The sequence below is a fragment of the Prionailurus viverrinus genome, chromosome C2, assembly GCF_022837055.1.
Source record: "Prionailurus viverrinus isolate Anna chromosome C2, UM_Priviv_1.0, whole genome shotgun sequence".
In the NCBI taxonomy this organism is placed as follows: domain Eukaryota; kingdom Metazoa; phylum Chordata; class Mammalia; order Carnivora; family Felidae; genus Prionailurus; species Prionailurus viverrinus.
Genome location: NC_062569.1, coordinates 90,872,912 through 91,001,200, shown reverse-complemented (window position 1 = coordinate 91,001,200; position 128,289 = coordinate 90,872,912). Strand labels below are relative to the sequence as shown.

At 47.1% G+C, this 128,289-nt stretch overlaps 1 protein-coding gene and 1 pseudogene across 2 annotated transcripts; one reads left to right on the top strand and one right to left on the bottom strand.

Annotated features, from left to right (window-relative positions):
- Positions 1-32,049: 32,049 nt before the first annotated feature.
- On the top strand, positions 32,050-124,598 carry PDIA5 (protein disulfide isomerase family A member 5). Of its 2 annotated transcripts, XM_047875583.1 has the most exons (17): positions 32,051-32,226; positions 54,445-54,571; positions 57,449-57,536; positions 65,764-65,847; positions 66,361-66,406; positions 70,664-70,756; positions 75,132-75,192; positions 81,764-81,831; positions 88,726-88,817; positions 88,911-88,982; positions 95,382-95,518; positions 108,285-108,355; positions 108,894-109,054; positions 113,162-113,292; positions 117,497-117,567; positions 123,864-123,998; positions 124,371-124,598. In XM_047875583.1, exons 1-17 carry the CDS (start codon positions 32,179-32,181, stop codon positions 124,449-124,451), a joined length of 1,566 nt encoding a protein of 521 aa, XP_047731539.1. In that variant the 5' UTR covers positions 32,051-32,178; the 3' UTR covers positions 124,452-124,598. The 2 variants fall into 2 exon arrangements, 1 of the variants encoding a protein (XP_047731539.1); XR_007155702.1 differs by lacking the exon at positions 117,497-117,567 and having other exon boundaries at positions 32,050-32,226.
- On the bottom strand, positions 112,397-112,458 carry LOC125175859 (uncharacterized; annotated as a pseudogene).
- Positions 124,599-128,289: the final 3,691 nt, after the last annotated feature.

Genomic DNA, 128,289 nt, shown 5'->3' with positions numbered 1-128,289 from the left:
TGGTTTCCAGAGACTAGGATGGCAGGGAATTGGGGCATTCATATTTAATGGGTATAGAGTTTCAGTTTGGGATGATGGAGAAGTTCTAGAGATGGATGGTGGTGATGGCTGCACAACACTGTGAATGTTCTTAATGCCACTTCACTGGCCATTTAAAAAATCATGAAGATGGTAAATTTTATGTTAAATGTATTTCACCATAATTAAAAAAGGTTAAGGGGTACCTGTGACTCAGTCGGTTAAACATCCAACTCTTGATTTTGCCCCAGGTCATGCTCTCACGGTTCATGAGTTTGAGCCCCAAGTTGGACTTTGTGCTGACAGCGTGAAGCCTGCTTGGGATTCTCTCTTTCCCTCTCTCTCTGACCCTCCTCCACTCATTTTCTCCCCCCACCCTTAAAATAAATACATAAATTTAAAAGGGGGGGAACCAATACATATAGAATGATCCAGTATATATATTAAAGAGGAAATATTTTTTAAGATTTTAGCTTTTTAAAAAAATTTTATTCTTAATTTTTTAAATGTTTATTTTTGAGAGAGAGAGAGAGAGAGAGAGAGAGAGAGAGAGAGCATGAGCAGGGGAGGAGCAGAGAGAGAGGGAGACACAGAATCTGAAGCAGGCTCCAGGCTATGAGCTGTCAAGCACAGAGCCTGACACGGGGCTCGAACTCATGAACTGTGAGAGTATGACCTGAACCGAAGTCAGACACTTAACCAACTGAACCACCCAGGTGCCCCATTAAGATTTTATTTTTAAGTAATCTCTACACCCAGCATGGGGCTCAAACCCACAATTCTGAGATCAAGAGTAGCGTGCTCCATTGACTTAGCTGGCCAGGCGCCCTTAAAAAGGAAATATTTTTATTTTTTTTTTATTTTATTATTTTTTTTTTAATTTTTTTTTTCAACGTTTATCCATTTTTGGGACAGAAAGAGACAGAGCATGAATGGGGGAGGGGCAGAGAGAGAGGGAGACACAGAATCGGAAACAGGCTCCAGGCTCTGAGCCATCAGCCCAGAGCCTGATGCGGGGCTCGAACTCCTGGACCGCGAGATCATGACCTGGCTGAAGTCGGACGCTTAACCGACTGCGCCACCCAGGCGCCCCAAAAAAAGGAAATATTTTTAAAGAAATAGTTAACATGCTAAATATTGCGTTATGTATACTTTACCACCAACACCACCACCACAACAAAAGAATCTATGCCAAGACTGAGCAGACTTAGTATCTTTATAAATGTTCTGGAGCGAGGGAAAGTCACAGGATGTACCTGCACGTAGCAGATGACTAAATGTATTCTTCTGGGTACAGTAGAAAAAACTAACAGGCTTTGACAGTAGGAGGCACCAGAGTAATGGCCCTCAATCCTGGATTGATGACGGAATTGCCTGGGGGAACTTTTAAAGATATCTGTATCTGGACCCCAGCCCCCTGAGAACCTGACTTTGTTGCCCTGGGGCGGGGCCTGAGGAATTGGCGGTTTCTCAAAACTCCTAGGTGATTCTAATCTACAGCCAGGGTTAACTGCAAAGAGCGTTCAGGCTGAAAAATCTCAGCCTCTCTGGGTTTGAGACTAGGTTCTGCCATTTGCCAGCTGTGCAATAACCAAGTTACTTTTTCTCAATATTTCTTAATATTTTCACTTCTCAATATTCTCAATATTTTGCTCTTCAACATTCTTGTCTTCAAAATTGGGTGATGATAATCCCTACCTCAGAGGGTTGCAGAGAGGATTAAGAAAGATACTACACATTTACCACAGTGCCTGGGGCATTATCAGAGCTTACTAAATGTTAATTATTATTGCTATTGACTGACTTTGTATAAATTGGCAAAAAAAGGGGAAGATGAATTTGCTCATGGCATGAGCAAATATGTTTTAAAAATAAACAGATCCAAACTTTGTGACTAACATCTCTGTCAGAAGCCAGGAGAGAGCCTGTGTCTTTAGAATACATGCATTTGAAGTGCTTGCTTTTGTTCCAAAGGCCAAGAAAACACACATCAGACATCGGCAAGGTGGGGGCAGTTTGGGAATAACTTTGCTCTCAAACCCTCGTGTTTCTCTAAACACCATACATCCTCCCTTCATTGATTTGTGGTGAGTTCTAGTCAGTGAAACTCTGAAGGGATGTTCTGACCCTGGAGAAGGAAAGGAGATAGAACAATTGAGGGCTGCGGAGGGAAGACAGGCCATAAAGGTTAGAGTTCTCCAGATGGGAAAAGGACACGATGGAAATCAGTAAACTCATCAATAATCAGGAGAGGGTGAACAAGGATTTATTCAGCCCAAACACTAGCTGGAGGGAAAGATGAGCGAGGAACAGTTAGAACAAATAAAGGGAATGGGTAATAAACTTGTGAGACACATTACTCCAAGATGTAGCACATGAGGGAAATATAAATGAATTCACAAAGGATCTGGACAAATTAATGTCAGATGTAAATGGATGCCCAGGGGAGCTGACATATGCCCACCTTGAAGGTCGGTGTGGGGGAAGGCAATGAGTTTGTCCTTTCCAACAATGGCTGGAGAGACTGTGGTCTGACCAGGATGTATTTTCCAATTTTCTTAGTCTCCCTATGGAGGGATTTGGCAAAGGGTCAAGAATGAATATGAATGTGCTATGTTCAGCGACAGTGAGAAAACTGGTTTGGCTAGAGTAAAGGGGCCATGTTAGGAAGCAAGGGGGTTTTGTCTGGATATATGCAAGACTGGGTTAGATTATGAAGGGCACCCAGAGTGGAGCTGAGGGGCTAACATTAGTCCAAGAACCACAGAATGTTGTAGCTCTTCTAGTTTATCCCCTTCCTTTATAGGATGAAAAACTTGAGCTCAAAGAGATAAATTCACTTGCCCAAGGTCCCACAATGTGTTAACAGCAGAGATGAGAATCTTGGAGCTTTTCCACTATACCACATGGTGGACTGGGTCTTGGAAGGACTTTGGAGAAAGATCATTACTAAATCAATAACCTTTGGCAAGTATCTTATCTCCTCTGAGCCTCTGTGAAACAACATAACCCTCCCCCGGCCGCACTACCCTGGGGGTAAACATGGAGACTTGGCAGAAGTCACAAAGCTGTATTCTCAGACTCCAGCCCCATCAGCCTGTGGGAACTGGGGAATTCCCCAAAGTCTTCCCAGTTAGTTCTTGCACACTCCAGCATAGATCTCAGTCAAGTCCTGGGCTCAAGGCATACTGGCTGCTCTTGCTTTATCCCTCTTCCTTGCTTTGGTTGTTTGGGTTAATGCCCCATCAGAGAGCCCTCCTGGTGTCCAACAGTATTCCAAGTTCTGCCTTGACATTTGTGTAGAGGACATTGTCACACAGAGTGCAGGAAACACTGGTTTTCCTCTCGCTGTCCGTTTTTCATTGTTTCTCAGAAATGGAACCAAAGTTAATTTTTGGTGTTTGATCACTTTGTACTGCAGCTGTCATTCCTTAGGATTGGGGTCTGGGTAACAGGACAATCTGAGTGGTTCACTCCCTGCTGCGCTCAGAATTCACCCTCCCCTCCAAAACTGGCTCATTGCCCTTCAATTTCTCACAATTGTATCCCTGGTGCCCAGCACACTGTAGGGGCTCAACAAATATTTGTCGAATGAATTAGTGTGCAAATTTCTCTTCCAGTGGATTCTCTCTTCAAACTTAGGAAATTAATTTTTTTCCCAGGAGGCTCAAACCAGCCCCTGCATTCTTGCTCACCTCATTCTCTCTTCAGACTCCAGATGGGCTTGTCTGAACCTCAGAGCAAACAGAGCTTAGGCTTCAGCTAGGACCCTATAAATCTAGGGTGCATGCAATGAGATAATGTAGATAAACGTGTCCAGCATAGAGCCTGGGATATCATAGATAACTCAACATTGTTATTCTTTTTCTTTCTTTTGCCTAACTAGGATCACTGACTCAGAAGGGGGAAAAACATCAAAGCCTTCACACAAAGAAATTGATTCAAAATGAAAGCAATTTGGAGTCAGGAAAATTATGGTGCATCCACATATGGCATAATGTGGGTGGTTCTACTCACCGAAACTTAAAAGGGCTACATGGATTTTATTTATTAGAATTTTACTTTAGACCCTCATCTATTTCCAAAGAAGACTGAAGACAAGTGAAACAGTTGGAAAACAAACATTTCCGTATAAGAAAAGAAGGAAAGGAAGGATGAACGTATCGACCAATTGCATGGGCTTATGTGATAAAAGAATGGAAAGAGAGAAAAATGAATCTACGGACAGAGTGATACATCCCAGGTGCAGGGCCCGATGGCTGGGGAGGGCAGAGATGGTTGTCAGTGGATGAACACGTCACAAGGGAGTGTGTTTTGAGGCCAACACAACAGAGGTACATCTGTGGGAGCTTCTGGGTGAGGGGGAAGTGCTCAGTGTTTTTTCCATCAATCTAAGAATAAAGTGGAAAACTGGTTAAAAAGCAACAAAAGAGGTATGTTGGTAGATTAAAAAAAATTTTAAGGTTTATTTATTTTTAAGACAGAAAGAGAGAGAGAGAGAGGCAGAGAGAGAGGCAGAGAGAGAGAGAGAGAGAGACAGAGGATCCAAACCCAGCTCTGAGCTGACAGGCTGACAGCAGAGAGCCCAAGGCAGAGTCAAGCTCATGAACCATAAGATCATGACCTGAGCTGAAGTTGGATGCTAAACTGACTGAGCCACCCAGGTGCCCATTTTTTCCTCTTCTCCTTCTCATTCTGGCCTCAAGGCAAGGGAAAATCCCCTGGATTTTCTAGACCTTGGGATTGGCACGAGAGGGCACATCTAGTTCCTGAGAGTGGGGCAAGAGAGTTAATTGAGAGAGTGCCAGAGAGCACTGTAGGGAAAGCTGGAGCCCTGGGAGGGGTGTCTCCAGATAAGGAGACAGGCATCAGTGGGATGTAGTCTGGACATTCCCAACAGGAAGCTGATGAGAATGTGACCACAAGTCAGGGATCCCCAGCACCAGGACAGGGCGCTCTCCTTTCAAAGGAGGACCAAACATTATCCCAGCCAAGCCCACCTATCAGGACTTTGGAAGCTGAAGACTGATGCCACTATCTGCCTTACAACCCCCCTGCAGGGGAGCATTTGCAGAATCCCACCTTCCTCTGGGAACTCAATATCACCCCCAGGGGGAGAGGGGAAATCATCTCGAGTTGACTAAGTTTTAAATTACAAAAAAATGGCTAAGAAATACTGATTTTTTTTTGAGTTTACTTGAAAGTGACTAGAATACATTTCTTGCATCAAGCAGAATGGGAGCTCAAGATCAGAAATTAACCTGAGTTATAAGAAAATGAAGTTACACATTTGCACACCCTAACCTGTGGATGTGAAATTTGTACATGCTCTTCTGGTTTTTATGGTCACTGTTGCTATAGTAACACTTCAATTAACCAGAGAGCAGCCTTCCAGGCTTTAAACTTCAGGCATAGCCCCAAAGTGGAGATTAAAGTTGTTCTAATGACAAATGTCCCCAGATATGGAGTGACAACAAAATGGTAAAAGTAGGAAAGGTGTGAAGAACTCATACTAAGATGGCTGATTTTCATGCCAGAAGCCTCTCTTGTCTCTCTTGCACCACTTCTTAGTTGTGTAACCTTGGATAAGTCATCTAACCTCTCTGAAACTGAGAACTGCAGTGGGAGAATTGTGAACGCACTTGGGAAACTGTCACGAGCTATACATGAGCAGTGTGTACTCTCCCTATTAGATGATGAGTTCAGCTCACACTGGCCATTGTGTTTGCCTGTATCAGCCCCTGATACAGTGCTCAGCATGGCTAAATGCCCACTGTATACGGGCTGGAACTGAACTGAACAGGTTGACTATAGCTAGTAAAGTCAGAATGCTCCCTAGGAAAATGAAGAATGTAAGAAGGATAAGGAGAGGAGGAGAAGACAAAGAGGAAAGAGAAGAGGAATCAGAGCAGAATGAACAGAACAAGAAACAGGAAAAGTCAGGCAAGAGCACTCCAGAGTGAGACCCACTAGCTGTGTGACCTTGGCCAAGTTAATTCATCATTCGGACCTCATCTGCCAAATGGGAATTATAATAGGACTGACTGCATGGGGTCCAGTGAAGATTAAATGAGTTAGCATCAGCGAAGTAGCTGGCATATAGTAAGAGCTCTGTTAATTATTTTGATTGTTAGACCCATCCACGGGGTGTATGAAAAATGGGTAGTCATTAACAATTAAAGAAATACAAATGAAAACAATGCCATTGTCATCTGTTGGCAAAGATCATTTTAAAAAATTATAATTCTTGAACCCTTCACATTCTATGAAGATATAAATGAAGTACAGGGGATGGCGATTGGGAGGAAAGAATTATTTCAAAAAGATTTCTTGGAGATTGTTGTTCTGAGAATCTCTCTCTCTCTCTCTCACACACACACATACACACACACACACACACACACACACACCCCACTAAGCATGGGATGCCAGTGCTTATCCATCAACACAAGCCTAGTGAATGGGGGATCCAGCAGAACCACTCAGAAAACTAGATATGTGACCCCTACAGTTGGAAGAGGGGAGTGCAGGAGTCCAACGTCTGTTCCCATGAACCTAGAGGGCAAGAGAGCTGGATGGGCTGCACAGAGATTGAGAGCAAGAGAGTTGCAGTCAAAGACACACAGCAAGGAAGCCTCAAAAAGACACATGAAAATGCCCATCAGAGAGTCAGCTTTAAATATTCACTGTGCCATGAGGAGCACAAGAACATTTTAAGACAATCCCAGTTAAATAGAATCTTTCTTTTCCTCCTTCCCACTCCTTCCCCGGCTGTGACCACGGAGGGAATGAGAAGCAGCAGGTAGCGAGAAGAAGACAATATAGGCTGACCACTCTCATTGCCAAAGGCAGACAGCTTGCCTGCAACTGATCCCAGTTGGGGAATGGCGGAGAAGCCTTATCTCTGAATGAAGATTAAAGTGCTAATAGCATTAACATTCTATTACTGAATTTAAGATTGTGTTTGCATCTTTGAGTGATCACAGGCTGTTTCACGTTTTAAAAATGAGTAAGGTTTCTACATTCAGGGACAGAATGTCGATTGCCTTCACTAAGCAGGATTAAAGAGACGTGGGAAGCAGAAAAAAAGTTGTTTTGTTATTACATCCTACGAATCCTGTTTACCAATTGTGTATTTTCAGGCAGTGCTTCGAGGTTGCTGTGGATGGCTGTTTGCCTGCCTGGCATCCACCCCCTCTGGTAACAGCTCCCTGATTTCCCTGTGGGGAATGACTTCCTCCAGGCAGTGGTTTCGGTAGACGTGTTAATCAAGGTGTCCCCTCACTCTGCCTAAGAGAAGGGCACGTACCCAAGCTAAGCCAATTAGACTTTCTCTTCAGACTCTTGGACCTTGAAGACAGGACTGGCATGCTGGAATTATTTCATCCCCACCACTCTGATTAGTTCCTCTACCCAGATCTCTGGAAATTTCCCTCACTCTGTGGGCCAAGCTGGAGAGAAACCATACGTGGTTTCAGAACAGAACTGGTGATGCGACCAGTGTTCTCTGATAAGGGGGATTTCCTAGTTCTCTAAAGAAAATGTCACAGAGCACATCTCAGCTTTTGTGGATTGTGGACAGTTATAAAAGGTGGCAGGCAGGTAGGTAGGTAGATAGCCAGACGTATAGATAGATGTGGATAAAGTTTTTATTTCCTATATCATATGGCCATCCCTCTAGCCTAGTACTAATGGAAATGACATACGGATTTGAACGAGCAAGTGTGGTTGATGGAGTCATGTATTTTCTGAAGGGCTGCTTTGGCATTTCAAAATGAGACTCATAATCAGAAGGTTATACCAAGTTAGTGAAAAGTAATCACTTCGTCACAAAACTGTAGCCCAATTTTGTGGCTTTTTCAAGAAACTGTTTTCTGAATACAGTCTCTCTTGAGTGGTTTTATAGTGTTTCGGAAACTGGTTTGTTATTATGTGAGGCTTAATGATCTCTATCCCAGTAGGTGTCAGTGAATCAAATGTCCTGAGGTTTAAGCAGAATAAAATGGATTAAAATCAAGAAATGTGTATCAAGCCCTATAGCAGCCATCGTTGTGCCCTGTCTGAGAGCTATCCCCCCTCCCACCACTTCTTTGCTAATAGAATATGTGCACAGTTCAGATGCCAGGCAGTCATGTATTTCAGGGATATGTCACCTCAGTCTTCAGTCCTTCAAAATAATTCTATTTATTTCGCTAGTGATCGGCTTTGAAAAGGACAATTCTGTTCTTTGACTGAATTCTGTTCAGAAGGATATTAGTATCCGTATCCATTTTCTGGGTAGAACATTTCAAGAGAGATTTCTTAGTCTTAAACAAAGGCACAAGAAAGAGATTGCCCCTCTTCTGCCTCCAGATGGTGGTATGTGAGGATGTAATGCCTAGAGATGGTGCAGCTATCTTGTGCCTATGAGGAAAGCTAGCTAACATACTTGAACAACAGGAAAGATAGATAGAACTTGGATCACTGATAATGTTAAGCGAATTAATTCACCATCTCTAAAATTGTCTTACCTTTAGGCTTCTGTTTTAAAAAATGTTTATTTAGTTTTGAGAGAGAGAGAGAGCATAAGCAGGGGAGGGACAGAGAGAAAGGAGGACAGAGGATCTGAAGCGGGCTCCACAATGACAGCATAGAGCCCAACGTGGGGGTCTCACTCATGAACCTTCAGATCATGTCCTGAGCCGAAGTTGGACCCCCAACTGACTGAGCCACCCAGGTGCCCCTCCTTTAGACTTCTTACTATGTGAATTAATGGTAACTCTTTTATTTTTTCAGTCATTTGGATTTGCTTTCTGTATTTGAAAGCCTTTTTCCTTGAGGATTTTATAATCTCTTTTAAAATTTTTGCAGTTCCTGTCAGACAAAGATATTTTTCTTAACTGGTACTAACATCCTTTTGAATCTTATATGAAAGATTACTTGAGAACCACAGAACTCCCTAGGTAAGCAAAGCTATCCTATTACTAGATAATTATAAAATGCTCCCTGAGGTTACAATCTGATAATATTTTTACCGGCTTCCTGCCCTCCCCCATCACCCTCGCACTCCATGTTACTTCCCTGATCTGGCCCATGGACCAGGGGATATGCTGAATATGAAATATTATTACAAAACAAATGTCACGAACAAGCTGCTTTACCATGTAGACACCATAGAGGATTTCTTCTGTCTTGTGACAATATTAAAGATATGCCTTTCATATTGCTTCTGCCTGAGAGTCTGTCAAAAGTCAAACATTAAAAAGAACTTGAGGAAATCATGATCAGTGGCATATTTGGAGAAAAGTGTCACCTGATGAGACAGAGGATGATAATATCAACGATATTTTGAATAAATTGGTGTCAAAACACTCTTGCACAACTTCTTGGCAATGGCAAAATACAATCTTCCCACACATTCAAACATAAACCTCCCACACGTGAAGGCATAGTAGGTCCCAGTGTAGTTCATAGGGTAGAGAATAAATGATATGGTTTTCATGGCTGCCAGAGGGTTAAAAGACACGGATGGCCACGGTGAAGGGAAAAAAGCTATTCTGGAGGACCAAACAGTCACTGGGGAGAAAGCAGCTCTGACTTTTGATTCACCAATTAATTTTTAGGAAAGGCAACTTTGCAGTACGTTGCCCCCAGGAGCAGGCAGGATACAACCTTCACCTAGCTTTATGAGAGAGAAGCAAATAGCCAAAAGCAAGCTGACTTTGGGGTTTTCCAAGAGAGCAATTTGCAGGGTTTTCTGGGGTCAGTGAACATTTAGCCCTCTGGCCACCCTGTCTGCCACAATTACCACAGTGCAAAGTGATGGACAGTGTTTGGGAGGTTGATGGGAGACTGCGTGGCGTGGGGGAACACCCCAAGCTTTTATGCCACCTACCTCCTACCACTCCTGCCTCCAGCTACCACTCCTGCCTCCAGCCTCCCCATCCCCAGCTGTGTGATCTCAGGCAAACTCTTTATTCTTTCTCAATCTTATTTTTTCCTCTTGTGAAGAACAGATGACAGGCTTGCCTGCCTGAGAAGTTTATTATAAAGATTCAAGGAGATAATATGAATGTAGTGGAAGCTATTGTTTTGAAGATCCATACCCCTTTGCTTGAGGACACACCCTCCTCCACCTGCAAAGTTTCCAGAGCGTTCATCTTATTGGTGACAGGACCACCCCGCCCCGACCCATGCCACAGTTGACTGGCCTGAGATACGCATGAACCGAATTGAGGTTTAGGAACTGAAACAACCCAGAAAGAAAGGCTAATCTCATTCTGAAAATGAGAACCAATAAACTGAAAAGAAGGTAGCCGTATTCTGTACAGCAGAAAAACGTGGTCAACAATGAGAGAGAATAAGGAAGGAGAAACCCAAAGACAAGCAGAGATGAGAATAAGGAATTTCCCCTGGGTCCCTCCTCACCCGCTCTTCCCCGGGCAGGGCTCCAGCCTGGTGCCGGTCAATTCCTGCTGCTCAGACTGCAATTAGAGACCCCATAAATCCCTCAGATCATCTTCATTTTTGCCTAGCTTAGCAACAGCCATTTTCTGATAGTAGCAACAAGTCCTTCATAATACAGCATATTATACAACAGTGGGGTCTCACTCTTTCAACAAATACGTCTCTGTGCCCACTCTGTGCCAGGAATGTCTTTAGGAACAGAATGTAGGGTTCCGGACTTCATGGAACTCACAGTTGAGTGGGGAACATGGCCATTCACAGACAACCACTCAGACAGATACGTGATATACCCCTGGCTCCCTTCCCTTGTGTTATTAGAAAAAGGCTAAATTATGCCCCATACAGACACTCATAAGATGGAGAAACATCTTAATGGGGTTAAAGGTCAAGTCCTGGCACTTCAACAGTTAAACATCAGTCAGGTGGAAAATGTACTAATCCTAACGGCTTATCCCCTCCTGCCAGATGAGTGAGGACTTCCGTTTCCCATCATCACCTTTATTGCTCTCTTTAAATCCTGGGGTTTCAATTTCCCTTCCCATCAGAATGATTCTGCTTTTTAACAACCCCAGACCTTTCTCCCTCTTTCTGTAGCCCCAGGCTGGTGCATCCACATCTTATAAGAGAGCCATCTCTCCCCAGCAGAGGGCTGCGCAGACCCCAAGGAGCTCTGCTGTCACTGATTTATGATTCCCTGTCCTCTGCCTGTTGAGGGAAATCACTTTATCAAGATGAAAAGTCAGGGGTGGGGGTGGAGCATGATTTCCTGTTTGGCTCCACGCACTCTCCTGCATATTCCAGAAGCACTTATATTTACAAGCCATCAGGACTGCATGTGAGTGATGTGGAGAGAAATTACCAAATATTGAATAGAGGTGTGTGATTTGCCTTACATTTATTCAGTTATGCTTTTAAGGATTTCAATACAGGACAGGGAGGGAGAGCCATTCTGAATGTAGAAATAAGGAGCAAAGGCATCTGGTCTGCAGACATTTTCGGGGAGACACTTTTCTGCCTCTTACTCTCCCGTTCAATGAATCGGAATGCACTTGTGGGTCATTAGCACCATCTGCCTTGTCACCTTTCAGCACAGGACGTTTCTTGGGCACTCTCCAAAATAAACCCATTGTTTCACAGATGTGAGAACTGAGGTTCAGAAGGGAGGAACGATTTGCTCAAGGTCATACTGTAAAATGGGGGCAGGGACTAAAAACCAGATCCTTTGACTTCTGACCCATTGTTATTTGGACTTTTGCTCTGGGTGAAGTGCTGGGTGAAGCCTAAAGCACTGGGTGTTGTTCAGTGGCCTCAGCATGGTGTATAGTGACTTCATCATCAGGGTGTTGCCAGTCTTGGACAGACATGAAAATACACACAAGGCAGAATTTTCTTACTATTTATTTCCATCAATTTTTATTTACTAAAAAATTTTTTTAGATTTATTTTTGAGAGACAGAGAAAGACAGAGTGTGAGTGGGGGAGGGGCAGAGAGAGAGAGGGAGACACAGAATCCAAAGCAGGCTCCGGGCTCTGAGCCTGATGGGGAGCTCAAACCCATGAACCACGAGATCATGACCTGAGCCAAAGTCCGATGCTCAACCAACTGAGCCATCCAGGCTCCCCATCCTTCTAAGTAGTAATGCTATCATATTATAAAATCATGGGGAGTAGGGAAGAGAAAAAATTAGTCCCATCATCCTAACACAATCTATGTTAGCATTTTGTTTTTTTCCTTTCTGATTCTTTTCCTTTACATTTAGTTTTCCCTGCATGCAGTTGTGATTATAGTGTATCTGCACAATCTTGTATCCTGCGTTTTCAGTTAACTTTATGGCACAAGCTTTTTCCATGTTATTGCTTTGTCTTCATAACCATTTAATGATTTTAATGATTACTTAATATTTTACCAAATAGATGTGCCACCGTTTACTTACCCCTTCCTGTAACATTGGACATTTCGGTTTCTCCAGTTTTCCATTAATATAAATAATATTGCAACGAGCATCTTATGCATATAGCATTCCCCCCCCCCCCATATTTATGTTATTTCTCTAGGATAGGTTCCAAAAGTGGAATAGTTAGGCCAATGATTCTAAACTCTAAAGAGTTTTATGGCTCTTGATACATATTGCCAAATTGCCTGCTAAAAGCGTCTTACCAATTTACATAAACAATTTTTTTTTATAATTTTTTTTTCAACGTGTATTTATTTTTTGGGGACAGAGAGAGACAGAGCATGAACGGGGGAGGGGCAGAGAGAGAGGGAGACACAGAATCGGAAGCAGGCTCCAGGCTCCGAGCCATCAGCCCAGAACCTGACGCGGGGCTCGAACTCACGGACCGCGAGATCGTGACCTGGCTGAAGTCGGACGCTTAACCGACTGCGCCACCCAGGCGCCCCTTACATAAACAATTTTGAAGAAGAGTGAAGAAGGTGACCAAATAAAAACTTAGCAAGGAATTCAATAAAAACCACCTCATGTATACATCATGTACGCACGCTGGGTAAATGCATTCTGGGTTGCATGCTGTGGGATAATCCTCTCTCTCATAGAGTTGAAAGAGAGGAAGAAAGTAAAGGCCTTTGGGTTCATCATGCCATTATTATCTCCAGGCGTCTTGGCTGTAGTTCTTGTGGGCTGTACAATAGACAATCACCTAAAATACTTACCAAACTGCTAATAATGTGCTGGGCTGGTCTCCAGAGATTCTGGTTTAATTGGCCAGGGGGTGGGGGGCGGGGGGCAGGGGGTGGGGTGATACAGCTCTGAGATTGTAGAAGTTCCCCAGGTGACTATAATGGGCCAGCATGCTCCCTGCATGGACTTAGAGGCAGGCAGGGAGGCAGAAGAGATCAATAGAAGCAAAGACCCTGAGTGATGTCCCCAGACCTACTTCCCTCTCTGCTTCCTGTGCCCTAGGGAGGCCTCAACACATGGGTGCCAAAAAGTCTCCCACTGCTCCTCCCATCCTGAGGCCGGATGTGTCTGCTGCATCCAGCTCCCACATCCTGATTTTAGAGGCCCAGGGATTCCAGTGATCAAGAAATGCAGAAGAGCATAATGTCAGGACAATTGTGGAGTCTCCAAACTGCCAGCCTGAGGGGCCTTAAAAGAATGGGAATGTCCAGCTTTGAGTAATCAGTAAACACATCATAGTACATTCTCATTGTGAAGTGTCATACAACCATTACAGAGTTTATCTGTGCTAAAACAAAAGGTTCTTCAAAATACTGAATGAAAATAATCAGATACAAAAGGGACATACAGAGTGCTCTGATTCGGAGATAAAAAGAACCCATTGCGCACCAGTCGCACGTGCACAGAAGGTGTCTAAAGAGCTACGTACGAAATGAACAGGAGTTCATTAGAAGGGGAATGGAGGCGTAGCATGAATGAAGGGGAGTTGAGCTATTCCTATCAGGCCCTGCTTGTATTGTGTCTTAAGCATGTGTGCCTTTAATTGTGTTTTTAAGAACCTACAGGGTGCCTGGGTGGCTCAGTCTGTTAAGTGTCAGACTTCCGCTCAGGTCATGATCTTGAGGTTCGTGGGTTTGAGTCCCGTGTCAGGCTCTGTGCTGACAGCTCGAAGCCTGCTTCAGATTCTGAGTCTCCCTCTCTCTCTCTGCCCCTCCCCAACTTGCACTCTCTCTCTCTCTCTCTCTCTCTCTCTCTCTCAAAAATAAATAAAACATTAAAAAAATTTTTTAAAAGAACCTATAAGGTTTTCCAATAACTGAAGGGCAGGAGAGACAATAGTAATAATAATCTTATACCTTCTTCATAGCACATTACAGCTCTAAAAGTGCTACCACTATCTCTTTTGAGATGAGTTGGGTCAGTATTTTTCCTGTTTTATAGACAAAGAAACTGAAACTCAAAGAAGTAAAGAAATAGCGAACGCATTGGGACCAGCAAGAAGTGGGCTAGAGTTCAAGGCTCCAGACTTCTAGCTTCTGACCCCAGCATTCTTTTTACAATTCCATACTTTAGAAGTAAATTCCAGAGGGGCAGGATTCTAATGTCCCAGGAAACACTAATTTTCCTTGGCCACAGCTTTTCCTGTCCCCACCCCGTACACATGGAGCCCTGGTTGGCATCAAAGGGTGTCAAGGACCTGGATCCCAGACGAGGTGGGAGGTGAAGGTTTAGGCAGCTCACCTTCCAGAGCTTAGGTAGCTCTGTCAATGGCAGAGAGGTCTAAGAGGCAAACAGGACCCTCTCCTGGAGGGTCTGCTGTTACACGACTCCTCTGCCTCCCAGCATGTGGGTTGAACTGAGAAGAGAGGCAGTGGGAGGATGAACTGGCTGGAACTGTGTTGGGGGAGAGGAGGAAATGCCATAATTGACTACTGACAATGCAACACATAGCCTGAAACTCACTAGTAGCACTTCAGGCAGCCAAGACCCGGCCGACCTGGCAGGAAATGGTTAACTCACCACCTGAGTCTGGGCCTGAATTCTCCCAGGCCTGGGGCAGAGCCCTTCAGAGTAGGAGAGACAGACAGGGTGAGAGAGAGACAGAGACACAGAGACAGAAGAGGAAAGAGACAGAGACAGAGACAGAAAATAGCTCAAACTCTGTCAGAGCCCCATAAAACACCACACCTGCAGAGAGAATCTTTTAAAGGTCATTTGTGCACTTGGCTTCCATGCTGCACCCTTTTCACCTCTACCCACTAAATCTGGAGTCCTGGGGGATGAGGATGGGGGGATGTCTGAGGCCACCAGTCAGAGGGGGGGCAGGGGGAGGCCTGGAACAGTTTCTCTGTCACAGCCCTCAGAAGAACCATCCTGCCCACATCTTCACTTCAGCTTTCCACAATCCAGAACTGAGACAACAAATTCCTGTTCCAAGCCACCCAGTTTGTGGTACTTTGTTACGGCAGCCATACAAAAGTCATACACACTCCTTTTGGTGACCTGCTCCTTCCCTCTCAAGCATGAGGCTCAAGGAAAGTTTACTGTCTCCTTCTCCCTCCTCGTGGCTGTCACTGTCACCTGTCACTGTCATCAGTAATACTTATGGAGCCTTACTTTGTGGTGGGCATTATCCTAAGCACTCTAAATGTAATCTTAATAACAATCTGTGAGGTAGGTCCTGTTGTTACCTTATTTTACAGATAAGGAAACTGAGGAATAGAGAGCTTAAGTGCCAGGTGTCATGCTGCTAATTTTTAAATTTTTAAAAAATGTGTATTTATCTTTGAGAGAGAGAGAGAGAGAGAGCATGAGCAGGGAAGGGGCATAGAGAGGGAGACAGAACCCAAAGCAGGCTCCAGGCTCTGAGCTGTCAGCACAGAGCCCGACTTGGGGCTTGAACTCTCGGACCGTGAGATCATGACCTGAGTCAAGTCAGACACTTAACCAAATGAGCCACCCAGGTGCCCCATCACTCTGCTAATTAATGGCAGAGCCAGGATTTTAATCCAGGCAGTCTGACTCCAGAGTCTGTATTCTATCCTCTACCCTTGTCTGGCATCCATCCCACGTAGACCAGGAGTGACAAGGCATGCCCCAGACTGGATCAATTAGAGTACACTCTCAGGATTTTCTTAAATCAGATTTTGTGGAGAAGAGGCAACCTTCTCGGGAGCCAAGATTTATCAGGTGCCACTAGTGTCCTTTAACATGTAGAAGGCGTAGGCTTACATTAAGGAAAGGATACTCCTAGGCAGGGATGAGCGGTGGAGAGATGAATGACAGCCAGTCCTGGTTACCCTCTGTCCAGGAGACCTAGCCTCAGCCCTGCCCTTCCTGAAGCTTGTTCATCAGAGCCCTAAGTTATGCTTTTGTCCACACTAGTTATGTTGAGTGTCCCTCATTTGCGAGCAGAAGATTCCTGACTCGCACACCTGCAAATTGGAAACGGAGACTGAGAGGCACCGTTCCCAACTGGGGAGTGGTCTCTTGAGTGGTGGGGATAAAAATAAACCTTGGCTCCCATGAGGCACCATCCTTCTGCAAGGGGCTGAGTACCAGAGAGAGCTCGGTCTGTGGGGGAGATGGAGAAGCAGATGCCCAGAAAGACAGAGAGGGGATAGAGAGAGAACCCTGTGGAGTCCCGAGAATTTTCCGGTTCTGAGGCTTGGCTGCATTCCTGTCCTTGGGTTCTAGGAGGTCTCCCCTATTTTGGAGGAATCAACTCCTGTTTTTGGTTGAAGCTGTCACACAATGGCTTCAGTAGGCTGTGTGCAAACCATCATAAATAATGCACATACCGTAGGAACCCAATAGTTTGATTATATTTGAAGGTCTTTAAGTGAGTAAGATAGGGGCTCTTCCTCAGGTATCTCGCTCTGGAGACTGTGTGTGGGAGAGATTACTTGGGGGAGCAAGGATGGGGGAGCAGGGGGAGCAGAGAAGAGGTGCCCATGGAGGCCAGTGTGAGAGGGGAGCTGGACCTGAGTAACCGGAGACAGATGTGGGGGGTTCTGAGGGAAGGATGCGGTGGCACTCAGTAACTGAGGAGCGGTGAGGGGAAAGGAGAAGGAAAGGCAGAGAGGACAGGGAATTGGAGCCTGGTTTCCAGAAGGAAGGACGGTGCCGTGAATAGAAAGAGGGAGGCAGGCGAGAAGATGAGCGGGCTTTCACATGCCGACTAGCTCAGCTTCCAGGGACAGAGCTAACTGAAGCAACTGACCAGAAAGAAATGTGTCCTGGCATTCGGGAGAGGGGTCAGCAGTAGAAGCAGAGACTTAGGGTCACCCTCAGCTGAGAGCTGGAGCCCGCAGAGCAGGAGCACAGCACGTGCAATGTGGAAGGAATGGAGGAAGGAGACAGTTTCCAGAAGGGGATCTCGGGGAGCGGCATTCAAAACTGCAGAGAGGCTGCAAAAGGACAGTTCTCAGGGGTGGGAGACCGGGTGATTTAACTCATGAGGAGGAGAGTATGGGAACCCCCAGGGAGCAGCAAGGCAGTGATGAGTGTGGAAGACAGATGGCAAGGTATTGGGGAGGGTTGGGCTACAGGTAATTTAATGCCACAGCAGTCTGCAGGCAACTGCTTGTGCCTTCTCAGGGAGGTGTGGGGCTGATTTTACAACTGGGAAGATACCTGGGCAGCCTGCTTGAGTGTGAAAGTGAAGCATTCGGGACATAACCTGGATATGCCGGTGATGTCATGAGAAAGCTGAGCCTGAACTATCCTGCCTGATAAAGGAGCAGGGGCAAGAGGCTGGGGCTGTGGCTTGGGGGTAGAGGGAGAAGATTTGAAGAAGTGGTACCAGCCAGTGCTCTTGGTTGCAAACAACAGAAATGAACCCGAGCTAAGTGACACAGAAAAATAATTTACTGGAAGGTATTTTGGTGGCTCACAGAATCTAGAAGTGCACTAGCTATTTATGCTATATAACAAAATGATTCCAAAAGTTAGACGCTAAAAACAATGCACAATTTATTATCTCATGGCTTCTGGAGTCACTCATTCAAGAGCAGCTTAGTTGGGTGGTTCAGGTTTGGGGCCTCTTAGTGCATTACAGTCAAGATGTCGGGGGCGAGGGGCTTCAGTCATCTAAGTTTGACTAGAGCTGAAGGAGCTATTTCCAAATTGGCTCACTCACTTGAATGTTGGCAGGAAACCTCAATACTTCGTTGGCTCTTAGCAGGAGGCTCTTCTCCTTTGCATAAGGGTCTCTCCATAAGGCTGCCTCAGTGTCCCTATGGTAGCTAGCCTCTTCCAGAGCGAGTGTTCTAAGAGAGTGTGAGCAGAAAGCTGCGATGCTTTTTATGACCAAGTCTTACAAGTCACACATTGTCACTTCCACCATATTCTATCCATGAGAAGCAAGTCACAAAACCTAGCTCAGCCTCAGTGGGAGGGGAATTAAGCCCCAGCTCTTGAAGAGAGGGGTACCAAAGAATTTGTTGACATATTTTAAGTGAAACCCATTCCAGGAAAAGTTGGAGAACTGGAAAAACAGGCTGGAAGCTGGATATCCAGTAGCTCAGCCAGGGTTACACCAAGCAACAGCTTGTTAGCAGTTGACGGTAGACGAGTAGATGCTGTGGGCCCTGCTGCTCAGGCATGGGTGTTCCTCTTGTAAACATTCCCTGCTTTTTTTGTAGCACTTGCTCCAAAGATAAAATCACTGGCTTAAAGAGCTGATTGGCTGAGTTGGACCATGGTACCCACATCCCACCTAGCAATATGGCCTTCGGGGCTTCTGTAACATGAGACAGGATCTTGACTCCTCTAAGATATACATTGTGCAGATCCCCCCCAAACCTCCCCCCTCCCACCAACAGAGCAATGTGCATCACAGAAGGACTCCTGTCTGATTCTCCCAAGTGTGTCCAATCGTTTAATTCTGACACTCCCAGAGTTAGCATAGACCTCACGTGTTAAGTAAGGGCTTATTCTTCTAAGACTGCCCCCACTTCAGATGCAAGCCATAAATGGAATCCCCAGATGATCCATGCTTCTGCCCAGCTCACTTCAAATTTGGGGTTCCCACAATTCCTTTTGGGTTTGATAACTTGCTAGAATGACACACAGAACACAGGAGAACACTTTACTTATGTTTATGGTCTTATTATAAGAGGTATCACTCAGAAACGGCCAACTGAGCAAGGTATATGGGGGTAAGGCACTCAGAGCTTCCATTCCCTGTCCAGGTGCACTACCTTCCCAGAACATCAATGGGTTCACCAACCCAGAAGCTCTCCAAATGCTATTGTTAGAGACTTTATTATATCTCAATCTCCAGCTCCCTACTCCTTGGAGGTTAGGGTGGTGGTTGTAAGTTCCCACCTTCTAATCAGGTGTTGGGTCTTTTTGGTGACAGGTCCCAGCCAGAAGCTACCTAGGGGCCCCATCCTGAGTCACTCTTTACCATAAATCCAAGTGTTGTCAAAAGAAGCTCTTTATGAATAACAAAAGACAGTCCTGTCACCCCTTGGGAAATCCAAGAGTTTCAGAAGCTCCGTGCCAGGAACCAGGAACAGAGACCAAATATATTTTGATTAAACCACAGCTCCAGAGAGATGTGAGGTAGCAACATAGCGATGGGGGGGGGGGGGGGAAGGGGGGAAGTGGGGGAAATCCCCAGCCAGTGAGGAGTTCCTTGGGACAGAATGACACAGGCTTTTATTATTTATTCCATTTAGGTCATTTGCTGTTTGTGGTGTTCTCGCTTAGCTGCATAATGCAACCCTCCTCCATAGTCAGTAAAGCCTTCAATAAACCTGCTGCATCTTTGTGTTTATGCTAGCCTCAGAGAGTCAAGGGAAAAAGAGGCTGCATCCTCTTTGTGCAGGAACAGGGTGGGGAGAAACCAAAATGCCAAAGAGATTCAAATGCTTCCCTGGAAACTGGATTTGAGTTCTCATCCCTGAGACTTCTCAGAATCCCACCTGATCGTCCCCAAAACCTCAGATCTACTTGTTGGGAAATGTCTTGGGTTTCCCACCATATGTGGGATGAGGTTTTGAGTCATGTAAATGTAACTATTAACAGAAGGGTGATCCCACAAGGGAGGATATGAGGGCATCCTGGCTTTTGACACTGGGCTTTAAATGTAAACTTGAAGTCTTCAGTAATGTGAAGACCATTGCTAAGGAAGAAAATGGTATCATCTAAGGTCAATTCTGGATTTTAGTTTTAACAAGCCAAAGATTTTTTTTTTTTTTTTTTTTAGTGAGCTAGAGCCTGAGGCCCTGTAGTGAAGCCAGTTAGAGAGCTAAGTTATAAGAGGAAAGTAGAAAATGAAAAAGAGAGAGGTCAGGGACACAACCCTCTAGGACATCTTCTGACCAGGACAAAGGAATCAGGATGCACAATGTCAGGGTGCTGTGGTCTCACCCAAGGTCCAGGCTTCTAAAAAGGCCTAAAAGCACAGGGCGGGAGATGGCCACAAGGGAAGGATGACTGTTCCAACAAGGCCGGCTCATCAGCTTGAGAGGCTGCGGGTTTAAGCAGCCCACAAGCTGTAGCCAGGACCCGTGGGTGGAAAGGAGGGGTGACGCAGTCAGGAGAGAGAGATCAATCTCTGAGAGGACAAGCAGAAAAGTGCTCTTACCAGCCTGAGAACCGGGTTTTTTAATGTGATATTTTCTTAATGGAATGTCAGAGGGAGAGACCCTGCAAATGAGTCTATGATGAATGTACAGTCAATGTCCAATAATGAGTTACTAGTTATTATCAATGAATAACCACACTTTTTCCAGGCCTGTCATGGAAACAAGGGGCCAACAGAGATCCTGAAGCCATCCCCTAGATACCCCTGTTTTAGGAGGACATACTTTAACCCAGACCTGTGAGGATTCTTTTTTGGTCTTAAAATTACTTGACTAACCTGTTCTGTTTGTCCAAATTAATGTTGAGAAACTTTCCTTTCCTGTGTTGTCAAACACTCCTGCTAAACTTCACTTCAAACATTTAATGAACTCCTACTATGTGCCAGACACTGGCCTGACCACAGGGGACTGAGGTAAACAAGGTAGATCAGATGTAGTCTTTGTCCTCAAGAGATCACATCAAAGCGCATGCGTGTGTTGGGGTATGGGTGTCAGGGCGGTTGAGAAACTGGACACTCCAGGAAATATAATACACTGTAAAGAAGGCTATCAAATAAGAGATAAATATTCATACAGTAGAAATGCTAGCTAGATATTTTGTATATATAATCTCACTTAATCCTCAGTATAGCCCTCTGAGGAAAGTACTATTATCCCCATTTTACAGAATGGGGATCTGAAATCACGTGACTTCTCTAAGGTCACACAGCTAGTAAATGGCAAAGACAGGATGCAAACCCATGCCTTTCTAAGGTCACAGTTCATATATATTTTTAAATTGGGGTAAAATACACACAACATAGAATTTACCATTTAACCACCCGTTTTAAAAAAAACTGAAGAGTCTTTTTCTTTTACTTATTTTGAAATTTTCACATTTCAGTTTTTTATACTTTTGATTTTTAAAAAATCAGAGTAAAATATAAATAATATAAAATTTACCATCTTCACCATTTTTAAGTGTACTTTCCATGGTGACGAGTATGCTTACATTGTTGTGCAACCTATCTCCAGAAAACTTTTCACCTTGTAAAACTGAAACTCTGTACCTACTGAACAACCACCCAATTCGCCCTCTTCCCCCAACCCCTGAAAATTACCACTCTACTTTCTGTTTCTAAAAATTTGACTACTCTGGGTACCTCGTATAAATGGACTCACTGGTTTATTTCACTTAGCGTAATGTCCTCACGCTTCATCCATGTTGTTGCACGTATAATTTCCTTCCTTTTTTAAGGTTGAGTCATACTCCATTGTATGTACACTTGAGTCTTGAACAACACAGGAGTTCAGGGCACTTCTGCACAGTCAAAAGTGTACATATTATTACTACTATTGTTGACTGGAAGCCTTACTGATAACATAGTCAATTAACACGTGTTTTTGTATATGTACTGTACGTTGTGTTCTTACAACAAAGTAAGCTAGAGAAAAGAAAATGTTATTAAGAAAATCATAGGGAAGAGAAAACACATTGATATTACTGTACAGTAGAAAATGCACATGTGAGTTCAAACCCGTGTTATTCAAAGATCAACTCTATAGACCACATTTTATTTATCCACTCATCTGTTGATGGACACCTGGATTGCTTCCACCTGGTTATTGTGCTGCTATGAACAGGAGTGGACAAATATCTCTTTGAGACCCTACTTTCAATTCTTTTGCGGGTATACCCAGAAGTGGAATTGCTGGATCATGTGGTAATTCTAGTTTTAATTTTTGAGGAATCACCGTACTATTATATAGCTGCTGCAACATTTTACATTTCCACCAACAGTAGGATTCCAAATTCTCCACATCCTTGCCAGCACTTATTATTTACTGTTGTTGTTTTTTTATTTTTTCATTTTTTATTTATTTATTTTTTTAAACTTTATTTATTTTTGACACAGAGGGAGAGTGAGCGTGAGCTAGGGAGGGGCAGAGAGAGAGGGAGACACAGAATCCGAAGCAGGCTCCAGGCTCCGAGCTGTCAGCACAGAGCCTGACTCGGGACTCGAACTCACGGACCGTGAGATCTTGACCTGAGTTGAAGTCAGACTCTTAACTGACTGAGCCACCCAGGAAGCCCTGTTGTTTTTTTAATAGTAGCCATTCTAATGGGTGGGAGGAGGTAACTCACTGTAATTTCAATTTGCATTTCTCTAATGATTAGTAATGTTGAGCGTGTTTTCATGTGCTTTTTGGCCATTTGTATATCTTTTTGGAGAACTGTCTATTCAAGTTCTTGGCTTATTTAAAGAAATTTTTTTCGGGGCGCCTGGGTGGCGCAGTCGGTTAAGCGTCCGACTTCAGCCAGGTCACGATCTCGCGGTCCGGGAGTTCGAGCCCCGCATCAGGCTCTGGGCTGATGGCTCAGAGCCTGCAGCCTGTTTCTGATTCTGTGTCTCCCTCTCTCTCTACCCCTCCCCCGTTCATGCTCTGTCTCTCTCTGTCCCAAAAATTAAAAAAAATAAAAAATAAAAAAAAAAGAAATTTTTTTCAATGTTTATTTATTTTTTGAAAGAGCGACACACACAGCAGGAACGGGAGAGGGTGGAGAGAGAGGGAGACATAGAATCTGAAGCAGGTTCCGGACTCTGAGCTGTCAGCACAGAGCCAGAGTGAGGTTCAAACCGTGAGACCATGATTTGAGCCAAAGTTGGCTGCCCAACTGACTGAGCCACCCAAACGCCCCTCTTTGCTTATTTTTGAGTTAGTTTTTTTGCTGTTGTTGTTACTGAGTTGTAGAAGTTCTTTAAATATTCTGGATATTTACTCCTCTCAAAAGAAACATTCAGAAAGCTTTACTTGGTATGAATGTTTTATTGAGCAAGAAAAAACTGCTTAAAAACAGGGAGACTTCAAACCCAAAGTGGTTGGAAGCTTGCTTTCAGCAGTTACAGCTCAGTTTATAAAGCATGAATGAGGGAACACCTTATTTTCTATTGTGACTGATTACTAGAATCTTAAACATTTCTTTTCATTGCATAAACTGGCTTCTTTGTGGTTGCCTGGCTGGCTCAGTTGGGAGAGCATGTGACTCTTGACCTTGGAATTGTGGGCTCGAGCTCCCAAGTTGGGTATAGAGATTACTTAAAAATAAAATTGTATAAAAAAAAAGCGTCCTTGTTTGTAGCTGATTGGCCGGGAAGCTATAAGATCATACTGATCTGAAGAAAGCTTAAGTCTTAAGGGTGGAGTCAGTATAACGAGAAAATCAGACCAGTGTTAAGTTTTGGTTATGTGACTCTGACTGTTGGGTCTAGGGGTATATTCAGACTGGGCCTCTGTTTTGGTTTTTCTTTAATGCCTTTTATCAAATATATGATTTGTGAATATTTTCTCCCATTCTGTAGCTTGCCTTTTTACTCTTTTAATTGTGTCCTTTGATGTAAAATTAAAGTTTTAAATTTTGATGTAGTCCAATTTATCTATTTTTACTTTTGTTGCTTGTGCTTTTGGTTTCGTATTTAAGAAATCATTGCCAAATCCGATGTCATGAAGTTTTCTCCATATGTTTTCTTCTAAGTGTTTTATAGTTTGTTTTTTCATTTAGGTCTCTGATCCATTTTGAGTTAATTTTTGTACATGGTGTAAGTGAGGCTCCAACTTCATCCTTTTGCATATGGATATCCAGTTTTCCCAATACCATTTGTTGAAAAGACTATCCTCTATTTTTAACCATTTTTAAGTATTCCGTTCAGCCATATTAAGCACATTCACACTGCAGGGCAAACATCCTCACTATCTCTCTCCAGAACTTTTTCATCATCTGACTGAAATTCTGTACCCATTAAACAAAAACTCCTCATTCCCCTCTCCCTTCAGCTCCTGGAAACTACTGTTCTACTTTTTTTTTTGTCTATGAATTTGTCATAGTCCATGCTCTTAAGAACCACATTTCACATGGGAAATTGTGAGAGCACAGAGAAGGGACATTTAGGCCCAGACTTGGTTGGGGCAGGGGGGTTGGTGGGAGACTGTTGACGGTCTTCAGAGGAGGGGCTGCCCAACGTGGGTGGGTACCAGCCGAGCAGGGGAGTATGGGTGGAGTGACACATCAGCAGACATGATGAGCAGAGGCAAAGCCTCGTAAACAGCACAGGGTGCCCTGGGCGCTAGGAGTCTTCATGTTCAATCTCTCTTTGGTGGGACTAGCTGTTTCCCCAGGTGTATGGATCGCTGAATGACTTCCAAGCTATCTCTTCTTTGGATTCTCTCCCCTGATTTTCACCTTCCCTTTTCAGAGCTGACTTTTCTTTCCCTCCATCTCATTCCTCCTCTTTTTAAATCATAGACTTAATGAAATATAACATATGTACAGCATAATCCATGAATGTGTGTGATGAATTTTCACAGAGTCAGCATACCTAGGTGCCCTGTACTCAGACACAGTAACAGAACCCAACCCAAGAGACCCCTTCCAGAGATTCCCCACACACTTCCCTGCCTTTTTTGTACCTTGTATAACTGACATTATACAGAATATACTGTTTGTGTCTGGCTTTTTTGGCCCAACATTCCTCCTATTTTGTTCTGGCCAATTCACATCCTCGCTTGAGTGTCATTGTGCTAGCTCTCATCCCAGTCGAGATGATGGAGAGGAACTGGCTACACAAATATAAGGTAGTGTCACAATTCACAATAAACCACAGGACAAGAAGTTTCTCTGGCCTGGCCCTGCGGGGCTGCTGCTGGAAAATGGATGGTTCCCGTTGAGGGCTGTAATGGAGGAGGGACAGCACTTGCCCTGTGCTGGTCTCCTAATATTTCAAAGAGAGTGGAGCTTAGAATTGTTAAACATTCCCAGAAGGGCCATAAATCTCATTTTAGTTAGTTTCAATTGCAGAATTAAATGGCCTGTTTTCTTGGCAATTTTTATTTTTCCCTTTCAGTCCCTTGTCCTCTGGTTCTCTGGCTCACAGGCTCATGACTTCCTTCCTTCCTTCCTTCCTCTCCCAGACTCTTTCCCTTTTGGCAGTTACATTGCTGCAGAGTTCAGCCCTCCTCCCAACCCAGGAGCTTTTAGACAGCCTTGGACTCTTGAGATGTAAGAGTTATAAGGGATAATAGAGATTAGCAGATTTACCCTACCCTTCTTTTTTTTTTTTGACTTTTAGAAAATTGAGCATGATTTACATAAAGTGTACAAATCTTAGAATATAGCTCCAATAATAAGCCCAATTAATAAGTTAGTTTTTACATATGTAGACTATTGTGTAACTATTATTTACTATTATTGTAACTATAATCAAGATACAGAACATTTATAGCACCCAGAAAGTTTGCTTATGAGTTTTCGCAGTTGACCTCTCCTCCCCCCCCCCCCATTGGTAAGTCCTATTTTTCTATTATCGCAATAGATCACACTTGCCTCTTCTTGAACTTCTGATAAATGGAAGCATACAGTATGTCCTTTTTGTCTGGCTACTTTCACTCAAAATCATGGTTTTGCGATTCATCCATGTTGTATATCCATAGCTCGTTCTTTTTTATTGCAGAATATGCTATCATTTATTCATCTATTTTTCAAGGACATTTGGATTGTTTCCTGTTTGGGCTCCCATATTAGTTTGTTAGAGTTGCCATAACAAAGCATCACAGACAGGATTGCTTAAACAACAGAAATTTGCATTCTCACAATTCTGGAGGCTAGAAGTCCAAGGTCAAGAAGCTGGGCTGGCTTCTTTTTTTTGAGTGAGAGAAGAATATTTATTTATTTATTTATTTATTTATTTATTTATTTATTTATTTTTTAAGAGAGAGAGAGTGTGAGTGAGGGAGAGAAGCAGAGGGAAAGGGAGAGAGAGAGAGAGAGAGGGAGAGAGAGAGAGCGAGAGAGAGAGAGAGAGAAAGAGAGACCTGTAAGCAGGTTCCATGCTCAGCCTGGAGCCTGATGCAGGGCTCAATCCCATGACCTGAGCCAAAATCAAGAATTGGATGCTCAATCGACTGACCCACCCAGGCACCCCCGTGTGTGTGTGTGTGTGTGTGTGTGTGTGTGTGTATTTATTAGAGAGAAAGCTCTCTCTATATAATAGAGAGAGCAGGAGCAGGGAAGAGGGGCAGAGGGGAAGAGAGAGAGAATCCTAAGCAGGTTCCATGCTCAGTGTGGAGCCCGACGTGGGGCTCAGTCCCATGACCCTGGGATCATTACCTGTGCTGAAATCAAGACTCTGGACACTCAGCCGACTGAACCACCCAGGCACCCCTATTTATTTTTTTATTGAAGTATAGTTGACATAAAATGTTATATTAGTTTCCAGTGATTCTATAATTCTAAACATGACACAATGCTCACCATGAGAAGTGTAATTACCATCTGTCACCATACAAAGTTATCACAATATTATTGACTATATTTCCTATGCTGTACTGTTCATCCTCATGTCTTATTTTATAGCTGGAAGTTTGTATATCTTAATCCCCTTCACCTATTTTGCCTGTATTTCCTATGACTTATCTGTTTTATAACTGGAAGTTTGTGCCTCTGAATCCCCTTCATCTATTTTCCCTTCCCTTCCCTCTGGCAACCCTCTGGTGGTTTGTTCTCTATATTTATGTTCTATGTATTTATGTTTTTGTTTGTTTTGTTTTTTAGGTTCCACATGTAAGTAAAATCACAGGGTATTTGTCTTTTTTTTGGTCTTATTTCATTTAAGGTAATACTCTTTAGATCCATTCATGTTGCCACAAATGGCAAAATCTTATTCTTTTTTTTATGGCTGAGTAATGTTCCATTGTATATTGTGTGTGTGTGTGTGTGTGTGTGTGTGTGTGTACATCTTCTTTATCCATTCATCTATCAATGGGCATTTAGATTGCTTCCATACCTTGGCTATTGTTAAATAATTCTGCACTAAACATAGGGGCACATATATCTTCTCAAATTAGTGACTTCATTTTCTTTGGGTAAATGCCCAGCAACAGAATTACTTGATTGTGTGGTAGTTCTATTTTTAATTTTTTGAGGACCCTCCATACTGTTTTCCACAGTGGCTGCATCAATTTATATTCCCATCAACAGTGCACAAGGGTTCCTTTTTCTCCACAGGGTTGGTTTCTCCTGAGGATTTCTCTCCTTGGTTTGTAGATGGCTGTCTATCTCTGTCTTCACATAGTCTTCCCTTCTGTGTGTAGGTCTTTTTTTTTTTTTTAATTTTTGAAGTTTATTTTATTTTTGAGAGAGAGAGAGAGAGAGAGAGAGAGAGAGCGCACTAGCAGAGGAGGGGCAGGGAGAGAGAGGGAGACACAGAATCCGAAGCAGGCTCCAGGCTCTGAGCTGTCAGCACAGAGCCTAATGTGAGGTTTGAACTCATGAACTATGAGATCATGGCCCGAGCTGAAGTCGGCGCTTAACCAACTGAGCCACCCAAGCGCCCCCTGTGTATAGGTCTTAATGTCCCTTTTTTATAAGGATACCAGTCATATTGGATAAGGGTCCATCCAATGACCTCACTTAACCTTAGTTACTTCTTTAAAGGCCTTCTCCCCAAATAATCATATTTAACGTACTGGGGTTTAAGACCTTCAATATATGAACTTTGGGGGACACAATTTAGCTCACAACAGATACTATGAAAACACTGTTATCGGGCGCCTGGGTGGCTCAATCAGTTAAGTGTCAGACTTTGGCTCAGGTCATGGTCTCGCGGTTTGTGGTTCAGCCCTGCGTCGGGCTCTGTGCTGACAGCTCAGAGCCTGGAGCCTGCTTTGGATTCTGTGCCTCCCTCTCTCTCTCTGCCCTTCCTCCGCTTTTGCTTTGTCTCTCTCTCTCTCTCTGAAAAATAAACATGAAATTAAAAAAAATTATGAACACTTTCTATGTATTTTGTACATGTACTGTTGCCCAAAGTTGTTGAACCAGTGTTCACTCCCATTAGCAATGTATGAGAGAGTACTGTTGTTCTAACATCCTTACCAGCTGCTTCATCTTACAGATGTGAACTAGAGACCCATGGAGCTGCGAGGCCCACTTTTCCACATACAGGTCACGAGCTTGACGTTGCACAGCAAGCATGCAGAGGAAGCCCTGTCCCCCAGCCTGCTTCAGGAATTTCTGAAACTCCCCACCATATCACTTCATTTAATCATTCAGTCTTTCATCAGGAACAACTCCAAGAACCACCAGAGGCTCAGGTCCTGTGGTAGGTTTAAACTTAGCTGGCAAACAAGAGAGATGTGAAACTTACATCTCAGTTGTAGCAACAGACAAGGAACACACCAACTAGGTAAGTACTTGCAGACTGTGGTAAGCACCCAACAGCAAAGAACAAACAGAACCCGAGCTAGAGAATAAGGGGTTTGGGAGTGGAGAGGGTAAAATCTCCTGTAGACAGGGAGAGCCATGAAGGATTGGATGGAGCCAATCAGACAAAGGGCCGGGGTAAGTGTTGAGGCAGAGGGAATAGAAAGAGTACCAGCCCTGAAGTAGGAATAGCTGTTAAGGGTGGGAGAAGGAAAATGATGATCTGAGTAACTGGAGCCAAGTGAACAAGGCAGGAGATGAGGTCTAGGGGGCTGGGACCAGACCATGCCAGGTTTACAGGTCCTGAGAAGGAGTCTGAATTTCATTCGAAGGGCAATGGGAAGCTACTGGAGGTTTTCAGGCAAGTGACAGGCAAGATCCAATGCATTATAGGGGGTATGCAGGAGAATGCATCCAGAGATTTTACCCCTGCTTAGGTGACACATGTCAGTGACTTAGACTCAGGAGGTGGCAGAAGAGATAGATTGTGAAGGTAGAAATGACAGGACATGATGATAGGTTGGACGGGCCTCCAGACAGTGAGCAAAGATCTTTCACTTATAACCTACCAAACCCAGTCTGTGCACTTCCTTGTACATCACGCTACTGTATATCTCGGGCCTCAGGATGTAGTAGGTGTTCAATAAACATTAAAACAAATTCTAAAGTTTATTTATATTTGAGAGAGAGAGACAGAGAGAGAGAGAGAGAGAGAGAGAGAAAACACAAGTGGGGGAGGGGCAGCGAGAGATGGAGACAGAATCCAAAGCAGGCTCCAGGCTCTGAGCTGTCAGTACAGAGCCCAAAGTCGGGCTCAAACTCATGAAGTGAGATCATGACCTGAGCTGAAGCTGGACCCAACTGACTGAGTCACCCAGACGCCCCTAAACATGTTTGAATGAATAACTACATGCAAGAATGTTTTAGCACATGAATGAGTTCAGTAAAGATTTCTTAAACATTTTTTATTGAGGTAAAATTCACATTACCATAAAAGCAACTATTTTAAAATGGACAATTCAATGGCATTTAGTATATTCACAATGTTGTGTAACCATTATCTCTTTCCAAAATATTTTCATCACCCCCAAAGGAGATCCTATACCCACCGAGCATTCATTCCACAAACCCTCCTGCCCACTAGTACCAACCACTAATCTGCTTTCTGTTCCTATGGATTTACCTATTTCTGGATATTCTATATAAATGTAATCATACAAAATGCAATCATTTGTGTCTGGCTTTTTTTTTGCACAATATTTCAATAGATAATATTTTTTAGGTTCATCCACATTATAGCATATATCAGTACTTCTTCCCTTTCTATGGCTGAATAATATTTCACTATATGGATGTACTATATATATATATACATATATATGTATATATATATTTAAATAATTTATTGTCAGCTTAGCTAACATACAGTATATACCGTGTAGTCTTGGCTTTGGGAGTAGGTCCACATGATTCATCACTTACATACAACACCCAGTGCTCATCCCAGCAAGTGCCCTCCTCAATGCCCATCTCCCATTTCCCCATCCCCCCAACCCCCTATTCCCATCAACCCTCAGTTTGTTCTCTGTATTTAAGAGTCTCTTATGGTTTGCCTCCCTCTGTTTTCACTTATTTTTCCTTCCCTTCCCCTATGGTCTTCTGTTAAGTTTCTCAAATTCCACATATGAGTGAAAACATGTGATATCTGTCTTTTTCTGACTGACTTATTTCACTTCGCATAATACCCTCCAGTTCCATCTTGCAAATGGCAAAATTTAATTTTTTTTTTAATTTTTTTTTCAACGTTTATTTATTTTTGGGACAGAGAGAGACAGAGCATGAACGGGGGAGGGGCAGAGAGAGAGGGAGACACAGAATCGGAAACAGGCTCCAGGATCTGAGCCATCAGCCCAGAGCCCGACGCAGGGCTCGAACTCCCGGACCGCGAGATCGTGACCTGGCTGAAGTCGGACGCTTAACCGACTGCGCCACCCAGGCGCCCCAAAATTTAATTATTTTTAATTGCTGAGTAGTATTCCATTCTCTCTCTCCCTCTCTCTCTCTCTCTCTCTCTATATATATATATATATATAACATATTCTTTATCCATTTATCAGTTGATGGACATTTGGGCTCTTTCCATAATTTGGCTATTGTTGATAGTGCTGCTATAAACATTGAGGTACATGTGCCCCTACGAATCAGCACTCCTGTATCCCCAGTAGTGCTATTACTGGGTCACAGGGTAATTCTATTTTTAATTTTTTGAGGAAACTCCACACTGTTTTCCAGAGTGGCTGCACCAGTTTGCATTCTTACCAACAATGTGAGAGGGTTCCTCTTTCTCTACATCCTTGCCCACATCTGTTGTTTCCTGAGTTGTTAATTTCAGCCACTCTGACCAGTGGGAGGTGGTATCTCAATGTAGTTTTGATTTGTATTTTCCTGATGACTAGTGATGTTAAGCATCTTTTCATTTATCTGTTAGCCATTTGGATGTCTTCTTTGGAAAAGTGTCTATTCGTGTCTTCTGCACATTTCTTCACTTGTGCCATACTTTGTTAACCATTAATCCCTCAGTGGACATTTGCATTGTTTCCAACTCTTGTGAATAAAAGCGCTAGGACCATTTGTATACAAACATGTTTCAGTACTTATTTTCAACTCTTTTAGGTATATGCTAGAAGTGGAATTGCTAGATTGTATGGTAATCCATATTTAACTTTTTTTTTTTAAGTTTACTTATTTTGGGAAAGAGAGAGAGAGTGCAGGAGGGGCAGAGAGAGAGGGAGACAGAATCCCAAGCAGGATCTATGCTGTCAGCATAGAGCTCAATGTGGGGCTCTATTCCACAAACCTTGAGATCATGACCTGAGCGGGAAACAAGAGTCAGTTGTAACTGTTTCCCATTAGCTAAATAAAGTTTTTCTGAATGAACAAAAGAAAAGGTAAGTGGGAGCCTGGGAGGAAGGGAATGAGGGCTTTTCCTACCCTTCACAAACAGTGCTGGACTCTGCCTTTTGCAAACCGTGGTCTGGGTCAAATTACTTGAATTCTCTGGTTGCCTCTCCATCCTCAAAGTAGGGAAAAGAAAACTTATCTCTGTAAGCTGAATGAGATCTTGATCTGAAACTCCAGGCACAGAGTAAGCCCCGCAAATTAACTGCCTTCCCTTACTGGCTGACCTCGCCGCCGTTTAGCACTCCACCCATGCGCCTCTGTGCCTCTGGGGCCAAGTCCACGCCGGGAGGCCCCCAGCCCAGCCTTGCCGCAAACTACGACTCCCAGCAAGCACCTCTTCCAGGCCGCCTCTTTCAGCCTCGTGCGCATGCTTTGGCAGACGTGGCACCGGGAACTCGGAGGCGGGGAGCGGCTGGGAAGTGGCCGTGTCTGTTGGACCCGGCGGAGCTGCGGGCGCGGGAGCCTGAGTGGAGAACGGAGCCAGCCGTAGGCAGCTGCGGCGGGGATGGCGCGGGTCGGGCCGGCATGGCTGCTGCTGCTGCTGGCAGTCTGGGTGAGGCTGTGGCGCTGGGGTCCGGGAGGGGGCGGCACGTGCGCCCCACGCGGGGGTCCGCGCTCCCTGCTCCCGGCCCTCGCGGGACGTGCGGGGAGCTGCCTCCAAACCCCGGGGTGGGGGCATGCGTGCCGGGCAGGCGTGGACCCGGTGGCCGCCGGGGAGGCAGTGGGGCAGTCCCCGTGCCCTCCCCGCGGAGCCCTCCAGGGCGCAGGGTCCGAGGTAGCCACGCAGTGGGCTTGCGCCGCGTGCACAACTTTGCGGGGGTGCAAGTCGGGGGGGCAGCCGGCGGCTGGGGCAGGACACAGGCGGGTTGGAGGGTGCGCCGCGCCCATACTCTGGGCCCTGCACCTGTGTGAGTGCGGGGTGGGAAAAGGGTGTTTTATATCTGTACTGCTGGAAACCTTGCTTTAGGGCCACCTTGTTCTCGGTTTCCACCCTGAGCAGCAGAGAAAGTGCCGGTCTCCACCTGGTACCCTGCCTGCAGGCAGGGCTGGGTGGGGTCCGCGGAGGAGTTCTTGCTTCTACACCCAAGTGCCCTGGCCCGAACCTCAGCCACTTTCTAGTTTGTGACACTTGCGACTTAGTCTCCTCATCCATGAAGTGGGGACGGTAAAGCCCCCCCCCCCCCCCCCCCAAAGCCGTCGGGTGCGGGTCGGATGGAGGAAGTTCTGTGAACTGCAAAATCATGCAGGAGTGGAGTAGGGGTGAGCCAGCGTGCTGGGAGTGGTGGGCTCGCTGAGAGGAGTTTGCTTACAATTGAAAGGGGCAGAGGCGGGCGGGGGTGGCTCCAGGAAATCCCTAGAAGAGGCCAAAATGTATGTATTTGTCCACAATGCCCAGGGCTCTCCAGGTTTGGCTTCGGTGTTACTGTGGGTGTGTGATGGGATAATGTGGCCTCTTTCCACATCACTCCATAACTTCTGGTCGGTCTCCCTTCTTTTAGGACGATCTTGGCTCCTTTTTTCCCAATGAAGTTCCCAGAAACTTTCTGCTGTGGGTACCCTCTCCAACCCAGATTTTTCGTTTTTTTTTTTCTGTTGGGTGTGACAAGAATGCTGGGCAACAGGAGGAGAAAAACTGGAGTGTGGATTTAGTTGCTTTAAACAATTTCATCTTTTGATATCCTGCCTTTGGGGCATCACCAAGGAGGAGTGACCCTGTATTTTTTGGTGGTCTGGAAGTCGGTGGGAAAGGCTGCTTCCTGTTCCCTAGATCTGGCCGTTCTCCCTCTGGGATAGAACTAGTCTGGAATGGGACAGTGTCCCTTTACCTGCGTCTACCTGTGGATGATCTGTTTGCATTCTGCTTTCTGGAGCCAGCTGGCTTGGGCAGGTCTCTGGGCCAGGAGATACCACAGGACTGTGCAGAGGGGGCCAGCTCCAGCGGGAGCCCCTATCAGGTCTTTGCATTTGGGCTGTTTTAGGGGGTCCTGCTTTCCTCTATTCTTTTTTCATCTCCCTTCTATAAAAATAGAGGGCTTGGGAATCTGACTGGAAACAAGTTTCTTTCGGCAATCATTTATTTATCAACGATGTTGTTTGGCGCTGGATTGGATTTTGGATGGAGAGCAAAGCACAGATTATCCCTGACCTCCGGTGCCGCCCTGGCTTGGGCAACGGAGTCAGTCCTGTGAGCAAATAAAGACAGGGCAGTGAGCACTAATACCCGAGGTTTTGGCAGCCTCCTCATTAATTTGGTGGGAAGGTCAGAGGTCAGCCATGGCTTTCCTGAGGCAGTGGGTTGTGCAGTCTGGACGAAGTGGGGGTGGGGGGAGTCAGTGAGGCAGTTAAGGTCTGCTGGTGCTCTCCATCTCCAGGTGTGGAAGGTTGGGTAAGTTTGCTGAGAGCACTAGAACCTCGGAGTCTGCAGCATGAAATTGACCTTCTCCTTTCCCCATGCCCTAGCTTGGCTCAGCAGGTGTCAATGGTGCAGGGCCAGTGCTGAGTGGCTGGTGGAGACCAGGGTGGGCCTCTGTAAATTTAAACTCTATGTATGTCCAATAAGGGCTCCCAAGGTCCTAGGAGTGTATTGGGTTTCCTCGTTTGCTCAATATTTACTGAGAGCTGATATGTGCAGAGCACTGGACTGTGACCCAAGGGACATGAAGCAGTATAAAGGGATCTATAGAGATTCACGGACAGGGATATATACCTACCACGTTTTTTACAATAGTAAAAATATAGAAATGGCTTAAATGCTCAACAATAACAGCATAGTTAAATGATTTTGGGTCCTGTCCATGCCATAGAAAGTGATGTTTATAAAGAATATTTATATTTATTAGAATGCCATGTTGACTATCAAAATATTTTATATGCTTATGAAGAATATCTAGGGACATGGAAAAGTGCTTCATAATTAGGGGTAAAGCAAGGTACAGAACGAATCCCAGGGTGGCTGAAGATAGCTTCATATGTGATTGAGGAATTAGCAGTGCATCAGAATGTTAACAGCGATTGTTCTAGAAGGCACAGCTCTGGGTGACTTTTGTTTATTTCTTTGTTTATGCTTTTTTCTATTTCCCCAAGTTTTCTATATGGATGTGTATTTGTTTTTTGATCAGAAAAGTTAATTAAGGAAAAAGGTTCCTTTGGGGCCTCTCAGCCTTCCAGAAGAATACTGGGATGAAGAGTCACAGTCAGCACTTGGGACAGGTTGGTTCTAGCCCTTCCCTCCTGGCTAGGTATCTCTGCCCTCCATCTGGGGAGGCTGTGCTGTCCTGGCCCCACCCCTGCAGCTGACTGCCCCTTCCTGCTGCCCTTCTCAGCTCCTCCCTGTGGTGGCCCCTTCCCCAGGCCATCCATGCTGATTGTGGTGTAGTCGACATCCAGTCCTCAGAATGGAGACATGTCGGAGCTGGAGGGGACGTGAAGTCATCCGGCTCAAGTGGTTCCAGCATCAGGCCAAGGATTGGAACTGGGCTGTGACAGTTTTCACTGGTCCATAGACACACTGGAAAAGTAATAATGGTGAATGGTTTTTCCACGAATCCAGATACTTTCAGTTTAAAAACTTGTCCATTTTTCTGACATGATGTCCATATTGGAGGGAAGGGGCGGTTTTCAGTGTCCTTTAGAAAAAATTAAGTAGTGATGGTATGTTGATTTTTTTTTTTTTAAGAAAGTCTTTTCTAGATAAAACTTATTTTTAAATGTATAATATACATTATATATTTTAAACATGTTATATATTTTAAAATGTTTTTAAAAATATATAAAATACATTTTGAAAAATATATTTTGCCAATCCCTGAGATTCACAGGTCTGAAAACTCCTGATATAACTCAACTCTTTGATTTTAGAGAAGTGGGGCTTTGAGAGGGAAGGGTCTCAAGGCTGCTGGGTTTGTAAAGACAGCTGGGATTGGTGCCAGTCTCCTGAATTATAGATCAGATTTCTTCCTGCTCCATCTCTGCCATCCCAGCCCCCCATCTTCCACCTGCTTCCTTCCTCCCAAGCCACTGCTAGGGCCTCTGCCCTTGACGGTGGCTTGACGCTGGCTTGATGCTCAGAACCTGGTGGCACAGTGGGTGGAGGTGCAGGAAGCAGGAGATGTTTGTCCCTGGTCTCTCCTGCAGAGCTTTTAATGTATACATATTTAGGTTCTACACCATTATATATTTAATAGGCTTTTGTGGGCTGGCCTGGGGACCTAATTGCCATTTATAATGCTGTTTGGAACCTGGAGTGCACTTTTCCCACAGAAACAAACACATTACAGAGGAAATTTTAAAACAGAACTGGCACATCAATGGGAGGAATAGCTGAGCTCCGTGTGGGTGGCAAATGCTGAGTGCTGTGCGTTTGGGCAAGGGTCAGGCCGAGGGCCCCCAGTCACTAGAGAAGGGTCCTAGCTCACGCCTCACGAGGGCCGACTCCAGGCTCTGTGACGATGGGGATCTTCCCTGTTCTGCCTGTTGTGTTCCCAGCACCTAGCCCAGGACCTGGCATGCAGTCCTCCCCGGTCCATGGTTGGCCAGAGGAACTAGTTTTGCAGGCAAAGAAAGGAAACCATCTGGGGTAGAAGTACAGACAATGAGGAGTTATGGGCCGGTCTGGATGGAAGGAGAGATTTGAGTCTCGGGAGGGGGAAATCACATTGGAAAAGTGGATTGTGATGAATGTTAAATGCCTGGCAAAGCTTTTGGGACTTGGTTCTGTAGGTGATGGAGAGACGTGATGAAAGCTGCCCTTTTAATAATAAGATCAGTCAGTCCACACTGTGGGGTTGGAATGGAAGAGACTGGATTAATTTTCCCAAAACAACACTTTCTTCCTCTCTCTTCTCTTGTATCTATAAGGTAAAGTCAAAGTGTGATGTAATGGGTAGAACATGGGTTTTTAGCCAGCTGGGCACTGAAGAGCTGTGTGACCTTGGGCCCTGCCTCAGTTTTCTTGTTTGTCAGTGGTGATTTGCATTTGCAGAGTTGAAAGCATCAGAAATAATACAGGAAGCACCCAGCACAGTGCTTGGCATATGGGGGTGGGGGGGGGGGCAGGCACAATAAATAGGAGCCAGGGCAGTTATCTCAAGTTGGGAAGGAGAGGTGCTGGGGAAACCGGTTAGGAGGCCAGAGAGGGTGTGAGCAGAGACTGCAGGCTGTGAGTTGGGGGGCTGTGCTGCTGGGATTCTCCCCATCACAGTTCCTCTGAGCTGGGCTCTTGACTCGCTCCTTGCCACTCCCCAGTGGGCCCTTGCAGAGCCTCTGAGGAAGTAGAGGGGGCTGCAGAGGGTCTAAAGATTTATGTTTCTCTCCCCTTTCTTCTGAAAGTGGATACTCTTTTGAGAATGATGATACCAACCACACCGCCTCCCTGACAGGTTTGCTTCAGCTTTGCGGTTTTGCTCAGTGGGGCTCTTGTGTCTCAATTGGTGGTGGTGGCTAAGTGACAGTGAGTCAGAGAGTGATGCATGGGGTGTAAGGAACCTAAGTGCTCATGTTACCAGGACTTCCACGGTTTCTTTGGCCCCACACTCCCATTCCTCCTTCCTTTTTTTTCACATCTAGCATCTTAGATGCTAGTGGGAGAGGGGAGGAGCAGGGATGCTCACCCATTGCTGGGCTGCCTGGCCCATCCTGCAGTACTGGCTGGAGCCTCTGGCTACCCAGGTGATCTGTTGATGAGAATTATAAAACAGTTGGCATATCTATAGAGGGCTTTGGAGTTTGCAAAGCATTCCCACGTATTTCATTTTGGTGAAACCACTTCTAAATAATTAGCTTTGCAATCATGCGGTGGGGGGTTAAATACTCAGATGGACTGTGGGGTTAGAATAGCCTTTGGTGTCTTTTTATTCTCCAAGGGCATCCTGAGCCCCCAGTTTGATGTGTACTCTGTTCCCAGATGGCCTGATGGTGAGGCTGTGCCTGGCTTCATTGCAGCTGGCTGGGATTGGAGTAGAATGTCCATCTTCTGACCCCCCAGAGAATCCCCCAACCCTTTGGCACGAGCAGATGTCATTAACTCATGAGCAGATGCTTTAATCCTTGCTTTGGAAGGTATTAACGGAGATCTATGTTGAGAGCCCTACGCTGGGGCTGAAACACAGAGGTGGTCTAGTATCTGAGCTGAGAAGTGGGGTTGGCTGGAAAGTTCTGTTGTTGGGCCAAGTAGGGCAGGCTTGTGAAGAACAAGTGGGTTTACTTTTGTCAAAGGGTCTGACTTTGCTAGGTCCTGGGCAGAGTATGGTACCTGCTCCTTATTTCCAAGGAATGTAGACCAGCACCTGCATGCTACCCGTGTCCCAGATGTTCATTCATCCCATAGGTCTTTTTTATGTATTTAGTTTTAATTTTAATTGTTTTACTTTAGAGAGAGAGCGCGAGTGGGGGAGAGGGGTAGAGGGAGAGAGAGGGAGAATCTTAAGCAGGCTCCATACTCAGCATGGAGCCCGATGCAGGGCTCAATCCCATGGCTCTGGGATCATGACCTGAGCCAAAATCAAGAGTCAGATGCTCAACCAACTGAGCCATCCAGGTGCCCTATTTTTTCTTTTTTCTTTAAACAGATACTTCTTGACTGTCTTTTATGAGTCAGACATACCATCTAAGGCATTAGGGACATAATGATAAATAAGATGGCCACCATCCCTTCCTCCTGTTGCTTAGTGGGAGAGCCACTAACTTATTACTTAATTCAGGTGGTAAAGTGCCAGAAAGAGGAAATACAAGGTGATAAGAGAATGTGTAACATGGGTCCCTAACCTAATGCAGCAAGTCAGGAAAGGCTTTTCAGAGGACTTTCTTAGAATCATGTTTTTAAGTGTATAAAACAATGCATAGTACAACAAAGAAAACCAATGATACTGAAATATAGTTCCCAAATTCTATAACAAATATGTGATAAAATATTTGTATTTATTATAATGTTTCATTTAGGAAGATCTAATGGCAGGTTTGATATTTTTGGTAATATTTAGTGATGAGCATCAACAGTGTTTCAGGATATCTACGCCTGTTGTAAAATGAAAAGTGTGGTTTCTGGGGGTAAGGGCTAAAAAATATATGATTTCTGTTGGTGGCAAAGTCACAGACACTGCTGGTGCTACTATAATTTGTTGCCTACACTCATGATAAAAGTAAGGCTAAATTTCAGTTAGAGGTTAGTGAAAATAAAGATACTATTTCCTCACTCAAGTTCACAGGCCCCAGTGTAAAAAAGAATTATCCAGGGGCGCCTGGGTGGCTCAGTCGATTAAGTGTCTGACTTTTGATTTCGGTTCAGGTCATGATCTTGCAGTTCATGAGGTGGAGCCCTATGCCAGGCTCCTCTGTGCTGATAGCCTGGAGCCTGCTTGGGATTCTCTCCCAATTTCCCCTCCCCCCCCCCACCCCCAACGTGTGCTCTTTCTCACTCTCTCTCAAAATAAATAAGTAAATATTTTAAAAAGTTATCCAAAACCATGGAAATAAAAGATGCTTTAGTGTCTCTTTAATGTCATATTAGAGCATTGTCTAAGAAGGACACCTAAGGGCCATCCAGTACTCTAGGGAATATAACTGTATTATTCTTTAGGACCCATATTTTATTTTATTTTATTTTATTTTATTTTATTTTATTTTATTTTATTTTTATTTATTTATTTATTTATTTATTTATTTATTTATTTATCGTTTATTTATTTTTGAGACAGAGACAGAACATGAATGGGGGAGGGGCAGAGAGAGAGAGGGAGACACAGAATTGGAAGCAGGCTCCAGGCTCCGAGCCATCAGCCCAGAGCCTGATGCAGGGCTCGAACTCACGGACCTCGAGATCGTGACCTGAGCTGAAGTCGGACGCTTAACCGACTGAGCCACCCAGACTCCTCTAGGACCCATATTTTAAAGGTAGATAAGATGCAAATGATTTCTGTTTGGTAGAGAAGAGAGACCCAGAGGTGATTGCCCTGCAGGACTTTAACCAGTTTGATACCTAATTTAGCAGTCTTACAACAGGATTCTTTTTTTTTTTTTTTGTGAACCATATGCATATTAGTTTCTTATAACTTTTTTTTTTTTTGAGATCTTCTTTAAACCTTTTTTCCCTTATATCCTTTTTTGATGTAACTATTTTTAGTGGGTCACTTATTAAGAGGTCAGTAACCCTGGGGCATCTGAGTGGCTCAGTCGGTTGAGTGTCATGATCTCATGGTTCATGAATTTGAGTCCTGCATAAAGCTCTGTGCTGACAGCATACAGCCTGCTTGGGATTCTGTCTCTCTTCCTCTCTCTCTGTCCCTCTCCTGCTCTCTCTCTCTCTCTCTCAAAATAAACTTAAAACAAAACCGAGTTCAGTAACCCTTCGAAATATGCTATTTGTATGAGATTTAGGTTCTTAACATTTGAGAATTCTATGTGACCCCAGTTTAGGAACCAGAGTGAGCAGGATGTGAGGATGTGGCTCTGAAGAGAGAGATCTGGGCTGGACATGTTAATTTAGGGGTGCTGCTCAGGAGGTGGGTGAGATCCCCATGGAGAATGGAGAGAAGGAAGAGAAGGTAGAACAAGCGAGCCCTGAGGAACTTCAACGTTTGGAGGTTGGGGGGACGAGGGATTACAAAGAAGATAGGAAGGGTGGCTGGAGAGGTAGAAGGGAGGCCAAGAGTGTCCTGCTGGGGTTCAAGAGGTTGAGGCAAAGGAGAACTGGAGGTATCTGTAACGTTATCCATGTGGAAGTCGTTGTGAGTCCTCAGAGAGCCTCTCTATCTGAGAGGGGAGTGATGTGGGCTCCAAAGATGGGTCAGTGATAGAGGTTTTTCCTACCAGGCTGTGGATCCAAATCACCATAAGGGTCTATGTATACAGTTGGATTCCTGGCCTCCCCAGATCTGTGAGATGCTATTCTTTAAAGATAAGGCCCAGGAATCTATTTCTAAAAAGCCTAGACTTAGAGCTGGTGTGCGTGCAAACCAGGCAGATTTACAAGTAAACAACATTAATTTTGTGTGGTGGATAGTATTTTGCCAGTCAGGGCTGCTGCTCTGGGCTGGGTGGTGTGGCCCAGGTTCTGCCCAGGTCATGATCCATGTACACCGGGCACAGTGTGAGGTGGCACTTGGCTTGAACACACACTGCTTTGCTTTTCCCTGAAGGCGTGTAGAGAACTGCAGGCAAGCAGGGAGCAGGGAAAAGATGGGTCAGGCTGTCACTGTGGCTTTTTCCAGTTGGTTGTGCTTAATGGCTGTGTTGGAAGGGGAGGCAGATTTGCCGGCCTCTCCGGTCTTGTATTGGGTGGAGCTCTAGTGAGTGGAGAGGGCTTGAGGGGCACCAGTGGGGAGCGTTCACCTTGACTCACTGTGCTCAGAAGGTCTGGGCTGAGTCCTGGGCTTCACCTGAGGGGCGTTTGTTCACTTCTGTGAGCCTCAGTGGTCGTATCTCTAAAGTGGGGATAGCACCACCTCCCACACAGATTGTGACATTTTTTCAGATATTTTTGCTGCAACTCCTGCAAGCACAACTGTACATTTTACATTATAGCCAAGTATATGTAACAGATATAAATGTTTTGCTGAATACTTAGTCTTGTTATTTATGATACATACTGATGTTTTCTATTTGATGTCACTTAAAAAATGTTGGTGGTAATCCACTGAATTGATTTGTGACTCAGCTCTTGGGTTGAGTCCTGAAGGGTGGAAAACACTGGTTTAAACCCTCAGCTTTAGAGGATTGAGCGAGATAATGTGTGTAAAAGCACGGATGTACACCATGGGTCATGAGCACTTGAATTGTTATTTTCTTATCAATTAACTGAGCTTTGAGTCAGAGTTCGATTTCTGGAGTGGGAATTTACCTGCTCTTCCCCCTTCTCTGCTGCCTAATTCACTATTCCCTCTACCAGCTCTTGTTAGCAGGCCTGGCACACCAGGCTGGCAGTGACCCAAAGCCCTTTTGGCGTTAGGAGAGGTTTTTCAAAACATTAAAAGCTTTAGGGACTTAAGTCCTGGTTAAATGCACTGCGGTTGCAATTTCAGGATAAGAAAACCTGTTTTTATAAGCTCTCGGATCAGTTGTCCTGCCCCTGAATTGTCCCTTGTTGACAGCCACATGTTGCGGGGGAAGAGAGGGGAGGAAAACTGTACTGTGTAGACCACATGTAAGGTATGGTTTTTAAAGGAAGCAACACATAAGAAATGCAGCTAGCTTTGTATTTGGAAGAACAAACAATGAGATGTGGGTGGCTCCAGGAATCTGTGGTCTTTGTGCTCCAGCTGGGGCACCAGCGATGGGGGTCTGAGTCACAGCTCTCTCACCTTCTTGCTGTGTGATGTTGAGCAGGTTTCTTGGCTCTCCTTAGTTTCAGTTTCCTCACCTATATAATAGATGTACTGCAAGTACCTACTGAAGTCTCTTGCCAAGATAATTAAATTAGATAGGCATGTGAGCTGCTCAGCTGCTCCTGATCACACAGTAAGCACTCTGTACATGGAGCTATTATCATTATTATGGGCTAATCCCTAGGCCTTGAATTTTGGCACTGAAGAATTCTCTCTTGGGTTCTATTCCTTGCCAAGTGCTTTCCCATCTCTCTCTCTTAAAAAGCACATTTAGGGGGCGCCTGGGTGGCGCAGTCGGTTAAGCGTCCGATTTCAGCCAGGTCATGATCTCGCGGTCCGTGAGTTCGAGCCCCGCGTCGGGCTCTGGGCTGATGGCTCAGAGCCTGGAGCCTGTTTCCGATTCTGTGTCTCCCTCTCTCTCTCCCCCTCCCCCGTTCATGCTCTGTCTCTCTCTGTCCCAAAAATAAATAAACGTTGAAAAAAAAATTAAAAAAAAAAAAAGCACATTTAGTTCCTCGCTGCAGCTAGTCAGGGGTCCATATCTCAGCCAGGCCCTGTCTGTCTGTCTTACACCCACATACCCACACACCCCATTCAGGGACTCATGGTGCTTGCCTTTATTTCGGAGGCTGTAGGGTAGACATTTGCATGTTGGGAAGTACCAGTGGTGAAATTCCCAAACTTGGTTTGAGGTTAGGTCTTCATTCCTGGTGAAGAGTGCTGTTTAGCCATGGTGGTTGGTGACAGATGCTTAAAATTTGCCCATATAAATATGGGATGTAAATTACCCATATTTAAAAATTAATGTTCTTGGGGGGCGCCTGGGTGGCGCAGTCGGTTAAGCGTCCGACTTCAGCCAGGTCACGATCTCGCGGTCCGGGAGTTCGAGCCCCGCGTCGGGCTCTGGGCTGATGGCTCAGAGCCTGGAGCCTGTTTCCGATTCTGTGTCTCCCTCTCTCTCTGCCCCTCCCCCGTTCATGCTCTGTCTCTCTCTGTCCCAAAAATAAATTAAAAATGTTGAAAAAAAAATTAAAAAAATTAATGTTCTTTTGTATTTCTCTTTCTCTGTCTCTCATCAAAGACGTTCTGGATATGTGTTGCATGCACAGTGCTTTGCAGATTTCGTATAATAGTTCCTATAAAAAACTACGCGGTGCCAGGTGAGCAGAGGAGCAGACAGGTAGCTGGAAGTGAAGAATGGCAGATGAGCTCTCCTCTTACACGGGAAAGTACTAGTGAGCGCTGGCTGGCCGGCCAGCTGGCCAAGGGTTTTGGAAGTCCTGTGGAAGAGGTGGGGGCAGTATTTGGTTGTTTTCTGGGCATCTTTTTTTTTTTTTCCCCCTGTCTTTTTTTAGGTAAAAAAAAAAAATTTTTTTTTTCTAACTAATTTCAGACTTACAGAGGAGTTGCAAGAAGAATACAAAGGATTCCCATCTGCTCTTTACCCAGATTCCACACATATTAACATTTTATCACATTTGTTTTATCACATTCTCCCTCACCGTTTATAAAGTTCACAGACGTGATGCACCTTTGCCCCCTAAATATTTTCTAAAAGGCAAGGATATTCCCTTACATAACCACAGTACAATGATCAAAATCAGGAATGTAGCATTTGGCTCAGAACCCAGTTCAGAATGGCACGCTGAATTGTCATCATCTCTTTAGTCTCCTTTAATCTGGACCAGTTTCCCAGGCTTTGTCTTTTGTGACCTTGATAATTTTGAAGAATGTCCTTTAGCTGGGTTTTTGATGATGTTTCTGTTCAGTGCATTATATCCGGAGGCATACGGTGCTAATTTTACCCATTATTGGTGGTGCTAATGCTGGCCCCTTAGTTAAGGAGGTCTCTGCCAGGCTTCTCTGCTCTGAAGTTACATTTGCTTATGGGGTGATACTTAGAGATTGTTAATTATTTCCTCGATGGTGGCCAAGTGGTGATAATTTTTTTTTTCTTTAAAGATTTAAATTGGACATGCCTTTATGGTGACTGAGAAAAACAAAGGGGAAGAATGAAATCTATCTAAGGATGAAGTTTTACTTTGGTGCATTTTTTTCTTCCAGTTTTTTTCTGAGCATAATTTTGTGTGTAGTTATAATCATGCCATGTACATTTGAACTCCATTTTTTGAAACTTAACACTAAAGCAAATATTTCTTCATTGCACAGTCTTCGAAAACATCATCTAAATGGCTGTATTATTCTGTTGAATGTTTTCCTCTAAATGACCATTCCCCTGCTGTTGAATATTTAGGTTGTTTACAATTTTTGACTCTTACGAGTAGGACCGTGTGAGTCATCTGTCAGAACCCCTGCTAATTTCCTCAGGACAGATTCCCAAAAGTGGAATTACCAAGTCAAGAAGCATAAATACTTTTTTTGAGATACTTGGTGAATTGTGCCAAATAACTTTGAAAAGAATTGTACTTTTGCCAGCACTTTGTGACATTTGGGCGCCATATTTTAAGAGATTCGTTAATGATGTTTCTCAATTTTTTTTTTAACTGTGACCCACCAGTCAAGATTTGTGTTGAGACTAATTTCCTCTATTTTGAATTATGAAAGCATCAATATTTATTTCCCCAAATAAATTCTAGTAATATAGCACATTATTCTTTTTAAGCTCTAACACCCTGCTGCCAGCTATGGGGATAGCTCTGAGAATCATGAACATGTCTGTGTCTAAGGTAGATCATTCAGGATGGTGAGGGATTTGAGGGCACATGTGAGGAGCTAGGGTATTTCACCTCTAGGATCCTAAGAAGGAATGTGTTTGCTCTTTTCAGAGTGCAATAGGCTGATAGGCATGGGAGAGGGAGGAATTTGAGCTTTCTGATGATAAGCTATCTAAGATGAAATGGTAGGGTGGAGGACATGGACTTGTAAATATTTCGTTCTCTCAGCCCTGTGGGCCCACTGCGTGGCGCAGCCTCAGGAATTTTGAGTCCTTGGCTCTGGAGGGCTACCTGGAGGCCTGAGATGGCATGTGAGGAATGCTGTGTTGGGGAAACCAGCCAGCCCAGCTCAAGCCTGTGAACTGCAAGGCCTTCTGGTCTCCTGCAGTGGTCCTCTTAGTCATAAAGGGCCGAGGTTGCAGGGAAACTGGAGAGCTACTAGCTGACTTTCCTTTCATTTGTGGGTAGTTGTCACCAAGTGACCAAGACACCTGACGGGAACAGGCATGGTGAAACTTGGGTAATTTAGGAGGAACACAGTGAACCACATCTTTGATAGTCCCTCTGTCTCCTTCCTTACAACAATTTATCTGAAGTATAATACATGATTTAGTGCCTTAGACTCTTTGAAATATCCCAACTGGAGCAAATGTTAATATTTCTTTCCAATTTAGGCTTTTGTTCCAGTAGGGACTCAATATCCATTTGTATGTCTGCCAGAAAACCCAGAATGAGTACCTTACAGAGGTCATGTAATTCACTCATGTTGAAGCCTAGGAAGGGGTGTTCTAGGGCCGGTACATACTCCTGTGGGTCAGGGACCCAGGTACCTTTTATCTTACTACTACACCTCTGTAACAAGTCCTTTCTCCTCATTGTCTCAGGGTGGCTGCTTGAGTTCTAGCCATCTTGTCTAAATTCCATCTGGCAGGAGGAGGAAACTAAGAAGACCCAAATGTCTATTAGGAACAGTTCCAAACACTTCTGCTTATATTTGAGGGGCCAGAGTTTAGTTGCACAGCCAGCCACACTTGCTGCAAGGGACACAGAGGAGCGACTTTTAATGTGGGTGGCCACAGATCCAGAGAAACTCAGCAGTTTTTGTCACAAGGTATAATTACCTTACAGTACTTCTCTGGTAGTGATCATGAGGATAGATTTATCAAAATGTCACAATTGGCAGGGACTTTGGAAATTATTTTAAGTCCCTTCATTTTACAGAGACTTAGAAAAGAGAGACTTGCCCAAGGTCACACAACCAAAAGGTAAAGCCAGTGAAAAACTTGGGTTTCTGGCTCTTTCCACCAAACCTCCAGCTCTAAATTCTCAGTCAGCTCGAATTCTCTGACCTTGGGTTCAGGTCATCTGTTTTTAACATTTTTCCTGGATCCCTTTACCACCAGCTTCTTTAGAGTCTAGACTTTTAGATTCTGACATTTGAAAACTATTTTGAGCAAAATGTGGGTTACACTAAATTAAAACCGGTTTCTTCACAGCTCCCAACATAGGAAGGGTATCTTTTTTCAGGTGACAGAGCAAAAAAGGTCAAGTTCCACCTCCACCCCTTTTCCTAAATGCTAAAATTTCTGTCTTCAAATCACCCTCCTTTAGCAAGCTGCTTTTACATAATTGAATACCCCTGGCTTCATGATCCACATTGAATAGTGAATCTGTAATGACAGCCAGCCTCCCCGGCTACAGAGAACATGAGGGTGCTGGCACGCACCCCAGAGATCTGGAACTTTTTCCAACAGAGGGTATAGTGTGGCAAGGAGTGTTCTCCCTATTATTTTCCAAGATTGTACCACTCTTTATCTCCTTAGTCTGGTGGGGATGGTGGGTGAGGTTAAGTGAAGAGAGAGCAGTTTAAGTGTGCTGTGTGTTAGAGAGGGAGAGAGTGAGCTGGAAAGGGGCTCAGACTCCTGTACACAACTTCTAACGAACAGCACATCTGGGCTCATTGATCCAGGGCCCTGAGAACAGGGTACTGCAGAGGGTTATAAATCCCTTCTTGCCATGGTATTTTGGAAGTTTGGGGCTTTTCCTGGCTGCTCTGAAGGGAAGGAGGTGCTCTTTTTCTGCTTGGGTCCAGGGAGCTTGTGGGGTTGAGAATAATAGACCACCTCTGGGCAGGAGCTGGGAGACCTGAGCTCTAGTCCTTGCTCTGCTGCTTACCTGTTGTGTGACTTGGTAAGCAATTTAACCTCTCTGAGCCTCAGTTTCCTCATCTGTGAGATGAGGCCAGCACCCACTTGTTAGGTTTTGTGAGGAGCAAACGGGCACAGAATCTGGAAGGAGCATTCTACATGTACCGCGTGGCCTCTTGGTCTGGGTTGCCATGCAGATGGGTGATTATTGCAGGTTTCAGGTTATATCCTGAATGTTGTGTACGTGCATGCTCCTTCCTGCCTGGACGTGCTGTTTTGCCTCATTGTAGCCAGGGCCCTGGAGAGGAAGAGGTGGTTCCCGTTTCACTGTTGTTCTTGCTCTGTGATTTGTCTCACTAATAGTACTAATAAGATAATTATGATTATTATGTACTTCTGTGTGCCAAGCATTATGTTAGGTTCTCTATGTGCTTTTTCCCCCTTCATTTAATCCTCAGCCATGCCCGCAAAGGAGGTATCAGTATTATCCTTTCCACTTTACAGGTGGGGAAATGGTGCTCTGAGAGGTCATGTTGCTCTAAATGACGGTGCCCGTGTTTGACCCCAGGTCCGTTTGGCTCCCGAAGCAGTGCTCTCTCTGTGCTGTCTGAGGGGTGGGGATCCCTCAAAGGGAGAAGATGAGAGTGGGCCTGTAGGCTGGCCCTGATACGGGCAGGAGAGCACTCAGGGCGTCTGGAAGATGAGAAGCCTCATGCCTCCAGCTGTGATGGAGGTGGAGTGAGGGTTTCTGCGCCCAGCAGCCGGGGTGCTGCTGGGCCCTGAAGGGGACCTGTGCTCTGAGTGGGGGTGGAGGCTGCTGTTACCGTGATGGAGGGGCATGGTGTTCTAAGAGGGGGTATATACTTTGACAGGGGACGCTGACATGTGGGGCTCCAGGATTCCCCAGCAGCAGGAACAGAGGCAGCTGGCCTTCCCAGCAGTGTTCTGCCCTGCACTGGGGGAACGTTTTATGGGTCTGAGCCCAGGCCCTAGTGTAAATACTGTTAAAGCTGAGGGTTGGTGAGCAGAACGATCCGAAGCCAGTGACTTAGAATGTAAAGAGCTGCCATACCCGGAAACAGTTCTATGGTTGGCTGGGAAGGTGGCTGGCTGCTGAAGCACTTCTCAGACGCTGCCCTCTCCCCCCTGAGGGCTTGACAGAGCAGAGAGTTTGTGCATCATTAATGTTGTTATTATTGTTGTTATCAGGGTTTGTGGGTTGTGACTTATGAAGTCTGCAGGAAGGCTCTTGGCAAGGCGATTCAAGGCTCACTGGAGCTGCATCTTCAGGAAAGGAAGGAGCGTGCACACTGCAAAGGTTAAAATAGACGGAAGCGGAGGAGAAAGGAGAATGTTAAGTGGCTGGAGGAGAGACCTCTTGGGGAGGGAGGCAAGGGCAGTCCTCCTGACTGCTCCGTGGTTGTGAGCTGACGTGATGGTCCGTCTGAGGCCAGACACCCAGGGGCCTTTCATCTTCCCCCCGTCTCAAAGATACTAAGCACGGCATCTTAGCTCTTAGTAACCAAGTCTTCTGGTTCTCTCGGATCTGGGTATCCTGACTCTTTTTCCTCTCTTGCCCCCAAATCTCCAAATCCTGCCTCTCTAGGCCAGTTCTTTTCTCCTGTGCCCACACTTGTCCACAGTGGAGACAGCCCATCCTTCTCCTGACCCACTGGACTACCTGCGTGGCTTCCCCTCGTCACCCTGGCTCCCACACTAGGGTGTGCTTTCCCTTCTCAGCAGCCTGACTTCCGGCTGCCTTCCCCCCGCCTCTCTGCTGTTAAGGTTTGCTTGTTATGTCCCTGGGGACTTTGCCACGGTCTTTGCCTGCAGATTGATCACCCCCTTTCCTGTGTGTCTCCTCCCTGGTCTGTGTTGACGCGGCACTTCCACTTTATCCTTCCTGATCTTCCTCCTGGTCCTTCCTCCTCTCCTCAACTGAGATTTCCCTTGTCATCTCCCTCTGAACCTGACCCTGGAGCCTTCACCGGCCTCAGGGCTCGGTCTCCAGCCTGAAGAAAGCCTGTGTGTCCACACGTCCATGCCTGAGCATATTATCTATCACCTCCCTCAACAGAAGACCAGAGCCTCTTCTGCCACTGCTCCCGTCTTCCATCTTGGCTGTTGTTCCACACTCCTAGCCCAGATCCTTGGAGTCACTTTAGCCTCTTCTCTGTACCCTCCTTGCTTACATAGGAATAGTCACTGAGTTCTGTTGTTTTCCCCGAGGCTCTTGGATAGACCCATTTCTTGGGCAGCCACCTCGTTGGTCCTTCCACCTCCAGCCTCCCTGATGGCTTCCCAGTCTAAGGTCATGGCCAGATGAGGCTCTTGAGCCAGGCTTTCTTGAGGTGGGGCATGGTCCTACCCACTCTCTCCCAGACCTTCACTGTGCTGTGGTTTGTCTGCTTTGGGTGGCCCCTTCCATGTCTCCCAAGAGCTATTATGCCTTCACTTTATAACATCTTCCTAGTGTGTGATCTCTGTAGAGGTCAGGAGTGTGGTAACCAGTGTGATTTGTCAGGTTTATGTTGCTGGGCAGATATTTCCTGCAGGCTTTCAAGGGGCCAGGCACTCTGCTGGGCCCAGCCCTCCGGAGCTCCTAGTCTAGGGGTGGAATAGGGATTGGGGGAAGTGGAAAGGAGACACCTCCATAGAGAGTTCTAAACTAGGCTGGCTATGGGCAGTGCCCAGTTTAAGTCCTAGCATCCTACTGGGTGATAGTATTCAAGCAAAGTCAATTTGCTCAGTGTATTTCTTATTGAGCTTAAGTTCCCTGCTGTGTGAGAGTGAACGTTAGGTCAGAGCCTTTGGTAGCTGGCTGGAAAGTGGTTTTACTTTGAGGGTGGCTATTGGTTAGATGATCTGAGGGGTTCACTGGGTTTGTTTAGAAAGGAAGCTGTGGGTATGCCATAAGACTTGACTCTTGAGGCTTCTGCTGTACACACTTTGCTGTCACTGTGGCCCACCAGCATGCCACTGTGCTGCCTGGGCAAGTGGGCTCTAGACCCATCCTCCCTCCTTTCCCCTTTCCTTCTCACCAGTTCCAGAAGCGTAGGTGCCTGCCAGTCTCAGGAGTGCTGGTCTACAGGTCAAAGTGCTGAGGGACTGGGCAAGGGTAGTTGTTTTTCCTGACTGATAATATTATCTGGGGATTAAACACAGAGCAGCATCAATGTGGTTTTCCAACAGATTCTTTTCTTTTTTTCCTTTAATCATGTGCATTGAGCTATGGACTTTTTAGTCTGAAGTCCATTAGCTCCCTGGGAGCACTAGAATAACATGTAATAACATAATGGAATGACCTTTTTGGCGAGCTCTCAAGGTGGGCTGTGCAAGGGCAGTGGGTCCTTAGGCATTATACACAGCTCTGGGAGGGCAGAATGAGGGTGAAATAATTCCTCAACTCTTCCTCCTGGATAGTTTTACCCTAGGGAGAAGGAACCTTTGAATGCCAATGGCAGATTATATTTAGAAACACTAGAATATGGCCACATTTCTATCTTCTATTCTGCTGAGATGGAAATTTATATTATATATTATGGTAACTGATACTGTTGAAGTGCTTTATGATTTATAAAGCATGTTCAGTAAGTTACCCCATTGCATCCTCACAGCAGTCCCACTAGGGAGGTATCATTATCTCCATGTCAGATGCAAGGCACTAAGCTGTAGAAGTTTGAGTGATTTTGGCTAGGCATCTTAGGTACTAAGTAGTAGAGCTCAGAGGCAGCTCAAGACTTCTGGCTGCAAAGAGGCAGTGGATTGGCAGGGCATCAGGTTAAGTAGAGAGACTAGGTTCAGGTTCTGGTCCTGTTACTCATTAACTATGTAACTTTGGTCAGATTATTTAACTGATCAGTATAATCAAGCATATCAGATAATCTACAATTGTCTCATTCATCCATAACCTTTTGTCTTTGCTCCATTATGGGCTCATTGCTTTATAGACTACAGGATATTTGTCCTGGACTCCTCTTCACTGTCAACATGGTAATTTTCCTTGCCTCTGTCTGTGGGATCCTTTGTTTCCTAGGTTCCATGTTTTTTCTCATTTTTTATTCACTTGTTGTTTTGGTAGAGCATGAGTTCCAGTACCTTCCTGAGAAAGGGTGTATTGGGGGTAAGTTTTTCACATCTCAGCTCTTAAGTGTAAGTAAGTCTGTACTCACTATTGACAGATAGTTTGGCTGGGTATAAAATTCCAGTTGGAGATCATGTTGCATGAGAGTCATGAAGGCAAGGCTTCATTATTCTGTGGTGTGCTAATGAGCAGTCTTATGCCAATTCTGACTCCTGATCTTTTGTGTATGGTGGGATTTTTTTTTTCTTTGAAATTTTCAGAATCTCCTCTTTGTCAGCAGTTTTCGGAAAGTTTTCAGTGATGTACTTTGGTGAGACTTTGTTTTTTTTGTTTCGTTTTGTTTTTTTTTAACTCGTGCAGGGCTCTCTTGGCTGGAAACTTATATTCTTCAATTCTGGGATATTTTCTTGAATGATTTTTTTTTTTTTAATAGTTTCTTTTCCTCTGTTTACTTCTTTTCCTGGAGTTACAGTAAAACCTTGGTTTGTGAACATAATTTATTCCAGAAACATGCTTGTAGTCCAGAGCACTTGCATATTAAAGCAAATTTCCCTGTAAGAAATAATGGAGGGGCACCTGGGTGGCTCAGTTGGTTAAGTCTCGGACTTCAGCTCAGGTCATGATCTCACAGTTGGTGGGTTTGAGCCCTGCGTCAGGCTCTGTGCTCACAGCTCAGAGCCTGGAGCCTGCTTCGGATTTTGTGTCTCCCTCTCTCTCTCTGCCCCTCCCCCACTCAAGCTCTGTCTCTCTGTGTCTCTCAAAAATAAACATTAAAAATTAAAAAAAAAAAGAGGGGCTTCTAGGTGGCTCAGTCGGTTAAGCATCCGACTTCAGCTCAGGTCATGATCTTATGGCTTGTGGGTTCAGGCCCCGTGTTGGGCTCTGTGCTGACAGCTCAGAACCTGGAGCCTGCTTCAGATTCTGTGTCTCCCTCTCTCTCTGCCCCCCCCCCCCTTGTGCTTTCTCTCTCTCTCTCTCTCTCTCTCTCTCAAAAATAAATAAACATTAATTTTTTTTAATGTTTATTTATTTTTAAGAGAGACAGAGACAGAATGCGAGTGGGTTAGGGGCAGAGAGAGAGAGAGAGACACAGAATCTGAAGCAGGCTCCAGGCTCTGAGCTGTCAGCACAGAGCCCGATGCGGAGCTCGAACTCGCTAGCTGTGAGATCATGACCTGAGCTGAAGTCGGACGCTCAACCGACTGAGCCACCCAGGCGCACACCCCCCAAAAAATTTTTTTAATTAAAAAAAAGAAATAATGGAAACTCACGATTCATTCCGCAACCCAAAAATATTCATATAAAAATTATTATGATACTGTAATGTAATACAAAATAATAAAGAAAATAAAAAATATAAAGAAAAATAAACAACCTGCAGTTAAACTTTTAAAGCCTTCGTTACTGGTGTGAGGGAGATGAAAGAAGAGGGTTATTGTGTAGGATGACTTTCACTATCACTAATGGAATCACTGCTATCTGTTGGCTCCATGGAATCTTTTTTTGCATGGGGGCCATTGTATACACTCACGTAGATGTTGGCTATAGTGCAGTATTAATAAACTCTTGTCATATACTATATTTAATGTAACTGGCAGTAAGGCAACAGAGGAAAGGGATCTATATCTGTAGGCAGCCTGACCCAGAATGAAGCAAAGTATTCATTAGCTTACTTGTATGGAAAAGCAAAAGACTGTCCATAGGTGCTTTGAAGTGACAAAAAATGCACTAGTGCCAGTTGTGGGTACCTTCCAGTATTCTGAAAAATCACTGATTTCTGTCAAATGCCACAGCCTGAGGCCGAGCATCTGAGTGTGGGAGCTGGTCACCCATAATCCTAAAGTGAGAGAGAGACAGAGACAGAGAGAGAGAGACAGAGAGAGAGAGAGAAACCATTGGCTCAGTTGTGATCATGTGATGTTTGGCATCATGTACTACTCATATTGCAAGACATTGCTCATTTATCAAGTTAAAATTTATTAGAAATATTTGCTAGCCTTGCAGAGCACTTGCAGAACAAGTACTCACAATCCAAGGTTTTACTGTAGTTTAATTTGGTACTTGCACTTAATGGATCCATCTTATTTTTCTTATCTTTTTTTCTATTTTTTATCTTTTATTTTTGTGTTTTATTTTCTAGGAGTTTTTTTTTTAAATTCTACTTTCAACTCTTTTGAAATTTTTTATTTCTGTGAGAGTTTTTTGTAAGAGTTTTTCCTGATTCTCTTTGACTATTCCTGTCTCATAGCATTCAATTCTTGTTTTATGGATGCAGTATTTTGTTTCTCTGAGAATAATAATTATAGTTTTGCTGTTTTCTTCTGTTGTTTTTCTTTTCTTCTAAGTATCATCTTTCTTTTAGTTTGTTTTCATCCCTGTCTTTTGTGTTAAGGGCTTTCCTCAAATATCTGGTGAACTTGAGTTATCTGTATTGAATAGCAAGGCACTGGCATGGGCGTTGGAGACTCTGTGAGTGTGAGGAGGAGGTGAAGGGCATTTGTTTACTGAGAGGGCCTCACAGTGGGTATCTCAGTGGGAAGTTAGTTGTTTCATTGGAGGATCTCCAAATCACCATCTTTAGGTTATTTTTCTTGTGCTTCTCAGTTTCCTTAGAGAAACATTCTCTAATGTCCTGCCTAGGGGAATAAGACTGACAACATTCTGGAAAAGGGAAGGGAGATGTGGGGGGAGTTGGGGCTTGAGGATCAGTGATCTCAAGGTTCCGTGTATAGACTTTCCCTTAAATCCCCTCATTTTCTCTCAGGGCCATACTTCTACTCCCTGCCTGGTATCTCCCAGGAAAGCTTTTCTTAGTCTCTCCATATAGTAGCCCCGTGTTTTCTGACAGCTAGGCAAGGAGCCAGCTATGTAGGCTGGGTGAGGGGATCTGCTGTATGACTGTTCCTTATTTGGACTTTTAACACACCTCCTCCCCCAGCCTCTGCTTCTGGCCACCCCTCCTTGTGCCTGCAGAGGTGCCTGGTGCCTCCACTGCTCAGAGTTCTCAGGGTTCTCTGGGAAGAATTGGCTCATTTCTTGTTGGCTGGCCTCCTGAGATCATTGGCTGAGTGGGAAAAGCTGAAAACCTTCCATTCCCATCCTGAATATGAGAAGTGATGTTACTTCTCTGTGGATTTGTGCATCCGTGCTTCTAGGTGGGTGGCATTTTCACGTTGCTCTGGTGTGTGGTGTTGGAGTGCCGTGCGGAGTACAGATGTCCACCTCCCAGACAGGTCTTGATTGAGTGGGTGGCCAGTGTGTCCATGCAGCATTCTTGTGTAGTATGCAGCCCCTACAGCTTGACAAACGTGCCTGAAGACGAGGGGGGAGTTGGAGACTGGGAATGGTCTGGGAAGTGTCTTGGGGGAGAGGTGTTGGTAATTTGGAAAAGGGATGATGTGGAAAGGTTGATGTAGTCCTGAGAAGGGTCGGTGTGCCCTTACCCTTCTGAAGTAAAGTGTGTTCTAGGCAGCACTTCTGCGGGCACCCATTCTTCCTTGGGCTTGGCGGGAAGCTGGGGCTCATGGTCCTTGGCTCCTTGATCCCCAGGTCGTCCTGCCGACGTGGCTGTCCTGCACAAAGGTCTCCTCACTCATCGAGAGAATTTCTGACCCCAAGGACTTGAAAAAACTTCTCAGGACCCGGAATAATGTGCTGGTGCTTTACTCCAAATCTGGTGAGTGCCCAACCTGGACTTGGGGGTCATCCATCAGCGATGGGATGGTTTGGGTTCGGGGCACCAGTGGGAGGCAGAGACCTCAGGACCAGGAGCCACTCAGGGAGGGTCCAAGGGTCATCGGGCTTGTCCACTTTCCCCAAGAGATGAGGCAGAAGCACAGAGGGGTGTTAGTTCTGTTTCTTTTGCATCCTGAGAGGTTGTTTCAGTTCCCTATAATCAGTCTTTCTTGGGAAGAGCCTCTGGAGTCCTCACTACCTCAGGAGGGAGAGGATGTGTGTGAAGGGAGACGGAGGATGGTGGTCAGTGGGGTGGATGTTGTGACTTCCTGGACAGGCACGGACTGGCCATCACAGGACATGCTTTGCCAGAGCTGTTGATTAGCTGGCTGGGTCGGCCTGTCACCAGCTGAATTGGTCCCAGGCTTGGGAGCACGCACCCAGGTTCGCAGCCCTGGCCCTGCCTGGCCCCCATCTGTCCTGCTTTGGGGTCAGAACATGAGACTGAGTTTGCAGTGGGCTCCAACAGAGCAGTTTCAGTGGAGGGTGGGACTGTGGCTTGCTTGCCTCTTCTGACCTTGAGGCTGGCAAGGGCATAGTGGATGGAGAGAGGTTTGCTCAGCTCTTGGCTGCGACTTTGAACATCTGACTGTTGGTGTTGTTCCAGCAGAGTTAAGTGTTTTCACTGCTCCTAAGGATGCCAAGTTTTCTGTGCCCTGGAGAAGCAACAGCCAGTGCCTGGGCCAGTTCCTGGGCACAGTTCTCCCTGGCAGCTCATCCTTGACACTCATTGGCACTAGGGGCTGATGGATGTTTTGGACGTGTGTCTCTCCTGAACTCTGCATCCTCTAAGCACCCTGGCACATGCTACTTCTTGCCCTTTTGAGGGCCTGGCACACACTTCCTGAGGTTGTTGTTGGGAGCCCAGAATGTGTCTAGCATCTCTGTTGTCAGGAGTAGGGGGGAAATTGAGGCAAGGGAGGAGCAGAATTGCTCCTGAGGCCTGGAGCATAGGGCTCTGAGTAAGCATGGCTCATCCCCTTGGATGCTCTTGAGCTGGGCAGTTGCCAGTGCTGGGCCATGCTCAGTTCCTTCTCTGGGTAGGTCCCGTCACATAAGCTCATCATCTGACAAGGACTGCAAGGACCTTCTGCGACATGCTCCTGTTTGCTCCTTTGCCTCCTTGAGGGAGGCGGTACAGGTTGTCAGATAATGTCCAGTGTACAAGTGAGGAAATTGAAGCAGAGGGAGAATAGCCAACTCATCTGAGGTCTAGCAGCCGGTAGATGGTGGAGCTGTTCTCTGTGCTTCCTCTGCTGGAGGGTCGGAAGAAATAATATTAATCCTGCTGGGACGGAAGGGCTCTGAGATCACCAAATGGTTATGGTAAGTTAGAGAGTGGGAATGTGGGGTCTCTTGATAGGGGCTTGTGGGGCAGGGGGCAGGGCGAGGACCGCACTTCTTTTCTCTTCTGCCCTCAGCCAACCCTTGTGGGCACTGGGACTTCCGGTGCTTCCTGCTTACTAGACCCCTCTCTGCCTCCTACTGCTGGGGTAGCAGGACCCAGGTGACTACCCTCCTGCCTCCTTGCCCAGGCCTGCTGCAACACATGTGACCCTCAGTGGGTTTTTGGAGCAGCGCAATAACTGGATTTTCTCCACTTCCACCCTCTCAAGCAGTGTGTACCTTTCCTGTGCCTCACCAAGCCCAGGCTGAGCCCAGAGGAGTGGTGGGGCCATGGCCTTTCCCACCTCTGCCACGCTCCCTCCTCCACCTGTCCTTGTGGGGTTCTTGGGAGTGCCTCCCTCGGGTGGCTCCCTGTGCGTCTCTAGAAAGATGCTTTTTGTTCACTTGCATGAAAGGCTCAGCATGCTTTGTATTCACAAACAGCTACCATTATCCACACTAGAAAAGGGGATCTGTGGAGGTGAATAATTCAGACATCAGTTTTGCTTGGCTTTGGAATGTATCTTAGGGTTTTTGGTGAGGGAGGCAGCAGACCTGCTCTTGCTACCAGTGTCTGTGTGGCGGGCCCTTCAAGTGAGCTCACAAATGTGATGGGGGAAGGGGACACACTGGCCACAGCCACTCTGCAGCAGACCCTTGCAAGTGGTCAATGTTGAAATCCTGGCCACAGAGGCTTCATCCCCAAGTACCTGCCCTCCTACAGTAGTTCCCAGGTACCTGGACAAATGAAAAACTTCCTTTCTTGTGTTCACCCTACCTTGCCTCAAGGTGTAGTCCATGTTTTTATAGCTAACCCCTGAGGTACTGCCAGGGCTGGCCCTTCTGTCGCTTCTGGGGAAATGGGCTGTGAAATGTGACTTGGGTACACTTGACATTGGTCCATCTGGGACCAGTGTCCCATATAATCCTCATTTAGCCACCAGGTTGCTGAGCCCCTGCCAAGATGAAGATGTGATGCACAAGTAAAGGAAGTATCTGGTCCCTGCTGTTGTCAGCTTGCAGTTTGAGCTCCAGGGCAGATGAGTGTGGAATTGGCAACCTTGTTCCCTATATTAGTTATAGAACTGTAATTGTTTGGTTATAGAATTTTCACAGTTTGTCCCAGAAAAGTAATGAGTCAGAGTGGAGGATCTGACTGCGAGATCCTTGGAACAGTGAGGCATGAGATGTAGCATAACAGAGGTGTGAGTTGGGGTCTCGGTGTCTGTGGGGAGGAGTCCAGAGCCTGGCAGGAGCAGGGGTTTCTGAGAAGAGTTCTCCCCGAACTACTGATTACAGGGTCAGTGTTTTAGTGGCGCTCAGGATCTCACCTCAAGGATGGCTCCCCATTCTTCCTTGCCCCTAAAGGAAGATGGCAGGGGTGACCCTCGTGGACTTGGGCACAGATGTTTAATTTTTTATTTTTTTACAGAGGCTGCAGCGGAAAGTCATCTCAGGTTATTGTCCACTGTGGCCCAGGCAGTGAAAGGACAAGGCACCATCTGCTGGGTAGACTGTGGGTATGTCCTGGGGACATGGGGCGTGGTGGCTGGAGGATGGGGTGTCCTTGGGGGATCTGGAGGGTGGGGTAGGGAGTTGTCCCTGATTAACTCTTTGGGAGAGAGGCTGTGATAGGAGAAATTGCTGCAGAAAAGCTTCCCTAACCTTACTTGAGGGTCACCTGTGGACTGGAGAAGGGGCAGTTCTGGCTCTCCCACTTGTTCTTTCCAGCCCCAGCATTCTTCCTCCCTTTTTACTCTGTTGTCCTGTGTGACTTGACTTTTTTCTTCCCAGCAGGTGAGAGAGGGGGCCTTGATGGCCAGAGAGACAAGGTTCTTTTCAGAGGCACCCAGTGGGCTTGCTCGTGAGGGGGGTCTGCAGCAAGAATCATGGGCTTCATCTCCAGCCCAGGGCATTGATAGAGGTCTCCACTGCCCTCGGTGCAAAGGTGGTGGAATCAGCCACCTTGCCTTCCGAGGTGGCTCCATTAGATGTGTCAGTGGCTTTGTCCTTCTAGTGCTCTCTTCTGACCTTTGTCTCCCTGCCTGCCACTGCCTGTCCTAGTGCTGGTGCTCCCAGCTCTTTCTCCTTCTCTTTCTCCTCCTTCCTGACTTCCCTCCTCCCAGAGACTTTCTTGTCTGTGTTAAGGCGGCAGGATCAAACACCAGCCCACAGGAGGGAGTCTGTAGGAAGGGGGGCTACTTCTTAGTGTGGGGAAGGGGGCTCTTGATGGAATTCCTCTGATTCTTCCTAGTGTGGGAGTTTGAGTCCAGGGTGTACTCAGCTTCCCTTTCTTTTCAATCATTAGGAATAATTTCCACATCTCTCTGTGGTCAGTGCATTGTGCATGCAATGCACACACACCCACACCCCCTCTTGTTATATAATTAGCTCCCAATTTGGCCTAGATTGGCATAAATGCATAAAAGGCACTTAGATCGTGAAGGAACTTAGGAGGAGAGGTAACTAAGAGCAGGTTTGTCCTTTGCATGTTTGAACACCTATTGTATGCAAAGGTCTGTGTTGCACTTGACCTGGATACCAGCGTTATACGCCCTTGTGACTTCGGACAGGAAGAGTTTCCGGAGTCACTGTGTCCAGCCACTTCTCACCTGGACTTAGGGTTTATCGGGAGTATGAGCCTGGGAAGAGGAGGGGAAAGGAGAATATTGCACTCTTGCAAGTACGGGAAAGAGGTGGGTCTCTGCTGGGAAAAGGGCTTTTTAACCTTCACTTTTATTGTGGCTGTTCTTGCCTGAGCTACAGCCTGGCTACCACATTTAACCCTGTGGGTTAAATGAGCTTTAGGGCTGTACTGCAGTATAGCCTTCTTCCTCTTCAATCTGAGTTCTAAATTTCTGGTTTTTTAGGGGCGCTCGGGTGGCTCAGTCCATTGAGCATCTGACGTCAGCTCAGGTCATGATCTCGTGGTTCATGAGTTCAAGCCCCGTGTTGGGCTCTGTGCTGACAGCTCAGAGCCTGGAGCGTGCTTTGGATTTTGTGTCTGCTCCTCTCTCTGCCCCTCCCCTGCTCATGCTGTGTCTCTATCTCTCAAAAATAAATAAACATTAAAAAAAAATTTTTTTTTAATAAAAATAAATTTCTGGGTTTTTTAAAATTTGTTTTTTAAAGTTTATTTTTATTTAGAGAGAGAGAGAGTGTGAGAGAGAATCTCAAGCAGACCCTGTGCTGTCAGCACAAAGCCCCATGTGGGGCTTGATCTCACAAACTATGACCCAAAACCAAGAGTTGGACACTGCCTGAGCCCACCAGGTGCCCCTAAACAGCTGTTTTGTGAATGAACTTCTGGCACACAACTGATTTATAAGTTGATGTCCTCAAGTTTGTCTTGCCCATGATTGAGGAGAATTGAAGGAGATTTATATTTTGACAAAGCACTGAATGAGACCAGGAGAAGGAGTCTTAGCTGAGTGGTGTTTGCTGTAGGGGTTATGTGCGTGGGTTCATGCTCCTGTCTGGCCTCACACCTCCTGATTTATTCAGACATCAATTTACTGGAAGAGACTGCTCCCCAGACATTTGATAAGATCTTGGCCATTGGTTAATTCTAGTGCATAGTTGGTCTAAAAGTGTTCTTGTCTTGTAGGTATGTCTCAGTCTCCCACATTTTACCAAGAGTGTGCTACGTGACTGGTACATAGCCTTTGTCAGTATTAGAGGGGACAGGACACTTTGGAATCTCCATATCTGAGGATGACACCAGTTCTGCCATGCCAGCCGATGGAGCCTTATCACAGGAAGTTCTTAGGCTTGCAGGTGGCAGAAATGGGCAGAAGAGCTTTGATTTAGTTGCTGCATTCCCCTGCAACATTCCCAAGCATTTACTATGTGCCTTGAGGTACACAGATGGACAGTAGTGTCCTCAGGAGCCCAGTGTGCAAGGAGGAAGCAGACATCGAACCAAGTGATTATAATCCATGTGAGAAGTGTAGTGAGTGGAGGCTGTGTATGAGAGGGGTTTCACTTTATTCTGCCTGTAAAATTCTGCCTGAGAAAGCTTCACAGAGTAGGTGGAGTTCCAGTGTGATGCAAAGACCTTTGAGTACCAGGTCTTTAAAGTGCCCTGGCTTTCCCTGCAGGCAGCTCCCTGTGGTATGGGCCCCGAGGACTGCCTGGGCCATCTGCCGATGGGTGTAGAGGTGGCAGTCCTGCTCTGCTCCATGCAGAGGCAGGACTAAATGGGGCCAGGGTTAATGTGTGAAGACAGACTAAGAACATTAGAATTCAGGACTCGTTTGGAGACATGATGTCTGGAGTCAATAAAAGTGCCAATGGGAGAAATAATCCTATGACTTTTGATGTGCTAAAATGGAAATCTAGGGAGGCATCTTAGAGCCTAAAGAGGTAACCTTAAGACAAAAGGATAGATTGTTCTGTGTAGTTGCCACTCAATTCATTCCTCTAAGAAGTATAAACTGAAATGTTAAATAGCTTTTAAAATAGTTTAGATAAGTAGATGGATTATGGAGCTCTAATGGATTGTGTTAGAAGAGGGGGGTATCTGGGTCCAAATTGGAAATCATAGGTAGGGTGTACTGAAATCTTCCCAGGGCAGCCCAAGGGACAAAACTTGGGGCTCTAGTCCACAGAGGCCACGGGTGGGAGGGGTGGGTGGCAGTTCTCACGGATCACCATTACATAAGGAGTTCCCCAAGGGTGATGGGTCTGCCCTCCTGCTTGGCCACACCTGCTCCTGGCCTTCAGAATGTGTCCCGTAAACCATTAGGGGAGCCTACCACGTTAACCCCGTGGCCCAGTGATGAAAGCTCTCACCGTGTCCTAAGTGCATTCAGTCTGTGTTTATGAGTCTGAGTGAGACGCTCCAGGGATGGGCAGAAGTGCTTTCGAGAACGCTTTCTCTTGCTGTCTGCAGTGGAGTGAGCATGTGGAACGGAGCCAATGTTTGCTTGCTTTTTATCCTAGCGGCTACTAAATAGCAGGTGGTCAGCCAGAGTGTGCCTCCCCTCATGTAGGGGAGGCTCAGTCAGTTAAGCATCAGACTTCGGCTCAGGTCATAATCTCATGGTTCATGGGTTCAAGTCCCGCATCAGGCTCTGCACTGCCTGGGATTCTCTCTCCCTCTCTCTGCCCCTCCTCTGCCTCTCAAAATAAATAAAACTTAAAAAAAATAAAGGACAGGTGAAGGGAACAGGGGACATTCTAGGGCAAGAGAAGACAGTGCTCTGGTGAAGTGTCTTTGAAGGTGTGCCTAATAAGGGCAGAGGCCTGGGTTGAAGGTTCTGTTCTGCTACTTACTAGCCCTGTGACCTTGGACAGGTCTGTTTACTCATCTGTAAAATGGGACAATAGTGCATATTCTGCCTTCTTTCCAGGTCCCAGTAAATGAGCTTTTTCTAGAATATAAATGTGAGATCCCATTTTACTGTTATTTTTCATCTGGGCAGGATTATTTCAGAGCATTTCCAGAAGCTGATGGGGAGAAGTGGTGCATGCATTGTTCAATGGCTCTTTCTTGGGTGAGGATTGCTTGGTTGTTGAGAGGATGCCCCTGAACAAAGTCCTGGGCATCACAGTCAGCCCCAGTGTTCAGGATGATTTGCTGTGACCCTTAAGAAGTCTGGAGTGCATTGGGACTTACAGGACTGCGGGTCCTGGGGCTTGGTTTTAAGTCCAGACTCTGACAGCTAATAGCTGTGGGATCTTTGGCAAGTCGCTGCCCCCTCTGGGCTTCAGTTTATACTTGTGTGAACCATGGAGTTGAATCTTCCAGTTTGCTCTCATCCCTAAATAGCCTGGTTCAGAAAATCCTGGAAGCTGCCAGGCTTTGTGTGTAGTGTGTATGTACCTAAGTGTCCTCCAGTCTTTTGGGGGGTCTTTCTGTGTCTCCCCCCATTCTGGGCGTCTGCTTCTTAGGTCTCTCCTGTTTTTTCCTTAGAGCCTCTGTCCTCTCTCCCGCTTTGTTCCCTCTTCCTTGTTGGTTTCTGTCACCTCTTCCCACCTCTGGGTCCCTGCCTCCCCCATTTGTTTGGTCTTTTTCCTCTGCTCTTCTTTATATGGGTATTTCTTTTCCCCTTATTCTCAATTTCCTGGCTCTCCACTCCCTACCCTTGCCTGTATGGCTGAAGGCACCTCCCACCCCCACCCCTACCCCCACCTATGCTGGTTTTCTCCCAGGTCCCAGGCCTGGTAGCTTGTGGCTGTGAGGTGTCTGTAGGGTGTCTGGATTCTATCCAGGGGTTTGTTAGCTGTCCCTTCCCCTCCCTCCACCTCCTGGCTCAGACCTCAGCAGGCACGCTCGGGTTGGCTGGTGGTGGTTGTCCGGCTGTTAAGCGGGTTGTGTGCTAGGGAGTTGGTATTCCCCTTGTGCCCTGCAGCCTGGCATTGGGCTCGGCCTTGGCACGGAGTGCTGCTGTCAGGGCAGCTGAGCCGGAGCCAGCAGGCGGGAGCTGTGCCTGGTATGCTAATTCCTGGGGCCGATTCTCACTGGGCTGAGGCTGCATATCGGGAGCTCACTGCTTTCTTTTCCTGAAGGTTTAAGGTCATTACCTATAGCCACATTTTCCTTCTTCTCCCTTCTCTTTCTCCCATCTGCTTTAGTTTCCCCAGAGCAGTGCTGGCTTCCAGATCAAGACTTGGGGCCTTCCAGGGCAGGCATAACATATTTTGAAGTCTTATGTTTCCTTCTAAAAATTATTTACATTTAGCATTTGCTTCTTCATGTGTAAGCATATTTAACATCACTTACTGGAGCTCAGTAGACAGAGCCCAGAGAGCCAGAAGTGCAGGGCCTCATCCCGACAGTGAAAAGACAGCATCATTCATTCATTCACTCCTTCGCTCAGGCTATTTAGAGAGTGTCTGCTAGGTGCCAGCTGCTGTTGTAACTCTGGGGAATCAAACAAAGCCCTCACCTTCATGGAGCAAACATTTATGATGGGGGTGACAGTGGACATGGTCAGATGTGGAGCTGTGCTCTGTGGAGAGAAAGACCGCGGGGAAGGGAGTGTGGGAATGTGGGAGGTACTTGGCTGAGGCTCTGAGATCTGTGACAGAGGTGCTCAAATAGGCCAGGAAGCCACCTCCCCAGTGACCCCCCTGAGAACTGTGCATTATTGCGAGCACGCGTGTTGTGCGCATTTGTGTGTGTGTGTGTGTGTGTGTGTGTGTGTGTGTGTGTGTCTGTCTGTAGGGAGCAGGGGAGAAGAGAGAATCCTGGGGGGAGTGTCATAACCCAAAGAGGGAAGTGGGTTGCACCAAGTCTGCAACAAGGAATCCTGTGGCAGGGACAGCTGTGACTCACTTAACTGGAGTGGGGGGGCCACAGGCCGAAGGCAGGGCCGGACCCGCAGCCAGGGGTCCACTCCGAGGAACAGGCGGGAGAACCTCTGTGCCCCCCCTCCCCGGCTCCACTCAGCCTCGTTGGTTCCCCTGGTTCCCCTAAGCCTGGTCTGAGCTCCCCGGGGACCCTACTGCTGCAGCAGCAAGACTTTTCTTTGGCGTGGGTTCTGGCAGAGCAGGCAGGGATTGGGGTTAGAATGATTCTGAACCCTGTCCCTCCTCTCTCTACTTTATGAAAGTCACGGAAAGAGGCTGCCAGCCAGGCTTGAGGGAAGAGAGCCAGCGTGGGGTGGCGCTTCTCCCCTCCGGTTGGCTGCCTTGCAAAGTCTGAGCGGCCACCTCAGGTGTGGCAGAGTGGGCAGGCCCATTGGGTGCCCCTGCTGGATGTCAGGATGGGGCTGAGGGAGGCCTGAGGTGCTTGAGATTGTTGTTGCAGTTGGGTGAATGGCAGGTGGTCACCCAGAAACAGTTGAGATCGGCAGAACAAAGCTGGACAAGGCCAGTGCCAAGCGAATGGTTGTAAACATCCCAAGTGGAGTCCTCTCCTGGGGAATTAACTCAGGCAGGGAAAGGGCACCTTAGATGCAGTTGTTTGCAAACAAATCTACCACCTGTAATAGAAGGGCTTCACCACAGAGCCCCTGTGGGCAGGGCAAACCCAAACTGTAATAGCCCTTGTCACTTGGAGGCGTGTATGGCATCCCCACGGGGCTTTAGGGGACGAGTTTCTAGCAACTGGATTCCGTGGGCTGCCCTTCCAGGAGCTTTCTGATGTATACCCTCAGCCCATCTGGATCTCCTCCCCATCTCTGCTTATCTACCTTCTCTCTGGATTCCCTGTCTCTAAATGCCCTTGCCACCTTGGGGGAGCAGCCACTGTATTGTCATTAGCCTTTCCTTTTGGAATTTATCATGCATTTCTTTTGAGTCCCCACTGTTTGCCAGATCAGTGGCTGTGGTGTTGACTACCACAGGCAAGACTAAATAGGAAGGGAAAAGCCTGGGCCTGGGTTGGGGTGGGGGCAGGAGGGCGGCCCCCTCTCTGACCTACACACATCTCTCTAGTAAGACATGCTTCTTGAATTGCAAAGTGTGTTCTACACTTAAAATGAGGTCCCACATTTTTGCTTGTCCATTGATGAATGTTGCTTTTAGAATTGAGCTGAATGGTTGAATTAGTCTATCTGTATTGGGGCTGGTGCACAGCTGTGTGAAGCTGATGGCTGTAGAAGGTAGTGAGGTATGTAAACAGGTGAGAGATGAAGGGACTTCCCTCAGGTGGCTCTCATACCTGGCAGAACAAAGTTTCTCATGCAGTGTGGTCAGTGGGAACCAGTGGACTTGGGTAGTCAAGATACCCTCACTAAGTCCATGTGGCTCTGGAGAGAGGGCCCTGCATGGGTGGGGTAGCTGGCTGCCTTTGGCTGGCCATTGGGCAGACTTGGCTGAGTATGGTGAGGTTATGGGGAAAGCTATGAGACAGATGGGGTCTCTGAGGGGCTGGTGGGAGTCATAGGGGAGGCCAAACTTTGGAAAGATGAGGGAAAGGAGGAAGAGCCAGAAGAGGACAGTGGTGTGCATCAGGATCACCTGGAAGGCTCCTTAAGACATAGTTGCTCAAGTACCCGCAGAGTTTTGATTCAGCAGATTTGGGATGGGGCCGAGAATTTGCATTTCTAACAGGTTCCTGGGTGGTGCTGATGCCGCTGGTCCAAGGACCACATTTTGAGGTCCGTTGATCTCACAGGAAGGAAACCGGAGATGAGATCGGGCATGAGCACTCTGTAAACGCTGAGTGGCACCAGACAGATGTTTCTTATCAGAAGAAGTGTGAGAGTGTGATATTGCAGGAGCTGCACCTCACTGAAGCGTTCTCCTCTCTCCCTGTGGCTTCTGTCAGTACCTGCTCAGATTTCGTAACTTCTTCAGCCTTGTAGGACATTCTCCTCTTGTCCTGGTCAGATGGTATATAGTAGGTGGGATATGGTACACATTTGAGCTTAAAAACAAAAACTTGCTTGGGCCTTAGGCAGAGAGTCTGAAGTAATGGTCTGGGAAGGGCCACGTTAATCTGTAGTCTTTTAAATTTCCCAGGTGGTGCTGATGAGCAGCCAGGACTGAGAGCCACAGATCTATACTGTAGTTGGTTTTTCTTCTTAGAATGGGCTGTACTCCTGGGGACTTGCTTTGTCCAGAGGTGTCCATGTTGCCCCTCTGCTTATCTCTGTCTTTCTTGATCAGCCCATATCCTTTTGGTTACTCTGCTTCCTCCAGTCCTCTGAGAGCCCACTTATAGTCAGGGCCTTCCCTGCTATTGAGAATTTCAAGGTACCAGGCTTTTTTTAGGCCACGAGCAGATTTTACTCTGTCAACACCTTTGTGAGGACCTCAGGTAACAAATGGTTTCGGACATTTGTGTCTTTTCAGTGATGCTGAGAGTAGAAAATTGTGCAAGAAGATGAAAGTTGACCTGAGCCCAAAGGACAAAAAGGTTGAATTATTCCATTACCAGTAAGTACATGTGGGCATTTCCAATTTCCAAGTAAGTGCTAGAAAGCTTTCATTGGTATTCCCAGTGAATAGTTTTGAGTTAGGTTAATTTTATTTCAGTGTTTTTCTTCTGTGTTTACAGTTCTTTTTTTTAAAAAAATCTTGAACTGTGTTCAATAGCTGAATGTTATTTTTTTTTTTTTTTTTTTTTTTTTTTTAAATTTTTTTTTTTTTTTTTCAACGTTTATTTATTTTTGGGACAGAGAGAGACAGAGCATGAACGGGGGAGGGGCAGAGAGAGAGGGAGACACAGAATCAGAAACAGGCTCCAGGCTCTGAGCCATCAGCCCAGAGCCCGACGCGGGGCTCGAACTCATGGACGGCAAGATCGTGACCTGGCTGAAGTCGGACGCCTAACCGACTGCGCCACCCAGGCGCCCCTAGCTGAATGTTATTAAGATGCTGCAGGAAACCAAAGGTATGTATCTTCATAACCATTCTTAAAGTTAACACCTTTTTCTCCTCATTCGACAGGGATGGTGCATTTCATACTGAATATAACCGAGCTGTGACATTTAAGGTAAATTTACCTCCCTCATTCTCAGCAGAGGTAGAGTCTGAACAGATGCCAAAAGCCTGGCAGGTTTTCTCTGAGAGAAGGAAGGGCAGATTGCACAGATAGCTCTTTCAAATGACCTGAGGGATTCTTATCTCTAGAGCACATGTCAGCAGAATATCTGGAAAAGTTTGTAACTGTTAGCACAATGGGGATGGCCACCCTTGTAGATAAGTGTGTGAATCTATCAGCAGAGGCATGTGGGTGAGACATGTGACGTTACGCCTCTCTCCTCCAGAGGCCTGGGTTTCCTTTTGCTGTGGCTTGAAGCGCTCCTTCATCTCCACGGTAGTGTCCATACTGGCTATCCAGAGTCTGGGGGGCACTTAGCACAGGGTGCAGGACACGGGCAGGTTGGCACTGTTGGCTGATGCACTTCATTTCAGATGACACGCCAATGTCACTGGGTCATTCCCCTGCTACAAGTCCGATTTAGCAGTGGACGGAAAAGCATCAGTGAAAATAGGTGTGGAAGGTCTTTGACCCGCCGCCCTGAGTCCTTCGATTGCCTTTGGATTCTCCTCCTTCAGCTACCCATTCTCTTCCTCAGACAAGTCTTCTCCTATCTCTGGTCCGGGCGGCATGCCTCTGCCCTGTCTGGGGCCGTGTATTTCTTCTGTTCTCAACATAGACTGAACTTATTTTTTCAGACTCTCCTGCTTTGTGCTCCTCTTACTGTCTCTCTTTCTCCATCTCCTTCCATTCTTTCCTGTTCATCCATCCGTGCAGCTGTCAGTGTCCCACTCCTCTACCGCTCTTCCTCGGCTCCCTGGTCACTTCTTGCTTATCTACCAGCACTCGTTCTTTTTTAAGTTGCTACAGCTTTACCTTATACAGATTCAGCCTGATTACTCATCTTAACACCCACTTAGACACTTAGAGAAAATTCTACCACCTAGAGTTTCTTAACCTCTTGTTCTGTGTTAAGATGTCAGCCGAAGCCCTCAGAGAGAACACGCACTCCCCAGGAACAACGTGTAGCCAGGCAGGGCAGGGGAAGTGCTATGCAGTGATGGAAGGGGGTGCCGGGGGCTTTTTGTTTTATCTTTGGAGGCTGTGTTCAGTTTACATTTAGCGGCTCCCTCTGAGCAGTCTGTCCTGGGATCATGGAGCAGGAAATAGCAGCTGCTCAGAACTGTAGTAGCTAGGAAGGAGCAAGGAGCCCAAGTGGTCTGAGCTTGCCTAGGTCGGGAGGCTGAGTCCTGGCCTCTGTCCACCCCTTACAAAGACCAGGTGTGTGGCATTTGCTCACTCTTCATCCTTCCTAGGATTTCTGCATCAATAAGTTGGAGAAGCAGGCTAAGCGTTGGACAGGGTCAGAGTCTTTAGTGGAGAGAGGGCATCCTTAGTTCAAGGGTTCCCCAAAGCCCACAGGGTCATCAGGGACTGGGGTAGGGCCCCTGGAGTTCTCAGGGCAAGGGTAAGCAGCATATTGTTTCCCATAACTGCCTGATGGCTTCTGCTCATCATTGAGCAGGAGCAGCTGAGACCAGTGCCCTCCTTGGTCACAGGTTGGTTTTCTTCTCAAGTTTCCTCCTGGGCCTCCATCTCCAGAGAGACAGAGGAGTCCCTGCCAGGGTTGGGTGCCCAGTTGCAGGTTCATGCTCTGGCTATAGTTGCTGTCGTCCTGTGTGGTTCTGGGGGGGCCCAGTCACAGGCACCACGCTGTGGCCCCTAAAGAAGCCAGAGACCAGACAAGTGAGGGTAAAGAGCAGGAAGCTCAAAGAGGGGAACTTCCTGTATAAGTGGCCTTTTGCTGGTCAGCAGTCTGTCCTGCAAAATCCTTATTATGTGTCAGTGGTGAGGACTGGAGATGCCTGGAAGCCAGGATTCAGATGACCCTCTGACAACCTTCTCCCAAGACCATGTAGCTATGAGTGTGGTTTCCCAGACGTGAAGATGTCCTGAAAACCAAGGTGTGGGTGTGGGGCCATTTCCCTGGCATTCAGAGCACCCAGGACAGGATGGCTGAGGGAGTGGGGTGTTCCCCATGCGGCTCCCTGCAGATTTTTCCACCCAAGATCTCATCGGTTACAGTGCTTTGGAGAGAACCTATGGATGGAATCACTCAACTTCAGTTAAACAAGAATAATCTCCACCTGAAAAGCAAAAGATTGCTAGTATGATTATTTCAGTTCTTACGTTAGAAGAGGTGGCTCCTTTCCTCTTTGCATCCACTTTTGTCTTTTCTCCTTGATGCTGAGGCAGGGGTGGGAGTCGGGGAATGGGAGATGGGGCTAACCCTTTAACTCTGCTTGTGCTGGTGCGTGGACAGGAGGCCCCTGAGAGCAATAGTTCCTAACCGATTTTGGGTTCCTTGTCCCACTGAGAATCGACTGAAAGGCATGGATCTTCTCCCTAGAAACAGTGTGTTTGCATGAAGTAAATGTAAAATGTTGTCGTGTGAGTAAATGTAAATGTTAAGTAAAGTAACATAAAGAGTAATGCTTTCGGGGCGCCTGGGTGGCGCAGTCGGTTAAGCGTCCGACTTCAGCCAGGTCACGATCTCGCAGCCCGTGAGTTCGAGCCCCACGTCGGGCTCTGGGCTGATGGCTCAGAGCCTGGAGCCTGTTTCTGATTCTGTGTCTCCCTCTCTCTCTGCCCCTCCCCCGTTCATGCTCTGTCTCTCTCTGTCCCAAAAATAAATAAATGTTGAAAAAAAAAAAATTTAAAAAAAAAAAAAAAAGAGTAATGCTTTCATGTGAGGCTGGGGTTTCACAGACCCCTGAAGGCTGCCCGTGTACCCTAGATTGAGAACCCCTGCACCAGGCATTTTCTGAAACAGGTGGGCAGCTGTAAGCATCTTTCTCACATGGCCCAGGTGGGCAGGTGCCTGTGCAGCTGTGGGTGAGTATGGGTTTCAGGAGGCCCTCCAGTTCCATTCTGGCTTATACTGTCACAGGGAAGCTTTGACAGGGACAGAGGAGGCAGACCTGCCTTTGCCATGTGGAAATGGCCCTCTCTTCTTGCCAGAAGGCGTTTCATAGCCCCATTTGGAACAGCAGGGGAGCATTACCTGAATGAAATTCTACGAAATCTTAGCTGTCTCCCATTTTTCCATAGTAGCTCTTCCCAAATAATAAGCTCACAGAGGTCCTGTGTGCGTGACCAGTGGATGGCTGAATGCACAGCCTCCCTAAGAACGTGTTTCCTTTTCTCACCTCAGCCCTCCTCCCTCCCACCACACTTGTGGACACATTCAGGTTGTCATCTGCTCTTTGGGACTTGATCGAAGTGGACAGAAGTCACAAAATCTTGCATCAAATTGGGGGCGCTGAAGGCTCTGTCTGTTGGCATGGAAGCCAGCAACTCCCCTCCAGGGTTGAAGGGATGTAGGTTGGCTGGTTTCTGGTATTCGTTCCTGGCTCTCATAGACTTTGAGCACCATTTCCCAGAGTGGCTGTCTGAGGGAAGGCTGCTTCTGTCCTGGACCAGTGAAGTGTGGCAGGGATAGAGGGCAGTAGAGGGACAGCGGCCTCCACATGGGAAGATTGTGTCTTTCCCAGAGGGAGTGAGATTTGAGTCAGTCGTCCACATGACAAAGGCTAGGTAAGTCCTTTATCCTGAAGGTCCTTGTCAGATCTTCATCCTGGGCATGTAGAGGGAGGGTATTCAGGCAAGTAGGCAGTCACAGACATGAGCACCCTGCCCCTGGGGGCTTCCCGGCTTGAGCTTCTCAGGGGATGATCAAGATTTAACGCACTCTCAAACCAGTTTAGATCACAAAATATTGAGCAGGTGGCAAGTAGGTGTGCTTACCTGCTTGTGTGGTCGGCAGTTTTGGAGGCTGCATGAATGTGGAATCCTTGGACAGGACTGGAGACCTTTATTCAAATTGATCAGAAAGGCTTCTTGGAGGAGATGAGACTTAGAAGCATGAGCCTGTCTCTGGTTTGAATAAGCCAATGAATTGTCTCAAATCTCCTCTTTGATGTCCATGAAGAAGCACAGTAGGTATGGATCAGCTGACCAGATTAAGGTGTCACGTGGCTGAAAAATTTTGGTGGAGGCGGTGGGGGTGCATTTTTAGGGCCCTCAGCAGTGAAGTCAGTGGGCAATGGAATAGCACCCCTGCCCCCCACGGGGTTGCCCACGTGCGACATGCAGACCCTCTCCAGGCATGTGGGTCTCTGGGCAGAGAGATGGGGCAGGTTCCTGATTTCCCCACCTCCCTCTTTTCCTGGCTAAAATGACTTTTCCCTTCTTTGTTCTTTTCCTCAGTCTATAGTGGCCTTTCTGAAGGATCCAAAAGGGCCTCCACTGTGGGAGGAAGATCCTGGAGCCAAAGACGTTGTCCACATTGACAGTGAAAAGGTAACTTATTTTGCATCGATTCTGGTTGACTCTGGAAGCTTCCCCCAACCAGGGTCTCCCTAGGAGGGATGCCCAAAGAAATGAGGAATGGGACTTTTCAGAGACCAGTTGTACTTTTCTCCAAGGGATCCGGGCCCCTAGGCCCCTAATATTTGTTCTCCTTCCCAGCTCCATGACGGAACCCACAGGAGATCACAGACTGGCTGCCTGAGACCTTGCCTGAGACCTCCCATTCTTCACTGCCTTATTTAATGTATTTTAATGTGTTTAGATTTTTCTCAGAGAAATATCCATTTAAAAAGCCTTTCCTTATTACGTAACCCAGTCATTGCTGGAATTGGCTGTGTGTGTGTGTGTGTGTGTGTGTGTGTGTGTGTGTGTGTGTGTTTAAAAGTAAGTTTTGGGGTGCCTGGGTGGCACAGTCGGTTAAGCGTCCGACTTCAGCCAGGTCACGATCTCATGGTCCGTGAGTTCGAGCCCCGCTCGGGCTCTGGGCTGATGGCTCAGAGCCTGGAGCCTGTTTCCGATTCTGTGTCTCCCTCTCTCTCTGCCCCTCCCCTGTTCATGCTCTGTCTCTGTCCCAAAAATAAATAAACGTTGAAAAAAAAAATTAAAAAAAAAAAAAGTAAGTTTTGTTTTTTTGTTTTCTTTAAGAATAATCTCAGAGGTTTGGGTTGGAGTTCCAGAGACTTGGGTCAGATCTCTATAATTCTAAGTCATGTAAATTTGAACAAATTATTTACCCTCTTAAGTTTTAATTTCTGGATTTGGCTGGGCTAGGGAGTTAGGGAGTAAAACAGTGGTTCTGATTTATAGTCTCTGTACAACCTGACGCTCCTTTCTAAGCCTGCCCCACCCGACCTGAATGTACATCTTTATCCATGTATTGTGACACGTGTATACCTCATTTGTTTGGCTGTGTCTTCACCTAAGGATGGGCAAGAACGTCTTTGTTATATTCCAGATGGTCTGTGAGGCAGGCAGTGCTATTTTGTAGATGGAAGGAGAATGTCCTTTTTTTAAAAATCTATGAAATACTGTTGACATACAGTGCTATATTAGTTTCAGATATATAACATAGTGATTCGACAGTTCTACATATTACAGAGTGCTCACCATGAGAAGTGTGGTTACCATCTGTCATGATACAAAGTTATGGTAGTATTACTGACTCTGTTCCCTTTGTTGTACTTTTCATCTCTGTGACTTATTTCTCTTATAATTAGACATTTATACCTCTTTTAAAAAATTTTTTTAATGTTTATTTATTTTTGAGAGAGAGAGAGAGAGAGAGAGAATGCAAGCAGGGGAGGGGCAGAGAAAGAGGGAGACACGGAATCCAAAGCAGGCTCCATGCTCTGAGGTGTCAGCACAGAGCTCAATGTGGGGCTGGAACCCACAGACCGTGAGATCCTGACCTGAGATGAAGTTGGACACTAAACTGACTGAGCCACCCAGGCGCTTCTGGACGTTTATACCTCTTAATCCCCTTCACCTCTTTCACTTATGCCCCTACTCCCTTCGCTCTGGCAACCACCAGTTCTTTCTCTGGTTTTATCAGTCTGTTTTTATTTGTTTGGTTTTGTTCGTTTGTTTTGTTTCTTAGATTCCACATATAAGTGAAATCATATGGTATTTGTCTTTCTCTGAATTATTTCACTTAGCATTACCCTCTAGATCCATCCATGTTGCTGCAGATGGTAAGATCTCATTTTTTTTTATGGCTGAGTAATATTCCATTGTTTGTTGTGTGTGTGTGTGTGTGTGTATGTATATATGTATGTGTATATACACACACACACACATATACACATACATACATACCACATCTTCTTTATCCATTTATCAGTTGATGAACACTTGGGTTGCTTCTGTATCTTGGCTGTTGTAAATAATGCTGCAGTAAACATAGGGACATGTATATCTTTTCAAGTTAGTGTTTTTATTTTCTTTGGGTAAATACCCGCTAGTGGGAATTACTGGGTCATATGGGATTTCTACTCTCAATTTTTGGGTGAACCTCCATACTCTTTGCATAGTGACTGCACCAGTTTATATTTCCACCAAGAGTGCATCCTCGCTAACACTTGTCATTTGTTTTTGTGATAGGAACTGGAGAACGTTTGTTCTTATCTTGATAACATGAAATGTACTTTTTATATTCCTCTGCCTCCCCTCCCTTTTCATTTAAAATTATTGACCCTTAATGCTTGTTAATCCAGAAGAAAAGGATGCCATTTATACTTTCTGGAGGAGGGATCATGTGTGATCGTTACGGGCTGGGCAATTTGAATTAAGGGGCTGGCCATCAGCATTTCTCTGGGATAGAAAATGCCAGTATCATCAGAAGGTAAAAAGTATGTTGCTGGCAGGGGAAGAGGGGCAAATGTCAGGAGGTGGTGGCATCTGTGCCCGTAGTTATGAGGAAAACAAGCAGCCTAAACTCACTGTTGCTCGTGGGAAGATTTTGTGATAATGCATGTTTCTAGCCTTTCTGGAAAGTGATTGCCTGCTGTCTCCTTCCCCTGAGATGATCATGTCCTGAAACTCCTAAGATCGCTCTTCTGTAACTAGAAATATTAAGGAGAAAAAAATGTTTTCACACCTGTAGGCAATCCTCTTGTTATACTTGGTGCTGTTTTCTCTTCTGTAGAAGTTTAAGGTACAGCTGCCTTTCTGCTGATAGAATCTCCACATAAAATAACTAAAAGTTCCCAATTCAAGTTAATTGCCAATTGTATTTGTGAGGTTAGTATTCTGCACTGTTGAAGGTAATTAAGCATCTTTGAATGTAATGTGATGATTGTTACTACCCAGGGTATGAAACCAAATGGCTACAGGCTCAGAAAACCCTTTTCTTCTCAGATCTCAGATCTTTTTCTCCAGGGATTTCAGAAGATCATTTTCAAAGCGTTTGCATTTTCTACCCATAGTCAGGGTCAAAGATCTTAGTTGCTAATTCTGTTTTGTAAAATTATATAATTCTAGTTATGTAAACAAGGGTGAACATTTTCAGAATTTATTATAAAATGTTTTAAATTCCTACAAAATATTTGTAATATTTTTTATCTAACTGAAAAATTATAAGCATGCGTATTCATTGTTGAAAATTTAGAAAATACAGCTTAAGTTTAAAAAGAAAAACAAGTTACTTTATCCCTTCCCATTGAGAAGTACTCACTGCTGGTATTTTCTGTAGCCTTCCAGGCTTTCAACATAATGCATACGTATTTTTACTCACAAAAGTGTCATTACATTTTATATGCTGCTTTCTAACTTGCTTTCTTCCCCCCACTTAACGTAACAGGCATATCTTATTGTGACATTAAATATTCCTCTTCATCGTTTTTAATGATGCAGTAGTATTCCATAGAGCGGGATGTACCCTCATCTATTTACCTAATGCCTTGTTGCTGCCAGAAAGCTGCATTTCGCAATCTCCTTTTACTTTCCTTATTATTCAAAAAAGAAAAACCTCTAATTTTCTTGTATGGAAACTGGTTAGAGAAGCAAATTATTTTAATCAAACCATGCTTTGTCATTGCGTTTCTCTGCAGTCCTTGATAGATTTGCTTTTTCCGGAACATCGTTGACTTTCGTTGGAAGAAAGGTCTTTGACCCTGCTTTACACTGAAGTCTCTCCATTAGCACTGTTGTGAAATATAAAAATGTCTTTTTTTTGCATTTATTGTATTTATTTAACAAATAATTATGTATTGCATAATAATGTGCCAGGCACTGTTTGGAGGGTTTTACAAATACAGATGATCTGTACCCCATGGGGGCAGGAGGGCATGCCTCATCTGTGTGTTCCTGTGCACACAATGGGCTCCTGGGCACATGGACAGTGGCGGTAGGGCTGGGGAAAGAGACAGTGGGTTTGGGTTAGCCCTGTGTGACCTTAACCAGCAGATCTCCGTCTAGCCAAGTTGGGCCACGTGAAAACAACCAACCCCCTACAACACAACCACTCCATAAATCACTTGAGGGGGCAGGCTGGTTGAGCCTCACAGGACATGAATAGTTCCTTGCAGGTTTTTAATCGTTCAGGTGGAGCTGCAGGTAAAGCTGGTAGCCTGGTCCTGACTACTTCATCATACCAGGTGGCCTTGGGAAAGCCATGTGCCCCCTCGGGGCCTCAGTTTCCTCATCTGTAATATGCAGGGGTAGTACAGATTGTCTCGATCGTCCAGCTCCTGACAGGCTGAAACTCTGGCTGCATGCCCCAAACCCCACGTCAGACCATGGGACATCTGAAATGCTGGACAGCTCCTTCCACCATGGTGGTGCCCCCACCCTCCAGAGCCAGGGGCATGTCGCCTCCCTGTTGTTTTATTGTGTGTGTGACCTGCCGTGTTCTCTCTTTGTGCCTCAGGACTTCAGACGGCTCCTAAAGAAGGAAGAGAAGCCCCTCCTGATGATGTTTTATGCCCCCTGTGAGTGACCTTTCTCCTTTGGGCCAGAGTTCATTGTTCAGCCTCTTGGAGGGGCAGCTGGGGGTTGGGAGGCAGGGGACTGGGAACTAGCCCCAACTCTCTTAGAATGTGAAGTGCGTCCATCACCCCATCTCTCCATCTCTGCCTCTTTGCCTTTTCATTTGGCTCCTCCCCTCCTAGTGTCCACATCAGTTTTTCTCTCACTAGAATCTGCATCCTTCTGCCCTCCTTGCCCCAAGCTCTACCTAGCAACAACACAGGTCTCTCCAGGTATTCCTTTCCCACCAGCTGTGTGCCTGGTGCAGCTATGTGCTGATGGAGCCATGCCTCACCCTCTAGGTCCACTGCTGCTCACCAGCCAGAGCCTGGCCAACCCCCCAAGGCAGCCATTTGCCCAGCTCTGGCTCCTGCACACCTCTGCTGGTGTCACCTGGGAGGTGTGGGGGAATCAGGACCAGGGAGAAAAGGGCCTCATATTTTGGTTCATTCTCTAGATGAGGCACAAAGCCATAGGAACAGCAGAAAGATCATTGAGATGACAACCAGAAGACCCAGGTTCTAATTCCAGCTATGCCAACAATTGAGCTGGGTGACCTTGGTCAAATCCTTTGCCTTCAAATCCTTCACGTCTCTGCCCCTCAGTTTCCATTGCTTTAAAAAAAATTTTTTTTTAATATTTACTTATTTTTGAGGAGGAGAGAGAGCGTGAGCAGGGAAGAGGCAGAGAGAGAGACACAGAATCTGAAGCAGATACCAGGCTCCAAGCTGTCAGCACAGAGCCCGACATGGGGCTCGAACTCAGGAGCCATGAGATCATGACCTGAGCCAAAATCGGATGCTTAACCAACTGAGCTACTCAGGTGCCCCCACCCCCCTCAGTTTCCATTTCTATATGAAAAGAGAGTGTATCAGAGCAGTGGCTTTCAGACTTTTTGACTGTATTTCCTAGTATTAATTTAAAAATACTTTTCATGGCAACCTGGTGCTATAAGTATACATGTAACTTATATATACTTATAGTAAATAAGTTGACTAAGTAAATAAGCTGAAACCAGTTTTACAAAACCATACTTTACCCTTACTACTTGCCATCTACTCTGCCAGATGTAGTATGCACTATTTCGTTTTTCTATTTTGTTTTATGTATGTATGTTTGTTTATATTTGAGAGAGAGACAGAGCACAAGCCGGGGAGGGGCAGAGAGAGAGGGAAACAGAACCTGAAGCAGGCTCCAGACTCCTAGCTGTCAGCACAGAGACCGATGCGGGGCCCAAACTCATAAGCCATGAGATCATGACCTGAGCTGAAGTTGGATGCTTTAACCAACTGAGCTACCCATGCACCCCAGTCTATTTTGTTTTATTCAGAAGTTACTGGTTTTTCCTATAACCCTCTAATAGAGGGTCTGCAAACTATGGCCCGTGGGCTGTCCATCTTTTTTAGTAAGTTAATTTTTGTTGGAAAAGACATATTCATTTGTTTATAGATTGTGGCTGCTTTCAAAAGCTAAGCAGAGTTAATTAGTTGATAGTATGTTCTACAAAGCCTCAAATATTCTGCCTGGGCCACCCTGGAGTCTAACAGGTCCCAACCCACAGATTGAAAAACCCTGGAATACAGCCTATGTAAGGCCCCTAGAGCTGTGGCTCTGTGATCTGCATAATGCCCTTCAGAAAACTAAAGACTGGAGAGAGAGGGGCCATGTGTGGTGGGATGTAGGTGTGCCCTGGCCTGTCCGTGGCTTGGAGGAGTATCAGTGGCTATCATCCATCACCCCACAGTGGACTTCCTTCACACACCCCAGGCCCCTTTCCCCTCTGGTAACCACTGAACTATGAGTTTGTTTTTGTTTTGTTTTGTTTTGTTTAGTTTTTAGATTTCACATGGAAGTAAAATGATAAGGTTTTTGTCTTTCTCCTTCTGACTTATTTCACTAGCATAATGCCCTCAGCGTCCATCCTTGTTGTTGCAGGGGGCAAGAGTTCATTATTTTTTATGGCTGAGTAGTAATTCTGTTGTGTATATATGTGTATGTGTATATATACGTATATATGTATATATACGTGTGTATACTATACATATATGTATGTATATATATACGTATATATACTATACATACCACAGCTCATTATCCATTCATCCACTGATGGACATATAGGTTGTTTCCATATATTGGTTATTGTAAATAATCCTGCAATAAACATAGAGTGCATGTATCTTTTCAAATTAATGTTTTTATATTCTTCAGATAAATACTGTTCCAGTAGTGGAACAGCTGGATCATATGGGAGTTGTATTCTTAATTTTTTGAGGAATCTCCATACTGTTTTCATAGTAGTTGTACCAACGTATATTCCTACCAACAGTGTACAAGGGTTCCTATTTCTACACATCTTCGCCAACACTTGCTATTTCTTTTTGATAAAATCCCTTCTGACAGGCGTGGCACACAATGATATATCATTGTGGTTTTGATTTGCATTTCCCTGATGAGTGATGTTGAACATCTTTTCATGTGTCTGTTGGCTCACTTGATAGTGTTGAATGATCCTTTTAATGTATTGTTGAATTTGGTTTGCTAATATTTTGATGAGGATTTTCACGTCTATGTTCATCAAGGATATTGGCCTATAATTTTCTCTTTTTGTGGTGTTCTTGTCTGGTTTTGGTATCAGAGTAACTGGCCTCATAAAATGTATTTGGAGGTATTCCCCTTCTTTTCAGTGTTTTGAAAGAGTTAGAGGAGAATAGATATTGAATCTTTGAATGTATGAAAGAATTTATCAGTGAAGCTGTCTGGTCCTGGACTTTTGTTTTTGGCAGGTTTTTGATTACTGATTCAATCTCATTGCTAGTAATTGGTCTATTCAGGTTTTCTGTTTCTTACTGATTTAGTCCTAGAAGATTATATGTTTCTAGGAATTTGCATATTTCTTCTAAATTATCCAATTTTTTTTGGTGACTAATTGTCCATACTAGTCTCTTAGGATCCTTTGTATTTCTATGATGTGAGTTGTAACTTCTCATTTCAGTTCTATTTACTCTTGTAAGCCTGCCTTGAATCCCTTTTCTTGAGAAGTTCTTTGGACAAAGACCCCTCCCATTTCCACCTGAATGATCGTGCCTCCCAAGATGGCTGCCCTTTTATGAGGTTCTGGTGGTTCTGTGGTTAGTTCACCATAACAATAGCCTATCCCCAGCCCCTGTTGATTGCTGGGTATCCCCCTAACCCAGCCTCCTCTCAGATACCTTGCTGGCCTTAAGGGTGTGCCTCCCTATAGAAAGGAGGCCCTGGTGTCCTACTTCTAGTTAGATCAGGCTTTGCTCAGAATGGTCATGCACTTTAACCTTGGGTCATTCTCTTCTTTAATGTTCACTGGTTGGTTTCACGCCTTTTTGTTTCTCCTTGGAGGGATCTTATTAACTGCTTAGCTATGAGTTGCTTCAGGAATTGTCCTGCCTACCCAGCCCCTTGAGGAGAGGGCCCCCTTTGGTTTATCTCAGAACCTTTCAGGATTCAATGTATGGGCTAGATGAGATTAAAACCAAGTATATGTCTGTATATAGTTCGTGTCACAGGCAGGATCATGGTATAGTCGTGTGGGTTTCATTAAAATGACACTAGTCCATCACTTACAAAGGTGGTTCCCTAGCAGTTTGCGCTGGAATGTGTGTGCCATCTCCCCCACCCCTTTCCCAGGCTCTCTGGGAGGGTGCCCATCCTCCTCCCCATAGCAGGCAGAGAGGCATGCATAGTTATTACCTTTATATAATGGAAAGTGGGATAGAAGTTAGGTCCCTTGTTGGTGTCACAGAGCAGTTAATAGTCGAGAAGGGAGGATGAAAACTTGGAGCCGTTAAGTTCAAATTTGTGAAGGGGTCAGACTGGATGGCCTCCTGGGTCCCAGGTAACCTCAGGACTCTTTTGTTGTTGTTTTTGTTGAAACAGACGTGTGCTTTTTATTATACTAGTCCACTCAAGCCTTCATGGCCTCATAATTCAGCTTATTCCTGGAAATACACCAGTTCCCTAACTGGGAAGTCTTTTAGGACTCTGATCCTTTGATCATGTTCGGGGTGAATGAACCCAAAGGCAGTGGGAGGCTTTACTTGTGACAAGGAATCTGGGTCCCTGGGACCTATTGTTTATTCAGTCAATGTTGACAGAATTAGTGAGAAAATAAAAGGGTGACCACTCTAACTTTCAGGGTTTGAGAGTGACAATTAGTCTTATCTCTTCCTGTGCCTCCTGGTTGAATCCATTGAAAGAGAGATTCAGATAGGGATCATGGTACCAGCTCTATTTTTGGTCAAGTTAAATTGGAAACTGGCTTGGCCTGTAGCTTCCTATTACTCTTCCATCACCTCTTCACCTCACTAACTTCTTCTCCCAGAGCTGCTGGGCTCCACCCATGGGGATTTGGGGGGGACATGAGGGTAATGTTGCTGCAGGCTGCAGACGGGCAGAGCTGGAAAAGAGACGCCACCCCTGTGGGAGTAGTTCATAAATTAAGCCCCTGACTGATGTGGCCCAGTGGGCGTCAGACTCCCACCATCTCATCAAGCCACTGAATAAAGAGTAGATGAACTCCAAGTGCACTCCCCCCTGCCCCCGACTTATTTTCCCTCCTGGGAGTGACATCTTCTGTCCCCTGTGGATTGTTCCCCCACTGCAGACCTAACAGGTGCAGACACTCAGGTCTTGTATTGACAGTGCCTTCCTTGCTGAGCGTCCGGCTCTGTCCTCCCAAGTGTTGGCTCTGCCCCTCAGCCTCCAGGGGAGACTCTGTGTCCACTCCATAGATGGGAAAGCTGAGGCTCAGACTACTCGCTCAGTCTTAGCACAGGTAGCAGACAGTCAAGGGGAGACCTGGGTCTCATGCTCCCCAGAGCTGAGCATCTTGTTTGCTGTGCGCCCCCTGTTGTCCCTGCTGTGTGTCATCCACCATGGAGCATGGGCACCTGGCTGGGTCGGCCTTGTTGTCCCTGTTTCCCTCCTCTGTGAGTATCCCACCATGGGAACAGTGTCCCCTGACAAATGTCACGTTCTTTTCTTCATGACACTTGTGGGGATGGGGCTGTGTGTGGCAGCTGATGGAGAAAGGTGCATCTTGTCTTCTGAGGACAGATGCTGCGGGCTGTCCTTGCAACCACTCCCACACTCCTGAGTCCCCCTGAGTCTGAGCCTGAACTAATGGCATGAACCTAAGCCCAGGCTGGTGTGTGTACAGTGTGTGTCCGTCTGTCTGCTGGGCAGGAATGTCACAGGAGGACCATGGGCATTTGGGGAGTTCCATGTCAAAACCCCCTGCATCACATTTGGTCCAGCGGACTTGTGCTGGGGAGGTTCCTGTGGAAACTTGGACCTGCTCACAGTTCTCCAGTGTCTGTATCTGTCTGGCCCCGTGGGTGAGAGCACCTCTCCGATCTGTATTACTCTGCCCACAGTCTGCCAAGGTGTTAGCTAAACACGAATTAGAGCTTGTCCACCTACTGCTGCTTGGCCCTGTCCCCACTGTCATGTTGAGATGAGATCCAGCCTGACACAGGGGTCTGGTCAGCTTTGGTGTCTACAGCCTTTAAGTGCATCTCAAAGCCTTTTTGCAGCAGAGCGGCTGTCAGAAAGAGTAACATCCTGACATGTCTGAATTCCTTATGTCTGAAGAAACTGGTACATGTGTCCTGTGGGATCACTATGGAAATGTGGCCTGCTCTGATCGATGCGGGGGCGGGATGGGCGGAGAGGTTTTAAAGCAAGGTCGCTCTGAAGTAGTAGTGGATGTTTGGGACCTGGCTATCTTGGCCCTGTGTCCCCCAAGGCTTGGGGGGCCTTCATCATCCCAGGAGAAGAGTGACCACAGAACCCCACAGAGGGTTGAGCCAGAGACATCACAGAATCCTCGATGTCAGAGCTGGAAGGGGCCTGAGGTTGTCTGCTCCAGCCCTCCTCATTTGCCAGAAGGAGCCATCACCCAGAGAGCCATGTCCAGGGCCACCACGCAGTGCATCCAGGGAAGACAGGCCCTCAGGTGTGCCAATCCTGGCCTGGTGCGCCTCCTGCAAGGCCAGAGTCAGTATTTCACACCCAGCCCGTCTCCACTCACTGCCCAGTTATTCTTGTTGCTTAAGAAAAGGGGCATGGAAATCCCAAGAGTCATTGTACCCGTGGTTGCACATTTTTCTTCCTAATGGCATCTGATTCAGGTTCATTTACAGTCCCTGACTGTGCTTTCCTGTCACCTGTTCGGGTTCCCTGTATTCCTGTTGAAGTCATGATCAGCCCTAAACTATTCCACGCTTTGACCTTCTCAGCTGTGTCACATTTGCTTAGTCAGTCCCACATTTATCGAGGGACTGCCGGGCTATGTCGTGATCTACACTATCAAGATTGTAAGCTCCTGGAGGGCAGGGCCTCTATTCCTTCTGTGTCCTCAGGGTCAGCAGCAGTCCTGCCCTTCTGCAGGCTGAATAAATGTTTGCTGGCAGAGGTTAGCCTGAGGGGAGGGAAGCCAGGGCATAGGGGTCCAGCACCCACCGTAACCGAGTTTGTTTCTCTTCTATCTGTGACCAGGGTGCAGCGTGTGCAAGAGGATAATGCCACATTTCCAGAAGGCCGCGACCCAGCTGCGAGGCCACGTTGTGAGTGAGGCCCATGGGCCTGGCAGGGCTGGCCGGCTCCCAGACTTCTCCCTCTCACCTGGAGAGGCGGTGGGAGGAAGGGGCCTAGGGTGCAGAGAGAGGGCAGGTCTGCAAATCTCAAGGAGTCACCCTCCCGCTGCCCTGGGCATGTGACTCAGACCTGTTCTTGGTGGATGGCAAGAACTCCCCAGAGTTGCTGGGACCAGGAGAGTTCAGTGCTTGTCCAAGCAAGGCCAGTGATGAAATAACCAGGAAACCAGCAAGAAGCCCAGGTGGTATTGCTGGGTGGCCAGGGGCCATCAGCAGAGCATCAGGGCTCCAGAATTACTGGGGCTGGGCTCCAAAGCAGGCCAAGGCTCCTGGTGCTGGGCAGCCCAGTGGCGGCAAAAGGGGCATAGTGACCAGTGGTGGGCCCAAAGCACAAGCAGATTCACGGGGAAGTTTCCTGCCAGGCTTACCAGGGATCTGTTTTATGTGGGGCTGGAGGAGCCATGGAAACGACAGCAGAAAGAGGCAGTCCAGGTGGGGAGTCGGGCACCCGAACTCGCAGGCGCTCTCTGAAGGAGAGTGTGCAGTGTGTGTGTGTGGGGGGTGGGGGTGAAGCAGACAGGAGGCAGGGTTGTGTCAGGAGTGCCCATCTTTCAGGGACAGGAAGGGGAAGAGGAGCCCCTGAGGAAACGAGCCTCAGGAAGGAAGAACAACCAGAATGGTGCAGCAAGGGCAGGAGAGACTGGACAGTCAGACCTCACCAGGCTGAGGACCACTCACTGATGGTCCCAGTCATCTCTGGGCAGCCTCCACCTGCCAGCCTTGTCTCTTCTGTGCCACGTGTCTATCTAGTTTTGCTCATTCCCTGAGCCACACAAATACCGAGGGTTTTTTGTTTCGTTTTTGTTGGTGGTAACAGAAAAATAACTGTTGGCCCCTCTAGGGAGCATGGAAAAATCCATATGCTTTTCATGAAAGGTTGTGGGGAGGAGAGCCATCACCATGGTGGGGCTGGCCAAAGTCCCACTAAGGGAGTTCTGATTTCTCAAAACTGAATCATGATCTTTACAGATCAAATGAAGTTGGTGATTAGTTCAGAGTCAATTTAAAAAGTTTACATGGGCATGGTGACACAGCCCTGCTAGCCTAGCCTGCTACAAGCCTGGGTTGTAAAGAACCAGTGCTTTCTCTTTTGACCTCATTCTGGGGCAACGCCAAGGTCCTGCTTGTTTATCACTAATGAATTTTTAGCAACTCACCTGGAGATGTTTGGCCTCGGGGCACACATACATCACTTGGGGGAAGTTTCACTTCGCATTTTGGGGCCTTAATAGATAGCATATATGACGATTATTTCGCCTGGAGAAAAGACTTAATTATCCAGTGTTCTCCCTACTCATAACTCGCATACCCTTAGAAAACTTCTCCACTCAACTTCCTAACTCTGTGGTGCGGTGGAAGTTAAATAGCTCCAGTCCCAGTCACATCACAAATACCTGGCCAGCCCCACCAAAGCAGGTAAGGTCTTGGTGCTATTCTTGTGCACCTTCTGGAAGGTTCCCAGCCAATGCTGCATCTACCTGCCAAACTCAGTGTTCCAGTCCCTTCCATGCTCCCATAGAGTTTGTCCTTGCCGTGCATGGCCAGGTCTGCTCATCTTTGCTTGTATTCCAGATCACTTTCTTCACCAGTTGCTACTAATTATAGTATGATTTTCTCACTGTAGTGTGAGCTTCTTGAGCACTGGGACACTGTTTGGTTCACATCTGTTTCTTCAACACAGAGCACAGGGCCAAGCTTGTGGTACCCCATACATACGGATAAGTGAATGAATGAATGTGTGGCTTATCACTCTTGAGCACGTTTTATTTTAAGCTCGGTATTTACATTAAAAATGTTTCTCTTTTTGAAGGAATTCAGAGCATCAGTTATTAAGGACAGAGACAGAGTGGGAAGGATGTTTGTGAGCTGAGGGCTTGCCCCTTGGCCCTGGGCTCATACTATGCTCTTTCTCAAGATTATCCCTGAAGATTATTTGTGTTAAGGGTACTTGGTTCCAAAAAAGGAAACAACAACAACAGCAGTGCCTGCCTTTCCTGCCTGCACCCAGGTCAAGAAACATAAAAAGTGACCCTCCCAGTTCCCTAGACAATGTTACAGAAAACTCAGTGGGATTGTCTGAGTACCTGGAGAGCCTGGCTGGTCAAGCCCAGCTTTGGCCAGGTGTTAGTTACCTTGGCCTAAGGCATCTGTGTTGTATGAACACATTCATTTCCTTCTGTATTTTCTTGCTTGGGGTATGTTTTGTTCTGTTTCTTAGGAAAGCATCTTTTGAAAGTTCTCACCCTTTCCTCACTCCATAAATAGGGAAAGGTCTGGCCACATAGACACCACCTTCTATGAGAGGCCTCTGGAGGCCAGGGCTCATGGTGCAGCCACAGCTCCCCAGAGAGGGTGATTAGAAGCATGATTCCTTTCCGTCCTCACATGCAGGGCAGAGGTGGGCTGCCCCCGGAAATCTAAAGCCTACCCCTCACCACTGCTGAGACCTAGCTGAACTGGCACCTCATCTCCTCTTCATCTCTGTCATCCACGAACCCTTTCTGGCTAGCCCATGTCTGTGGCACGGGTCAGAAACCTTCCTCCTCTACAGATTTCTTGGGAGGTGTCCAACTTGATGATGTCATGAAGATGTAAGCCAGGCCAGATCAGGGATGCTCAGCCTTTGCCATTTTCCAAACTCAGTTCTGCCTCTCTTTTGTTGTCATTAATGTCTGGTGAATCATCAGTGTCTATCCAACCTATCCCTGCTAATTGCCATCCTCGTCAGCAGCCGTTGCTGCTCCCTGTCTCAGAGCGGCTGTCAGAGCAAGCCTGTCCCCATCTGCTTCCTCTTCCCAGCTTTGCTAGTTACTGAGGTCCACGCTGAGTCTTTTGTTTCTCTTGGCCATGATGGGCCATCTAGATGTAAACACCATGACATGGGGTGGTCCTGGTGATAGACCTGTGCACATCAGACTCTGGATCTGGCTCTTGCTAACCGGCGAGGAGATCTTGGGCAAATAGGCTCGGAGTCTCTGTTTCCCTATCTGTAAAATGAGATGATAACGCAAACCCTGCCCACCTCACTAGGTTGTTGTGAAGAGCAAGTGGCTGGTGTGTGGAAACAGCTCTGTGAGCTACAGACACTTCATAGACACACTTCCTATTTGTACTTCCCATTCCTCCCACTCACTAAATGAGGGTGCTCCCAAGATTCTGCTTTTTCAGCTTCTTTTCTTATTAGGACCAAGGGCTTGGCACCGTGCTTTCCTTGTTGTGATGGCCTCTCCCTCAGTGATTTTATCTACATCCATAATTTCAACAAAATGTAGCTCCATGGAGCCTGAGTCCCTGACCTCCAGTATCATGTATCAGATTCCCTGCTTGACATCTTGGTCTGGATTTTTCTCCCTGTGTCCCAAATGCAGAATGTCTAAAATAAAATTCAGTACCTTTCCATCCAGCAGACTGGCAGCTTTCTTTCATGACTCTTCCCAAGTACCCCAGGCTCCGCTGACAACGTGCTTTTCTGCCAGGGCATCATCACACATCTCTCTTCCTCACACCCTATCCTCTCCCTGCCTACCATCCTGGGTCAGGCCCTGGTTAGCCCACACAGAGTGGTTGCCAAAGGCTGCTGATTTCTCTCCCTGACCCACGACTCGCCCCTTACAGCTTGACCTGTTTATATTTTTTTTAAAAAAGAAAAGAATGCAGCTGGAAAACCCTCCAGCACCTCTTGAACAAAGTCCTGGTTTCTTAGGCACTAAAGCCTTTTCCAGAGTGAGTTCACTGAACCTGTCCAGCCTTCTCTTCCTTCCCCGTTCTGTGTCCTACAGTCCAGTTAAACCAGCATATATTCCTTACCTCTTCGGCTACATCTTGTTTTGTCTTGCTTCCACGTTCTCTTTCTGGAATGTCTGTGGAAATCTCACTCTCCCTTGAGCACCAGCTCATGTGTTGTCTGTTCTGTGAAGCATCCATGATTGTTCCTGTCAGAACACGGGCTGAACATGAGGCAGAACGGGTCGCGCTAACCAAACGGCACCAGCACATGTGGCTCAGGGTCAGGTGTTGTGGCTGTAACTTTTAAGCCGAGGCCAGTTTTGCCTCAGTTGGCTTTCCAGACTCCAAAAAGTGTACGTAGTTGTTCAAAAAATATTTATCTCATTAATAAATGCCCCCAAGTGGTACAAGAGTGCTACAAAAACCCAGAGAGTTGAAAGTTCATCACAAGCAAAGGTGGTTTGGAAAGGCTGTCCGGGAAGGTGAGATTGGATTTGCCTTACAGGATGAATAAGTCTTCGGTAGTAACTGAGAGATGGGACGGGGGCATCCTAAGCAGAGGGACGAGAAGACAAAATGTCAGGGCCAGGGGAGCACAGCATGTGCAGAGTTCAGAGCTGCTTCGTAGTATTGATGAAAACAGCTAGCATGTTCTGAGTGCTGTAGTTAACTCTACTTGTACTATCTCATTCAGTCTTCACAGCAGTCATAAGAGGTGGTTACAGATGAGGAAACTGGCACAGAGGCATGTGACTTATTCAAAGAAATGTGTCTACTAAGTGAGGAGTTAGGGCTCAGACCCAACATCATGACGCCTGAGCCTAGGCTCCTGGCCACTGTGGTATATTACCCATCTGCAAGGTGCCTTAGACGGAGATCGGTCCAACTTCCTCCCTGTGCAGAGATCTCAGACTTTCCAATTCCTGGGAGAATCATAAACCTAGACTGTAGCAGGTGTACAATTAAGGGTTTTGTAAGAAAGAAGAATTCAGAAATGAGATAGGGACTGTATGATCTTTGAGCGTGCAGTTAGATTCTAGCTCATATTTAGTGGAATTGAAAGGTTTTGTGCAGGGAAGTGATGTAATGAAAGAGGAGGATGTGGAAGATTAATCTCATGGTGGATGTGCACTGACACTAGGGAGATCAATTAGAATAAAAAAAGAACTTTAAAGTAGACAATTATTACTGGAATAGGCTGCTGAATCAGTCTGGGGAAATGAACAGAATGGCTTTTAGAGGGTTCCAGGTCTTCTAGTAAGTTCTATTTCAGACTAATTCTCCCTGTATTCCTTGCAACATCCCACAAATGAGCTGGGGGGGCGGGGTGTGTGTGTGGAAATTGGTGATTTAGTAAACATTGTGTGCCTAATGTATGCCAGGCATTGTGCTAGGTACCTAAAACAGTTGGAAAGACATGGTTAATGTTTTTTATTTATTGAGAGAGAGAGAGAGAGCGAGTGTGCAAGCACACATATATGCATGTGCAGAGGGAGAGGGGGAGAGAATCCCAAGTAGGCTCCACGCTCAGTGCAGAGCCCGAGTCAGGGCTTGATCCCACAACCGTGAGATCATGTCCTGAGCCAAAATCAAGAGCTGGATGCTCAACAGACTGAATCACCCAGGCGCCCCAGAGAGACTTGTTTAGATGCCCCTAGGGATGGTGCTGCCAGAGGCTTTCATCACCAGGAGGATTTGGTAGGAAGTCAAGAACTTGACGATTGTTCAACATCAGTCCTCTGCTGAACCTTTGACCTGGGTCACCTGGTTCAGTTCTCTTAAGAGCCCTGTGATATTCCCATCGCCCATGTCTTCCACACAAGGAGCCTCAGTGAGGATAAGTGACTTGCCCAAGGCCACATGATTCCTAAGTGGACACAGTCTTCTGAATCAAGTTTCTTGTCCACTGAGACTATTGTCCTTTTTCTTGTCCTATGCTTCCTTCTTTGTTTTTTTAATTTTATTTTTTTAATTTACATCCAAGTTAGTTAGCATCTAGTGCAACAATGATTTCAGGAGTAGATTCCTTAGTGCCCCTTACCCATTTAGCCCATCCCCCTCCCACCCAATGTTTCCTTCTATATTGTTCAGCAAAATGAGCTTCCCGTGTTTCTTCTCTCTGCCTTTATAACTGCTCCTGGCTTTTTGAAGTCCCTTTCCCTTTTCCTCCATGCTGCCCTGCTTTGTGGAACAGCCTTCCTGTACCTGGCCACACTATCTTCATTCTCCTAGAAGAACAGATTCAAAGTCCTTTCCGGGCACCTGATCCTGCCCTAGAAAAGATTACTGCTTCAGGGAAGGAGTTTTAGAGGACTCTGGGTTGTTCTTATTATTTAGCCCTGTTGTCAGTAACACAGCTACTAAAATTCTCCTTTCCCAGTTAGAAGTGTTGGATATGGGGACCCCTGCAACCAAAAAATGTTCAAACTTTGGAGATGGTACGATCAGGCTGTAGGCGATGCTTACAAACAGGAGGAGAGAGGTGGGGAATCTGGGAGTCTGGAGGGAGGAGAGTCAGGCAGATGGATTGTCACAAGAGCCAGACTCTCCCTGGCCACGTACAAGCTGTGAGGTCCAAGAACATTGCACACAAAGCCTGAGTGGACAGACTGAGGACAGGCCATGAGGATGTTGTGGGGTGGCTGAGCAGTGACTGTAACTTAAGAGAGGAGTGAAACCTTAGTTGACAGGGTCAGGGAGGAGGCATAATGTTTCTTTGGATGGCAGCAGCCCCACTCTAGGACCTGCTTGAACTTGGTGGCAAAGCCACCTGTCTTCCTCAGCCCTCAGAACTTGGGTTTTACTCTGGGATAGCCACCCCGCAGGCAAGTAAAGGGAATGCCTGTACAGAAGGTGCCACCTGACCCAGGCCCCATGTCTTCCAGAGCTCTCAGCCCTCATTCCCAGCTGCATTAGCTTGCCATGCTCCCCCCGCTGCCCAGGGCTGCACGTCAGTTTGTGAGGCTTTGTCCCCTTCATCTGTTTCTGGTGGGATAGACAGATAAGCCGTGCTTGGCAAGGTGGGGATGTTGTCTGCGGGGCAGAGGGCCAATAGGCCTGTTCTCCCTTTGCTCCTAGGTGCTGGCTGGGATGAACGTCTACCCCTCGGAATTTGAAAACGTCAAGGAGGAGTATAATGTGCGAGGCTACCCCACCATCTGCTATTTCGAGTAAGTCTCCTGCCTCCCTTCTGACGCTCGCTCCCCTCCATGGTGGCATTTGCATCCCTGGCTGAGCCGACATTGTCTGTCCACATTTCACAGGAAAGGACGGTTTCTGTTCCAGTATGACAACTATGGGTCCACAGCCGAGGACATTGTGGAATGGCTGAAAAAGTAAGTGGGGCAGTTGGCTCAGGGGTGTGTGCCTGGAGGGAGGGTACCCCTTCCCCAGGGCGGTCCCTGGTCACAGGGCTATGGCTGGAGCTGGGGAAGAGAAGCAGGAAGGCAAAGGGCCCTTTGTGCTGCCACACTGTGGTTTCTGGGTTGCTTCTAGGTGAAGATGGGGTCTTTGTGGGGTTAGGATATGGGAGCCAGGAAGACTTGGTGTGACTGTGGCCATGGTGACAGCATTTTAAATAGCGTTTCCCCCTTACTGTCTATCTGCTGGCTAAGGGTATTTCTCGCTTTAGATGTCAGTTTTGAGAGAGGCCCCACTGCAGGTCTCTCTGAAAATTGAATTGTCAACTGAACACTTATTTCAAACATAATTCTGTGTTCGGTGCTGTGAAGCTGCTAGGAAATACTCTCATAGCTTAGATTTGCAGAGTGCTTTGCCATTCATGTGCACTCCCCACAGACGCTGCTTCTTAGCGACCTTGTGTGCCTATTTGTAACCCAAAGTATCCCTCACCTGGACCCCCATCGTACTAGGCGTGTGGCTTGGGCATGACCTTGACTGGTGTGTTGAATGGGGAGTCTGTCCCCCCCACCCCTTCCCGTCACGGGAGCAGGGGAGGGGGTCGCCTCTCCTGGCAGCCTCCTTGGGCCATCCCCAGCTGAGCACTTACCCTGCTTGCTCTGGCTCTACCTGTTATCAGTCTGGCACTTACCAGTCACTGCCAATGTATGGCTCTTTGTGCATAATTCTTGGAATAATAACCAGCTAACATTTTTTGGGCTCTACTTTGTGACTGACCCTGTTCTAAAGACTTCCTATGGATTCTCATGTAATCCTCAGAACAGCCTTGTAAGGACGACATTATTGTTAGCCTTATTTAATGAAAAAGGTAGCAGTGCAAAGCCATAAAGAGCTTGTCCAGGCTCCTGCAGGTGACAGGTAGCAGGGCCAGGCTTGCCCCTGGGCAACAGCAGCTCCCCTGAGTTTTGGCTGGAGCCCTCTACCCCTTCCCCAGTTGCCAGCATGGTGGGTCTTCATTGACATCATTCCTGAGGGGCAAAAGGTTAAATAATTAGTTATCCGAAGATATGGAGGTTGAAAATGTGTATTTTCAGAATGGGAAAGGAGGATGAATTTTGTACCCTCCCCCGCCAAAAAACAACAAACTGTCAGATTCTAACGGTTGAATCTCTGTCTTCTGTTGTCAGTCCCCAGGAGATAAAACACAGCGGAAGCACCGTGTTTGCATAGCATCTTTTGTTTCTTGGAAGCATTTCCACATGTCTGTCCCCATCTATCACTCATTTCCAGCCCCTGCCCGGGAAGGTGGCCCCCCATTCTTGTGTATTCATTGTCTTAACCTGGGCCTTCACTCCCCTGGTTTCTTTTCTCATTTGATAATAAGCATGTCCTCTCTTCCAGCCAGACACATCTCACTCTGCTTTGGGAGAAGGTTTCAACAAATAGCCATCTCTTTTGTCACCAGAGCATAAAATCTGTCTGCTTCCCTCCCCCTTCTCTAACCTTTTCTGGTTTCAAAATATACTCCTATCTTTTTGGAAGGATAAGGTTTAGTTTTCTTTTAAGTAGTGTTCAGACTTGCTTGCTAACCCTGCACAAGGGGAGCACGTCAGTGGAATTTCTGAGACAGGTGATTAGCTCCCCACTGGAGCCTGGCAGTTTGTTCCCCACCCCACCCCCCTCTGCCCACCGCCATCCCACCTCCTCCATCACACTGTGCTCTGGACAGAGACCTGGAGGCAGTCCTGGGCTGGTGCCTCCCCACTTCCCATCTCCTCCTTCCTCCCTCTCCTCACCCCACATGGGAACTTGGGAAGGAAACCTTGTTAGCAGCCCCTGGTCCAGCCCTGGTCTCCAGGCTCTTTGAGAAGGTTAGTAGGGTGACTCCAGGGAGGGGGCGTGCAGCATCGGGGTCTCCCTGAGCAGCCCTGCCCAGCTGCCCAACCCCCCATGATCACTGTGTCAGGGGCACTCATGGGGGCAGCTCCTCCGAAGGCATGGCTGTAGCCCACCCCACCCCAGCATAGCAAGGGTAGGTCCTAAAGGACCCCGCAGTGAGCTGCCTCCTCTCACACCCCAGCACAAGCTAGCAATATCACTGTTTTTTAATTTTTTTAATGTTTCCTGATTTTAGGACTCTCCAAGTGAGACACGTTATTATAGAAAAACTTAAAAATATATTTAAACAAAAGGAAAGGAAGGCCCTTCCATCACCCCACTGTAAGATTATGTGTTGTGATGTTTTTGTGAATTTCCTTCCAGATTTCCCCCTACAGGTACCCAGCTCTGTGTGTGATTTTTCCCTGTGCCAGATGTTATTTTTCTTAATTTTTTTTAATGTTTTATTTATTTTTGAGAGAGAGAGACAGAGAGACAGAGTGGGAGTGGGAGAAGGGCAGAGAGAGAGGGAGACACAGAATCCGAAGCAGGCTCCAGGCTCTGAGCTGTCAGCATGGAGCCTGACATGGGACTTGAAGTCACAGACTACAAGATCATGACCTGGGCTGAAGTCGGACACTTAACTGACTGAGCCACCCAGGTGTGCCCCCCTCCCCCTGCCGTGCCAGGTGTTTCATGTCTTTACCGGTTTTGTCCTACATCTTGGTGGATAGCAGTGTTCTCACATTTCCTGCTTCCTTGCACCTCTTCCCTGGGCCTCCCTGTTGGTTGCTCAGGGCTTATGTGTGGCCAAGTGTAGAAGAATGAGAATGGATCTGGCCTTGTTAATTCTCTGGATGACTTTCAGATGACCAGGAGAGAGGAATCCAGATCTCCTTCCCACCGCCCCCAACGAGTGGCTAGCCACTGGGCACTGAGTGAGGCCAGGTGAAGACCTTGGGGTCTGAGTGTGCAAGGGCCCCAGCGTGGGTGTGTTTATCATGGCAGGTGGGACCCCTTTGGGCCCCCACTGGCTATGTTTCTCATTCTCCTGTCTGTAGGTTTCATGCTGCTGAGTGGGCTTGGCACATAGAGGGTATATACATGGCAGTCCATTTTGACTTAGCCACCTGTTTCTGCCTGTGTATTTTTATTCCAACCAGCAGTGAACTGAAAGTAATCACAAAGTTTTCTTGACTTCTGATGCTTATTGCATCTTCTCACCTGTGGCATGGGCACCTACCTCAGATAAGGATCTGATTTATGTGAATTTCCTAGTCTGGAGAGCCCAGGAAATCAGAGTCACAGGATTGGAAGGGAATAGAAACATCAGTGAATCTGCCCCTAGAGTTTCCCTTGTAATGTTTGTATTACCTCTAGAACTGATATGGTTACCTATCTCAGTCCCACTTGAACACCTCAAGAGAGCAGGGCCTTGCCTCATGTTGAGGTCGCCCACTCATGTTTGAATGATTTCTATGATTTCAGTTATGAAGGATATGTAGGAACATTTGGGTAGTACTTTATAAATTTATAAAATATCTTACTCTGGAACATTATCTGTCTAGATGTACCTGAGAGGTAAGGAAAGGCCTCCAAATACTTCATCTTGTAGGTGTCTGAGGTCAGGTTGGTGGCTTAAGCCGCAGAGCTGGTAAATGGAGGAAATAGGACTCAAACGCAGCTCTTCTGGCTCCCAGCATGGCTCTCTTTCCCTCCCATCTCTTGTAGGTAGAAGGTTCTTCTGTAGACTGAAGGTTCTTTCTCTGGAGCTTCTACTTGTTGGTTCTCCCCTTCGGAGCCATAGAAAATAAATGTTACTTTCTCTTTGTGATGCAGTGTGAAATATTTGAAGATAGCTATTGTGTTCCCCATGTCCTCTCCATATTAAACACACAGTTCCTTCAACCATTCTTCTCTCATTCCATCATTTATTCAAAACGCATCTCCTGGGTATGTGCATCATTAGGTGTGGGAGGTACAGTGGTAAGTGGGAGCCCCAGTCTTCAAGGAGAGAGATGTAAAAGGCATAATTCAGCCATTGTGTTTGTCCTCAGACTTCTGCTCAATCCTTCTCTGTCTAGTGAGTACTCTTGCCACTGTGCCCAGCTCTGGCAATCCTCTCCAGAGAGTCAGCTGTTGTCTACCGAGTGGGAGAGGGGTGTTCACCTGGCTGCTAGTCTGAGGGCCAGAATCTGAGGGCCTGGCTTTCAGGCTTTCCATGTGCCCTTGTTTCTAGCCCCAGCCACAGCCCTGCTTCAAGGGGTGGTGCCTCGGGGTCCTTAAGCACCTTTGCTATGGGTGTGGTTGTCCCCCGCCCCCTGACCGCACCCAGCACCTCAGGTCTCTGCCTTCTGTTTTGCTAGGTCCGTTTCCTAGCTTCTAAAATTGCACTGACCTCTTTTTCTATCTTCGCCGTTGTATTCTTTCCTGTTCTTTTTGCTTCTGTGGGTTCTTACTTTCTTCTTTTTAAGTCTTGTACTATTACTGTGGTGGTTTTAGAGTGTGCTCTCTGTGCTTAACTAGAAGTTTCTCAGGCACTTTCATACATTTGTACAGCAGCTAAGCCATGTCTTCTCCATTCTGTGCTGTCACAAGATGTTTAAAAGTTATTTTCATTTTTTAATAGATTCCATTCACGTAATAAAAATGATTCTTTAAAAAGATACTTAAAAATCCTACATTGACAGGTCTTGCTTCCATGTGTTTCCTTCATCCTGTTCCCCACCCCCCAACCCCCTAGAGGCAACGACTTTGATTAGTTTCTTTATGCAGTTACAAGCAAATGCAGATTACTAATTTTTTTTTATCTCTCCCTATTTTATGCAAAAATTAGTACATTATGGCCTGTTCCGTACATCCCCGTGGTCTATCCACATCCATGCATAGAGAGCTTTTTGTTCTTCATCATGCTGAACCCCCATAGTGTGGACGGACTGCAGTTTATGTAACCATTTCCTACCAACTAACACAGGTTGTTTCTAGTCTTTGCCATGACAGATCATCCTACAACAAATACCTCAAACATACATAGTTTTGCCTGTGTGCAGGTGTACTGGAAAGATAAATTCCCTAAAGTGGAATTAGTGGTATTTTGAGTCCAAGTATGGGAGCCTAGGTCTCCTGGTGTCGGTCTAGGACCGTCGTCTGGCTAGTGACCCATTCTAAAGCTTGATTTTGCCACCAGCCGCATCTGACACTGGCTGTGCGTGGGCTGGAAGTGGTTTGCCCTCTTACTGCTATTTCCCATTGCTTGGGTTCAGGGTGGCTGAGGCCAGAAGGGAGGGCTTCTGAAGGTGACATCAAACCCAGGCCCTCTGTGGGTTGGGAGTGGCAGGTTCCGCTCTGCTAGTCACACGGCGGGGTCGGCAGATCCCATTGTGTCAGCCACATTTTCTCTCATTATCTCTAGTTCTGGCTGCTGGGACCGTACACCTTTTCTCTACTGTAGGCTCTCAAAGGCAGGAAACTATGGTTGTCTTTTCACATTTGTCATCCTAAAGGGTTTTTTCAAGCGCCAATTAAGGTGCTCTGGCAAAGGTGCGTGTGGCAGCAAAGCAGCCGGAGCTCTGTGTCACCAGCAGTCTTGTCTTCAACTCTGGAGCAACAGAGGGCTCCTGCAGCCTCTCCCCAGAACATCTGGTGATGCAGATACCAGCATGCGGTCATCCCAGGTGGAAGCAGGCTCCTGGGAGGTTAGATAGCTTCCCCAGGTTTTCAGCTAGCAGGTGGGGAGGAGGAATCTGGACTGACCTCCAAGCCTGACTTCCTGCTCCAGCGCTCTTCCTCTGAGAGAACTAGATAACTTCCTTCCAGTTATCCAGTTGTCTCTAGGAAGGATTAGTGATATAGTGTAGATGCCGTCAAGGTTAGGGTGTCCCTGATCTTGTTTCCCTTGGCCTCACTCTTCCTCATCACAACCTTCCTCCCATGCTGGTCAGTGAACACCTCGCACCACCCATGTGGCAGCCTCCCTTTCCCAGCCCCTTCCTCAGCCCAAATTTGGTCTTTCTCATACACTTGGCCTCTCTCTTTCCTCCACACCACTGCACATACCCTGCCCCCCCATTCTTTCCTCTCCCCACTCTCTGCCCTTCCTGTGGGGAGCTACCAAGCACAACAGAGAGCTTTTCCAAAGGTCACTATTTTGTTGCTATTTATTCTTGCCAGTTTGCTGGAAGTTTGAAAGAGCTTGAGATGCTATCAAACCCCCAGATTCTTGGGAGGAAGTGGGGTTTCTTGAATTGCCTAGGGAGCTCTGGCTGAAAGCCATTATTTATAAGAAGACATCAGCTCTGCACTTCTGGGGCTCTCAGGGGAAGGCAGGGTGGGCAGGGCCAGATTGCTCACCCCTGGCTTCTCCACTGAGGGGTTTCTGGTGAGCCCTTGCAGCAGGCCATATGAGCCAGTGGGAGCTTTCACCAGGGGGCTGGATTTCGTAAGGGCTGCTCAGGCCCCGGGCTTGCTCTGAGCTCTGCCTGTTTTTGGTCTTCCAGTCCGCAGCCGCCACAGCCCCAGGTCCCCGAGACTCCCTGGGCAGATGAGGGCGGCTCCGTTTATCACCTGACCGACGAAGACTTTGACCAGTTTGTGAAGGAACACTCCTCTGTTCTCGTCATGTTCCACGCCCCATGTGAGTGGAACCTTGCTCCTGCCACAGCCTTTCCTCTCTCAGCGTAGGACAGGCACTGCTCTGGGACACGAGTCCAGTGAGCACTGGCCTGTTGGATGCCTCCTCTATGCCAGGATGCACTGGTGCCAGGCAAGGTTCCCCGCCCCCACGGCACACACAGCCCACCCTGCATCCCCATTGGAACAGTACCCATGTCCTCATCGGGCCCCGGTGTTCCTCACCTCAACCTAGTGGCCCTGAGTACGTTCCCCTAAGTCAGCATAAGTTGGGAAATGCAAATAAATTTCCCAGAATTGGAGGAATTAGGACTGGAGGGGTCCTGAGATACTACCTAGAACAGTAATCACTTCTAATCTAGGTGGGGAAAATTGAGGCCCCAACAGAGCCCGTATCTTGCCCAGCAGCTGAGACGGCCCAGCGAGGCCAGGTCTGGAGCCTCAGATCCCCCAGCATGTAAAATGCCTTCCTTCTGCTTCACCTGAAAGTTTCATGCCCTGAAGTGGCCACAGTGGATCAAGGAAGGGAAATGTGTGAGTGCTGTAAAAGGTGTCTGCAATAATGACTGGGAGGCCTCAGGAGTTTTCTAGGCGAGTATCCTCCCCATCCTCTTGGAGAATGGAGAAATTGATTATAATTTGTTTCCAAGAGGGAGAAGGTTGCACCTGGAGGGGTGAGCAAGGGGATGACAGCCCTGGGACACAGAGTTCCTAGGAAAGTCAGGCCCACTGCCATGGGTGCCCAGGGTCCTCGGCACCCTGGGACAGATGGGAGGCGGGGCATGCTCTTCTCTTAGAGCTTCTTGCCAGCTCTTTGGTCCAGTGATGGCAGGAAAGAGATTGTGAAGAAAAACAAGCAAGAAATAACCACTTTGGGTTTATTTTATTTTAGTTTTTAAAGTTTATGTGTTTATTTTGAGAGAGACAGCACGAGCAGGGGAGGGGCAGAGAGAGGGAGACAGAGAATCCCAAGCAGCCTCCGTACTATCAGCATAGAGCCTGACATGGGGCTCGAACCCACGAAACCATGAGATCATGACGTGAGCCAAAACCAAGGGTTGGATGCTTCACCGACTGAGCCACCCAGACACCCCTATAAATAACTACTTTGTAGATCAGTGCCATAAACCGTCCTGTCCATAGAGGCATATTCAGTGAGGAGAATGCAGTATTAATCATCGCATGTGTAGGGATCTTTATGCTAACAGCTGTGTATCACCCTGTGGTGATAAAGTGGCTCCCCCTAGGGTCACCTTTCACCTTACCCGCAGCACCAAAAGGCAAGTATGATTAGCCCCATTTTACAGACAAGGAGACTGTCTCACAGAGAAATGGCACAAATTGTACATTGCTGTATAAGTCCTATACTGCTGAGCCCTGGTCTCCCCACTCTCCCCTTTCTCTGCTGTATCGCATGGGTTTGGTTAGTTGGGAGCTGTTCACAAGCAGATCACCATTGGGGATTTCTTCAGCTCCTTTCTTTCTAATAAGTGCCAGATTTTTAAGAGAATCCAAAGGAAAGTATTCCTATACCCTTTTTTCTGAATTTCTAGAAAACTGACAAAACACGCAAACAACTAAGTTTCAAAGAGCTTCCTGCTTAAGGGTGATGATGGGGCCTTGGGAGCACTTCACCCCCAGCCCTGCCAGGGCCTTAGTGAGCGTGTCCCTGTGGTTGGCAGGAACCGAAAAGCTGCCTGCCAGTGAGCCCTGCAGCGTCTTCCTGGCTGAGATGTGCTCTCCCCACCCATGTCAGAGCTGCTGATGGAAGCCAGTCTGGCAGCAAGTTACATTGCGTCTAGAATTGGGATCACCCCGCCTGCATCCCTGTCCCAGCAGTACTGGCTGACTGTGATCAGTTCCTCCCTGGGAATGTCACCCCTGCGTGTCGGTCCTTGCAGCCTGCATCAAGAAAGCCTACCCAGTTCCTGACACAGTACAGAATGGTGTGAGCAGTGATTTGTGGTTTATGCATCTCAGCATGAAGAGTATGGACCCCTTTGATGAATCCTGTATATTATTCCAAAACAATATGTACCAGATACATTGGGATTGTTTTGTTTTGTTTTTTTGAGAAGGGGAGGTACAAGTGAGTGAGGGGCAGAGAGAGAGGGAGAGAGAAAGAAGCGGGGCTCACCTGAAGCAGGGCTCGAGCTCACGAACCACGAGATCATGACCTGAGCCAAAGTCAAGTGCTTAACCCACTGAGCCTCACAGGCGCCCCATATTGGAATTGTTTAATAATTGTTTATTAAGCCCTTTCTTTTTCAGAACCTGGGTTGCACACTGGGTAATTTTTGTCTGTGTTCTTTCTTGTAGTCTTTGGTTGTGAGCAGTCTATTATAGTAGCTGATGCTTACAGGGTCTGGGGCCTGGAACCTGTCTGTCCCTTACCCTCTTCCCTCCCTGAACCAGAAGGATCTTGTTCATTACTTCACCCCTCCCCCACCCAAGGTCATCTGTGGGCATGGAATAAGGGCTTAAAGAATGAGAAAACAAACTAATAAAGTTGTTTAGAGCTAAATTAGAGAAAGAGAGCCAGAAACCAGATGGCTCTTGTTTTCCCCATTAGTCATTGTTATTAATAAATATTTTGAAAGCCACCCCGCTCTGTGTAGAGCCCTGTTGAGGGGGCTCTGATTTCAAACTTAGCAAACGGGAGACGTCTGCGGCTTCTGCTGGTGGGTGTCTGCCTGTGAGGGCCCCTGCGTTCCCAGACGAAGTACCTGCTAGCCCCCTGGCTGTGTGCATGTGTGCTTGTGTGGGTTTATTTCTGCTGGACCAGCAGTGATAGGGATCAGGGCAATAGCATGAGGGGAAACTTCCTGATGAGCTGCCTGTTACTGTTCCCGTCAGAGGGGAATGGCTTCCCATTGGATAATCTCTCTGCACAGTACTTCCGTATCCAGGAGCATGGTCTGTCATCTGAGAAGGGAGGGAATGCACGCAGTTTTGAGGGAATTCGGAACCCAAGAGGGGAGAGCCGCAAGCACCGAACTTTTGGCTGCCTAGCTGTGCGTCTGATGCTGAGTGCTCCCCATGACCTGCAGTGCTTGGGAAACCACTTTTGTGGCATTTGACCTGGGGAAAAGGACAAACGGCAGGAGGCCAGAGACTGGCAGTGCTGTCCTAGTTTTCCCAAGTGCATAAAAGGTGAATGCTGGAAATCAGTAGTATTACAGGCTTCCATCCCAGAGCAAACAGGAAGTGGTTTAGAAGCAGACCGTTTGGAGGCTTAGAAGAACAAGTTGGGATCTTTCAACACAGGAGACCATAGTTTCTACTAAGGATTGCTGGATGTGCTTGATTTGTCTCTTGGGATGTAATTACTAGGTTCGTGAATTAGCACGTCTTTCTTTTATCAAAAGCAAATCTCCGTTTTCCTGATTGTATGGATAAGAGGGGTGGGATGGGGCCGCCCTGACAGGAGCACCTCCTTGGTGCTGAATGAATGTGAGTCAGGCCTGGCTCTGTCTAGAGGGTGGTACTTGTTTTTTATTCAACAGTTTTGTTAACACTCTAAAAAACAAGGCATACTTCTAAATCTGCAAGGGTTAGAGCTGGAAAAAGGATAGCTAGCTAAAATACTGAACAATTGCATTTAAGATTTTTAAAGATGCCAATAGTCTGAAATAGGGCTCAAACTAAAAAGCTGAATTTGTTTTTCTGACTTTCTGGTAATTAAAAAGGGATGCATGTACATTTTATAAAGGGATAATATAGGAAAATATAGAGAAGAAAATTAACATTCCTGACACTGACTCCCAGAAAGAGTCATGGTCCCTCTTTGCAGTGTTATTTCTATGCAGAGAGTATGTGCTTGCTCAATGTCAGATGCTTCCCGGTTCTACTCTGAAAGGCCAGGAAGAGAAAGGATCTTCAGCTTTCCACCTGACTGATGCCTGCCCCAGGTGGGTGCTCCCTGGCATCTGTACGTTCCAGAAGCAAATCACTTGGTTCTGTGCTTGAACTTTCACAGGGTACCTATGGAGCTGACCCCCTGGATTCTTGGCAGGAAAACCCCCTGTTGTTGCCTATTATCAAACCTCCAGTGGCCTCCTGCTTCTTTACCGTCTTTTCCAGCTTTCTTGCCACTTACTTTCCACCTCAGCCTCTCCTCTTGCCTTATTACCTTCTTTCCCTCACCCTTGCCTTCTAGCTGGAGTGGGTTAGAAACCTCACACAGATCCTTCTGCAGCCTCTACATCTGATGCCTGAGTCATCACTGAGCAAATAAGCACAGGCTCAGCACAGTGCAGGGCCCTCCACGTACGTTAGCTCCAGTCCTGGCCCAGATCACACCGAGGGAACGACAGGGGCTGAGATTTACAAGCAGGTTTGCTCCGTGGACCTCGCCTTCTGGAATTGGGATGAGCCTCCTGTGGAGGACAGTCTGAGTGTGAGCAGTGGGCTCTGAGAGGAGGGTGTGTGCTGTGCAGTGTAGGGATAGAGTGGGGGCCTCACTCGTAGCCCTGGGGCAACCCTCCATGGCTCAGCGCTTCCCCCTTTGCATCCATCTGGCCTTCAGTGTGGGGCCTGGCATGGACAAGGGAGGCTGCAGCACCAGGCCCAGCTCTCTGACCCCACAGAGGACAGTGTCCAAAAAGGGTGTGGTGGCCGAACATGGACTACTGCCGCTCCTGGAGCCTTTTGTTTCTTTCTGCAACTTCCTGAAGGAGAAAAGTCAGAATGCATTGTCCTCATCTTCTTATCACTGTGTGTTTGGCTGCAGGAACACCCACCTGCTCCCCCCGTCTGTGTGCCTGCAGCCCTGCATTGGGCCACGGAAGGACACTACCTGAGGGAGCGTCACCTACGTGGGGCTGGTAGAAGGAGCAAAGGAGGGCTCACAGGGAGGGTGTCCCCGAGAAGTAGCTTGTCCCCCCCCCCGTGCACCCCTGCCGCATCCACCTGCATTCCTGGGCAACAGGTCCAGGGGTTTTCTTGGAAACGTGTGCTGGAGGCTGCTGGGTCTGGCCTGCCTTCCAGGAGCTGGGCTGTCTCCCTCGGCTCGGTAGCAGAGCCCTGTCAGACTCCAGATTTTCTGCTTCTTACTTTCTGTCTTATTCTCAATTAATATGATCTTTGTATAAAATCTAGAAGGTACAGAGAAGTATAAATGATCAAGGTGGAAAAAAACCACCTACAATCCCGTTATCCAGAAGCAACCACTTGTCACTTTTTGGCATCATTCTTTCTAGTTTATTCCCCCCCCTTTTTTTTTTATTTTTTCAATCAACATATAGGTAAATAGAGTTTTTTTCTGACATGTGTGGATTTGTGTAACTGTCATGCCATAATAGTCCTTCATCCTATCACTTTTATTTTTAATTGCACAAACAACATAAGGATAATATTAACGTTTTTATTATTTTTTTAAATTTTTTTTTTAACATTTATTTATTTTTGAGACAGAGAGAGACACAGCATGAACAGGGGAGGGGCAGAGAGAGAGGGAGACACAGAATCGGAAGCAAGCTCCAGGCTCTGAGCCATCAGCCCAGAGCCCAACGCGGGGCTCGAACTCGCGGACCGCGAGATCGTGACCTGAGCTGAAGTCGGACGCTTAACCGACTGAGCCACCCAGGCGCCCCTAACGTTTTTATTATTGGCAGCGCAAGGTTCAAGGGATATAGAAGAATCTAGTATGAACAATGAAGTCCCCACTCCCTCCCCTGAGCCCCTACTGGGGTTGACCATTGCTACCAGTTGGAACATCTTTCTCTTCCTTTTGTGCTTCTACCTAAATATCAGTGTTTTGAGTTTAGGTTTTTTATGTTAATAGTATCATTTCCTGTCTTCTTCTGTGGCTTGCTTTTTTTCACTTACCAGTGGGTCTTGAAGATGTTTTTGTGTACATGTAGATGTTGGCATATAAATCTACCTCGATCTTTCCAACCATTGAATAGTATTTAATAATTGAGATATAGATTTTAAACCATTCCCTAGTGATAGACATTGGCCACCAGTCTTTGATTAGTCAAACAGTGCAGTGAACATTTGTAAGCATATATATTCGGGAACATGTCTAAATATTCATGACTCACTCCTGAAACTGAAGTTCTGGACCACAGGATGAGTGTGCTTGAGCTTTGATAGATACTGCCAGCTTCCCTCCAGAAAGTCTTTGCCACACCTGGCAGTGTGTGACAGCCTGCATCCTTGCCAGCCACGGATACTGTCCGCCTTTTCAATTCCTGCCAAACGGGGCAAAAGGGCAACTTGCCCACAGCTCCTTGGCCTCTGGAGAAATTGAGCATCCTTTCATGTGCTAGTCAGCCTTCCGTAGTTCTTCTGTGAACCACTTATTCGTATCCTTTGCCCATTTTTCTGCTGGTTTTTTTTCTTCTCGAGCTGGAACTCTATACTTATTGATAGTAATCTTGATATGTTTTCTCACGCGAGCCACGTGTTCTCTTTGTAGTCTGTTACTAGCTCTAACTTTATGGTGCCTTTCATTGTACAAAAGCTTCCTTTTTTGTAGTCAAATAGTTAAGTAGAATATTTATGGAGCACTTACCATGGATCAGGCATTTGTTCTAAGCAGTTTGTATCTACTAACTCATTTGATATTCACAACAGATCTTAAGAAGTAGATATCATGATTTTCCCTAATTTATAGGTTGGAACAGAAAGGCACCAGAAGGTTGAGAAACTGGCCAAAGGTCACTTAGCCAAAAAGATAGAGGCAGGATTAAAACCTGCACCCCTGAGTCTTCTGCAAGCCTGTCTTTCCCCATCTTGACCTCTGGGATTCATGGCTTGCCTGGGAAATCCATCCCTAGGTTATAAAACCAGTGCCCTGCATTTTGTTCTAATATTTTTGTTTTTTCATCTTGTTCTTTAATTCCTCTGTATTCTTCATCTTGTTGTACCAGATGGGAAGAAAGGATTTAATTTTATTTAAGTTCTTTTTTTCCATGCATGTTTTTCCTTTACATCTTTCTTAAAATTATCTTGTGTTTTCTTATGTTATTAAAAATTCTTTTTTGTACATGCTTTTTGTGGTCACATAATATTCCATTGTATAATGGCACCATAAATTACTTAACCAGCACTGTAATGTTGCAGGTTCGAGTTGTTTACCGTATTTCCCCATGATAAATCACACTGCAGAGAACAGTTTCATGCATAAATATTTGTCCACATGTCAGATTATTTCCTTAGGATAGAAGCCTGGAAGAAAAAATTTAAAAGCTTGTTATCTACATTTTCCACTAATGTAAAGGAAGAGAAAAAAAAAAAAACAACACTCTCTTTTTGCACAAGAAGAGGGCTGTGTGATGGATGGAGGCATCCATCAGTGTGTGAGCCTGCCCCCAGAGTGTCTGTGAGTATCTACGAGTCAGCTTTGTTGTGTATACAGCTAGAAGCTTTGAAAGAGCCCTGCGGTCCCTGGAGGAGCTCATCACAGTGTTAAAATGTGAGTGTGTCTGCTAGCATCTGTAGGAGCCCCACTTCCTGACATGCTCTCAGCCAAGTTCCAGGCAAGGCAGCAGGAATGTGGATAGGAAAATCCAGGCTCCCTATAGGGTCCCAGTTACATGGGAGCTTTCCAGATTAATCTGGTCCCCTGGAAAATCCTGGTTCCAGGATCCAGGGAAGTCTCCATAGCTGATCTGTAATAAAATCATAGGTATAATTAAAGTTGGTATAATCCAGAGGAATTGGAAAGCTTGTGGTTGACGGGAGGCTAACATTCCCACAGCCAGAAAAGAATGTGCTCGAGGAGTTGACACGCAGCCCCTGTGCCAGGTCATGAAAATCAGCATAAGTGCACTTACACAGATGATAAAAACTCAACAAGGAAGTTTGGCAGTAAAACTTAATGGCCTATCAAATCACAATCAGGACACTAAAACTCAGTGGGCTGGAGTCCTGCTTCTGCTCTGTAACCTCCTCCTCTGGCTCTCACGCAGCCCCCACGGCCAGGACATCCTGAAGGCCAGGCCCAAAAGGCTGGGGCTGGGGTCAAGGCAGGCACTGCCCAGGACCCACAGAGCTCCAGAACAGGTGGGTGCCAGCAAGGGAGATGTTCGTCTGGCCAGACCTTTCTCTTCTTTGGGGCCTGGTCATTCTCCTTGTCATAACTCTCTTTACAGAGGTTTATTGCCTAGCCTTCGTATCTTGTTCAGGAAGCAGAGGGAACTGGTGCTGTAAGCAAGGGGAAGAGTACTCTAGGGTATGAAGGAGAAGCTGTAGAACAAAATCCATAGATGTTGGAGATTTCCAGAGATGTTTTACAGACCTTGTAAGGAGCAGAAGTGAATAAATGGTGGGCAGGGGGTGGGTATGTACCCAGTAACTGGCTTGGCTGCCAGTTAATACTAAATAGTCAAACTAGCAACTATTCGGATACAAGCATGACTCTTGCCCCAAAAGAATTTAGTCCAGTTAAACCTTGTGCGCACAGGTGTAAACCTGAACAGTATAGGCATGAAGTTAACTCATCCAAAATGTGTGTTGACTGCCATCCTCAGTATCAGGGATATGGTGGTGAGCTAGACACACAGCCAAGTCTGTACAGAGCTTGCATTCCAGTTGGAATGGACAGGTTCAAGTAAGAAGATGACTCTAGTTGTTGTTTTTTTAAAGTTTATTTATTTATTTTGAGAGAGAGCACGAGCTGGGGAGACGCAGAGAGAGGGGGAGAGAGAATCCCAAGCAGGCTTCACTCTGTCAGCACAAAGCACGAAGCGGGGCTTGAACTCACAAACTACAAGATCATGACCCAAGCTGAAATCAAGATTCAGATGCTTAACTGACTGAGCCACCATAGGCACCTCCTGATTACTCCAGTTGTTTTGAGTACAGTTAAGAAAATAAATAGGATATTGGAAGAGAACATGATGGTGTGAGGCTCCTCTGGATTAGATGGTCAGGGAATTTCTCCGTGGAAGTGACATCTGAGCTAACACCTGAATGATGTGAAAGTGGTCAGCTGTGCACAGACATGGGGAAAAGACATGTTCCAGGTGAGAGTACATGAAGACCCGTGAAGTAGAAGTGAGCTTGGTCTGATAGAACAGAAAGAAGGCCACAGGTTGCAGAGCAGAGGACAGGAGGGAGGTGACAGGAGCTGAGGTTGGTGGGTGGGAGAGTCAGATGGCGTGCAGTTTATGGCCATGGTGGAGTTTGGATTTTGATGTACCTGTAATGGACAGCCATTGCAAAGTTATAACCAAGAGAGTTTGATCTGATTTATGTCTTGAAAAGATGTCCTGGCTGCTCCTAAATATCAGAAGACAGCAATATAACAGTCACAAGGCAGTATGAAATTAAATGCCATGGAAATATATGAATAAGTACTTTGTGAGTAGAAGAGAAATGGTTGGTTTGGTGGGGATGGAATGAACCAAAGACTCAGGGTAGGGGCCGGAGCCTGGTAGCCACTGTGTGGAGATGCCTGGTCCATCAGGGCAAGGGCTGTGATGATGAGGAGTGGGTGCTGATGGACAGAAGAATTTTGGGGGAATTTTGTGTCATGTGGACACAGTGATGGGAACTCCAGCCAGAAGATCCACCTCAATCCCATGTCAGGGCCCATCTCTGGCTCTAATGAGCTTGTCCCATCTGTCTCATTGGGCTGGCAAAGCCCAGTACAGTGAGCAAGTACTTTTATTATCTTAAGGAGAGTCCTGGGAGACCGGGCCAGAAGTCCAGGAGAGAGGCATGAGTGCAAACTAAAGAGGCTGGACATTTCCCGGCATATCTTCCACTTGTCCGTCCCATGTCTGTGATAGACCCTTCCTCCCAGTGAGCCAATTCTCAGGCTCAGAGTCCATCTCTGGCCCACCACGGATAGAAGCTAGCAGGTGATATGGAAGTCTATTTGCTACCCCAGCAGGACAGTGGCATCAAAGGGCCAGAACTTGATAAAGGTATGAAGGTGAATTATCTTCAGGGGTCCTGTCACATTGACTGGGACATTTTGGAAAGAAATAGTGGTTTTCTGTCAGTGGCAATGGCTGGCTTTTCTTTATCTTCCCTCCCCCAGTCCCCAGTCCATCGCACTGCCCACCTTGACCATGGGCCCTGCTGGCACTTGGCCTGACGATACCATTCATATCTTGTTTATGGGAGAAGGTGGTCAGGGGTGAGTCTCCCTGCCACTCCTGCCTTTTTTAGAGGCCAGTTGGAGCCTTGAGCCCAGGTCTCCACTGGACTGAGTGGGTGACCCCGGCCACTCACTTCCTCTTCTCCAGGGCAGGCTGAATTCTTGGGTGACAGATCAGCATTAGGAGTTCCTCTGAGCTTCCTTTTCCTGACTTCTCTTCATGCAAGGTGAGCCTCCACCACCACAGTCAGGAAGGGCCAGTCTGGGAACGGGAGAATGGGTGATCCCTTGGGGCAGGCTGCCTGGAGCTGTCAGCCTGGAGGCAGGCCGAAGGAGTGGGGGTCCACTTTAAGAATTCTAGAACTGCTTCATCCTGACCATAAGCTCCAGAGAATGACTTACTCCTTTGCTCTTAGTGAGAACCAGGAAAAAAAAGTTCATTTTAGTATATTCCACGTCAAGTCAGTAGACTCTTCTGCAGAATATTCCATTACTCCTGACACATGGATTGGTGTGAATGGACACTTGAGCCTGGACACCTGTAGGGACAGCTCTGTGCTCTTTTGCCCCACCTCCCATGGGAAAGAATGCCTTGGAGTTGGGCCTTGTGTGCCTTGGCTTTTAACTGGGGACTGTGAGCCAGATAGGGGATCGGATCCCTATGAAGTTATACGTAAATTTGGACTTTATACGCATCAGTCTGGGAGAAGGGAAGGAGAAGCTTTTATTAAATTCTTAAGAGTGTCAGTGACCCAAGAAGGCCCAGAGTCCCACCCTGAGCTGAGGAAGATGCTCTCTCTTGCTGTTGTGGGTAGCTGCTCGCCACAGGCAGAGGCCTGTGTGGTGTCTGGAGCTGGATCGTGTGTTTTCCATCTGGGGGACAGTTCAGTGAAGTAGAAATAGCACTGCACGCTCTATATGCTTCAGGCACATTCTGTTAAATGGGTTTTTATAGTCTTTCCTGAGAACCTGCCTAGAATCTGTGTATGAAATTGTTTCTTTGGGGAAAACATGTTTTCAGTTCTAGATAAACTTAACCGAAACAAAACAAAACAATCCTTTGTAACCTAATTGCTTAGAAAGTGACTAATGGCTTGTGATAGCACTAAATGTTCATTTCTGGCAAATGATGGTTCTTATGTTTCAATGTCATGGTGATCTATGGTTCATGGCATCCTGAGTGGGCTGTAGTCAGACCATGAACCCACAGGTTTCCCTTATCCTTGGGCCCATTTGAGAAAGACCAAAATGCTGGTGCCACTGAGAATTGTAGCTGCTCCCTGGGCTGAATTCCATCAGGGACAGTTCTATCCACTGAGTCATCTCATGGCTCCCCAGAGTGCTCTGTCCAAAGAGGGGCTTGATGGCTCTGGCCTGGATGCTGCATGATCACTTAAAGTTTCTACTATCAGTGTGTGGGTGGGGGAGGGGGGATGCAGCATAGCCCCTTGTGGGAACCCCTTGTCCCTAGGAGGAACGGGTAAGCGTGGACTGAGGAAGCTGAGAACAGACAGGGGTGGAGGGGACATGTTTGTGTTCTGGTACCCCCTGGGGCTGAGCTCTGCAGGAGTGACCTTGGAGAAGACAGGAACTTTTGCCCCAGCCAAGTGCTCAGATGGAAGCAGGAAAGCCCTTCCCATGGCTTGGTGGCTTCCGGAGGCTGTGGGAGGTCTCCTCTGCTAATACTGGTATGTCTGTCTGCCTCCCTTTCTCCCAAGTTAGCTACAGAATTGCAGTGCTGTTGGCTTCCACACAGCCGTACCCCCACGAGAAGGCCGAGCTCTGTCCCTGCCTTCTGCTTAGCCTGCTTCAAGCATGGCCCCCACGCAGCCAGGTTCACCTTTCAGCTGTCCCGAGCCTGAGCCAGTCTGGACCTCCTTGCTTCACAGCCCCTGCAGTGTTAGAAGCCAGAAAGTACTCTCTACTAAAATGAAAGCCATGTACAAATGTCCTGACATCACCTATCAAAGTGTTTGTTTACTTTTTAATGTATCAAATTTTATTATTCATGATGTTACTGCATGTGTGGTTGGAGGAGAGGGCAGAGCAATCTTTATATGAAGAAATAGGCATTTGGAAATGACAGGCCTGATCCCTGTGCCTGTCATATCATACATCCTCTCCTGTGGGGACAATTGGAATGTATTTTTGCTTCTGTGAATGCTTATTCCCGGTTCAAGCCTCGGGCTCCCTTTGCCCCTGGGGAAGGGGATGGCAGTGGTAGTGGTGCTGGGAAGCACACACTGCCTGTGACTGTGGCCTCCAGCCACACTGCTTGGGTTTGCACCCTGGCTCTGTGACCTGTGGCAGTGTAAGTAGCCTTGGCCAGTCCCCTACCTTCTTGGTGCCTTAGTTTTCTCATCTACAAAATGGAGATAATCAGGTTGTACCTTGCAGGGCTGTTGTGAGGATATAAAGCTCTTATAGCAGTGCCTGGCACACAGGACCTATATATGCATATATCCAGTATAGGACCTATAGATACATATAGCCAGTCTTTTTCATGTAGTGACTTCATTTTTTGCCTCTTGCACACCTTCCCCTCTCTACCAAGTGGATTAGGGAAAAGATTTCTTGCCTCTGAGCTGGTGCTGCTCCTTTTCTCTCAGGTCCCCCTGGTGTCTGTGAATAGGGCCCATCTGTTGCACAGAGGCAGGGGCATCACTGGAGCCTCCATGCCAAGGGGATGTTTTCTCTTGATTTCTTCCCACAGGGTGTGGTCACTGTAAGAAAATGAAGCCAGAGTTTGAGAATGCAGCAGAAGTCCTCCATGGAGAAGCAGACGTAAGCTTCCTTTTCTTAACCTCCCCACCACCATTTTCTTCTGAAGAATCAGTGACCTGAATCATCACAGTGACTTTCCCGCGCAGGCTCCGCAGCCACTTCCCTGATCCCTGAGGTCTGCAGGACGTCACTGTCCCTGAGTACACATGTTGTAGACAGTGGGGCCCGTAGCAGGGATGGAGCGGTGCAGAGAGACGATGGGGTCGTGTTCCCACGCTGTCCATGCGGCCTCCGCCAGGTCATGGCTCTGGGGTGAAGCCTCAAAGTTCTCTCTCTTTGCTCTGGGACCCTGGCTATTGGGAACAGCCACAGTCTAATTGGCAGGGCAGATTTAAAAGTCTCATTTTAGCCCACAAATGAGAAATAATGCACTTTCTAGTGTGCAGTCATTCCCTGGAATATATGAGCCCAGGGAGACAGCCACTCCCAGTGAAACACTGGCAGGTCCCGGGCGGGTTGGGGGCTGGCATCTGGGCTCCTCTTCTGCCAGCACGGTGTCTGAGGCTGTCATGCATGATTGGCCTCTCCCCCATCCCAGAGCTCTGGTGTCCTTGCAGCTGTCGATGCCACTGTCAACAAGGCCCTGGCAGAAAGATTCCACATCTCCGAGTTTCCTACATTGAAGTATTTTAAGAATGGAGAGAAATATGCAGTGCCTGCGCTCAGAACAAAGAAGAACTTTATTGAGTGGATGCGAAAGTAAGTGTTGTGGTCTCAGTAGCACATCCTGACTCCTGGCTGGCAGCCACTGGAACAGGCCTGGAGGAGACAGAGTAAACCTTAGAGGCTGCTAACCCTGGCTGAGGGCCACAGGAGCCAAGGCAGACTGGATTTCTCCAATTCTAAAGCCACCTCTGGGGTGCTGGCCACATGTTCTCACGCAGCACGTCACTGGTAGCCTTCCCGGATACAGTTTCACCAGCACCAGTGCAGCGGGTGGCATGTCTGTCTTCTTAGACCACCCCCTCTCCCCGTGACCTAGCCCCAGGCTTCCTCATGGCGTTTTATTCCATCTGCTTTGATGGCTGGAGGACACACACAGCTCTTCACGCTCAGAGCTGAACTCATTCAGGACCAGGTCTGCTGGTGGTTGACCAGGCCTCCAGTAATGTGTCCACGAGGCAGCCTGTGGTGGTCTGGGGCTGACAATACAGATTGTGAAGAGCTCCCTCAGTGTATGTATTAGTTTGCTGATTTATCACAACAGGTAACACAGACTTGGGAGCTTAACAGCAGAAGTTTATTTTCTCGCAGTTCCACAGACCAGAAGTCCAAGATGAGACGTCAGCAGAGCTGGTTTCTTCTGAGGCCTCTCTCCTTGACTGTCTTCTTCCTCTCCACGTCTTCACACAGTCTTCCCTCTGTGTCTGTGTCCTAATCTCCTCTTCTTGGAAGGGCACCAGTAAGATTAGGGTAGGGCTCATCTCAGTGAATTCATTTTAACTTAATTGTCTCTCTAAAGACCCTGTCTCCTAGTACAGTCACATTCTGAGGTACTTGGAGGCTGGGACTTCAACATGTAAATGGGGGCTGGGGGGTGGGTACGGTCACAACTCAGCCCATAACAGCCTGCAAGTCCAGAGAACCTGAGTAGCCTCATAATTACTAGCCCAAGGACCTCCTCCTCACCCAAGGTCTTTGGAACCTCCAGTTCTTAGCATTTCCCTGTCCTATGAGGAAGAAGAACCATTACACAGGTACCCTGGGAAATGGAGGAAGTCCCAGGCCTTGCTTGAGAGGCAGAAATTGTTAGGACGTAGTTAAGGAGACTTTCTCCTATCTACACCCTTCCCCCAAGATGCGCGCGCGCACACACACACACACACACACACACACCCTTGAATATTTGGGAATATTTCCTCATTTCAGCACTGGGTAGGCAGGGGAGATAAAGTAAAAGAAGACATATTCCAGCCTTTGCTGAGGTCCTGGTACAAAGCATAGTATATTCCCATATGAAAACCAAGACTTTAGGGTCAAATGTGACATGAGAACCAAGCAAAATAGCAGCATCTAGATTGAGTTACTTTGTTAAGACATTTGTGCTCAAACTTAGGAGTATATATGTGTCACATTGTATTGAGGTGCTTGTTTAAAGTACAGATCCTGGAGCTGCTGTCCCTGAAGCTTTGATTCAGAAAGTGGGAATGGAACCCACAGCCATAGTGTTTTGAGAAATACCCACTTATAGAATGGGAACGAAGGTTCCACTAGGTTCAGGAGAGACCCCTGGGAAGAGGTGGGTGCACTAGCGAGGTCCTAGTCTCAGCTTCTCCCACTTTGTCCTGCTCATCACTGGGGGCAGGTTCTCAGAATAGCCTGGCCTCCCTCTTAGGGATCAGAGGCGAGTGGTGGCTCACTTCCAGAAGGGACAAGGTATTCCCTCTTCTGGGTTTTCTGGCGTCAGAAGTAGGTTGCCATTCACACCTGCCTCTCCAGCCTCCCTCCGGTGCCAGAGCTGGTACCCTGGGAGGATTGAACAGGGTGGGGTTCAGGCAGTTTCTTGGTGCTTGCACTTGTGGTGGGAGAGCTGAGGGAATCAGGAGAGGCCTGGCTGCAGGTAGTGAGCACAGAGGAGCTATGTCTGTTCTTTGCAGAGTCTCTCTGCTGCTGAGCACCTGAAAAGCACTGAGGGTAAAACATGGACTTTGGAGTCTAAGAGACCTGTGCTTAGATTGTGACCCTGGGCCATTTACTTGACCTCACCAAGCCTGTTCCCATCTGTAAAACGGAGACAACACTTTCCCAAAGACTCATCTAGAGAATTAAATTAGACTATTGTGCTTAGCACGGTGTGTGGTGTGGCAATACTCAGAGAAAGGAAGCTGTTTTTATTATTGATGCCAGCTGTTATTTGGATCTATAACCGACAGTATTGCCACATAAGTGGCAATACCTTCCCAGGCTTTGCCAATTGCTTTTGTATCTGTTGCCCATTTCATCCTCAGATCCTATGAGGTCAAGAGTTTTTATTCCTATTTCTTTGATGAAGGAACTTAGGTTCAGAGAGGTTGGCGGCCTTGCCCAGAGACAAATAGTAGTTCTTTTGGGAACTCAGAAAGAATTCTCAGGCAGAGCATGAACAGCAGATAGCTCTGAGATGGAGGACCGAGGCCTGTCACGCAGGAGAAGGGTGAGGAATTTGGGTGAGGCCGATGGTGTTTCCAGGCTTGTACACAAGTGTGCTGTGAGTGACTGAGACAGGCCCACCAGCAGGCCAGCCCGGGGAGGCAGGATTCAGGGATAAGGTAGAGTAGGGAGGTCAGGTGTCGGCCACGAGCCAGGGTTAGGGCAGGGGACCTAGAGAAAGAAAAGGGAGGAAGACAGGGTGGCTGGAAGGGGCCAGTCTTGGTCACAGGAACAGCAGTGCCATTGACCAAAATGGAGAGGTAGCTGAGGAAAGCTGGTTTGGGAGGTGTGGAGGAGGGGGAAGAGTGATCTGTTCTGTTTTGTTAGGATTGGGGTGACCTCCAAGTGGGGCCTTCCAGCAGAAGTATCTGAAAAACACCTGGAGCCTTGTTGAGAGGTCTGGGCTCAGGTCCTCCTCAGGCACAGGAATTATGGAAGCCATGTGGATGAATGGGATCTTTTGAGAATTGCAGGGGCTCAGATGGAACCTGAAGAGGAGGGAGACCCTGTGAACACTCGATAGAGGGGACTTTTGAAAGAGGAATGGTCCTGGGCTGGCTCAGGGCTGCACTCAGCTGGGTTCGGGGCTGGGGCCAGGGCTGAGGCCAGGGGTGGAAGCCAGTGGTGCATGGGTGAAGGAGAGAGTGCAGGGGATGATGTGGCAGCACTGGGTGCAGACCACTCCCCAGAGACCCTTCTCAGAGAAGGAGCAGAGCAGTGTGGTTGTAGAGAGGGGGACAAGGCAACAAAGGCTTTTAAAAGACCCTGAGATCTGTCTTTTTTGTTTCTGGGTTTTTTTTTTTTTCAAGTTTTTATTTAAATTCTAGTTGGTTAACATACAGTATAATATTGGCTTTAGGAGTAGAACTTAGTGATTCATCACTTATATATAACACCCAGTGCTCATCACGAAAAAATACGGAACGTTTCATGAATTTGTGTGTCATCCTTGCACAGGGGCCATGCTGAGATCTGTCCTTTTGTGAGGCACAATGGAGGGAACTAGTGGGCAGAAAAAGACTGCAAAATTAGAAACACACAATGAATGCCTAGTATTTCTTAGAGCACATGGACTCTTAGCAACTGTTAGTTGCTGGCCTGACTAGGTGCCCTAGGTACACTGTCTCTGCTCTTCATAGGGATCCCAGGAAATAGGTATCATTGTACTCACTTAACAGAAAAGAAAATGAAGCTCAGAGGGGTTTGGTAATTTACCTAAGTTCACACAGGTGATAAGCAATCTGGATCCAGACCCATCTCACTCCTTGGTCCATGCTGTCTCCACCAGCACAAAGCATAATGGAGGGTCCTTAAGGATCCCAGAAGAGGCAGTAGGAAGAGGGAGGGAGAGAGAGGGAGGGGAACCCAGGCGAAGGAGTTTCTGTACCCATGGCAAGATGATGGCTGACACCTGGAGAGACTGCTCTGCCCTAAAAGGAGCTCAGGTCTTCCACACCGTCACAAAATGGCTTTTTAATAAGCTCCTCAGAGGAAATCAGAATATCTTTGTTGATGGTACAGATTTATTCACGTTGGAACACAGGTTTTAAATTAAATTTTAGAAAGGATGCAAAGTGATTTCTTCTTGGGTGCTCCTCTGAGCAGGTGGGGGTGGAAGTGTATGCCCTTGCACAGGCCTCCCTTTATGACCGTCTCCCCTCCCTGCCATTCCTGCAGCCCTGAGGCCCCTCCACCCCCAGAGCCCACGTGGGAAGAGCAGCAGACCAGCGTGTTGCACCTGGTAGGGGACAACTTCCGGGAGACCCTGAAGAAGAAGAAGCACACCCTGGTCATGTTCTATGCCCCTTGTAAGTAGCTGGGGGGTGCTCGCCAAGGTGCAAGGTGGAGAGGTGGGCCAGACTGAACCAAGAAGATCCCTCCACCAGGGAACAGTGCAGCCACAGGCGGACCCTGGGCTCATCCCTGCTGTGTCAGGGCTCCTCAGTTTCATCTGAGGCTGAGGTCCTTCCAAATCCAAGGCCTCTTCCTGTTAGCTCTGTCAGGGTCTCTCTCCCTGTTTCTGGGGAGCCTTGCTCACATCAGTCGTAAAGCCCTCTGCTTCTGTTTGTGGCAGGGGCCTGCCATAAAATTATTCAGTCTCCTCATGTCCCTGGAATCTTCTAGGCTGCTTGCCTCCCACCTGCCAATTCCACCTACCCCTTGGCTCCTTCTGTCCCACAGAGCACTGACTTCACCTTCAAACCCTGGAATTTAGCCGACCTATTTTGGCCTCTGCTTTCCTGGTCTTCCTGAGTACCCCAGCCCAGTCCTCCTCCCTGACCTCCTCCACGTGGCTTTGATGCCATCGGGTTTGAATCTGTGGGAAAAGCACACCACATTTTTCTGAGCTAGCTTCCCCCTCTATCCCCCTTTAATCAAAGTTTAAGTTGAGGAAGTGACACGTGTGATTGTGACCTTTGGATTTTGTGTTGTTCCATCTTGAAGTTAATTGATATTTAAAAGGGAAGGCTCTTGAATTTCCCACTGTTCTGTTGCCCTTGTCTCTCTCCCCCCGGTTACAGTTCAGCTTAATGGAGTGGGGATAATAAAGCTTCGCTCTACAGAGAAGCCAGGCAACTCAATCTAGTCATAAACCTGCTTGCTTGTGGCCAGCCCTCCTGTTGCCTCCCCTCCTGCCCCACTTTTCAAGTGTCAGTAATCCGTAAAGTCACTCCTCCCTCTCACTTTCTGAGAGGGCTTGCCTCCTGCCCACCTTTCCCAGCCTCAGACCCCTGCCCTCGGGCAGCAAAGTGTCCCTCTGTTTTTGCCTTTTCTTCTCCAGGTCAGAGCGGGACTTGGGCTCTCTCCATTCCTTGCAGAGCCTCTCACTGTCTTTGTCTGTCCTCATCTGTCCTTAGCATATGCCTAGAAGGCTGAGTGGGTTTTAAGACGTTGTCTTCCCTCTGGGCAGAATGCCAGGCACAGGACTAAGACCCAGAAGATGTGTGACCTACCCAAGGCTTCGGAGCACTGAAGCGACAGAGCCCTCCCTGCAGCCTGGGCTGGTGCTCTTTCTGCCATAGACATAATTCAGAGAGTATGAGCTTTCTCAGCAGCAGTGAAACCCTGGCCACAGAAGCAGAGGTCATTGACCAACCCCTGGGTGGACTTTAGAAAGTCCAGACTACAAACTTTCCCCTGGGATTGCTCCCCTCTTTCCCCCAGACCTCTGGAGTCAGGATTCCTACCCCAGTGGGGTGCTAACGACCTCCCTCACAGAACCACTGTGTGCTGGGTGGTATCTAGGGCCCAGGATACAAGAGAAGGAGGCATGGTCCCTGCCACAGCTCAAGGGCTTCACAGTCTATGTACTCTGGCAAGAAACAACTCGAAACAGCCCGTTCAGGGCTGCTCCACTGGGCGACTCGGCTTCCATCAAAGGGCCTGGCACCTAGAGTTTCCCTTCTCTACTGCATGTTCCTGTGCCTGAACCCTGTTCCAGAGATGCTCATCAGGGAGGTGGATCTATCCAAAGGCAAATCTTTAAAAATTTTCAGTTATGAAAATAATATATACTTATTTATATATAGTATATGACACATCCTTATGGTTATTTACATATAAAGAACCTAATTCTAAGAAAGATCACACACCTGATAAAGGTAAGTATAAAGTAGAAGCAAAAGCCAATCCCCATATCCTTCCCCAATCTCTACTCCTTCTCACCTCCCCCCATGTCCCCCACCTCCCATCTGCCTCCCACCTCCCCGACATGTCCCATACTTCCCAGCTCCCCCCATGTCCTCAAGTTCCTGCCCCCTCCCACCTCCCACTTCTTCCCTATGTTCCCCACCTCCCACCTCCTCCTCCCACCACCTCCTCCCACCTCCTCCTCCCACCTCCTCCCGGTTTATACAGAGATCTTCCTCTGGCTATTTCATTGTTTTCTCCTGTTCCAAGCTCCCACTTTGCTCTCAGTGGTCTGATCATGGTGACTGCCCTTCTTAGGCCAGCGTGCTGAGTCTTTAGCATTGGAATTTTCTGTCCTGTCCTCAGTCTTTCTTTCTGTCTCCCCACTCTGGGAAGTTTCTTTCCTTGCTACACATAGGTAGTGCCTTTTTAAAGAGCCCAGATTAAAAGATCATGCCTCTTCTGGCCCACCTGACACCTCTTGGGAACATCTTCATGCCCTTCCTAAAACAGCCTCCCCTCCAGTTATTCATCTGCCATGCTCTTTCTTTTGGATAATGATGAAATTAGATGCACCAGAAGGTGATTAATCTGAGATCTAGATACTTTAAATTGATGGTAATAGGAATTTGCACTAGGCTGACAATTACCTTTATACATTCAGTAAGCAAAGAGCTTAGAAAGGAAAAATTAATAGTGATACCAGGTTTGGGGGAGAGGATAACTTCTTTCCAGCCAGCCTAATGCTATTAGTGGGCATCCGTGTGCCGCTCACAGGGGACCGCTAGGTGCTGCGAAGATGCTGCTCTGGTGAGCCTTGTCGACCAACACATTGTGCCCTCTAGATGTTTTGGAATCTATAACCATCATTCCTCTATAGTGTGAAATTTTCATGAATTTGAGCTATTCTTCCCTCCATTGGGTCAGATTAGTAAAGAGCTCTTGTAATTGCCATTGAGGCCATTAAAAAATCATCTGTTAGTATCTGCCACAAGTTAGGCACTCTGCGGCATTCAGTTCTGATAGAACTCACATCCAGCCCAGCTCTCTTCTCTACACCTGCAGTGGATGTTGGGAAAATCCTTTTCCTGCCCCTCCCCATCATTGTCCACACTGTTCTGGGGCCAGCTGGCAGCTCCACCAGCCAGGCCATATGGGTGATCCTGCCCATCTCAGGAACTGGCTGCAACGCTAAATTCACATTAAAGTTGTAGCTCAGCTTTAATTTGGTTTCACAAAACTCTTTGAAATGCCAGTCGTTATTATCTTATTTTAAAAAGAGAGAAAGCAGATGGGCAAAGCCATTTCTGTTCCTCGCCTTGGCCGGCCCGACTGTTCACCAACTCTCCCCATAGGGCATTTGGCCTTTCCCACCTGTGGTTTGATCAGAATTAATTACCAGAGTCAAGGAAATCCTCCCTCAAAGCAGTTCCGTTCTCATGGCAGTTGTGTTCAGTGTCTGGGGAATGGTAGAAAGAGGTGGGCTTGGGTTTGGATCTGCTCATGCTGAGGGAAGGGCCAAGAAAGGAGGTCTGTCACTCCAGCTGACACTAGCACTGTTGTCACACCCTGGGCCTCCGGAGTTATGGGTCCTCATCCATTGTGATAGGCCTCTCTCCATAGTGGGGAATCCAGGTCCTGATAACCCAGTGGCTTATTCTCCTCTTAACCTGACCTTGGGTCTCCTGTCCCTGGATCCAGGGCTCAGGTTGATTGTAGAGCAGAGGATAGAAGGATAGCGTGAGGACCTGGGGCCTGGTCTGGCTGCTTGGTCTGGGGTGGGGATTTGTTGGGAATGTAGACGTTAGCAGCAAAACATGAGCAGTGGGGGCTCAGACGGTTGCTCCTGCCACCACCTTTCTCCGTCCCGTTTTCTCAGTCATGACATGGACAGATTTATCATTGTCCATAAGGCAAGAGCAGGGCTTTGTAACAGACTCAGAGAGTCCTGAGCACACATTCTCCTTTTCCAGGCCCAAAGCTCCCTCTGTGCCATAGCTCCCAGGCAGCCCTCTGTGGAAGGAGCTTGCAGAGCAAGACTGCAGTGACCATCTCCTCCACCCTCAGCCTCTTAGACCCGGTGTATGGCAGGAGGATGTGGGGTGGGAGGTCCCCGGCAGGAGTGGACCTGACGTTTGCACACAGACTCCTACAAAGCCCTCGTGCTGACAGCAGAAACACAGGGCAGTGTTTGAGGGGCAGAGTTGACACAGGACCCTGACAGTGTGGTGTGCAAGGGGTAGGAGTCAGATGAACCCCCCACCCACCCAGTCTGTTGGGTGGAGGGAAGCTCCTGGAAAGGTTTCTCTATCAGTTCCAGGAGGGGCACCTGGCTCTGCAGCCTCCCCTGCACGTGCAACATTCTGTCCTCCTTTCCCGCAGGGTGCCCACACTGTAAGAAGGTCATCCCACACTTTACGGCCACCGCCAACGTCTTTAAAGATGACCGAAAGGTAAGAGACCCCTCTTTGTCTCTTGCCCTGCCTCTGACTTTGCTCTGCCGCCATTTCCTACACCTTCCTCCCTTCCCGTTCAGGTCCCGTTCCTGAATAGGCTCTGCTGAGATCAGAGAATTCCTGGGAACCAGGACATTCTTTTCATAAAGGCAGCATAGAGCAGGCTGAATGTTTGCTGTAAAGTCAGCTAAAAGGGATACACTGAACCGTTACAGCCCTTCATTGGAAGAGGGGGGCGGTAAAGGGGTCATCTGTTTATATTTTCTTAGTGCTTCAATCTTTTTACAGTAGGATTTGTAGTCATGCATCACTTATATAATTGAAACTACAAATAAAAAAATTCAACAAAAGTCAACTGGAGGCAGCCAAGGTGGAGGAGAGCAAGGCTGTGTGCAGAGCCTCATCCTGCCTAAGGGAAAGGCTCCTGTAGCTGCCAACCGATGAAGCATAAAATTAACAAGCTAGAGCTTCGGGATTGGATTAGAGGGGAGGAGAGGGGACCCCCCAGGCACGTCCCCCAGGCAGCTCCAGCAGTGAGGGCAGTGTCGGTCCCTCCCAGGTGAGAGCAAAGTGTGACTTTGGGGCCAAAGGGTGTGTGGCAGAAGACTCTGGAACTCAGGCTGGTGCAGCTTTTGGCTGCTGCTAAACTGTGTGACTTGGAGAAGTCACATCAGCTCTTCAGGCCTTGAATTCTCCTCTCTCTAAGATCGGGGTGCTTCTCTAGATGATCACGAAGACTCTTCCCAGCCTGGGACTCTCTTCACCCAAGAGGCCCCAGAAGTGTGCTCACACACACCCAGACTCAAAGTCACACGCATCTCTGCTGTGGTGCCTTACATTTTTTTGAGTGAGTTCCTCAGGTGCAGCCAGGGCAGGCTGGATTTCCTGGGGTTGGCCCTGTGATGACATGTGAGAACTATACAGGGCCAGCAGGTCAGAGAGAGCCAGGCTGGGGCGCGTGTGTGGGGAGGGGGCAGACTCAGGACTCAGACCCCAGGACCCTTCCCTGGACTCACGATGTCCTGTCATCACCCACAAGGTCTGGCTGTGCCCCTGTGGCTCACTTCTCCTTTTCTCCTTTGCCTGCCACTTGGCCTGCATTGAGAGGGGTGTGGCAAGAAGGGGCTTCCCGTCTTCATCTCTGTCCCCACCTGCCCCCTTCTGCCACCCAGGGCCAGTGCATACACAGGAGCTCCTCCTGGGGGCCTGGGGAGGTCCATCCCGGCAGGACTCCCTCACAATCTGGGTGTTGGTTGGTTGGTGTGGGGATGCCTTTACTCCCTGGAGCCAGCCCAGGACTGTCAGTCACTCCACACTGACTCCCTTCACCCCTCACCCAGAGAACTCTGGGTAGACAAGAGAGTGGCTGAAGTGTGGGGTCTCCCTGCACCCCCTGCCCCCCGACCTCTGGCTGCTCGGGTCTCCATGGCTCCAGGATCTGTGAAGGGATCACATCAGTCCAAGCAGGGCCAGGCTGGCTATGCCCATAGTGAGCAGCCGAGGGCCAGCCCTCCTCTTCCTCATTCCCATCTGCTGATGCACAGGGACACCATTTCTATGGAGACCCCCTCCTTCTCTGAGACACTGATATGCCCTTGCTTAATTGTCTTAACTTGAGCCAGTAATGTCACTGGCCTTTTCCGGGGGTCATTTCCTCTGTGTCATTCCCTCTGTTCTCTCCTTCCAGCTTCCCTTATTCTAAGCCAGAGATTACCCTCGCTCATTTCCAGGAACATGTTTACTCTCTCTGTCCCTCTCTGCCAGGCAGTTGGCAGGCCTGGGGTTCCTGGAGGTGGCTCTCAGTAACACCAGGGAAGTGTTCGCTCTCGGCCTGGGGGACTAAAGTTACTGGTGCCACGATTGCTGGGTGCATCCTAGAACTATCACATCAGAGGTCTAGAGACAGTTCCAGGAATTTATAATTTTTAAGAGCTCTTGTACTGGCTACTGGCTGGTATTTGGGGAGTGGTGGCCCATCCAGCCCTCTCCTACTCATGAGGGATCAAGGCCCAGAGAGGACCGTGTCTCTTGCCCAGGGATACCTGGCTGGTCACTGATAGCCAGAACAGAGTCTCTTGACTCCTAGTTCTTCCGGACACCCATGCTGCCACCTCTTAGCTGGAATTGTATTTTTTTTCTACCCAGAAGCCAGTCTCTGTTCCTTCCCCAATCAATATGCAGTTGGTTGTTCACTTCCATTTTCATAGCCAAAGTCAATATTAGCTCCTGCAGAGATTTATTTTACTGAATCAATAAATCCGCATGAGGCAGCTCATAGTTTAGCTGGGGAGCCTCCACCCCTCCCAGGAGCTTACTGGGGAGCTTTAGCAGTTGACACACTGGGTGGAGAAAAGGCTGCATACTGCTAATGTTGGAACAGATGACCGTAGGGAAGGGGCCATGGAGGACAAGAACCTGAAGTGGAAGGCTGGTGGATTGCAGGCAGGGTTCAGGCGACCACTGGACTGGCAAGGTGTGGGGCTGGGGGTGGGGCTGGCCTTGAAGGCAGCTGTTGGGGAGGTGTGAAGGTCATCCCAGGACAGGTGCCCTTAGGCAGCAGGAGCTGATGGAACCCTGGCCCTGGTGTGTTTAGTCCCTTGTGTTTACAGGGCTCTCTGTCCTTCAGAAAGGAAGGCTCCCTGAGGGCAGGGACTTCATTTGCCCTTGAATTCCCTCCAGTCTTGATGCCTGAAGCCTCTGTAAATGTTGACTGAATGAAGAAGCAATAATATATTTGATATTTTCTGAAAACTCTTCCACTGATACTTGAGAGCATTATGTCATGTTGTCCTCATCATAGCATAACCAAGGAGATATTATTAATCTCCCATTTTACAGAAAAGGAGATTGGATCTTACAGAGGTTAAAAAACTCGTCAAACTTGTCCGGCTGGAAAGGGGCATCTCAGAACGAGATAAGCAGGCATTGTCAGACGTTTCCCCAAAGCAAACTCAGGTTCTGGCCCTTGTGTGTAGGGGGTTTATTTGGGAGATGGTCTTAGGCTACAGCCTCAAGGATGGAGGAACGGGGAGCAGGCGGGGAAGGAGCCAGAGCAGGGGGGTTGATGAGCAGATTAGTGCGTGGGTGATTAGGTTCAGTCCCTGGAGACCTCATGGGGGACCACATTCTCAAGCCCCGTCCATCACTGGCCTTACGCAGTGGTTCCCTGCAGCCAAGAGTTATGGGTGCCACTTAGCAAGTATTTGGCCAAGGGGCCACAGCAGGATACCAAGTACCGTGGAGCAGATCTCAAAGTGATAGTGTACATTCAGTGCTGTAGTTCAGTCAGTGCAAATCTGGAGTGGGTGTAAGGGGTGCAGGCATTTAGACAGGAGAAATGGGGATAGATGAGAAGCGGAATATTTGCTGTCTTTTTTCCAGAGTCTAAGCCCCTTCCTTTAAATTTTTTTTTAATGTCTGTTTATTTTTGAGAGAGAGAGAGAGGAGGGACAGAGCATGAGAGGGGGAGGGGCAGAGAGAGAGAGGGAGACACAGAATCTGAAGCAGGCTCCAGGCTCTGAGCTGTCAGCACAGAGCCTGACGTGGGGCTCGAACTCACAGCCGTGAGATCATGACCTGAGCCAAAGTCGACCCTTAACAGACTGAGCCACCCAGGCGCCTCCTAAGCCACTTCCTTTAGAAGGAGCCGCACTTCACTCCTCTCTTCCTGTAGAAATGGAGGGTAGAGGAGCCTTTGCAGCCAGAAGTAGCACTCTATGTACGTGGCTGGCAGCTAGTTGAGGGGATTCAAAATAAGTACACATTTTTAATTTAGTCAATTTATAAAACCATACACTATATTTCCCACAGCTCCAGGGCATGTATACAAATTAAATTCATAATTTAAAGCAGATGCGGGGAGAGCAGCAGCCTGGAGCAACACTCCTCAAACACTCTGTCAGCGTAGCAGAGGGGCATCGGCCGCTCACTGAGGGCCGGACGCAGAGGGCTGCCCTGTGTGTGAGGGCTCCCCTGGGCCGGGCCCTAAGAAGTGGAACGCCGAGGACAGTCAGAGGAGCACCTGCCTCGTGTTTCTAAATAATTCAGGAAGTGTTTTACAGGGTGAGCTGAGGTTCTCAGGAGACTGCAGGGGCCCACCTGCTAGCCCGGCGAGTCAGGCTCCGTGTAGACTTCAGCAAACGGCTGGGGGAAACCCACCTGAAGGAGACCGCTGCCCTCTGCTCCAGCCACGTGTTGCCTGTGGGAATGCAGGGCAAATGCCATCAAATCTGGCTTTTAAAGAGAAGCTGGAGAGCCAAACTTTTATATAAAATCTTCTGGCTCTTTTTCTAGGTTGGCAGCTAATTCAGGTTTATTTTTTTTTAATTCTGTGTGGGCCAAATAGAACAGGACTGAAAGCCAGATATGGATTGTGCGCAGCAAGTTTGCAAACTCTGCTCTGAGAAGTCTTATTATACAGACGTTATGTAGCTGAAGTGGGAGGGAAGCGTGAAGGCGGGGGAGGGGCAAGTGTGGCACGCTGGTCACCAGAGAGAGAGCAGGCCACACTTCACTGTCAGTCCCGCTGCCTGCGGAGCAGTGGCCCTGCTCACTCGGGCACGAGGTCAGTGACCAGTAAATGTGACTGTTGGTGGCCTGCAGGGCTCTTCTGCCTGGAAAGGGGGCCCCCATCCCAATGTGAAAAACTCGTAGCCATAGAACCATGTGAATTGTGGCTATTGAACAATTTTAACTTTCTTTCAAGTACGGTAAGAGTTCAGTCTGAATGCCTTAATGGGCTCTGGTTCTCTGAGGCAGCGTGCTTATTTTTCTCCCTGGTCCCGGCATGGGCTGGTTTCTAGGTGGGTGCTCTCTGCTCAGGCCTTCGTGCACCTGCTGCCTCCTCCTGACTCAGGTCTCCGATCAAACGCTATCTCCTCGGAAAGGCCTTCTTGGCCAGAAAGCAGCCCCTCCGGCTATCGTTTTCTTGAATCACCCTCTTTTAATTTCTTGAGAGCATTCCCTGGGCTCTGAAATGATCTCCCTTGTTATGTGTCTGTTAACTGCTTTCCTGCAGTAAGGATGGCAGTCACTTGATGACTAGATTTTTTCAAGGTCATCACTGTACCCCTGACATCTAGGACAGGCTTGGCACATAGCAGCACTTGGGTGAAATGCTGCCTTTCCTCAGAATCTGCCCTCCCTTCTTCTGTAATGCTTGTGTATGGTGTATTCCCATTAAGCGACCCTCTCCCCCCTTCTCTGCGTTGTGACCCTCAACAGAGAAAAGGTTCTCCCGTGCCTGCTTGATACCCTCTTATTTTGAAAGAACAATAATTAGGAAAAACTACCCAGCATGTGGAATTTGTTAGAAGGGCAGGAAGAGGCCAGTGGCCAATTTGGGAACCTCCTTCTGACCAAAAACCCTGTTTGCTGTAGTCCTGCTGAACTAACTCTTCCAGTTCCTGGAATGTGCTCCCCTGGCCGAAACTTCTTTCTCCTCCTCCTTCAGGACGCCGCTCAGACGGCAAACTAGGGCAGAGCACCTTTGTGCCAGTTCCCTTGGCACCCTGGACCACCTCCGTCACGTCACACCCCCTATCGTGCCTCGGAGTTGTCTCTTTATCTGACTCCCCTGACCGGACGCTGAGCTCCTACTGGAGACAAGGCTTGTGTCTGGAGCCGGTAGGCGCGACTATAACAGCAGCTAACATTACTGACCACTAACCATGTGCCAGGTCCTGTGGCCGATTCACCTCCCCTGAATTCTCTTACTCAGTCTTCATAATTTCCTGATAACCTATGTGTTGTTATTACCCCCATTTTACAGATGAGGAAATTGAGGCTAGAGGCTAGGTAATTTTCCTTAAGTCTGAATATGCAACCAAGCCAAGATTTGCACTTGGGAAACTTCACTTCAAAGCTTTTGTTCCTAACCTTGGTACTATCCTCCCTCCGCCAACAGATGTTCAGGAAGTGTTAGTTGATAAATGAATGAGTCCTACCATGCCTCATAGAAATGAGCCTCACAAAACCTGTGGTGTTTACAGATGCTTTCAAGTCATAATTTCCTTTATGGCCATTATACTCTTGATTTTAAAGGGTAGTCTGAGGGTGCTGCAAGCTGAGTCCCCTAACCTTACCCAGCTGCCTTGAGAATTGGAAACAGGCATCACCAGTCTCAGTGGAGCTCTGGGCTGAGGCTGTTTGGTTCAGCTCATCCCTGCTATTGAGGAGAAAAAAAGAAAGCACATGACGTAGGCCTGAAGTGCCGTCTGTGTGCAGAGGGTCCAGGCCCCAGGTCTCACGTGGGAGGCCTCCTGTGCTGACCCACCCTTTCTTTGGGCCTGTAGATTGCCTGTGCTGCTGTTGACTGCGTCAGAGACAAAAACCAGGACCTGTGTCAGCAAGAGGCCATCAAGGCCTACCCCACATTCCACTACTACCACTACGGGAAATTTGCAGAAAAGTATGACAGCGATCGCACGGTGAGCTGGGGAGAGGCATCTGCCCTGGGCAGGGAAACAGCCACCGAGGGGGCAGCAAAGGGAGGCTTCCAGAGCAGGGCAGAGGTCAGCGCTAGCACTCTGCTGGGAAGCAAGGGCCGTGAGCCTGGCTGGAAGACTTCCCCAAGAGGTTGTCCCAGAGTCCAGCTCCCGGAGCAGGGACAGGTTCCAGGGTGTCGGAAAGGGCTCCCCAGTAGCCAAGCAGACTGTCCCCGCATTGCCAGCTGCTTCCACTGGCTGCTCCTCTGTCCAGAGAAGTGAGCACGTGGGGCATCAGGGAAGGGGGAGAGAGGGTGCACATCCACATCAGGGGTTAAAGTTTCCTTTTTCTCTTTCTCTTCCCATTCCCTATAGGAATTGGGGTTTACCAATTTTATTCGAACGCTCCGGGAAGGAGACCACGAGAGACTAGGGAAGAAGAAGGAAGAGTTGTAATTTCTGCCTCAGAGAAAGCTTTTCCATTACACTGTGAATAATACCTGTTTTGTTGTTCTTTCTGAATTTCCACGTGTTCTGAAGACAAAATTTTTTATAGCCACTTATGGCCATTTTGTACAATTTTGAAATAAAATTAAACCAATTGGTGGTGTGGGTTATTTCCACGGAGCCTGTAGTAACAGGTGGGTACTCATGAAGTCCTCTTCTGGGAGGCGGGGCAGAGACTCTTGAGGGCGGGGACAGGGCATGAGGAGGGTTGCACAGGGCACTGCCTCTATCAGCCATTGGAGAACAGAACAGGGAGATCAGACCACAGAATATCCTGTTGGAAATGACTGCTTCGGACAGGAAACGCTTAAGATAATCAGGGAAAACGGGATGCTGAAGCTGACGGTAACCAAGTACTAGCCTCTTCTGGATCATTGCGGTTTCAGTGTGTGTGCGTTTTCCTGGAACTCATTGACATGTTTCCCTTTCTTCAGCTATTTCTGTCTTCTCTGTTCCTCTCTGCAGTCCCTCCCTGCTCCCCCTTTACAGAAAAGCTACGTCTCTGGGGACGAGTATAGTGGTGAAGCCCGGGCTCAAAGGGCCATCTAGAATGGAGTGGGGAAGGGACTTTTGTGCTGCTGCTTGCTCTGCACACTGGCTGGGAAGGGGCAGGGTAGGGGACGTGGGTGGCATATTCTCTGTAGGCATGCAGATGCTGGGTCAGCATCCCCTCACCCGCCACAGTAACCTCCAAACCTTCCCCCGACCGTGTTCTCCATGGATGGGTGCCACCCAGGCCCCTGCTCTACCCTACATCTCAGTCTGCCTCCTGCCTCCATACGTCTCTCTCCTGACTGGCTTTCCCATGCTGGTCGTGCTTTCTGCATCACTGGGTGACAAACACCAGCCGTTTGCCCAGCGGTGCTGTCAGAGCCAAAGCACCCTGTGACGTGTCTTGTCCATCCAGTGGTACTTTTTTACGGGGAGAACAGCCCTGCTCCCTCTGCCTTGCAGCCATCCTAGCCTTGGATTTGGGCAGTTCAGAAGCGGGGTTGCCTAAGCACTTAGCTACTTAGTAGGGTGGTTTTGTTGGTGGCTTGGCCTTCAGGAACACTCGTCTCCTAGACCAGCCCCCCGCCCTGTGGCCTCTGTCCTTCTTGCTGACGAGTCTGCTGAGAGGAGGACCAGAGCAGCACAGAGCCACAGAGCTCCTCATGGCTGTGCTGACGGGTGCCACTGCTCTGCTGGGGGAAATTGGGGGTTCCCAGCTTCCCAATCCACCTCCTGCTGCTTCAGCCTTCCTTTTTTAATCCCAAGCAGGCACTTTCTCAGCAGTGCCCCCTGGTCTTGCCCCAGGTGAATGGGCATGAAGGAAAGAAGCATGCATTTAAACACATGTACTGAGCTCCTGCTGGGTTCTGTACACAGGCATACAGGAGCCGCGTAATCCTGACATTGTGCAGTATACTCATTCCTACAAGGGGATTTGGGGAGGACGTGTGCGCATGGACATGCTTTTCCTTAATGGTGGTGTGGAGCCTTTGTGGGAGGAACTGATTTGCTTGTGTCTTCAAAAAAAGTTGTTGAGGCACCTGGGTGGTTCAGTTGGTTAAGCATCTGACTTGATCTCAGCTCAGGTTTTGATCTCAGGGTTCTGAGTTCAAGGCCCGCATTGGGCTCCATGCTGAATGTAAAGCCTACTTTAAAAAAAAAAGTTATTTTTAACTGCATCTTTAGAACAATACCTGACAAAAGCCACTTCCTGCCTGAGGACCACTGGCACCCACCTTCAAGGCATGGAGCTTGCTTTCTTTTTGTCCATTTCATAGCCTCAAGGTCAGATTTGCCTGGTCTGGCTTCTTGGTGAAGGCTTGAAAGCACCAAGGAATGGCATCCTCTTCACTTCTCTATTTGCAGGATTTTGTCATTAAAAGGCTTTGTTGGAATGTCTAGTGTTTACCATGACTTCGGGCATGACCTGAGCATGCTCACCCCAGCTCTGGGCAACGGTCTCTGTGGATAGAGCTCCTTTCCTCCACTCCCCACCCCCACCCTCTGCTTGTACACTGTCTCCTGCACCCTTCACCCTCATTCTTCAATTCTGGAGCTCTGTGCAGATGGAGCATGTACCACAGCATCTGGTTAGTTCCATTCCTCATGCCCACACTTGTTTCATTTGGAGTTCCTTGGTCCTCCGTGCAGACCCCTCTCTATCCCTTGAGGACCTGCTGTCACCTCACCGCCTCTATTCCTCTGGATCCTGCATTTGCAGACTGAGGTCTCTACAGAAGTATATGTGATAGGAGAGAACTGATTCCCAGTCTTCTTTCTGAGGCTTTGACATAACCTTCACCTCAGCTTCTCTCCTTTGGGTTACTGTTTCTGTTTACCCCTCCCACTGGTTTGCCTTAGTTTCCCACCTTACTCTGCACCCCCCCCCCCCACCCTGCCATGCCTCTCACACACCAGTGATTCCCCATCACTGCCTAACTGGAGCTTTCAGAGCTAGCCCCCCAACCCATGTCATCTTCCCCATGCTGCTGCCTCCCTTTCTAGAGGTGCTTGGCTTCCAGAAAGCTCTGTGCCAGGCACAGGAAGATGATGCTCTAGGTTTAAGGAGTGTGTGTGTGTGTGTGTGTGGTATCTCATTGTGGTTTTGATTTGCATCTCCTTAGCGATTAGTGCTGTTGAGCATCTTTTCACTGCTTTTTGGACATTTTTATATCTTCTTTGGAAAAATGCCTATTCAGGTCCTTTGCCCATTTGCCAAATGGGTTGTTTGTTTTTTGTCGTTGTTGCTGTCTTATAGGAGTTCTATATATTTCTAGATATTAATCCCTTAGCTATGATATGCAAATATTTTCTGCCATTCTGTGGGTTGTCTTTTTCATTTTCTTAATAATGTGCTTTGATACACAAAAGTTTTTAATTTTGATAAAGTCTAGTTTATGTATTTTTTCTTTTGTTGCCTGTGCTTTTGGTGTGATATCCAAGAAATCATTACCAAACCCAACATCCAAAGCTTTTGTCCTATGTTTCCATCTAAGAGTTTTATAGTTTTAGGTCTTTTATTTTTTATTTTAGAGAAAGAGCACACGAGCGAGGGAGAGGAGCAGATGGAGAGGGGGGAGAGAGAGGAGAGAGAATCCGAAGCAGGCTCCATGCTCAGCACAGAGACCAACACGGGGCTTGATCCCATATCCCTGGGATCATGACCTGAACCAAAATCAAGAGTCGATGCTTAACCAACTGAGCTACCTAGGTGTCCCTAGCTTTAGGTCTTATGTTAGGACTTTGATCCATTTTGAGTTAAGTGTAAAGAGTCCAGCTTTATTGTTTTATACATGGCTATCCAGTTTCCCCACCACCATTTGTGGAAAAGACTGTTCTTTTCTCAATGAACAGTCAAAAATCATTTGACCATAAATGTGAGGAGTTATTTCTGGGTTCTCTATTCTATGGCATTGGTCTATCTGTCTTTATCACAGTGCCACACTGGATTACTGTAGATTTGTAGTAAATTTTGAAATCAAGAAGGGAGATTCCTCCAACTCTATTCTTTTTAATTTTTTTTTAACCTTTATTTACTTTTTTGAGACGGAGAGAGACAGAGCATGAACGCGGGAGGGTCAGAGAGAGAGGGAGACACAGAATCCGAAACAGGCTCCAGGCTCTGAGCTGTCGGCACAGAGCCCGACACGGGGCTCAAACTCACAGACTGTGAGATCACGACCTGAGCCGAAGTTGGACGCTCAACCGACTGAGCCACCCAGGCGCCCCAACTCTATTCTTTTTAAAGATCATTTAGGCTATTCAGGGTTCCTTAAAATCCCACACATCTATGCCA

Bases quoted from the DNA above. Each gene is read 5' to 3' on its own strand.
- PDIA5 (XM_047875583.1), top strand. From the start codon at position 32,179: ATGGCGCGGGTCGGGCCGGCATGGCTGCTGCTGCTGCTGGCAGTCTGG. The intron at 75,193-81,763 runs GTGAGTGACCTT...ATCTGTGACCAG, and splicing joins GATGATGTTTTATGCCCCCT to GGTGCAGCGTGTGCAAGAGG. The intron at 123,999-124,370 runs GTGAGCTGGGGA...CATTCCCTATAG, and splicing joins AGTATGACAGCGATCGCACG to GAATTGGGGTTTACCAATTT.